Here is a 134,735-nt window from a genome sequence, read left to right as displayed (position 1 = left end):
TGTGGCTGGCAGCGGGAACGGGTAGGTGACCTCTGCGTCCCCCTACGTATGGAGTCGTACAGGGTTAACTATGGCCATTTAACAGACTCTATTGAGAATTAATACAGTGATCAGCTTCTCTTCCGAAAAAACCCCATTCGGTGGCGCAGATGGCAAGAACTCTCTCTCTCCCCCATTTGACTCTTTTATGACAGCAAAACAAAGGCTTTTAATGATGTTTACCATGAATTGAATTAAACAGCTGAAGACCAGTTCATAATCACAGCATTTTGTTTTCATATCCTTAAGTCTTTTAGCAGTGGGGCTTCCATTTGAGCCTCAGCTACAGCTTATCTCAAGATATAGCCAAGCGCCCTGAGGCTTCCCGTGCTGGAGCACCAAACCGCATTCATACTTCTTAATTGAAAAAGACAGGATGTTTGCATAGGATGTTTGCATCAGTAAGACATTAAAAGCGACATTCATGCCCAAGTACAAATGACGGCTTGGGCTCAGCTGAACTCCTCTGACTCTTTTCCCCTAGCTAATACGAGCTGGGTTTTAGCTCAGGACTTCATTAGCTCAGGCGCTCTCCGCAGCGGCGGCACGGCTCACCTGGCTCGGGCGCCTGGGACCCCATGGAGGGGACGCTGGTGTTGAGCACGTCGTTGACGGCCGTGTCGCAGTAGAGGCCCCGCTGCACGTCGTGCTCGCTGTCAGTCTGGTCGCTCTCCTCGTGGCCGCTGTCCTTCAGGCTGTTCCCCTCCAAGTCCTTGAACGTGGAGCTGCTGGGTTAAAGACAGAGCAGGGATTTACGGTCACGTCGGCACGGCTCGGACGATGTTTCCCTTCGCCCGGGCAGCTGCAGCAAGCCCTGCGCCGGCCGCGCTGCGCGGACGGAGGCTCTCTTAACCCGGGAGCCCCGCGCCGCAGAGGGTCGAACCCGGCACCGAACGGCCTCAACGCGCTGCAGCCGGCGGGAGCAAGGAGCCGCTCAGGTGCTCCCGGCAGGCCGGCGCTGCTCGCGGCGCGGCGCGCCGGCGGGACGAACACCGGCAGCAGCGCAAAGCTGCAGCGCACTAGAGGCACGAGCCGGCCACGGAGGCAGAGCCGCGGGAGGAGACGACCGCAGCCCGCCAGCCGCGGCGCCCGCCGGGGCAGAGCCCGGGGCGGCGCGGGCGGGAGCAGCGGCCGGGGGCTCGCGCCGCCCCGCGCGGCGAGCCCAGGTTTGCCGCGCCGCTCCAGGGCGAGGTGGGCACGGCGCCTGCCCGCCGTCGCCCCCAGAACACGACTTCCAGCTCGCACGGGGCGGGGGGGGGGGGGGGAAATACAGCTGTTTGTCTAACCAGGTGCCCTCAAGTTTTAGCACTCAGCCTGAAACTTTGAAAAGTATATAAACCCCAATGTATCTAGTTATAGACCAAACTCTAACAGCTTCCAGTGTGAAAATAAAAACGCCTCCCAGAGAAAGGAGTTTCTTTTCATGGTGACGGCATCACTCGTATTTTAAAAATAACCCACTGATCCTGGGTCCAAGTTCACGTACTTTACGGAGATCTGATACGCACTCAAGTTCCCTGGACGTCCTCTGCGACGGCAGCTCCCGGCCCCTGCTAAGGACTGCACGGGACGAGGGGCGCCGCGGCTGGTCCGGTCCGCGGGCTCTGGCGCGGGAAGGGAAACCCGGCGGCAGCACGCTCCCGCCAGCTCGCTGTTCTCCAAGCAACGGGGAAACTTCATCCTGGGTCAGGCAAGCCATGAGCTCCACCAGCGGACGAGTGACCAGCACGTCCAGACAAATGGGAAGCAGGAGAGTCTGCTTCTGCTACCTGGATCTCTGCGGACATCCACGGGTGCCCGACAGCCACAGGTACCTGGAGGAAAACAGCTCTAGCACGTAACCCAGAAACGTGCCCCAGCAGGCAGAGAGAGGCAGTCAAAACGAGAGCGGAACCAAGAGGGATAACTCTTGCTGTCCAGATGCTTTACAAAGCCTGAGCCTACCCATGCAGAAAACGGGCATCCGTCTCCCGGAGTCACCCAGCTCCTGCCAGCAGCCAAGGGAGAAGATGGTCGCTTTTGGCCCAAAGAAGGCTGCATTCCTGCTCCATTGGCCATTCCCCAGGCCCAGGCACCCTTGGTGGTCCTGTGAGCTGCTATCAGAGGTGAAGCCCAAAGACACTAGACTAAAATGAGACACAGAAACATCCTGAAATGTCCTCCTCACACGTGCAGTGGGCGTTGAGGACAACCACTATCACCACAACGATAAGAGAGGAGCTAGTTACTGCTGGGACCGGAAGGAGAAAACCAGAAAGCATAGGCAGACCTCCTGTGGGGGGAGGACTGGGAGAGCGTCAACGCTCGCACAGGACAGACTCATCCGGACCCTCCAGCGCCTGCTGCAAGCAGGCACAACCCTTCGGCTGCCCCCGTCCTGGGGATCGGTTTGCACCAACACATAAGCTGCACCAAACTTTCTCGCTGGCTGATTTGGTTTGAAATCGCTCAGGATAAGAAATGGCCTGTGCTTCAAAGCACCAAAGAGCTGCAGATTTTCATTACCTTGTAAAGCCCTCTTACGTCTCCACGGAAACCAAGCAGACCACCTACCATTTGATGCTTTGCAAAAGCACATGAGGGGGGAACTCTGAAATACATATAAATTGGTAAACCTTCAAACGTTACCTTTTAAATAAAGATGTCCCTGTTGAAGCCACCGACTTTGATTCCAGGCAACATCAAAGAATTTTAAGTTAAGAAAGCACTACAAATCTACAATTCATTTGTGTGCGCGTACATAAGCGAGAGAGGCAGGCAGACAACACAGGAAAAGTACAAATAGATTAATTAATAGATTTGAGGAGATTCACTAACCAAAGATAGAAGCGCTACAACATCTTCATAAAGGCAAAGGATGAAAATGATGCCACAGTATGCTACAGAAAATATTTTTGTTCTCGGATGTCTGCACAGCATCCGTCGCACTTAAGATACAAGACAAAGGGAGAAGGCGAGGGGAAACTCTGTCCTACACGGCGCCGCTGCTCGTAGCGCGCCGGCAGTCTGTGTTACAGCGCGTTTCTCTTCCCCGCAGTGAAGCAGACCATACTGCAGCAGCCACACAACATGTTTCCGCGGCTGACACGTCTCCAAAGGATGGGCAGGTCTGCGAGAACCGAGAACGGGCAATCGCAGCGTTTCCCAAACAATACGGCGGCGGAGTAAACCCCGCCGGGGCAGGCGGGCGCGCTGCCTGCCTTTACGCTAGGTGTGAACGAGGCAAGATTAATACATTTGGGGGCTTGTTTTTTTTTTTTTTTTTTTTTTCCAGGATGCCTGCAGCCTATCTCGGGAAGAGTGACATGGCACAGGCAGCCCATCTCTCTCGCAATCACATTAGCATCGCTAAACATCACGAGCAATGCAGACAAATCTACCAGCCCTCCGCTGGCTCAGCTGAAGTGGCTCGAACCCTGCACTTGCTGCTCCCTTAGTCCCTATATTTTTAAGATGTAAACAAATGGGCTCTTAGCCAGAAAGATAATTGGATTTTTTTTACTGCTCTAATCAGATCTCAACAGTTCAGGGCCCACTTCTGCTCTCCGTTACAGCCCTGCCGCCACGCTGCCTTCCGCAGACAGCACGGAAGACTCGGCCGAACGCCGTCCCTCGGCTCTCATTCCGCAACACTGTCATTCTTCCTTTCAAACACTGGGGCTTGGAGAAAGTGCAACGCATGGTGGAGAGGTGGAGGAACAGAGAAGGGAGCCGGTGGAAATAGCTGCCGGCCACCTCCTGTGGCCTGCCTAACCTCATCCTGCAAAGGGGGATTAGCGCAGCCCGCGGCGCGCGGGGAGACAGACCTCCAGCCTCACGCTGCAGCCGCCTGATTAGTATCGATCCTGCTGTGTCAGTGTCTTTTACAGCCTTGGAAATGGAAAGTGAGGGAGAGGAAGGATTGGAGACCTTCCCCTGCAGGGCGATACTCAGTGCTCATTTATTTTAATACAGCCTAGGCGGAGTCAATGGGGCTAAGCTGGAATAACCGAGACGTTAACTTACCGGAGTCTCTGCTTTGCCCCTGGAAAATCTGAAGGACACTAAGAAAAGCAGAGTTTTACCCAAAGGGTTAAACTCACCCAAGGGTAATTGCAAGGCTGCAGCCGAACTCATGATTTACTCTTTACCAACGGAAAAAAGAACCCAGCAAAATGTTATTTTGCCTCAGTATTCAAACTAAAACAGCAAGCAGGTATCAAACTACCTGCCACCAAACGAGATTTTTTTCCTCCACCTCACATGGCAGAGGTGTCCAATCACCATCCGAATCTATCATTTTATTCTTGTCCATTCAAACAGAATAAACTCCACGAATTTTAAAGTTGTCAGGGTAAAAGCACTCCACTTAACTCACAGCAACTTCCCAGTATGAAAGAGCCAAACAGAAGAAAAAAACCTCCACTGAAAACCAAGAGCAATTGGGACTTAATAGGAAGTAAATACTGTTTTTAAAATCAGACGATTATTCTTGAAACGTTTTGCATGTTAAAAAAAGCAAGTAGCGTGTAACGCAGTAAGAAAGAACGTTAAGTAATCAGGATTTGGCTAGGCGAGCCAAAGCACTTCCAAGCAAACCTACGTACCTTTTTATTAAATGAGCTCTGCTGTTCACATAGTTGGAATCAAAGGAGTAGTTTTCAGTCTGAAAGGAGGAAAAGAAAAGGGAGATAGTTACAAGTCTGATTCATCCAAGAACAGGAACAGTCGGGTTTGCAGGGTTCACCGTGCGCACGGCAAAGCAACCGGGGGACCCCGCGCCTGCGAAAGGAGCCGCTCTGGGGCGGATTTCACCTTTTTCCCCCGGAACCGCCCGGTCGGCACAGGAGCAGGCGCTGAGGAGCCCGGACGCCTGGGCCCTCGCCCCGGCAGCCCGTCCCGTCCCGTCCCGTCCCACGGCACCCGCGGGCGCCGCAAGCACGCGCTCGCGTACACGTTCGCCAAAGCTCATTCTGGCCCCCGAAGAGGCAGAAACACCTCTGATGCAAAACGAATACCTTATTTTTAAGTCAGCTGAAGACGCCAGGCCCTGTCAGTCTTTATATAAGCACTCGGCGAAAAGAAGGCTCAGGGGTGACCGCAGAACAATTTGCAGAAAAGAAACAACGTGACTACGCTCTGTTACAAAACTAATTGCTTTTAATTCCCTGATGGACTCAGTTCTGTGTGTGTCAATTTGACTGAAAGTTCAAAAGGTATTTTTCTTATTAGTGTATAATTAACATGTTAAAATATTTATTGCATAGATATGTAAATGCCAGCAAGGTAATCCCCTGCCAGGGAATTTAATGTGGGCACTTTTCTTTGTTTTAAACCATTTCATTTGCCGAGACATTGGGCTCAGTTATTAATACAAAAGCAAACAATGGGAGACACTGGTTAAAAGTCGGAGGGGAGTGGAAGGGTGGGAGAAAAGTCAATGGACTTGTCATTTGCCAGGAAAACCCACTAACAAAGTCTGCACTTAAAACACCCTCTTCCAACCTCAGATTACACAGCCTGGCTTGTCTGGCTTCCTAACGGCTGCTGTGCGACGAGCAGAACGCGCTCAAAAAGCTGCTGGAAAGCAGGGAGGGAGCACGGGGCTACCACCAGCGAGGCCGTGGAGTGACTGCCCCGGCATGGGTGGGGGCCGCGTGGCCGGGATAGGCGAGGGCTGCATGGCTGGGATGGCGCAGGGGCCACGCGGCCGGGATGGGCAGGAGTGCTTGGCCAGGATGGGCGAGGGCTGTGTGGCTGGGATGGGTGGGAGCCACATGGCCGGGATGGGGCAGGGGCTACGCGGCCAGGATGAGTGGGAGCTGCGTGGCCGGGATGGGTGGGAGCCACGTGGCCGGGATGGGCGGGAGCTGTGTGGCCGGGATGGGTGGGAGCCGTGTGGCCGGGATGGGCGGGAGCTGTGTGGCCGGGATGGGTGGGAGCCGCGTGGCCGGGATGGGCGGGAGCTGTGTGGCCGGGATGGGTGGGAGCCGCGTGGCCGGGATGGGTGGGAGCTGTGTGGCCGGGATGGGAGGGAGCTGCGTGGCCGGGATGGGCGGGAGCTGCGTGGCCGGGATGGGCGGGAGCTGTGTGGCCGGGATGGGTGGGAGCCGCGTGGCCGGGATGGGTGGGAGCCACGTGGCCAGGATGGGCGGGAGCCGCGTGGCCGGGATGGGCGGGAGCTGTGTGGCCGGGATGGGTGGGAGCTGCGTGGCCGGGATGGGTGGGAGCCGCGTGGCCGGGATGGGTGGGAGCCGCGTGGCCGGGATGGGCGGGAGCCGCGTGGCCGGGATGGGCGGGAGCTGTGTGGCCGGGATGGGCGGGAGCCGCGTGGCCGGGATGGGCGGGAGCCGCGTGGCCGGGATGGGTGGGAGCCGCGTGGCCGGGATAGGCGAGGGCCGCGTGGCTTGAGGCAGACCTGGACGAAGCCACAGAGTTTGCAGCAGGCAGCGGTGAGGAGCCGCTGGGGCAGAGCCCGGCCGCACCCTGTGCGAGCATCTTTACTTCGGTCAGTAACGAGCTACCAGCCGATTTGGAGGATCTGCCCGCTGGAAGCGAGCCGCTTTTGGACGCCGACGCGGCCCCTGCCTCCGGGCCTCAGCGTCGCCCCGGCCCGCCGACGGGCAGCCCGCGCGGAGCGGCAGGAGACGCTGCGCCCGGGCCGCGGGCGCTCGCCGCGGCTCGAGCGGACCCGGAGTCGGCGAGGCTTCGCCGCGGCTCCTCCTCTCCCCCAGCCTCTTCCTCTCTCTCCCTCCCGAAGAGCCACTTTGGAATGCTACGGCCTGTTTTTATGGCAATTATGAACATGGTAAAAATAAATGCATGCATCTTTAATGTCTCAATAAATAAAGGAAAGCAGAGTCTGCTGCTAACGTAATCACAACGGCAGGATGCAGAGAGCAGGGCAGCTGCAGCCGAGCCGAATGCGAAATCCAATCGTACCCCAGCAGAGGTTATACTGCCGTACCAAGATAATAAAGCAAAGGCAGTGCTGGTTAAGTGTGACCTTTTCTGAAATACAGCACAATATCTAATTTACCAAACAGGAGCCTCCCAGAGAGAAACATGCAAGGCTCTGCGAGCTGGGGGAGTTGGCCTCGCACTCCGCACAGCTCAGTTATTACTTTCACATAGTAATTACTGCTGTAGAGTCACGCAGGAGATTTACTGCACAAACTACTAGTCCCTGCAGTTCTTGCATCCTTGTTCCTGCAGCACGACTTTGATTGTTAAAGAGCTCCGTGTCTCGGAAGGCAACGTACACATGTATTTTTAAAATACACAATGCCAAAGATTTAAATGCTGCAGAAATTCTCTGCTCCGGTGTTTACCCATCAATCCCGACGCCGCCGTCACCGGGGGAGGGATACCACCACGCCCGGAGAGATTCCCGTTGTATTTCCCTCCCGCAAGCCCGGCCTGGGGCAGGTGGGAAATCAGGGCACTGCACAGCGCACGGAGGGAAGCGCTTCGGAAACAGGCTGTGACAGCAGCTGAGCGGTGGAGGGCAGGAAGAATCAGAGACGGTTTTAAAGCAATCGCTGTTCAGAGGGGAGTACACTCAGCCCGGCAGACGCGGGAACGGCCCGAGCAAACCCGGGCCCCCAGCCGGCTCCGGCCCCGGGGAGCCGCGGAGGGCCACGGCGGCGGGCCTGGAGCCCCGGGGAAGGAGCGCCGGCTGCGCCGCTCGGCACGGGCCCCTCGGTCCCGGGACAACCGGGCGAGAAGAGCGAGAGGGTGGAGCGAGGAGCACGTGCAGGGCTGCCCGGGAAACGACCGAGCAAAAAGCTGCACCACGAGCACCTGCCCGCGTACCGGGCTCCCAAGGCGTGCTTGGGTGTCCGCCCTGCCCTGCTGCCCACCCATCGCCCCCCGGCTCCAGAAGACCCCGCAGGTACAACGTTCCGCGGGGGACCACCACACCGTACCATCACCATCACGTTGAACGACTGCTGCTGTCGCGTGGCCTTTTCTGACTCGAGGTTTGGGGCAGTGGAGCTACAGGACTTTCAGGCTACACAGACTTTGTAAGCAGAGAGGAAATTTTAATATATACAGGCACATCCCAGAGCTTTAAAGCTCTAGGAGCCACGAAGCCCCAATGGTACGAGCTTGAGGCATCCGAGGGAGCACCCAGCATCATCTGCAGGCAACGTTCAACCCCATGCCACCCTCGCAACGCTGCTCTGCATCGGGCGCGGGCTGGGCGGAAGGCCGCGCGCTGCAGGCGTGCCTGCCTCTGCACGGCAGACACGGCCCCGGAGCTCAGACCTGGTCTTCCCGTGTCACTGGGAGCTTTGCTATTGATCGGTGACAAAAAAAAAAAGATCAACTCTTGGACCAACGGAAATCATTCACTAATGAGCAAATCCCCCCCCCCCCAATTTCAGTCTGATTGACTGGAATGATGTTCCTTCCAGTACGCACGCTCGCTCCCCGCTCTGGACACCCTGCACCGCAACGCCGCAACCCTACGCGCGACGGGCTCAGCTCCTGCGGGGGCTTCAGTTACGCACACTATCCACTCCCAGGCTTCAAATCCAGCGCGCCATCGGGAAAAGCACTCCTAATGCAAATTACTTCCAGATTTCAGACAAGACAAGGAACGACATGGCAGCAAAGAAGGGAAATCTGCTTCCGCTCGCTGGTGGTTTGCTCCCCTCCGCAAGGGCTGGCTGCGCTTTCCAACCTGGTGTGCTCCAGGTGGTTTACGAGGCAGCCTAGCAGTTTATGAGGCTGCTCCTCAGCTGTGGGATTATCTGTCAAGGTTATCTCCATAGAGGCTACGGGATCAAAACAGAAAAATAAAAAAGAAATGAGATTTTTCATGGAGAAGGGCTGCTTTATAGTTTGCATTATTCAATCGAAGTTCACTTGATTTAATTCTAGTTCACCCTGCAAAGTGCAATCACTTGCAAACAGAGGCAAAATGACTGGGAAGGAGAACGTCTCCAACATGTCAACATTTTAATTGGAAAAGGATACACTCCCTGTCTTAATGAGGCCTGAAGAACAAAGTTGAAGCACCAAAAGGAGGGAAAAGCTAAGGCCTGGTTTCGCCGATGAAACAGCGCGCTCTTTCATAAAGCGCATCACGGAGAGCGCAGCCCCCTCTTCTTCGTTATTTCGGCAAAAGCAAACGAGCCCATTACTTCCTTAATGATCAGACCTGCTCCCACAAAAAGCAAGGCGAGGAGAGGCTCGCGCAGCCGTTCCCCTCCCCGCTCCGAGCCAGGTACGCCGGGGCCCTCTCGAACGGGCTGCCAACGCTTTGCTCCCGCGCCTCTCAGCAAGCCCAACGCTCGTCCGGGTCAGACCCTCAGCGGGTACGCTGCGAATAAACGGCACGTCTGAGCTATCGGGGAGCACCAAGTAGCACCTAGCCTGAATTCTGTGGTCCCAGTTAAGGCTTCGGACCGCACCTCTCTTGCGGGAAGCAATAAAAACACTGCCAACTTTGGGGCTCGCTTCTCGCATGCAGCACGTCCGTGTCACGTCCATCAAAGAGAAAGCCCTGGCTCCGCACGCAGCTTACCAACGTCTAATTTGAAAAATGCTTTTAACTGCTGCCTTAGCAACACAAATATAAATATAACGATACACTCGGAATCGAGCAATCAGCAGGGAAATTTTAAATATCTTTCTTTCCAGTGGTTGCTTTTTGTTGAGAACTATCATTTCCATTAAATTAAAAAAAATAAAAAGATGCATGAACATCAATAAAACTCTTCCTGAACTGGACATGGCGAGGGTGACTCTCCTATTACCAAATGACCTATTAGAAATGAGATACTAATCTAACAGCTACTTACGCTCTGCCTTAAAATAACAGAAATAAAAGCCAAAGGATCCAGAGGCCGTTTAACGTAAAAGCTTAATGAAAGTGAAGCGGGGCCAGCGTAAAGGTCAGCGGGCTGCGGCGGCTCAGCGCCGCGGCCCCGGCGCGCGGGCGCGAAGGGAGCGCGTCCTCGGCCCCAAGAGCGAGCAGCCGCGACCACGCGACGGCTGAGCCGGGGGGCTCGGTTCATTAGGAGTCTGTTCAGCTGCCGTAACGCTTCCCCTTAATAATTCAGGCGCCAGGAGCTTCTGAATTTCCTCCGCGACGCAGAAAACATACAAACGAGCGTCTTTAAAAACGCGGCGCGCGGAGGACGGCGCGGCGCGACCGTACGGACCCGGCGTGGCGCGAGAGCCCGGCTCGGGCTGCCCGAGCACGGAGCCGGCAGGCGTCCTCGCTCCCCGCAGCCCCGCCGCCTCCGGGCACGGGCTCAGCCATCACCTCTGTTCTCCCTCTTCCCTCCTTTCAGCTGTTTTGAGTGGGAGATCATTTTTTTGGTTGGTTGGTTGTTTTTATTTTTTCCAAGCTGGACTTTGTGAAGGTTAAAATCCGGCTTTTGATGCTACGTTGGATCTGGATCAGGGTCTGGCTTCGCAAGAACACAGAGGTCCTCTGCCTGCTTTCAACCCCCCAGCAAAGTGCAGGGCTGCTCCAAGCTGGGCCCGGCTCTCCCCTGAGCAAACTGGCAGGTATCTACCCTTTGAAAATCTCCAACTCGGAATACAAACCCAAAACATACCAACATGGGCTTTTTGCTGTTCTTCTCACTTCAGGGTGAAAACATTTCTATCTTTCTACAAATTATTGTAAACCTGCTGCAACCTCCTGCCAAAGCATGTAGGAACCCTTCACAAAATCAGCTTCATAAAAATGACACATTTAGCACCACTTTTTCAGAGTTATCCCTTGAGCCCTTTTTTTTTTTCCTACATGTCTTGTTAATAAAGCTTGCATGTCACCCTTTATTACTAGACAATGAAGTGGACCTTTCTCCAAGGCTGCAACATGCATCTCTTGTTCTGGGTTTAATAAAATCCTCCCACATTACGCAATGGCTCCTCCACCCCAGCCCCTCCAACTCTGCATTAAGATGCACGTATTCACCGGGAGAACAGGTCTTCTGACCTTACAGCGGTGCTGTAGGCATGTCAGGGACCACAGAAATGTCAAATCATTCACAAAATACACACAGCCTCCCTGGTGGGAAAAGCAGGGCTTGTAAAACTGTTTCTCCCATTCTCATTTACTCCTCAGTCTTGTTCTCATGGGACAATCAATCAAAAACTCCAGAATCTGAAATATATCTGTTGCTTCCCGTTAAGAAATCTTGCCAACACTTAATTCTTATGGTTCAAACTATATTACGTGCTATAGAATAATGCAGATTAAATAAAAACACTCGAACTAGCTTTGTAAAACACGGATAATTTCAAAAAGGGGATTGGGTCAAATGTAGCCTGCATCAGCAATGACTACAAGTCATTATCATTTAGCAAGCTGCTTATTACCCCTTGGGAAATAAATAAGTGCTCTGAGACTCACTCCCAACGGGAACAGGCTCCGTACAAAACACAACATAATCACCACCATCAGCCAACCCTCCCGAGGACGAGGGACCGGCCCCCGCAGGCTGCCTCCTCGCTCGGGTGGCCACGGCCGCGGCGGTGCCCGGGGTCGTCCTTGCGATGCTCCCATCAACACCCACCGGAGCTTTTTAACCGCTCTGGAGGGGAAACTCAGAGGTTTTTTCTTCTTTCATCCTCCTCTGCGCTCTCCTTTAAAGATAGGGAAGAAAAAGAAGAAAAAGAAAAGAGACAGAGAAGGAAAAAGAGCTCTTTAAAAACAACACGCGTCAGCCTGGGCGCTGGTGACGGAGTGACATGCCTTTTCTCTGCTCCAAACACACTTTTGGCAAAAGATAACAACATACAAAGCCCAGAGGAGGCAAAAGTGCTCCTGCTGCCATCTGGCTCACAAATCTAGGGCGAACTTTGAAAGGGTCATGCCAGATTCTAGTGGCGTTTTTTCCGCAGGACAGACTGAGTTAATTCCCAGATACCCAGCACTCGGGGCCTTCAGGTCTCCACGCGGCTGGCACGGCAAGGGCAGCTGGGCTGCCGCCTCGGCGAAGGCCCGTCGCCTTCCCCTGTGGCCAAACCACTGGCGATTTTTGGACTCTTGAAATCTCAGCCCTCCTTCTGAGCAACAACCCGTCACTGCAACTTACTGGCTTGGAGCACCTCCAGCTGCTTGCACATGGGTGCTCTTCAGCCCCCTACGACTTGATGGAGACCTCAGGGCTAAAACCTAGCGCACCTCTTTGCAAACCTCCACTTCAGTGGTTCATTTTGCAGGGAGCCCTGCAGCTTCTCCAGCACCTGTAAAGGTCTCCAGGAGACCTGGCTTCTTAGGCATGTCCTGAACTTATGGAAAATATCTACCTTCAACTCATCCTTGGTTCAACACAGGTTGCACATTACGTATAAGAGCTGCAGGAGGACCCTCCTGCCTCGCGATACTCAGGCAGTGTGAATGAGCATGCACGCACTGCGTGCAAGGGCTCGATACATGCACAACTGCTCCTGCACAACCCAGCTGGACACAGTATAGTGAGGTGGTCATGGGCTGGCCGTCCAGAGCATGGTGGCCACCTCCCAGGGCTGCAGAGAGACTCCAAGCTGATCACTGGAGAGGGGACAAGAGCACTGCCAGCTAGCTCCACAAACACCCTGACCAGCAGAAGTCCTGAAGGAAGAACTGCTCCCTAATTTGAGAACGGGATTCATCATCAAGCCTGTTGGTATCTCAACAAGAGCAACTGGAGAACAAAGGCGTCTTAAAACAAAGGGTTTTACCGGCAAACTCCAACTCCAAAGCCCACTCTGGAGGCAATTACTTCATAACGCAAGATGACAACTTACAGCCCAGCAGAGCTGTTAGACCACGCAGAAGGCGACGTCCTAACCCCAGCAGATGACTCTGACACCTCTCGCACAACCGCACACACAGAGATGGGCTCTTCATTAGAGACGGCGAGGGTGTGGGGTCCCTGACAGACACGCGTTGCAGGCAACGAAGACAGTCAAGGCTGATTTTATGACCAGCAACATGACTGGTTTCTTTAAACACTAAGATAAGAATAATCGAATCCTGCGCTCCAGGCTGTAAACTGATCACAAAAGACGTCAGGAAAGATTTTCCCCCTTGGTGTCTGACATCGCATAATTGGCCAGGGTACTGCAGGCTGCTGACGAGAACGGCTTTGCCTTGAAGCATCAGTCAAAGGCCACAACCAGAGGCTGGGGATCAGACTTGAATGAAAAACGGGCTGACCCACTTCCCAAAACACCGCTTCTCCTCCCAGGAGCGCCTGCCACTGCTTCTGCTCAGATGCATGAGGGTATCTATAACGTCAAGGACCTGCAATGCTTCAACCCCTGGTTTTGAGGCTCCTGAAGAGCTGACTGCCACAATTAAGGACGATGAAGCAGAAGACACATCACTCTATACCTCCACATCCTGAGTACCCAGCGTAGGCACCTGCAGTCATAGTAAATATCAGAGAAGATTTTGAAGCAACACCAGCCTAAGGCTTCGGTTAAATGCCTGGTGCAAACTCTAACCCAAATAACTAACAGCGCTTTCACCTGGGGAGCCAGTGGCTGCTGTGCTTTGACCTCAAAACCTCTGCAGTGTCGGGGACCTTCAGAAATGGCCTGTTCAGATGCCAGCCACTGCCTCCACTCAGCACGAATCCCCGTGACCGCAGGGACCAAGGGCTGTACAGTCCTCACAGTCCTTGGCCTTGCTGCCAGGCTGCCAGCCAGGGGGGCAATTTGTGCCAGTCACAGAGCTCCCACTGATGAGCCCTGCGAACCGGGGACCCACCAGAGACCCTTGATGGACTTCACACAGGCACCAGCACCTGCCATCAGGTGGATGATTACCAACCCATTAACCATCCAGCTCCAAACCCAGCCAAGATGAAACCCAGAGGTGAACAGCACCTTGGCTGCAAAACTTCTGCTTTTACAGGGAAAACGAGATGCAGCATGCACTTGCATTGGGTCAACAACCCTGAGCACGGCCAAAGAGAAATGTGAAGCAATTCAGTTATTATTAAGGAGCATTTAAGAGTCAGTCACCTGCAGAAGTTCAATAAAGGTTAAAAGGATCTGACCTCTGGCTTCTCCCTTTGAGGCCATTCTCCCATACCCGAGCTTACTGCTAAAGCCCATAATACATGAGATTGCAAACTGTAAACTAGCGATATACTGTCTCTGAAACAGCAAGTGCATTTAGCGTCTGATATTGATGTTTTATAATTAGATGTAATACAGCAGCTCATTTTCCTGCTCTTGATCAATGAAACCATGGTCGGTTTTGGGGCTGGGCTTTTTTGCAGACATTCTGATTGCTGCCTAACCCCGTTCAGCAGGAATGAGCCGAGACAAGGATGTGCAAACACAGCATCCATTTAGATTTACTAGCCCCGAAATATAAACAGAATATTTATTTCTGACCTTTTAAGTACTAATTCCAAATTTAATGAGGCACAATGAACATTCCTCAGAGCCAGACTCCATGGCTGCTTAACACTAGCAACCCTCTAATAATTACTGCAGCTTAAATAAAGGGCATTTGCTTCTGATGGACACTATTAAACACTGAAGGAACTGCCTCTAGCCTCCATTTTCTCTTGATAAAATAAAAAGCATTGCAGAAAAATCACTGGGAGAGTTCATCCTTTCGCATCACACTGTTCATCGTAATGAGGAAAAGTATCAAAACCGATTCTATTACGGCACAGGCATGCCCACTAATCCGCTCTGAACTCCTGTCCCCTCTCCAAATAAATACACGCTTTCTCATTTTTTTTTTCCAAAAATGGATTGCAGGCGGGAGGAAAGGAGCTGCTGTGATGTGATTTTGAAAAAGGGTACAGGATTAGAAATCCAGATTCAATTCTGAGAGTGGCGACATACAATGAAGCCATAATTACACTCCCGAAAGCCGCAAATAATATCACCCGTTTGAATTTGTCAACACATCCAAAATCTGCAGTATCGTTATGAAGTGCAAAAATGCAATAATAAGAAAAACTACCTTACGTTCATATGGCACCTATAATCCAAAAGCTCCTTACAGGCCGGAATGCAGCAGGATCCCTTCAGCAGTCGCTGCCAGGGCGTCCAGGCGGGCAGCCGCCCGGCACCAGCACCACGAAACCGAAGGGGAAGTCAAGGTATCGACCCGGGAAGGGGGCATTCGGTGCAGGGGAGCGCACGCGACCGCTAGGAAAAGCCCTCGCTGGGATATAACAGCCAGGAAACCTTCCAGCGCTTTTTTCCCATCACCTGTGGGGCTGTCGGATGGGTATTGGATACACGAACGCAGCCTCCGACGCAGAGCGTACCCCTCTCTAGGCACTGCAAGAAACAGCCTGGAGCTAATCAGCAGGCCTAGGGTAATGGGGCATGTCTTACAGATTTGTTAAAAAACCTTTCAGAACTGTCCTTCCCCTGCCTCCTTCCATTAGGAATGCAAGCAAATATAACAGAGGAACTTCTTTTTTTTTTTTTTTTTTTTCAAATGTTCCCATTGCTAGGGCTAAATCAAACTCCTTGTCATTCACTTGCTGGAGTGGCAGGTCAGAACGAAGCGTTTTGTAGGGAACAGAGGAAATCACAGATTTGCCATTGAAAAAAAGAAAAAAAAAAAGAAAGAAGGGAAAAAAAAGGAAAGAAAAGCCAAAAATCATTGCAGCTCAATTAAAAATAATGAAGGTGTGAGATGAAGCCGCCGCCTCGGCCCATATTTTGGGGGGATTTCGAGGCTCAGCCAGTGCAGCGCCGGCACCGCGCCGCCCGTCTCCGCGCTTTGCTCCCTTCCTCCGCGCGCGGAGCAGCCCGGCGGCCCCCGGTCCCGGGCGCGGGTGGGTGGCTGCCGGGCTGGCGGCCGGAGGATCGGCCCGGCTCTCCTTGCGGAGCGGGCAGGCGGAGCAGGGGCAGGAACGGCCCCGCTCCGCAGCCCCCGCGCCGCGCCGCGCCGCCGGCCCCGCTCCTCGCGCCCGCGGAGCGAGCAGCGCGGGAGACCCTCCGGGAGGCCGCGTGCCGGCAGCTCCAGCCCGACTCCGCTTAAAATTCCCCTGCAACGGAGGATGATAAAACTCAGTCGAACACTGCCCCGTGTGCTCATCTTGTTATCATTTAAATTGTTTATCTGTAATTGCTAGGGAAGACTCACAATGAGAATAGCCTCTGCCAGCTCCCGCTCGGAGCCCCCAGGGGATTTTGCTCACAACAAAATTATTTATCAAAACCAGTTTTCCCCACTTTTTTTTTCCTACTCGGGTAGGAAAACGCAGCTCTCCAGCCTGCAAAAAGAAAAAAAAAAAAAACAAAAAAACAAAACAAAACCTTGAAGTCATGAGACAGGCTGCACGGAGAAGCGGGAAGGGCCTGGCCTCTCCTCCCGCCGACCGGAGCGCCGCCGCGGGTGGAGGGACCGAGACCCTCCCCTGCGCCCGCGAGCCGCGGCACCCAGCCCACGCGGCTCCCGCCCAGCGCCCTCCCACCTTCCCCCAGAAGAGAGGGGGAAAACGCACCCCGCGGTATCGACAACCCGGCAAACACAGCCCGTTAGTTATTACAAAGATGCCCAAACCTTACTACTTCTTGTTCCTTCCAGTTAATGTACCATAGCAGAGGATGAATTGCTATTACAAGGAACTAAAAATAAAAATGTTTCAGAGTCCGTAATTGGCTTGTCTTGTTGGGCTTTTTAAGGAGCCAAAGTACCAGTTCCAGGCTATTAGCCCTAAGGCTGCAGGAGAATGGTGTAAAATATTTCTTCATTAAAACTCTACCTTCTCCATAGAGGTGTTTTCTTTCAATATTTTTCCCCTTCCTTTTTTCCTCCTTAATTTTTCTTTTCTTTTAAAAAGATGTGTGTTATCAAGTAAGCTTTAGTTAAAAGAGGGCTTCGAAAGCCCAGAAGTGATAAAAATAGACAGGGCTTTTTGCAGCTGAAGAGCCCGTCAGAGGCTTCGTTCATGTATTCAGGTCATTTTTCTACAAAACTTACGTAATATTTCTGAATCACATCTCTAATCTTGGGCCTTTTTTAGTAATTGCCAGCAGATCCTCCAGCCCTCGGGGAGACCATCCCGGGCGGCACCAAGCCCGGTGGTGTTGGACGGGCACCGCTGGCCACGTGCAAGGACAGCAAGAGGCGAGTGCAGCCCCAACACCTTGGGCTGCTTCTGTTACTTTTTTGAGGCTCTTTGGCACTACTTCATTATTAGCAGCATCAGTTGCTACCATTACTCAATATTAGCAACAACAACAAAACCAAAATCATTTATTCAGCAAAACACTTCTTTTGAAAGAAACAGATGCTCTGCCTGAGCAGGAACTTGGAGATCTGGCACCAGACATCATCCTGATGAGGTTTAAATGATGCACAAGCAAAACAACAATAATTTATGGTCCTGACTTCAAAATTGGCTTTAAGTTCTGGTATGGGTAGAGTTTCATCTGATTGCCACTGAGCTCAGAGGACCTTGGAGTTGCCTTCTCCATCAGAGGAAGCGCTTGTTCATAGGGAGCCTTGCCCAATGGACACGTGGTCTACAGCTAAGGCTTAGAACAGCACTGCATTAAAATAAATAATAATAATATTAATAATGATGATGACAAATCTCTGTAGCACTACACAGCAGTGAAAGTTCAGCAGTAAGATCAGAATATATCCTCTTCCTCAATGGTTTTTGTGCAAGAAAAGTATGACAGTTTTATTTGTGAAGTGACAACCCAACAGGTATTTACTACTTTGATTTTGTGGTTTGAAGGTTACTGCTAGAAAAAGAACATATCTGCTAGGTACAATTTCTATTTTTTGATACTGCCTAGGCAATACCTTGTTAAAAAGGGCAAAACAACAGTTATTAATTACCCTAATTAACCCAATTCATAAGACACATTTGTGTGGCTGTCATGACAACTGCTTTGACTAACTTGCCAAGAATAGCTTAGCTGTCCATTCAAATAAATCCCTGATAATTACTAGTCTAGTTTACTGGGCTTCTGTGATAATAATAATTAGTGCTACTGTACAAAAGGTCGCGCTAAACAATTTATGAATGATGCGTATTGCATGGTGATTATATGAATCACACAGCGTCTAGCAAACATACACAATCACGTTTTCAACGTGGCGAGATATGATTAGATTGGAGCCAGCCAGAGAAACCTATGGTTCCTGCGCCTGCAGAAAGACCAGCAGGGTTCGAGGGAAAGAGTCATCAATATTAGATGAGATATAAAGTGGACCAATTAGAAGTTGGGTGAATGACAAGTGACCACAACTCTAAACCATTTAATTAAACGGCATGACTTAGAAAGAGATCTTACCCAGCACCGGCGCGAACTGGAGATGGAGGAGAGATATCCGCTGGTTTGCAATGCTGCAGATGGTTACAAAAGCGAAACGCAAAGCCGGGCCGGGGGCCCCGGGACGCCGCTCCCGCCGCGGGGGCACGCGGGTTTGCTGGCACTCAGCAACACCAAGCGCAGCAGCAACACGCGCCTGGGGCAACGCCTCCCGGCTGACCGTCATCGGCAGGCATCCCGCCTGATCAAGAAGCAAATCTTAATCCATATCTTACTGCTTAGCTGAAATTACATCCGCTGTCACAGGGCACCTGCCCATCAAAACATCCTCTGAAAAGGGTTATAAAATTCTTCCCTTCATTTTTCTGTGACAGTAAATCTCCTTTACCATGCAATGAGATTAGGCTGTGCCGGCCATTAGCTACAGCTCCTCGCGCGCGGTCCCGTCCTGCTCCCGCCAGCAGCAGCAGAAGCCACGCCAGCGCCCGCAACTCCATCCAAACGTCCTTCCAGCACCCCAGCAAACTGCCAGAACCAGGAGCAATCACCCCAAAACAGACCAGGCGACTTCCCTGCTCCCAGCACAGCTTAAAGACTAATTTCCCCATTCTGGGACACGCCACTGTTGCTGAAGTGGTGTTGAGAACAAATCAAAGACAGACCACAGCCATAAACCACAAGATTTTCTAACCAAGATAGTGACAGACACAGAAAAATTTCCAAGGCTGATCAGCCATATGCTGATACCTCACCAGTCCGTCTCGTTTCGCTCGCTGGCAACGACAGGCATAACAACGGTTCATCTCTCCGTTTTTGGAGAGTATCCCATTATTAGGTTTCAGGATTAACATCGAAGGGAGGCCAGGTATAACCTCTCCCAAAGCCATGGAGCCCAGGCTGACCACTTACCGAAGTCCATGAGCGCCGCAGGTGGGCACTGTCTCTGCATCCATCTCTCCAGGGAGAAAACCCAACAACAGCTCCCCTCAGGTGCGGCGCCCGCACAGCGAGATGCAGCCACGCCACGTCCCTCGGACCCCGGCTATCCCCACAGGCACCGCGCCAGCCTCCCCCCGAAGCTGCTACCGCAGCTAGGTCTTGCACACGTTAACTGCCATTACGTTGCCACTCACGACCCCCAAATCAGCGTGAAATGAGATGTTCCTCGTGGCGCACGATTTTAAGCAACGGGAGCTGCGCGCGCTCAGCCTGCTCCTACCCCTCCCTGGGGGCGTGAAGCCACCCCCCCCCCCCCCGAGAAGGCACACAAATCCCACGGGCGCACGGCGAACGTGCCGCGGGCCCTCCCTCCGCTCCGCGGCACGGCGTGCACGGCGCCGGGCACCCTCTGCGGCGGGGCGCGCGGCGCGCCAGGAGCGCGCGGTCCCCTGGGTAAGCAAACCGGGCGCCGGGAGTCATTCGGACTCAGGAGAAGAGCTGGAGGCGCCTCTGTTGCGTGCCAGGAGAAAGTCGCCCAAGTTGTTACTACCGCTTCATCACGCGGCTTCCGCACCGCGCTCATCACTGCTGTGCCTGGCTGCCTTAGAAGATGAAGGGAGGCTGGATCTGGCCCACAGAGGCCCACAAAGAGCCAAATTACCAAGGGGCGAGTTCAGAACCGACCCCGACTGAACACAGACTTCAAAGCCTCATTAATTTGCAACATCCAAACACAAAAGTAAAAAAGGGGCTCTGAAAGGAACCACGAAGACGCGCAGAGGAGAGGGGGATCCGCGAGGCTTTCAGCGGCGCGAGCGTGCCGCCGCTTGCACGGCCGGCCACTTCACAGGGACGTGCTGGGTGGAAAACGTTTCATGCACCCGGGCCGTCATGCTTCTGAGGCTATTACCGGCACGAGAAGAAAGGGCTACCTCCCTCGTGCCTTCCTGAACTTTTCATGTGGTTCTGCTTTCATTCACCTCCACAACATCAAATCCAGGCCTGCCAAATACCATTTTTTGCTTTGCTGAGATTTGTAGGTGAACACTGATACACGTAACTCCCTCCGGCTGCAGCAGGACGCTTTCCCTCCCTTCCCAGACCCCGAGGGGAGGGACTCGGCTTGCAATGCCCCCACCACCTGCAAAATCGCTGAGGACAGCTGTCAGCACCATGGAAATCCATGAAACCATCGAATTCAGAATACCTTCCGCTTAAACACCGCATGCGGTCTTTATTGTCCATCCCCTGTTACCTATCACGAGAGACATCTGCACGTAAACAGGGTCCTAATCTTTGAATATTCGTCTCCTCCAGCACTCTGCTCCCTCACCCCCACCCGAACTTGTAATTATTCTTATTGATTGCCTTCAGGCTGCCGCGCGAGGGAGCAAACCAGGGAGCAGCGCCGCGCTCCGCGGCAGCCACCGCCGGGGCGAGCGATCGCCGCGTCCCGCGCGGCCGGCTACGGCTTCCGACCGGCGGCTCCGAGGCGGCGCGAACGCTTAAAACGCGGCTATGGTGTGAAAGGCAAACACGCAGTAACGGCACGGATCTGCTCAGCAGGTCTGCTCCGGGAGCATCTCCCGGCTCGACGGACAAACCCCGGTGGCACCGCAGGAACCCCGGCGAGCCCGTACAGCCGCGGAGAACGGGCGAGCCTTCTCCGCGCGCCAAAGTAAGCTCCGAGCGGACCGCCTTCGTTCTGAGGGTAGACAAACAACACAACACGATTTTAGGTCCCAAGAAGGATTTCAGGGTGAAGTTGGAGAAAGTCTCCTCCCGGAGCGAGCTGGGGGCGGCCATCCCCAGGAGCGCCACAGCCTCGCGGTGCTCACCGGTCACAGCCCCGGCCAAGAGAACGGGCTAGGAAACACAGCGCTTTCCTCAGACCAACGCAGAGGAATTACAGAAACCTAATGCCATGCAGAACCTTTCCAGAGTTTTCCCACGTGAAGTTTGCAGCTTGGTTCAATATGTTAGTGCCTAATGAAGATTTCCCCCATATACTCTACAGGGTATAATCACTCACCTCCTAATGAGCATGTGTTAATGGCATATTAATGCTGACAACAACTAAGTGTGGAGAACAAGAGATGAACACACTCCAAAATTCGTCTATTTTTTAACAAAGAAATTCATCTTCCAGCTAAGCAAGCACCAGACAAGCAGGAGCCTGCAGCTCCCGCTTCCAGGGAGCGATGATGCAAGGCTTGGTGCTCCTGGCTGCCTCAGTGGGGCCTGCAGCAGCCCCTAACCCTAAGGACCTCAGCTGCAAAGCCCGGCAGATGGGCCACGGGGAAGGCAGCTGCGCCACGGCCTTGATGTCTCTCATTAACCTCAGTCCTGCTGTAAGCCCATGCATAGGGAAGGATCTTCGCCAAAATACAGTATTCTTCCCAAAAATGGGGTGCAGCCACAGCGCTGGGGGATATAGAGGAAACAGGAAAGGCCAGGAACTGTTTGTAAATTTTGGGGAAGGTATCTTCCTGGGCAGGCAGGTTTGGATTTTGTTTTTAAATCAACAGCCATGTAAATTTTATTACTAAATGTCACTGAAGCTGGGTCCATGCCAAAACATCCAGATGTGAATCTGAATATGAAAAGTTCAGACTGAGCAGGTGACTGGAGCTACAGAGGACGAGCACCAAACCCGGATCAGAGTTAGGGCATCCCAGCACGTCTGGGCACAGGGTTTGCTCTTGGTCTGTGTCGAAAGACAGGCAGAAGTGCAATTTTCATTCGTATTCATAGGTTTCGAAAATAGGGCTCAGTAACACCGAAACACCAGCCTGGTTATTTTCCACCAGACTGTCCAGCACAGCAGGATGTACACACACTGCCCATACCACCTAGGTATGCCAGCACGGGGCCTCACACATCCCGGTGCGAAGCAGAGCCGTGCCCCAAAGGCAGCACGAACGCGCTCCGCTGGTGTGCTGCCCAGCACCGAGCACGGCAGAGAGACGCAGAAGTCTCATTCTGTACTTGTTAAACTCCAGTACGCTCACACCAGCACATACATTTAGATTCCCAGATCAATAATCAATGCCAGAATCAATAACAGGGAATTTAGCTACATTATAAAAACAGTAAAATCAGCCAATATTGAGAAATGACTATCGAGCCCTGTGTTTTCTGTACTCATTTAGTCTAATAATGGTGAATGATATTTTCCTGAGTACATTATTCAGCAATAAAAAAGCAGAAATATTTGATCTCTTTCTAACCTTTATGATTCTAAGCAATCTTTTTGACCCAGATTGAATGAGGCAACATCTGCAGAGCCTTTCACAAAATTGTACTCAGCATGCACTATTGTAGATCCACTGCCAAAGATAAATGTTATTATTTTAAAACCATCATCCTACTAATAGATGAGCAAACGCACTGCATTAGCATAGCCTGCAGATCTCTAGCATTGGTGAGAAAATGCCAGAGGGTTTCAGCTTAATGGAATTTTACATACCTGACTTAGTATGGGTTAATGCAATCCACCAACACAGGAATTTTAAAACCTGCCCTGTGGCATACACCTGCCATTACAAAAGATGGTATAATCTGACAAGCTCAAGAGCCCCGTGAGAATGATGAAGGATTCATGTCCAGATCTCTTGTGGCCATCAGGACGTTGAGACAAAGACCTCGTCTGTGCAGCTTCAGCATACAGAAGCCAGCCACCATTGCCATACAGTATTTATTGGATTTAATGAGGAAGAGTTGTTGGGTTTTTTTACTTGCAGTGTACCGAGCATTTCCATCAGAGGATATATGATAAGCCATCAAGGATATGAAGTATAATAAATGTAATGCACATTTTTCCACTGCAGCATTAGCACTCGCTGCACTAGCAGCCTTCGCTAACCTAATGAGGAGACAAGAACTAACTGTAATTCTGTGTTAAACAGGGAGTCACTTCAAGGCTAAGTAATAATCACTTGTCCAGCTGACATAAGCCATTACTTTGTTCCAAATTTAGGCTAGAACTAGGCTGAGATACTGAAGTAATGATACTGCAGTCTTTCCTCTGGCAAATCTTCCAACTAGTGTCACTGGTAAGCTTTACTCAAACAGGAACAGCGAAATCAGGCCCCAAATGCCCCCTGGAGCCATTAAAGGTCTCCACCTCTCCTTGCCGAACCCAGAAAGTCACTCCTGAGGGCAACGGGACTTTGGGCTCGGAGGGACCGAGGCCAAAGCCGCGCTCACCAGCTGCCACGTCTGCAGAGGTAGTGCTTCATGCAGAGCACCCCGTTCATCGGCAATTCAGAGCACGCTCTAATTTAAATTATAATTACACTTATAAGTACACAGATTACAACTATTTGTGCTACAAATAAGACCATCCTGTATTTTAATTAACAAAAAATGATTGGAACTCAACTATAGCCTCTACTGGGAACAATATCTAATCATTTATTTAAGCAGAGGCCACGCGCAGCCCCATACGCAACCTGGCTGGGAAGCAGACACCGCACAGCTCCAGGTTTGCGCCCGAAAAGCGTTCCCAGGCCAGGGGAGAGCGGTCACGCGCGGGCAGCCAACGAGACGGGCGCCGCGGGGCAGCCTGGACGAGAACTGTCTCGGGGAAGAAGGGAGGGAGGAGAGAAGAGAGGAAGGCAAAAGCGCTTCTGCAGCCGAGGCGCCCCATTTTGTTCAAGGCTCCTCAACCCCCAAATGACCCTGACAACCTGGACCTTTTTGGGTGCAGAGATGAGTTGGGCTGCAACCTTTTATACTGGAGTAAGGGGCAAAGTGAATCACTAAACATTAAAAATAACAGGGCTTTATCATTTGCCTTGCAGTGAAGTCGGCGAGGTTTCAGCTAGGTAAGCCCAAAAGGGCAAACCGAGGAGCGGTGCAGTGAATTCCCAAACAGAAAAATGTAGGCTGAACGTCAAGAAATGTCAGAGGGACAAAAATCACTGCAAACCATCGCCTGTGCAATTGCGAAATAATTTCCAAGAAGAGGTGGAGGCCTCATTGCTGGAGAGACTTAGAATTGTCTTCCAGAAACCTCCTGAAGGCTGAGTCTGGAGGAAAAAAAAGCTCTGCAGAGGCAGGAAGGTGGGTGGGAGGAGGAACGGTCCTATGAAGTCTCTGCTGTTTCCAGCGGGCGGAAATTTTGGCAAGACACAGCGTTGCCTCGCTAACAGCAGGAGCCCGCTGAGTGCGGCAGAGCCGCCGCCGCTGCAGGCTCTGGGGCCCGGGGGAGCGGGGAGCAGAGCGCCGGCATCCCTGCAAGGGACCGGCAACCATCCTCGGACAGGTCCCAGCCCCAAAGCTGCCGCCCCCGGGGGGGGGGGGGTTCAGGTACCAGCGGCCGCGGGGTGCTCCCAGCTCACCTGCCCCTCCCCGGCTGCCAGGAGCCCTGCTCCAACGTGTCCAAAAAATGCACGTTTGAGGGCAAAGTCCCCTTTCCGCGAATCTCGCAAATCACGACCTCCAGCAGCCTCAGCAAGGGGAGAGAAAGCGAAATAAAAGCCCCGAAGGGTAAGTCTTTGCAGAAGGGACTCACTTTGTGTTATGTTTTCAGCTCGTCAAAGCCAGGGCCAAAGTCAGGAGACAGGAGCCTGCAAGGGCACCTGGCTGAGGATCTTCTCTGACTCAAGCCCTGAGGAAGGGCTGCAGGAGACGGCAGCAAGAAAATATTGCTCTTCCAAGAGCCCGAGCAGATGCGCATAAGGTTATTCAAAGGAGAAGTGCACTTGGCCTTAAATATTCCTGTGCATGCAGTCTGTGCTTCATGCAAAAGAAATCCCATAAACAAACCACAGAGTTCGTATCACTTGCCACAACAAGAGCTCATTCGGAAATCACTATACGAAGGGCTGCACATTGTGTGACTTTTTTAAAAAAAATTAGCCAAATTCTTCCTAATTTAAATGAAATTTCTTATCTGCTCTTTAAATATTCACTGACAGTAGTGAACTTCATAGACTCAATGAGTAAGAGTTGGGACATATACACCAGCAATTTAAATGTACCAAAAGCAGAACTAAACAAGCCTGTGCACTTTTAGTAAAATTGCACCATAAAACACAAACAAATAGCGTAAGAGCAAGTGAGAAGTGATATAGAAGTGATATAGGAATATAGTTATATGTGATACGGGAATTACATATTTATATAATTATATATACAGATGACACATGCTATGTTGTACAAACACTTATAAGCAAATAATATAATGCATAATATCTAGTGATATAATCATTTCTGTTTGGAGCGTCCCGGGTCTCGACACAAGCGAACAGGGAAAGGTGCCCGGCCGGCCCCGCGGTGGCACGGGACACGAGGTCCAGCCGCGGGCAGCGGTCCCGGCCCCGCGGCGCCCCCCCGGCACAGCCCTCCCGGCAAACGCACCGCACGAGAGCCAGAGCTGTGCCGGGCCGGGATCCCAGCAAATACACCGTTTATCAGCGCGAAAGGCGGGCAGCGTTGAACCAAACGCGCGCCTGAGACGCAGCGCGGCGAGCGCGGCGGCCAGGCAGAGACGCTGTTAAACATGAATGGGAGCCGGGGTATTTATCTCTGTCGCAAGGTATTCAAATGAATTTTTCCAAACTGGGAGCTCAAAGCGATTGCATTAGAAGATGTGTAATTTGGCTGGACTGACCTCAGAACAGAACAAAAAGCTGCTTATTTCCATAAGGTTGGCCTCCACCGTTCGCAAAGGTCGGAGAACGAACAGCGATACACCAAACAGCTCAGGAATAAGCTCAGGGAGACCCCGGGACTTGCCATTACGTGGCCATTTGCATATGCAGATATGCGGAGGGAGGACGAAGAGCTCCGGAGAGGGTCTGGGTTCTCCCGCACCGGCGAGCGAGCGGCAGCAGCAGCGGGCTCGCGCCGCTCCCAAAAGTCACCGAGGCCTTCGCTCCGCACCGCCACGGCCGGCTGCGAGGGTGTTGGGAAGGGCACGGCTTTTTCCTTGTTTTGTAGTTAAACCCAGCCATCCCTTCGTTATTTTTAAAACCACAGAGTGGGAGGGGAAAAGAAGGGGGAAAAAAAAAAAAACGCGTCATTATCTAATCGTGGAAACATCACTCGTCTCTGCCAGGCTCTCGGAGAAGAAAGGCTGCCATTAGCCGCGAGACAGAGATGCGCCCTCGCAGAAACGAAGACGCTCTAATTAGAGACGTGACCTGTGCTTACACATCGCCGCACAGATCTGAGACCAAAAAAGTGCTGAGTTACAGTGACCTCCCAAGGAGAAAACAAGACTGGCAACATTTCCTGTGAAGTCAGTCTTCCGACTAGTTGCACATCATCGCTGATAATGCTTTAATTATTATCTCCACTTAAAACGTGCCCGATTCCAACTGCCTGGCACGTCTCAGTGCCGCAGAACTTTCTCCGGGTCGGAAATTATCTTTTTTTTTTTTTTTTTTGAAGTTCTACGCGCAGTTCTGCTCCCAAGCAAGCCAAATGCTTTCGCGTTACCTATCGTGACGTGTCCGCGGCGCTCCGCGAGAGCCGTATCAACGGCACGGCTGGTAACAAATTGTCTGCTATAGCGGACAGAAACCAACTTCCTCAAACCGAGCATATTAAAGCGAGTACATTCATTCTGCTCGTAACACACAAAATGTGATTATAGCAGACACTTCGGGGCTTTTTAAGGCTAGCCGAGACGAGGAGGATAAGCTGGAGGGAAAGAAAGAATTGACAAGGAGAGAAATGACAGAGAAAGAGGAACAGCCACGCTGATTTAATTTCTTACAAAACAAAATTCTTGGTGCGTTGCGGCCGTGTGCTTTAGCTAACACGGCGAGATAGCCCGGGCGAAAGCCGCCTCGAACAAACACCGCTCCCCTGTGCTAGGGAAACCATCTCCCGTGGCGAGGAGAACACCCTGCAGGCACTGAAAAGCGTATCAAAACCCGCCAGGGCCCTACCCTGCAACTGTTGCTCACTCCAACAATCCGCGCTGCTATGAGAAGCCCCAGCGAAATCAGTGTGAGCAAGGATTATTCCTGAGTGGATCGTGGCCGGAGGATTTGACCCGGATTAGCGCTAAACTCCGTAATTCCTAATCCCATTGGCGGTGGCTGCCGGCGCGGGGCGGGACCCCGCGTGGGGCCACACCAATTCCGCGATTTCGGGGCCAGCGGCCTCGGGGGATTTCGGGGCACCCCGACCTGTGCCCAGCCCCACGGGAGGTCCCGCTGGTGCCCTGGTCCCACCTGGCAGCCCGGCCCCTAGTGCTGCCCAGTGGCCTGAAGCCCTCCGCGTCCCACCTTCTCCCTCCAGCGCATTTCAGACCATACCAAAGCAAGGCTCTAACTCATTTGCAACTCTAAAATACCCAATTTGCCAGCGCACTGGCAATGCTGCTGCAGCTCTTACCTTCTGCTGTCACAGCGAGGTTGGGGCCATCTGGTACCACCTGGAGCAAAGCCAAAGCAAGCCAGTCCCAAACACCAGATTTCGCTCCACGCTTAAATATGCGACGTCCCAAACACCTCTTGCCTTTTAAAAACACAAAGTCAAAATCTGGGCACGCAACGCCCAGACGCGCGGGTGGCGACTCTGCGTGTGGACGGCGTCCCCCGGATCGTAAAACCTTCCCCGTGCAGACGGGTTTCCACACCGCCCCGAGGCAACAGGCATTTGTAGCACGGAAGCTGCTTAGTGGCTCCTCTTAATTTTGCTTTTTAATCTCCCGGTACAACTTCCAGTAATCTACACGCAAAACCTGACGAGGAGCCCTTTCGGTTTCAAAGCTGACTTCTCCTGCGGCTCAGCAGGAGAAAAAGAAAGCACTCAGCAGCAGCAAAAAAAATCCGACCGGCAATGCCCTTTCGGCTCCAACATGTCCCACTCTCCCCCCCGCAAAACAAGTCAAAAATGCTAAACGGGGCCAAACTTCGTGCTGGCAGCCACACGCAGGAGAGGCGCTCGCAAACTCTTCGTGCCATCGCTGCCTGCAGCCAAAACCACGCTGAGCCGCCGGGCCCCGAGGCGGTGAGGTCCCGGGCAGGGCCGGGAAGGGCCAAAACGAAGCAGGGGCATAAATCACGCCGGAAAAAGCCCCCCCGGTGCTCTCCTGCTGGCCGGCAGCGAGAGCCCGCGCGCGAAGGAAAAGCTTCCCCGGCGTCGTCTCCCCAACTCCCGTTCGCATCCCCCGAGTCAGCCTGACCCCCCCGCAGACGCCGCTGCAAGGCGGGCAGCGGGCACGGCTGCCGTCCCACCCAGCCGGCGCGGAGACCTGCCGCCGCCGCCGCCGCGGCACGCAGAGACGTCTCCCGGAGAGCCGTGCTCTCCGCAAACAACTCCTCCTCGGGGACTTTTATTTCAAGGTTCCTGACTGTTAAAGTAAATGAGCCTCACATTAAAGACCAGCTACATATCAAGGCAACGTGAAGCCCCCGTCTGCGAGGACGGCGCTCGTTTTCAGAGGCAATCACTTACTTCCAGGCACAAGCATCATATGCTAACTGACGCTGAAAGCTGCATGTTTACCTCTGTATTTTATCCTTTATCCACCGATGCTTTGCCTTCCCGTCAGTGCAATAAGGAGAAGTCACTTTGCGGAGGAGCATTAGCAATATCTCCCTGACACTGATATCTATTAGATTTAAGTCTCCTAAGGGAAATGGTGGAGGCCTCATCACTTGAGATACGTCAAACTAGCCCCGACCAAGTCCCAGCACTGCAGGAAACAATTCTGCGCTGAACGGGAAAGGTAATCACTTCTCCCCTTTCTGGAGACTCCGAAAGCTCTGTAGTTGGGTGGCAATTATATTATCAAATCACCTTCACCTGGAGGTGTATCAATAACCTACTTGATGAACAGGTAATTGCAGTGAACAGCAGCTACTAATAAAACAGCACACCACCATGGATACGCAGCGAGGATGTTCCTCCCCAGCAGAAGCACGAGGATTTTGGCAACAGGATTCACGGAAAGCTCCTAGGAGACCCCAGGCGATCTCAGGAGCGTGGGCAGAAGGACACGTGCTTTCCCAAGCAGGTGCCTGCCTGGAGCAGAGGCAGGGAGCAGCTGGCGACTCGCAGCCAGAAAGATGGGATCTGAGGTGGGGACTACGCAGGAACAAGCCTCATCCATTTCTCTCATGGATAGTCTTTGGGTTGCTGGTTTCCCAGGATGAGGTGCTACTCCGACCGCGAGGGGCTGCAGAGGTGCCCGCTGCTGACCAGGGCACCAGGACACCTTGATCCATGGGAGCCACCTGGATTTTTAAGTTTTTCCGGAAAGAAGCTGAATCCAGAACACCATCCTGAAAACTTGTCTTTTAGCATTTGGAGAAGAAATTAAAAAAAAATCAAAGCAACAAAAAACCTTTCCCTAAAAAAAAAAAAAAAAAAAAAAAAAAAAACATTCCAAGCCTCCAAGCTGCTTCCAGTTGATGTCTCCTCTCCTCTCCTTGCCCTGACACTGTCCTTTTGCAGAAAATGGCTCTAGGGACTAAGCAAACCAGCCTGGCTGTACCATCTGCAGAGACCCCCGGCAAAGCAAAGAGCAAGGAGCGCAGTCTCTCCCCTGGGCACATGCTCCGCTCCGTGACTCCGTCCTCGTCCTGCCAAGGGCTTCGCTCCGGTCCCCCCAGCGGCAGGACAGATGGGACTTGGCTGCCACGGGAATGTCGGGTAGGATTTTCCACCCCACGGGCACCGGCCGCTGGCTCCTCTCTGGCTGAGCACACCTCGCTCCAAACTTCATCCCTAAATGTGCAGAGATGGTGACGCTGCCAGCACTGCAGCTGCAAGCATCTCCTTGGAGGGGACAAATTAGCAAACAAACAAAAGAGACGGCCCTGGCAGAGAGGTATCCTCGGGGCTGGAGCCCTGCCGCGCACGCAGGAACGGCTCCAAAAGCCAGTGATGTCAGTGGAAAATCTCCCAGTTACCTAATGGGTTTTGGATGGGGCCCTCTGAGACCACCCACTATCTGGAGAGCTGCTGGTCCTCTTAGCAGAACTGGAAAGCTTTTAACTGCTCCTCCTGCGTGCTCGCCGCGCTGCTGAGAGAGCGGATTTGAAGCTGACGCTCCAGGGAGGCAAAACATGGCATTTGCTACAATAGGCAAGTTTCCTCCACCAGGCCATGGCTCGGTGCCTCATAGCACATCCTGCCTGCAGGAAGCGGTGGGGGAAAGGGGCAAGCCGGAGGTCCAGAGAAAGGCAACACCCTTCCCCTCTACACACGTCCTGGCCCCCGGCAGAAAAAGGTGCACCACGCACTGGGGTTTTAAGCCAGACTCTCAGGCTTAACCGCTGCACCAGGAGAAACGTGCACCGCAATACATTCTGCCTGCAACTGTCTATTATCTTTATCAGATGAGCTATGATGTTTCCGATGATCTTTCCTTCTTCCCCAGAACCACAGACTCCAGCTGCCTGCACACGCCTCTAGTTAATGCCAACATGTGATGGATTTTACGACTGAATTTTGTCTGTATCACTGAATCACAGGCTGACAGTGGTGCTCCACGGCGCGGTATATAGAGTCTGCCACAGCATGGCAGTGCCCTTAAAAAGGCACCAGCCAACACCACTCCTGAGAGCCCTCTCCAAACAGCTCAGTTCTCAGTGCCATGAAGACAGGAATTACTCACGGATCACTGCCGCCAGCAGGCTAAAAGCTTTCACTCGCACACAACCTTAGATGTGTGATCTGAGCAGTAGGACACCCTGGACCCCAAAGGCCACTCAGCAAAGTGCACTGGCAACCCTGAGCATCGGAGGGAATTTCCCAATAAATGAATGATGGATAGTGCTTCCACCTGCAGCCTGCCTGGGGCAGGAGTGCGAGGAACAAATGCCTTTGTTCATCATTCTTCTGCCATAGTTGATGAGAGACAGCCTTCACCCAACCTGTTGAGATCCAGACTCCGATGCAGAGTCCCTGCCTCTCCCCGTCTTGATGGCTCTTGGGATCAGGAGATCCTACTCAGGTCTATGTCTGGGTACGTTTGAGTAGAATATGAAAGTTCTTATAGCCAGGTCAATTCCATTCCGTTACTGCTAAGAAACTCTATTACAGCTTTTCTTCCAACACCGTAAGTTAAATCGAGCTTTAATTCTCTGGATCAGTGCTCTATTACTTGCGGTGTACCCTCCTAAACGCATGTAGGCTCTCACCCCCCACAGCTACAGGCGGCTACATTTGGTGTTGGCTCTGTGCTTGTGCACTGATGCAGAAGTTGCCTCCGCACAGCATCTACGTGGGTAACCTTGAAAACGCAAAGCTGGAAGACAACAAGTCTGGAAATGCCAGGGCCGGACAGACTGGAGATGCAGCCTGTGCAGAAGAAGGAAAAGTGCCCACGATCTGTCACGAAGATCCAGACAACCACCTCCTGATCATCTGGCGTTTCAAAGCTGCACCTCGTCTCTACACTACCAACACGCTCTACCTGGGAGCCCTTCAAAAGTGAAGGCTCCAAGCCCTATGCAGACACCATTAAGTGACCTCTCAGGAGCTGACTCTGTAGTCTCAGTGGAGCCTAAAGCATCAGAGTTCAATCAGTATTTTGCCTTTACAAATACTGCAGGATCAGGGCCACCAGCATCAGCTGTTTCCGGCAGCCCTGCAGACATTCTCTGAGGGCTGGGCTCTGCTCGCCACAGCCTAAGTATAAATCTGAAGCAGCTCCATGTTTTCAACGGCATCGTTTTGCATTTACACCATACACTGAACACAAAACAGAGCACTCCATAAATATTTTAGCTGCTTTTTCGGCTTTGTTATTCTGTTCAAAGCAGGAAACATGACAAACCTTTGATTGTTTTGCTTAATACCAAACAATAATTCAAAGAGAGACAAACAAGCAACATTAAATGATGCCTGTGATATACAGGATGAGCTGATAAATTAGAAGAACCTGATGAGAATGGCATGGATCAGAGCTGTGCCTTCCTCTCCTGCCTACAGGCACTGCACATCCCTTCCATGCTGGTCAGCAGCACTCATCATGCTCCAAGGCAAGTGCAACACTGGCCACACTGAGGCTGGATACGTGGTCAGTAATACTAGGGCATCTTATATTTTCTATATTCCCAACATGATCTGATGCCTCCAGAGCTATGGCTACCAAAGTTAAAAACATTTTTAAAACACTTCTGTGAATTTAACGATTGTCCAGGCTGCTCTTCCCTTGAGAGCCACCACACTCAAAATCCACTTCTAAAACAAACAAGTCCAGTCTCCTAGGAGTAGAGACACAGCCCAGCCTGGCATCGCTCACCTGGGCACTTCTGATGACTCCTGAAGCATCTGGTGGGTAAAACTGCCACCCACGAGCAAGTGTCAGGATCACCCAGAATCTTAAAGAAGCCATTAATTACTGTGCCCATTCCTTCCACCAGAAAGCTGGATGTGGACATACGTACACCTGCGCCTCTGGATTCACGGCCCATCCTTGCTGCACATAATCCATCACGCCCTCAGCACGGGCTATCCGAGCCCTGTACCTGCGACACACTGAAAACACCCCGCTTGCACGTTCAACAAGTTGTTTCTGCAACGCTTAATGCCTGGATGAAAAGACACCGCCAAACATGCATGAGACAGTACTGTGCAAACACGAGGCTGCACGGTGCCTGCATTTAGTATTGATGCCTCACGTAAGCAGATGCCGCAAGGCCTGCAGGACACCGCCTCGGCCCTGGCCCCGGCCCGGCCGCCCTCCCGCACGCGCTTGCACACAACTCCCACGCGCGAGCGAGGAGGACCTGGTGCGCCCCGGGGCTGTGCCCATCCGCACTCACCTCCTGCAGCGGCATCCCGTTGATGATGAGGTCGGGCTGCTGCGGGCTCTGCCCCGTGAAGGTGTGGTGGTAGATGTGGTTGGAGCCAGCGTTCCTGCTGTTCTGGTTCTCCACGTTGAGGAAGGTGCTCTCCGACCGACGGCAGCCCAGCGGCAGGGTCTGCTGATGATAGTCGAAGTAGTTGAGGGATGACGTGAGCGAGGAGCAGCTCACAACGTTCATTTTATCTGTCTCTTCCACGTCCCGCGGTACCAGACGGATATCATTCTTGCTGATTTTCTTCTTCTTGCTTGATTTCTTTTGATGCCCATAGGAGTACTCTGCAATTCTGGGGGACAGAAGCGAAATGAATAGCAAAAAGCATCCCAAACTCTGCCTTGCTAAATAAGCATTAAGAGACCCAGAGGGCTTGGCCCCGTCTCCATGTAGGCTTCTTAGTCATGCACATTACGTCATGTATTGAGTCTTGTGGCACTATATGGTCTTTAGCTTATTTTCATATGTTTAATGTTTTCAGGTCAAACATGTAAAATAAAGGGAAGGAAAAATGCCTCTGTGTTTCACTAGTCTTTTTAATTGCTGATATTTAGTTACGAGGAATAAAGTCCAGCCTGAAGAAGAGAAAGATGAAGATGTTAAAATCTACAAATTGAAAGGGGTACCTGAATTCATTTCCATATGTAATAAGGATTTTAAAAGTGATTTAATTTGGTCCCTGTAATGAAAATTCAAAATGAATAGCGGATTTTTCCCAGTTCATTTTCCATAGCAGTAAATAAAGCAAACCCAGAAGCAGTCCTAGCTGGCAAGCTCTATTCTATCACACTCCAAAGGCTGCTTGTTTATTAATGCTTTATCCAAACTGCTAGTATTTTGACTATCTCTTGATAATACCTGATAACTTGAAATCTTTTCTCCAACTACCTCCTATTCCTCACTCCCCCACTACACACACACACCCTTCTGCTGGGAAATGCTTTCACCTTCTAGAGAACCACTGTGTTTTGCAAAGAGAAATGATCCTTTTTGACCTTTTTTTTACTGCAAGCTTATTTTTTTCTCTGCCTTTCTTTCCCTCTTGCTTCCCACCTGCCAAAAGAATCAACTGATTAAGTGCCTTGTTTGCCTTCTACAAAACACTGGAGGAAGAAAGTTACCATAAAATACTACCTCAGAAAATAATAAAAAAATATGACAGCACCTTGCATTAACTCTGTATGCTCTGCTCGAAGTGACTGTGGCTCATTTTTCTGTGGGGGCCAACATAACCATAATGAATGCCCCACAGATGAATACATGCATACACAGCGCTAGGCATCTCAGTATTTCCCAGGGAAACACATTAAATTGTACCACAGTCAGAAATACACATTTGAAAGTCATGAGTCTGCTCCTCTTATTATTATGGTAGCAGCATTTAAAAGGGGAAAAATCCAATAACTGCAACAGAAATAATAGGATGAATAAATAATACAGTTTATCTGGAAAAGCAAATATTGGACAAATACTCTTGTTCCAAAAAGCTAATTGCCTAAGCATGAAAATGCCACCCAGTTGAACAGCTCTCTCATATAACCTTATGTGCCTCATAAATTAACACATTTTATGAAGACTCTCCAGCAGATGTTGTTAAGAACCTTTAAAACAAGGAAATGGCAAGTCTAAATGCACACGCACCACGCAGGGAGGGGGTGCTCGATGATCACAAACACGGCTAAGCCTATCTATTACCTCTTTACCTCTGCAGCTGACTTCTGCTGATCAGATTCACACTGATAACAGACCGTGCATTCCCCTGAGTGTGTAAATAAATCAGAGGAACGCAAGGATTTCTGTTGTGCCAACAATCTTTATGCTGCTGACTGGTCTAACAATGCTTGATGAAGCTTTAATTGTTTTGTTTACCTAAATGTTTAAGTTTGGCAATGCGAGATCCCAATTATTTCCTGCAGGCATTCATTTTGCTGTCCTTTCTCTATTGACCAATTATTTAATTAAACCGCACTTCATTAATCCCTAAGCCATCACACTAAACCTAGTGCTTATACATATGTGCAGAGCTGTTAGGGGCATCACCACGATTTGATTTTTATACATTCAGATCCTATTCTTGTTTAATGGGCCGAGCTGGCAAGAAATCCAGTATATTAGCTTTCACTTAAAGCTAGACATCCCATAATACAGCACATAGCAGGCTTTATTTGCAGATTATTTTTCCCCATCAAGCAAAAAGGCTTATAAACACACTTTACGTTGTAAAAATGGGATGTAAAAACTCAACTCTCCGTCATTATTTCTGTGTAAATAAAACTTTAAAGACTGCACATCCTCCCGCACTAGAGATTTGCCACAGGCGATCACACGTTTCAAAGGTAGAGCAAAATTAATTTCCATTCCTCCCATCTGAAATGACTCAGTGCTGAAGGAATGGAGAAGTCATGGCTATTTCACCAGTAACAGGATTAAACCATTTATGAGGCATTGCAGCTGCTCTTTTATGGCATCTGATTGATATTCATGTGTGGTTAGCATTTGTCTACTAACTTGTGTAACACAGAGAATAGTAAAAGAGAGACAATAATCGCGGGGCTGTTACATATTCAGGGGCTCGGTGCCCCGTACCAGCCTTTCACGGCAGCGCCGGCCCCAGCGCGGCAGCGACCCGCCCGCCCGCGCTGCCGACGGGCACCGAGGGCGGCTCAGCGCCGCGCCGCGGAACGACGGCTGAAGCGGCCGCCGAGGGCCAGCGCGGCCGCCGCAGCGCCGGGCCGCGGCGGGCAGCGGCTTTCCGACGCCCGTTATTTGGGGCCCCCCGTCATTTGTCACCAGCGGCCGCGCCGCTCGCACAATAGGTCTTTTGAGAGGGGAGGGGGAGAGGGCCGGGGGGACGCGGCGGCGCCTCCCCCACGGCCCCGGCGCCGCCGGGGCAGCCCCACGCGCGAGCGGGCCCCGCGCGGGCCCTGCGCGCAGGCAGCGCCCGCTCCGCGCCGCGCCGCGCCGCGCCGCGCCCGCCGGCTCTCACCTGCGGGCCGGCAGCAGCGCGGCGGCTCCCCCCGCGCCCCCAGCCAGCATCCGCGCGGCCGAAGCTGGGGAATTATTCCTGGGAATATTTTCCCAAGTAAGAGGAAAGGGAACCAGCCATGCCCGGCTTTAAAAAGCTGCTCGCACTGCTCCTGCTGCCGAGCGTGTGAAAATAACGTATGCTGCAACAGATTGTCGAACCCCAGAACGAAGCCTATTTATTATTCAAGATGGGGTTTTTTTCTTCTCCTAGATGAACAGTTTTTCAAAGCTTCTAAAGAAATTTTCTGTGACCCTCACTTTTGTTCCCAAAGCAAATTTATCTGCTCCCCTTCCCCCCCCCCCCAACACACACACTGGTGTACGACAGCTTACGGAAAAGTAACCGGGACCGCAAAAATCAAAGCACACACTGCTGGCTACATAGAAATAAGGATGTCTTTACCTGCAGTTATAGGTCCTGATTTCCTTGTTATCCCTTTTGCACTTTACTGCCACGAAGATCATGGTGACAAAAAGAATGGCCGCAATAGACCCCAAGGCGATAATGAAAATCAGGGACAAATTAACAGATCCTATGGACTCCTGAGCATCCAGGGCTGGAGAGAGGTATATCAAAATCAAGGCAGAAGCTGAGAGCGATGTTTTTCCATGGTCATGAGCCACCACAATCAGCTCATACGCTGTCTTTGCATTCTCCCCAAAGGCTCTGGTGGTCCTTATCTCTCCATTGACCTGGTCTATCTCAAAAAATCCTCTGTCTCCTTCAACCATTTCATAGGAAAGTCTGCCATTTTCACCCTCGTCGTAGTCATCCGCCTTGACCACTGTCACTAGGTAGCCAACCCCCGCGTTCCTGGGGATGTACACTTCAGCAGTCCCATTGACCAGCGGAGGGGCCGTGATCACAGGGGTGTTGTCATTGACATCCAGGACAATCACCCTGACGGTGGCATTGCTCTGCAGCGAAGGGTTACCCCCATCCTTTGCCAAGACCTTAAACTCGAAGGCCTTCGTCTGTTCATGATTGAAGGACCTCAGAGCATAGATATCCCCAGAATTGGGGTTGATGGAGACGTAGGTAAAGACAGGCATGTCTCTGACTTGGGAGGGCACAATCTGATAGGACACACTGCCATTCAGGCCCAGGTCAGGGTCCCTCGCTGAGACAGAGAGGAGGTAGGCCCCCGGGGTGTTGTTCTCCTGCACAATGACCTGGTAATAGGGCTTGGAGAAGTGGGGATGGTTGTCATTCTCATCGGTGATCTTGACAGTGAAGGACTTGGTGGCCTGCAGGGAGGGGATGCCATTGTCCCTGGCCTGGATGGTGAGGTTGTACTGGTCCCTCTGCTCTCGGTCCAGACGCCCATCCACGAGGATGGTGGAGAAGCTCTCGTACTCCTGGAGCCGGAAAGGCACATTGCCCAGGAGCTTGCACTGCACCCGGCCATTGGCTCCAGAGTCACGGTCTGAGACCCGCACCAGGGCAATGACATACCCTGGTGGGGCATTCTCGCTCACCTCCACCAGCTCGCTGTTGACAGAGAGCAGGTTAATGAGGGGGGGGTTGTCGTTGGCATCCTGGATGCTGACAGTCACTTTGCAATGGGCAGGGATGGAGTTAGGCCCCAGGTCCTTGGCCTGCACATCCAGCTCATAGACATGCCCTTCCTCATAGTCAATGGCACCACTGACTGTGATGAGGCCGCTCTGGGGGTCAATCTGGAAGAGCTCCCTGGCCCTCTCGGAGACGTAGCTGTGGAATGAGTAAAGCACCTGGCCATTGGTGCCCTCATCCGGGTCGGAGGCATTAAGGCGGATAACCGGAGTGCCCGGAGGGGAATTTTCAGGCACGCTTACGGTGTAGGCCGGCTCCTCAAACAGCGGGTTGTTGTCATTGGAGTCGATGACACGGATACTGAGCTCCACCGTACCAAATTTGGGTGGGTCGCCGCCATCCAGTGCTGTTATCACATAGCTGTAGTGGGACTGGGTCTCACGGTCCAGGCTCTTCTCCACTACCAGCTCAGCAAAGCGGGACCCATCACCCCGTGTCTTGGTCTCCAGTCCAAAGAGGTCGTTGGGCGTGATCTCATAGGTCTGCACGCCAAAGCTGCCCGAGTCTGGGTCGTAGGCGCTCTCCAGTGGCACCCGTGTGCCAGGGCTGGCCGTCTCCGAGATCTCCAGCTCGATCTGGTCAGTGGGGAAGCTAGGCGCGTTGTCATTGAGGTCCTTGATCTCCAGCTTGATCACGCAGATCTCCATGGAGCTGGACATCACCTCCAGCGAGACGACGCACTTGGGGCTCTGCCGGCACAGCAGGTCTCGGTCGATCTTCTGTTTGGTCACCAGCAGCCCCGAGCCAGGGCTGATGTCCACCAGGTGGGGGGCTGAATTGGAGACCACCCGGAAGGCGGTGGGCTGTCGGGAGTCCAGCACGAAGCCAGCGTCCCGGGCGTCCTTGGCGACGTTGGCGATCACCGTGCCGGCCCGCTGCTCCTCCTCCACCGAGTACTTGAGGTTGATGAGGGCCCCGGCGCCGGCCCAGAGCAAGGCGGCCCCCAGCAGCGCTGGGAGAGCCCCCATCGCCGCGCCCGCCCCCTCCAACCACCGCGCCGCGCCCCGACGGCCGCGCCGCCGCCGCCTCCGCCGAGGGGGCGGCCGCGCCGGCTCAGGGCCCCGCCGCTCTCATGCCGGGCAGCGTCCGCCGAACTTCCCGGGGGCGGCGGGCATGTGCGGCCCCGCAGAGGCTTTTCTCCCCCGCCGCCGCCGCCCGCTCAGGTGCTGAGAGCCGGCGGCGCCGCGGACGTTGCGGGCATGGTGTGCGGGAGCGGGCCGCCGCGCCGAGCCGAGCCGAGCCGAGCCGAGCCGCGCCGAGCCGCGCCGCGCCGCGCCGAGCCGCGCCGAGCCGAGCCGAGCCGAGCCGCGCCGAGCCGCGCTGCCGCCGGCGCTCGCTGCGGCGGCCGCACGCCACTGCCCGCAGTCCGGAGCGCCGGCGGGCGGCGCGGGGGCGGGCGGCGGCGCGCCGCGGCCAATGGGCGCGCGGGGGCGGGGCCGGCGCGCCGCGCCGCCGCCAATGGGTGGTGCCGTCGGCCGGGGGGGCGGGGCCGGGGCGGGCCCCGCGGAGCGGCTCCGGGAACGGGAGCGGCGGCGGCGGCGGCGCGGGCAGCCCCGCCGCGGTGGGAGCGCGTCTCCGCGCGGCGCCCGGCCCGGCCCGGCCCCCGGAGCGGCGGCGGCGGCGGCTCGGCGGGGGTCGATCCCTCAGCACGCTGAGCGCCCTCGGCGGAGCTCGACGCTGCCGGGGCTCCCGTGGGGCCGCCCCCGGGCACCAGCACCGTGCCCGCGGCCGCGCCGCCGCCGAGGGAGGCACCCGGGTCCCGCCGTCCTCCGTGTGCGGAGCCGCGCATCTCCCGGTTGCTGCAGGGAGCGAGCGTCCCTCGGAGGAGCCGCGGCCCCCGGGACCCGCCATCGCCCCGAGCTGCGCGGGCACCGGGCGGTGCTGAGGCTTTGCCGCGCAGGAACCGAAAAATACAAACATCCTCCTGGCAACTGTAAAACTGGCAGCGTTTTGTGCTCACCGTTAATTACCCTTTAATTCGCTCAGAAATTCAGAGTTCTACAGCTGGGAAAGGCAACATGGTACCGTCTTATCTTTTAAAAATAACACTTCCATTTTACTTTGCCTGGTTACTTACCTTGGATCTCGCTGTGTGGCACGAAAGTGCATTTAGGTATAATTAAAAAGGCCTAAAAAGGGCACCAGGAAGATTTTATGCCTTGAACACAGGATGCTATTTGTGCATTTGGCAGCTTTCTGAGGTACTGCCTGGACTATTCCGGCAGCACAATTAGCGGGGCGCTCGGAGGCCTGCAGCGCGGAGCTTAGACGCTTTTAGCTGCAAGCTCTCAGAGGAGCTGCTCCCCTCCGCCTTACGGAGCGGGGCCGCGCCGCTGCGCCCCTGCGGCAAGCTTCGCCGGGCACCCAGCACCGACAGCGGCAGGTCGGCGCCGCGGCCAGGGCAGCGCGGCGGCCGCGCAGCAGGCACCACCGGGGCCGCGGCCCCGTGGGGGCGGCTGCGCAGCGGGGGCCGCCGCCGCGCCCCGTCGGGGCCCCGCGGGGGCAGCTCGCCCCGCCGGCCCGGGCGGCGGCGGCGGCTCCGCGCCCGCCCCGGCCGCGCCGTCGGGCCCCGCCGCGCCTTCCCGGCACAAGGGCGCCATCTAGCGGACGCCGCGGGCACCGCGGGGCAAGAGGCCCGGCCCGGCACGGCCCGGTCCCCCCGCGCTTGGCCGACCCCAGGCCGGCCCAGCCCCGCCGCGCTCACCTCCTCGGCGGCCCTGGACGGCGCGGCGCAGCCTGGTGCCGCCACACGCCCGCCGGGACCCTGTAGGGCTCCGGCCCCGAGCAGGGCTGCCCACACCCGGGGCACTGCCGTGGGCCTGGACACCATCCCCGGATACCACCCTGGCCCAGACACCACCCCGTCCTGGGACACCACGCCAGGCCTGGACGCTATGCCGTTCCAGGGTATTGCTCCGTCCTGCGAAACATCCCATCCCGGGACACCATGCCGTCCTAGGGCACCGCTCTGTCCTGGCAAACAATTCCATCCCCAGACACCTGCCTGCACCGGGACACCACCCCATCCCATCCCAGACGCCGTGCCCCTGAGCACACAAAGACACCAGCTGATGTCCGCTCCGGCATCCCCAGAGTGAGCAGAGGCCCCCAGGCCCAGGCCACTGAAGGAGGACCTGGTCACCATCCCACCACCTGCACACGGTCGCTGCCATTTCTCGCACCCTCTTCACTCCCCTACAGCCCCCAGCACTGCACAGACCCAAACTCTCTGGGCAGGATGGCCCCGGTCTCCCCTCCTACCTCCCCAGCATCTCACTGTCACCTTCCAGGCCTATGGAGCAGTATTTGGGGGGGTTGGACAGCACAAGCGAGAAGAGAAAGCAGTCTGCATTACATGATCCTTCCCTCCCCGGGAGGCAGTGTGGCAAGCCGCTGTGACCGGAGAGCAGGAGACAAGCGAGGAGACTCGGGGAGGCAGCAGGTGGGGACGGTGCGAGTGCCCCCTCGTCAACTGTGCTCACAAAGTCTTCCTTGGAAAAATTAATTCTGATGACTTGAACTGTGTCATGTGGATTGAGAAACTGGCTGAAGGATCATAAACAAAGGGTAATTAGAAACAGGGGGAGGTGTTTATGGGGTGCTGCAGGGATCTAGGTTAGGTCTGGTCTCATTTAATACCCTCATTAATGACCTGGAAAAAAGGAGTAGACTGCACATTAATGAATTTGGCAGATGATGCTATATTGGGAGGTGCTGTGAGCTCCGGCAAGCATAGAAAATTAACAGAAAGGTGCCTGGTGAGATCAGAAACATGGGCAGGAAACAGCAAAACGCGCTGCACCTTGGACCGACGCGAGGGAGTCCGGCCGGGAGGCAAGCGCGACGGCCCGCCGGCAGCGCTGGGAAGCGAGCGGGCTGAGCAACACGGGCAGCGCCTCTGCTGCCCCTGCAGGGCTGAGGGACCCCGAGGCGCCGGAGGGGGAGTTTGGGGTTCGGTGCCTTGGGCCGGGGAGAGGAGAAGAGGGGGCGCTGGTGGCGGGAGCCTCAGCAGGCAGCCCGGGGAGGCTCAGGCGCGGCCCGGCCCAGGGAGCAGGGCTCCCTTTGCGTAGGGAAATTGCGGGCAGTTCAGGGGGAAGCAACACAAGTGATCAAAGACTTGGAGAGACTGATTTCTGAAGGAAGATTAAAAGGCTTAAATACATATATTGCTCAGCTAAGAGCTGTCCAGGGGGATAGAAAATAAAAACCTTACAGATCTGGTTGGTGTAAATAGAGAAGGAGGGAAAGAATTATTTAATACAGTACAAGGGGCATCACCAGAAGGGATGACAGGAAATGAAGAAATGGAACATTTAGGTTGAATGTCACAGGGAAAAAAAAACCCTCTGCTGACAGTGAAAATTATGAGGCTGTGGTGTTGTTCCCTGGAGGAAAAAAGTTCTGTGGCTGGAGATATTTAAAACCAGACAGGATCGCTCTGACTGCAAAGGCGCTCGGGATCAGTCTCTGACGGTGGATGTGTGCAGGAGCAATAGCTAGGCAGGGACACATCTAATTTGCCAGCTCATTTTCTCCTGAAAGTTTTCCTTATGAAATCACATATTAAAGGACTGCAATTTTTATTTACTACATGCACCTATTTCTGCTATTGTAATAACAGAGATAGCTAACATGGTGGGCACCGAACCAGGCACCTTACAGGCGTTCGAGGAGGAGCTCCTGAAATCTGAAAAACAACCTTGATGCGCTTACAGAGAGCAGAGGGTAAGAGGTGAGTTAAGCAAGTGGCCCAACACTACCGAGCAGGTGGGCAGCAGACCCCACCGCTGTTCGGCACGTCCCTGCCCCACGCGACATGCCCAGGACCAGGGTCTCTTCCAGCTTTTGCTTCTACAGAGCACCTCCTATCCCAGGAAATTTCTCCGGGACACTTCAGCACAAGCAAAGGATGGCAATCCAACATCTGGCCAGCTGCATGGCACTGCCAACCTCGGCTAATACTTCAGACTCTCACTCTCGCTGAATTCTCACTATTTAGCTTGCCAGAGGCGGTGACTGGCTCCCAGCAGAGCAAAGCAAGGATTGATTCCCACCCCACTCCGGCCCCGCTCCCACCATGCTGGAGGTCTGGGAGTCCTGTCAACAAAATGGATTAATAGTCCTATTATCAGTTCAGATAGATAGCTGGGGTGAGGAGAAAACATCGCGTCCCGGGGAGCTCAAGTAGGCACATTAATAAAGATGCCACACGTCAGCTCTGAAGCCTAAAAGCTTCGCTCCGCTCCTTGCAACACAATTAGTTCCCCCACAGCCCGACACTCTCATCACGATGCGTCCGACGTTGCCCCGGCCCTGGCCCTGCGCCGCCGGGGCTGGGACGGAGCGGGGACAGCGCGGCGCCTCGCGGGCCAGCGCGGGTCCGAGCAGCAGCGGCGGCCAGCTCCCGAGCAAGCTCCGGCGGCGGCAGGGCTGCCGTGGGGCCGGCCGCGCGGCCAGCCGGCCTCGGCCTCCCCAGCGCCGGCTCGCTGCAACGCAAATTAAAAATAAATAAATAAATAGCAAAATAAATAAATAATAATAAAAAAAAAATATTGCCCCCAGCAAATCTGAGAAACGCAGCCCCAGAGCAGGTCGGCGAAGCAGCCAGCAGAAGGAGGCTGCATGCCTGCAGCTGCCGGGGGGGCCCGCGCTCGCCTGGCGCCCGCGGCAGCTCCCGCGGCCCGGGGAGCCGAGCCGGGGCCCGGCGGCATCGCGGCCCCTCGGTCAGCTGGCTCGCCAGCGGATGCAGGCCGCGCGTAACAGAGATAACGGTTCTGGTTCTGCCCACGCTGTAAAATAACGAAAGCTTTTAATTAAGGGAAAGCGGTGCAGCCTGCAGCCTTTCGTTGGAGCTCTGGTGGGAAGAGCTTTCCTTTCCAGCCCAGCGTTTAGAGCTGTCTCTCCCGTACCTGTCAGAAACTCGCTCTCAGGAGCTAAAGCCCGCGTGCCTGGAGCGAGGGCACCAGCGCGCTGCCGGGTCCGGGGCTGCTCGTTAAACGGGGCGAAGGAGGAGCGCCGGGCCGGGCACCGGCACCGCGGGCAGCACCCGCCCGCCCGCCCTCCCCGGCCGGCTGCAGACGCTCGGGGACTCACGCGCCTCGCCGGGAGCCCCTGGGCGAGGGCGCTGCCCGCCGTCACCCGCGCGGGCGGATCGCCGTTCGCCCTCCCGCTTCTGCGAGGCCCGAAGCCGCCGCCGCCTTCCCTCGGCGCCCCGCGAGGGCCGCTCGCCGGCAGGGACCCTGCCGTCCTCCCCTGCGCCCCGGCTGCCCCCCTCCCGGGGCTTCGGGCGCTCGACGCGGCTCCCGCGCGTCCCCCGGCCGCCGCCGCGCCGGGGTCCCGCTGCCCCCCGGGGCTGCGGCCCACGGCGCCCACATTTCTGAAGTGCTGTTTTTTTTCCCCCCCTTCCTCGCACCTTTTCCTTCTAGCTGCTAAGCAAAGTAAAATAAAAGACATAGGAAAAAAAATAAACCTTTCTTCGCTTACCCACTTCTGCAAAAGTTGAAAGCTTTTCAAAGCATCTGGGTGTTGACTGTCACAGTTTAGGTTTGTGCTTGTCTTTCCTCAACAATGTTTCTAGTACCAGGGGAAACTAGAAAAATTGCAGCATAGGAAAAGCAAATGAAGAAATAGTAAGACTGCAGACAGAGTCCCCAGACCACTCACTAGGTATCAGCTGTGTGTGGAAGAAGGCAACGCCTAAAAAGGAGGAAAATACATCTCGTATTTGGGGCTTTCTTCTGAAAAATCTGACAAAACATGCTGCTTGCAATCAGGCACGAGACCATTCTCCCATCACGTGGGAATTCAGCACGAGCGCGCTCTCGGGCGCTGGGGCAGCCGGGCCAGCTCGGCCGTCAGCCCGGCGAGAGCCGGCGCCTCCGTGCCTTGCAGAGCCGCGTCGGCGGGACGCCGGGCGCCCTTCGCACGCAACGCTGGTGGGGGGCCCCCATTGTGAAATACTGAGGCTTTAGACTTAAAAAAGCCTTTATTTATCCTGCAGTTCCATCAAAGTCAGCAAGGTTTCCTGGCTCTTAGCAAGGGCCATGTCTGCAGCGCTCTTTTTACAGGGGTTGAAGCACCAAAGAGAGGGCAGCATCGCTCTGAAGGATTCGATAAACTTCTATCACTCAATAGTTTAATTCATTTTCACTGATGCAGCATCTTTTATCAGAGATTACATAATGCTGAATAATCATGAAGCACATAATGCCAAGCCAGACAGGCAGTTATAATCAAATTTAAAGCCTGTATTTAAGAAGTGGCAGGTGCGGGGCTAGTTCTCTGCTCTTGCACCCGTGTCAGCCCAGAGGGAGCACGCCGGAATTGCTCCCAATTTACGCAGCCCGCCCGAGAGCAAAATTCGGGCCTGCGGCCGAACGCAAAGTCTCGGCGGGGCGTCCGCGTGGCCGGCGGCCCGAAGGCAGCTCCGTGCGGCCGGGTTAATTCGGGGAGCACGCAGTCGGTTCGGGGGCGGCGCACGGAGGAGGGCTGCGCTCCCATGCCCGCCCGGCCTCCTTCGCAGCAGCACGAGGCAAGGGAAGGGCGCGAACACAAAGCTGTTGTGTTTCCCGGGAAGCAGCATCTGCAAAGGCAACTTGGAGCCACCCCACAGCACAGCCCAGCTCCCGGCACCGCTCCCAGCCCTGCCCGGGTACCAGGGCAGGGCAGGGAATGAACCGCATCTGCGCCCAGCTGCCCGAGTGAGAGCGCCAGTTCCAGCCGTGCCGTCGAAATATTTCCCGTGCAATCAATTCCACGGCATAAAACCATCAAGCAGGATGACCTCATGATCAAAAGGCCAACAGAGAAAAGCGCTTAATATCATCCACTCCACGTAACGAGCTGTATTTCCAGCACAGGCCCTGAACACACATCATCACACACTCAATGCCATGCAACTGCCTGCACAACAAGTTAAGCAAAGATTAAAAGCGAGGAGGAGAGAAGCGAGAGGATGGGAAGCTAAGCACGGTGGAATTGCAATCTGTGCCACGAGCGCGGGCAGGAGCGCAGCCGGGGAGCGCTGCGACGCAGTTCAGTGCACAATTGCGTGGCAGACCTTCAGGATCGCGCCTTGGATGCCTGCCTGGGCTTACAAACTGTGCACGCTGCGATGAACACAGGTGAAGAACAGACGGCCTTAGGGTTTACAAGACAGCAATGCCATGGATGAATTAAGAGGAAACCAAACCTCTCTCTGCAGGAGATCCACCTGCCAGCACAGGTTAATCTAGGTGATGGGAGAATCACTGTGCTTTCGACCCAGCTTGCAAATAGCATGTCTTCTGCAGTCTCCTTGTCCTTGTATGGAAAAAAAAGATTGCAAAGGCTGAGGGATAGAGACCATGATGCACTCACACTGACAGAGAAACCTAGGGAAGGACAAAGCTTTATGCAGTGACTTAGACAAAAAAGCCCAGGGCAGTATCTCCAGCCTGAACAGCTCCATGGCTAATGTGCAGAGGTTAGCAAACTCCGTGCATCAGCTCCAACAACATCCTTTCTGCCTTTCAAAAAGGCTGCAGATACAAACAAGCTACTTACTTTTCCTTTTCCATTCCTCCTCTCCCCCCTCTTCATTCCAGCATGCTTTGTAGCCAGCTATCGACCCTGCGGGAGCAGAGGGGGACTGCGATGCTACCTTCTTCCAGTGGAAACAGGACACCCAGCACTGGCAAAAGCTAGCAGCTCCAAAACGCTCCCTTACCCTCAACCAGAGATGATCCTGAGCCACAAGACTGGCCCAACACACCAAAAGGCAGAAGGGATCATTTCTGGGAAGCTATATCCTCCTCCCACAGCACCAAGAGCCTCCTGTGAGATTTAGGCAACACTCCTCAGCTGGAGCGATTTTTCACAGCTCCTGTGACACCAGCTGAGGATCAGCCGCAGTTGCAGCTCTGGTCCAGGCTCTGAGCCCACCCCGCCACGGTGCCCGTATCGGGGAATTTGGCTGGAGTTCCTTGCTGCTATTGACTTAGCAGCGTCCCGCGGTTCAGTGTTTCAAACACCGCCTGCGTGTATCCTGGAACCGGCGATTAGCGGAGCAGGCACCGGTCCCAGACCATTTACCTCTCCTCCTCACGCTCCCCTGCTTCTTCTGCAATTGCAGATGTATAAAAATCGCCGAACGTGCCCGTCAGAAATCCAGCTTTCCCCCCAGTGCCTCTGAGCAGATCATTTTCACCCCCAAAACTGAGATTCGCCGTTATGGCACCCCTCCTGCGCCGCCTGCGGCGAGCCTGATGTTCTCGCGCAGTGCCACAGCCTGGCTATCGGCCGTGCTTAGGCACAGCGGGCGGAGATGTGCATGTCAGGGAAAGTGATTTGTCACATAACATTACCTACAAGAGAAGGGAGAAAAGGCTAGAAAAATGCCTAGCAATTGCTGTAATTATGGCCTCTTCAAATGGCTACACGATGTCAGACACAGAGCGGGGGAAAGGGCTGGCAGAGCTTACGATAACCAAACCTGAGGTGGACGTTGTTCCAAGCCGGTGATTAATAGTCTGCTAGGATTTATTTTGGCATCAAGAAAAAACGAATGCAGTATCTCCGAAAGGTGCCAGATGGACAGCACGGAGGACGGGTGACGCTCGCTCCTCGTTTGCAGGGTAGCCGCATCCCCGCAGGGACAAGCTCTGGCTGGTGTCCGAGGCCCCAGGACTCGTTGCGTTGTTAGGGGTATAAGCGATCACTCGGCACCTTGCAAAACCTGCACAAGCCTCTGTACGGGCAATCCGGGCGCAGCACTGCTGGCTCCCGTCCCCCGACACGGGAGCAGAGCCTGCTGAGCAGCGCGAGCGGCAAGGGCAGCCTTGTCCCTGTCCTTATTTCAGGCGCATCTTCATGCCAGATCCTTAGGCTTGGAGCTCCTTTCTGCCAGGAGCATCAGGGACAAGGCCGTCCTCCCGCAGCCCAGGCTGGTCCTCCTGGGGCTTCGCCCAGCAGGCAGCCGAAGCAGCAACGGCAGCTCCAGTGGTCCGTCTCTCCAGGGAAAGAAAATAGGAAGATTCAGTCCCTGGAGAGCCCGTGGCTTGTCCCCAGTCCCCGCGCCGGGCGGGCGTCCAAGGTGCTCAGCCTCCCCCGCTGCAGCAACAGCAAACACTGATGGTGGCCTTCAGAGAAGGACACTGAGCGGAGAGGTGGCAACGGTGCCTGAGTCCGTCCAACTATTCGTGTCAGTTGTCCCTTTGCAAAACGAGAGGATGATCTTGGCTATCCGTGCGATCAGCTACAACCATCTCGCCGCCTGCTGATGCCAACACATCCTCCAATGTGAGGCTAAGGATAAAAGTGAGTCCAGCTGGGCCGCAAGATATATTGTTTGGATCAGACAGAGAATTACTTATGCAGTGTTTTATTAACCATAATTGATAGCTGTGCCTGGTAAAATGAGTAATAATCTTGTTTAAAGGATTGCTCCTGAATCACACAGTGTTATTGCCAATGCTGCAAACTTTCCTCACTGGTCAGCAGGCCAAACCCTTCCCCGGAGCAAGCGATGCCCAGAAACAAAGAGCACAACGCGGCAGGGAGAGGTTTTTTAGCGACTGGGGGGAATAGGACAGGTAGAGCCCTCCAACCCACCGTCCCTCCAATTTTCACACTTGGTCTCCGCTCATCCTTCCAGGAACGTCGTCTCCCGCAGCATTTATTTACCCTGCTGCTCCGGATGCAGCCAGGACATCTCCCAGAGGCAGAGCTCTGCCGGGGTAAGTGGTTGTGGGCCAACAGAAGCAAACGGAGCAATGCTGGTTTACACCAGCTGCGCACCTGCTCCGCACGCTGCTCGTCGCCTGCTGCGGCGGGCGTCTGCAGCAGCAGGAGCTGCCGCCGCTCCCTGGGCTCGTCTTGGCTGTAGCTGAGATGACCCCCAAGGACCGCCGTCCCCACGGTAGCGGCGGTGGGCAACCGGTCTCCTGTTCGAGGGCATTTTTGGCAGCTCCGTATCCCCCCGACCGCGCGTGGGGCGAGAGCGGGGAGGCGCGCGGGGAGGGACCGGACCGCAGCACGCTGCCCGAGGAGCTGACGAAACCCTCGGCAGCACGGAGGAAGCTTTAACGCAAACCCAGGAGACGCCGCCGGAGCTGGAGCTGAGCGCGCACGCGCGGCCAACGCGCTGGCCAACGCCGGCTCGCGGGGCCGCTCTCGGAGGGCTTCCCGCAGGACCCGCAGGTTTTCCCCTCCCTAGGCGCTGTCTGACGGGGAGTTATTTCAGCTGCCCGCCTCCATGCATCTCTCTGGCCCCTTCACTTCCCAGACACTGCCTTCTGCTTTTCTAAATGAGCCTCTGAATTTACCGCTCATTTCTCTGGATGGGGAATATAGCGATATCCTAGGAAAAATGGTCTCCTGTACTGTAGCTGAACACGTATTTCTGGAACACCCCCTCCGGCCCGCAGCCTTTCTGGCTCCCCAGCGCTAGCCTGGGGCCCCGTGCAGCCGACCTGCAGATCATGATTCAGGCCAGCGAGTTCTCCTGCAGCCAAGTAATAAATAATCATTAAAGTTAAGGCAAATACTGCGTTCAAAGGGAGAAGCAGCAATTACAGACTAGACCACGTGGCAGAGTTATGCGAAACACTACATAAAAAGACTCTCTTCCTGGTAGAGATTTAAAATACACCCCAACCCTATCATCATAATTTAGTTTAATTAGCAATCTAATCAGCAGAGCAGTCAAATCCGGCTGTGCAGCGGAGGCAGGACTGCCACCGGGCCACCACCACGGAGCGCGGTGGCGAAAACCTCCGGCTACCGAGCGCACCTTCGCCTTGCCGTTGGCACCCAGCTCGCGCCTCCCCCCCGGCGGCGCGCCCGGGCAGCAAGAGCCCGCTTTAGCTGAAGGATGCCTCCGGTAAACAACAAATAAATGGAAATAAATAACAAATAGGTATCTTGCAATGCACTCAAATGCCACTGGGACTGTGCTCTCTAACGCGTGCTGCTCCCCCCACCCCGGGACCGGCGCTCCGGCGGGCCTCCTTCCAGCTCCGCCGTCCTCCAGGCCCGCAGCCGTCTCCCCGCTCCCCTGCCTCGCCGCTACCGAGGCCAGCAGCGCACGCCCGCCGCCTCCGCGCCGCTCGCCCCGCTCCCGGCAGGGTGCTCCCGCTCGGTGCAAGGAGATTCACTCGAGTTTTGAATAGCCACCACCTAACCCCAGAAATTAGAGCTGCCAGCAGCGGGTCCAGCCAACGGGACCTGGCTATTGCTGTTGTTACTACACTGAGATTTTCATGGCTTAAGGCACTTACAGAAATCTGAGCTTGAGCAGCCAGAGCTATTTTAGGTATTTTGCATATTTGCAGCAAACAGTTTATTGGAAACATTTAGCCCTCTTTCTGTTCATTAACGAAGTTCAAACATACTTTGATTTTTTTCATATTTGCTCATTATTTGAAATTGCACAGGGTTGCTTTAATGGGGATATTTCAGTGCAGGGACTGCCTGCTTGCTCTTCAAAGGTAAGCAGACCGGCAGTCACCCAGACCGGAGACGAGGCACGTCTCTGCTCCAGCCCGGATGCCTCCCGCACAGGCGCTTTTCAGGACAGAAACCTGGCAAGAATTCAGACTCCTACCGCCATCCTCAAGACCTCCCCTTTCCGCAGACTTTTCTGCAAGCAAAAAAACTCCAGACGCAGAAGTGCTTGCTGAGAGCAATTTAAAAGGGTTTGCAAACACCAGCATGGTTTTTACTGAAACAAATATTCACCAGTCTGCGCCGTACTCGGAGAGCAGCAGCGCCGGGAAAGGTCACGGCTGCCAGCTGTTCGGGATACGGCACTGCAGCGGGGGTGTCAGGCAGCAGAAAAGCGGAAAAAATTCTCCCCCGTCGGCACCGAGGGGCCGAAACCCACCGGACACGTCCCCAGCCCAGCAGCATCCCCCTCCCGCCGGCCAGCACAGGGGCTTCTAACCGAGGAACAAGCACTGGCCACCGCAGGCTTTTGCACAGAGGCTCCCAACCGCTGCCAAAACTTCTGCAGATTGACTATTGCAGGCCTGGTATAACATTTGGTTATTGCACATATATCGCACAAGCCCGTTTATTTGGGGAATTATATGGTGATGGATAGACAGACACGAGGAAAGGCCATTACGCGCTATAAAAAGCTGCAGTCTTCCCGCCTGCTCTGCGCTCTGTGACAAACCATCTGCTTTGCCTGCACCTCCCTTTGTTTATCCTGCTCAGCTCGGCCGAAATTAAAATTGACAAAAGCAATTTCTCCCGATCAAGTTGGAAAGATAAGGCGAGTGGTGGCTGCACGCTCTGCCATAGAAACCTGGGCTGCTGCAGCGGTCGCAGCCGCCGCGTGCCGCGGCTCAGCCTGGGAAGCGCAGTGCCCAGCTGCAGCGGGAAGATCCTCCTGCTAACGCCGAAGAAGAAACACAGATGGATTTAGCCACGGGAGATCCATCTCTCAAACGCTGCGCCAAGAAGGAGTCTTGCTTTATTTGTGCTGAGATTTTTTTCCCCCCTCAGATTCCAAAATACAAAGCAGCCCGTTTGATTAGAAAGGCACATTTGGATGAATTTGGGATTATTCATATTCAAGGGAAGTGAGGGGGGAAACACGGCATATTTTCTGCAAGAACATTTCTGGCGTGTTTGAGAACCTTCTGGGTTATATTTACACTGCTAACACACTTTCAAGCTCAAAGCACTCTGCAAAATCTGGGTGCAGGCTGCAGACAGAGCCGTGACCCCGCGCGGGCATGAAGCCTGCAGGGCCGGGTCTCGGCGGGCGCCCTGCAGGGCCCCCCGGCAGCAAACCGGCAGCCGGCCTTAAACCCCGCCACGAGCCTCGTCTCAAGCCCGCTGGGGGCACCGGGGTGCCCGTGCTCAGCGCTCAGCCCCGTTGCTGCGGCGCGCCCGAGCGGAGCCGAGCGCCGGGCTCGCGCCGGCGTCCCGCGGCGATGCGCCACGCGGCTACGGGCCCCCAGCCGGGGCCACCGACCGCCGCCCTTTAAAGACTGGGGACCTGCGAATTTCCACATCCGATTTCTCTAGACATTAATAGCATGAGGCCTCTCCTCTCCGAGATGCAGGAGCTGCTGCTCAAGTCTCCACTGAATTTAGCTAAGGGCAAGTTTTACGTTTTTCAGGAGAGATTTGGGGGGGGTTGATATTCTCTTTTTTTTACGCTGAGAGCAAGGAAGGACATCAGAAAAACATCAAGCTGCGAGACATGCCATTTTCCCTGTGCTGTTATAACTCAGAAATAGCCGAGTAAAACTGCAGAACATGTTCCTGACAAATTCCCCAGTGGGCTGAGCAAAGGCTGGAGAAATTCCACCCCAGAAAGCAATTGCTTCTTCTTCCTCCTCCTCCTTCTTTTTTTCTTAAGTTGTAGGCCAGGCCCTGGAGCGTAAGCCCTCCTGGCTGGCTCGCGCTGCCGCCCGACCTGCCTCCCAGGAGCACCCATCACCACGTTTCACTGCTGCCCCCGGAGATACGAAGGAATATCCTGTGCCGCCTCCCCGCGGCAGCCGGGAAGGGACCCGCGCTCTGCTCTTCCCAGGGCAAGCGTGGGAGCGGGCAGCAGGCGATCCGGCGGCACGGCAGCCCCGGCCGACAGCAGGACGAGGCCGCCGTCGGCTATCATGGCCCTTGTCCTCGCTGACATCGTCACTAGGGAGCCCTCCAAGGCTGGACAGGACCAAGGAGTGCTCCAGATGGGAGCAGGAACCTCATCCACACAAGCTGCATTTTCCTGGGGGATCCATGGCTTCATCACGACCTTGGACAGCGCGACTTGCACAACGCGAGTGAAACGTGAACCGATGGTGCATCGACTCCCAGTCAGAAGCTGACCTCCTCCTTCTACCGTATCGGTGTTAGGCGCAAAAATCCCAGCGCTCCACGGGCAGACCAGAGCACTGCAATCCTGGAGAAAGAGATGCAGGCACTAACTACCCCCAATTAATCAAGATGACCAGGTCGATTGCGTTACACATCAAGGGACAGATAATACAGATAAATCCTTCTGAGGCAATGAGAAACTGGAGCGATGGCGCAAGAAAATCAATAGAGCTATTCTGGATTTGCGCAGGATATGTTACATTAGAATCTGGATCTGCTCCTGGGTTTGTCCAGGATAAACAAGATTAGGATCTGGATCAATTCTGGGCTTACTAGGGCTAAGTGAGATTAGAACATGGATCAGCCTCCGTATCGATCGTATAATTTGTCATTACTACGTTCAGGAGAAAAAAGTCTCCGCGCAGCTAACGGAGGCCGCGCTAGCGCAACGGAGTGAAGGTGCCAGCGCGGCGCCGCTCGGTGCACTCATTAGACGTGACATTCACACGGCATGTTCGTTGTTTTCAATAATAATATAGTTAAAATGCAGCAGCTCGCTCTCCCTACATTCAAATGAAAACAGAGATTTACTCCCGGACATATATTATGCATTAAAATGGCATTTTAGGAATCAGAGTAAGAATTCACCTGACTCCTCGTTTGTCTGCAGCTAATGAGACTCCTCAAATCATCACAGCAAAGCGGAGGCCTTTCCTGCTAACCAGACGAACGCTCCCATATGGGACAGAGCCAGAGGGGCAACGACGCAGTTCACAACCTCCAAACCGCGCTAGCTCGACCGGGGAGGTTCAGATGGTGGGAGCGGCGAGAACAGCATGCGGTCTGTTTAGTAAATCGGGGCAGAAGAAAGCAGAGCATCTGAGGAGCCGGCGCGCACAAAGAGAATTGGAAATGATGCGCAATGCCACTCGCTTGACAACTTCCGCGAGAGTCGGCCAATGCGATGTGACATTTTGGTGTCTGGTATGGGGACACGACTTTTTCATCTAGACCTTTCGAGATTTCCCTGGGATTTTGAAGGGTTTGATGATAATAATAACTGGTTGTTTTTGCACAAGCTGCTTGTTATGCATTCCTGACTGTTAGAGATAGAAAGAATCAAAGACTTTGCAAACCTTCTGGCAGCTCGCGGGATCGCAGCCTGCTGCAAGCGAGAGGCATGGGGAAGAGCTCTCGTGGCATCTGAAGCTCGCTACTCCTCGGGGAACTGTGAAAAGTTATTTCTGCAATATTGCAACTGCATCAGCAAAGAAGGAGATGACACGAGATTAATGAAATAATCGTGCTTCGTAGGGTGAGCAGGGAGCAGGGCAGGATATTGCCCTGCCAATATGCTCGGCAGGCAGCGGAGCATAAGATGGGGGAAGCCACAGGCATCTGCCTTCCACCTCTGACGTCCTTTGCTTCCCACGGCAAGGATATCTTCCGTCTCAATCCCTCCTGTCTCCTTTTCCCCTCCTAGGCACGGGAGTCGAGTTTTCAGGTGCAGAGATAACGCACAACTCGGTTTCGTCGGTGCAGAAGCCCTGAACCCCAGCTTCGCTGGCGCGCAACGACTGACGCGGGGCTCGCTAGCAGTTCGCCCAAACTGGAACCCTTCAAAATTCCTCTGCAAATTTTCCCGAGGCGTCTGCGACTGCCAGGGGCTCCTCCGGCAGGCACCGCCGGCACAGGGGATCCCGCCCGGAGCCCGGCACAGCCGAGCTGGGACCCCCAGGCCACCTCGAGCGCGGTGCGGGCTCCCTGCCCGGCCCCATCGCCAGCCCCTCGGCTGAATCAAACCCTCCAACCTCAAACTTCGAAGCTGCTCAAAACCGAACTCCGGGTCTGATCCGGATTTAGAAAGTCACCACAGTCGCTGCAGCGGGATGGAGGAGTTCTTCAAATCCGACGGGCCTGGACTTGGGAGCCGCGGGAGCGGGGTGGGCTGGAGCAGCGCGGGCCCCCGAGCCGCCCCGGCGCGGCGCCCGCCCCAGGGACCCGTCACGCTTTGGAAGGAGGGTAGCGGGGACGATTTCTCCTCTCTGTCATTAACCTGACATAATGTCTTTCCTGCTGGCAGCTTTCAGGCTCAGCAGGTTTGTTATAAAATTCATTATCAGATATTGCCATCACAGTCACCTTTATTGGGCTCTGCGTTTACAATAATTAGACCAATAAACACTGATTTATAAAAATGACAAACAGGAATTCTCAGTAAGCAAGAAAAATGTTCCTTCTTTAGTGAGCAGTTTCTCATAAGACAAAAAAAAAAAAAAAAAAAAGAATAAAAACGCAGAAACCAATCACGCTGTAGTTGATGGCAGCAGGTTCTCCCGGGAGTTTCCGCTTGCCTGCCGTGGCCTCGCCGGGGACAAACCTGGCGGCGGGCTCAGGGCCCCGCTTCGGGCGCCCCGCTGAGCCGGGCCGCGCGCGCCGTGTCCGGCGCGGGCCCAGACCCCGGCCCGAGCCGGGGAGCAGCCTGGCGAGCGGCGGAAGAGCGGGAGGCGCCAACTGCTCGTTCCAAAGTTTGCACACCGGAGAGGAGCTGAGGAATATTCCTTCAGAGCTTAACAACTCTTTCAGCCTTAAACTCTTTTTAATACAACGGTTTTCAGCGTGACACCAATACCCACGCAGCTTTCAATTACATTTTAGCACTCCTGGTAGGAAGCAGCTCTTTACTGGGAGAAGCGAGTTGTAACAGTACAGGATTACGGTTTCGGTCTTTGCACTACAGACCCCTAAAGCCTAGTGGGGGAAAAAAAATGCTCGGCACATAGTCTATAGCTGGGGCGAGTCTCGTGCACGGGAAGCGCTGCCGAACAAGTTAAGCACTGGAAATAAAACCACGCAGCCATCTAGCAGAACAGAGACGCAAAATTGCTGTTTATCCAGCATTTGGATAAGATCCTCCGGCTCTGTCAGTAACTGCTGCTGACGAGGGAGGCGCGCCAGCGGCGGCCCGGCTCCGAGAGGCCGGGGTTCGTGGGCCGGCAGCGGGGAGAGGCGCTGGCGTTCGTCTTCGCCACGAACCTCCCTCCCGATCGGCTCCTTCAGAGCGGCCACCGCGAATTTGTCTTTTACGGGCTTTCCAAAGCGCTTGCCAGCTCGGAATAATCTGCCGCGGCTAACGATTTCCAGGGCCCCACGTGCGCCTTGTTCGCCATGCCCGAATCCCTCGGCAGTTTTCTGAAAATGCTCAAGTTTCGTGCCGGGAACCAAGCGTACCCCCGGGGTTCGCTGCGCTACGCGACCGTGAGCGGCCGGGCACAGCCCGAGCGCGGACCCTCTCGCCAGGAGGAGCGGCGGGTTCTCTCGCCCGGCCGAAGCTGCGGAAAACCGGGTGGTTTGGAGCGAAAGAGCTCGCCGTAACCAGCCCCGCGGCTAATAAGCAATTTCCTTCTACGTGCATTTTTCCCTCCCTTTCTCGCCGTTTGCTGTCGCGGCTGCTGGAAACGGGAGGGGAGGGAGCGGACAGCCCGACAGACGCGCGCGAGCGCTCCGGTTCGGGGTGAATCCCTGCAGAGCGGTGTCAGTCCCGGCGCGCGGGACGGAGACGGGCGGACGGGCGCCGGTGGCACTGGGCAGCGGGAGCCACGAGGCGCCGCGTCCCGCAGTAACGGCTGTGATTTACTTACTACCTACGGAATTGCCCAATTAATTCACTATCCACATTAATATTATGGCTCATTTTTAACTTTACTGTCTCCATCGTTGCAATTTAGTGCTGCTCAGAGATGCTGCCGCTGACCTTAATGGGTTTTTCATTACAATAAAGAGTGCCGTATTAATCCCGGTTCGTTTTCTGCTGGAGGTTGCTGCCCAGGCCCCACGGCTTTTGGAGCGGCTCTGCAGCACCGCGGGGCCGCGCCGCCGCTCGCCCCGCCGCGGCGCTGCCCGCCTGCGACTCCTCGGCAGCACGTTTCCAGACGCGCGGGTTTTATGCAGCAGTCAAACTACATTACGGATACGATAAATTTTGCAGGGCAAATTGGAGCGAGAAGCACAGAAAACCTAAAGGATGCACTGCTCAAAGCCAATGAGCCTCTTATTGTCCTGCATAAAAATCAAAAGCCTTTTAATCATCTGCAATGTTCTTCTGGGTATCAATTAGTCGCACTTTATATCAGGATCGCTTTTCTTCCTCCGGCCACATCAGATTAAACCCCCTCCACCCCTCCCACTCTCCCCTCCCCCGCCGCACAGCCTGGCGCTCATTAGCGGCAAGCAGAATTAGCGCCTGCTCCCCCGTCGCTGGCACGGCCGGGGGGGGGTTCCGCCGGAACCGGGCTTTTCGAACCCGATCGCTCTTTTTGCACGGGTGGAAGGGGAATGGGCAGCCCGCGGCGGCGGGGGCCGCCCGGCCGCTGCCCCGCCGCTCTCCCGAGCGCTGCCCCGCCGCTCGCGCGCCGCCTCCCTCCCGGGCACCTCGCCGACTGCTCCTCGGATTTATTGAGTTTTATTAACTTCCAACCCCGGGAGTTTCGCACCTCTAAGAGCTAATTCAGATGCTGGGCTCCTGCCGGAGTTACAGTGACGGCTATTAAGAAGCCTGACATTTACCTTACAGCAGTAATAAAATAATAATGCCTAATTTGGTGCACAAGTGGTATTTGCAGAGTTTCCTGTCCGTAGGATGGGGATATTGCGAATATCGCTGCAATGTTGATCAATTATGGCTGTTTAACAGCGCTGCTATAATTCTCCCTTGTAATCATAAAAGTCTTCCAGTAGAGCTGCTCCAAAGTTTTCCTTTGAAACGACAGGAAAAGAAAATGTTTTCAGTTCAAAGCAGACGTTTTGGTTTCCAGTGAATAACAAGAGCTTCGGAGGCAAAGGTTTGCGGTGAAAAGAAAAATGTACAAACATAAATGCAGCTTCTGCGCACACTTGCTGCATTTAGATTTCCAAAATATCGCAGCTCTTCTCAAGAGCCGCCCCGACTGCTTCCCGCTCTAAGCAGCTCTTTGCCCTCCGGACAACCCGCCCTCGCTGGCTCCCCGACCCGCTCCCCTCTGCTGCTGGCCCCCGCAGGCGGCACGCCGGGCGCTTCGCGTGCCAACGCGGCCCGGCTCCGCCAAACGGCGATTTTCTGACACAGACAAAAATTAGGCAGGAAATCCCTGGGTAGAGCGACGGGGACAAGGCAGATCGCGCACACGGCGAGCAGGAGCCCCCGAGCCCCGCGGAGCACGCGCTGGGCACGGCGGCCACGTGCACATGCCGGCACGCTGCCGACGGGCACAGCAACCTCGCACACGCCTGCACGCGTGCACAGCACGTGCGCACATGCCGGCACGCTGCCGACGGGCACAGCACCCTCGCGCACACCTGCATGTGTGCACGGCACGCATGCACACGCCTGCACACTGCCGACGGGCACAGCAACCTCGCACATGCCTGCACGCATGCACAGCACGTGCGCACATGCCGGCACGCTGCCGACGGGCACAGCACCCTCGCGCACATCTGCACGCGTGCACGGCACGTGCGCACACGCCGGCACGCTGCCGACGGGCACAGCACCCTCGCGCACACCTGCACGTGTTCACGGCACGCATGCACACGCCGGCACACTGCCGATGGGCACAGCACCCTCGCGCACACCTGCACATGTGCACGGCACATGTGCACATGCCAGCACGCTGCCGACGGGCACAGCAACCTTGCACACGCCTGCACGTGTGCGTGGCATGCGTGCACACGCCGGCACGTTGCTGGCACTCACACAGCAACCTTGCACACACCTGCACGTGTGCATGGCACGCGTGCACATGCCTGCATGCTGCCGGCACTCACACAGCAGCCTCGCATGTGCCAGCGCACACCTGCACACACGCATGTCACCATGCAAATGCCTGTGCACTGCCCATGTGCACAGAAACCTCACATGTGCATGCACATACCTACACGTGTGCACAGCATCTGTGCACACAGCTGCACACTGCCAATGCGCACAGCAACCTTGCACACTCCAGCACACACCTGCACACACCTGCACATGGGCACAGTGACCATGCACACACCTGCACACACCTGCACACTGCTGACATGTGCATGGCGCCCTCACACATATCACGCACCTGCACACCTCCAACATGCATCCGGCACCCATGCACACGCTGTACATGCTTGTACACCTCCAACATGCACCTGGCAGCCTCGCACACCCTGCACACACCTGCACACCTCCATCGTGAGCACAGCACCCACGCATCCACAAGCACACGCCTGCACACCTCCAACATGCATGGCCACCTTGCACACCCTGCACATGCTTGCACATGCCTGCACACCTCTGACACATACACAGTATGCACACACATGCCTGCACACACCTGCACATGCACACAGCACCTCCACACACGCAGCACATGTCTGCATACCTCCAACATGTGCACAGCTCTTCCCCACACTTTGCACATGCCTGAACACCTCCGACACGCATGGCAACCTTACACATGCATGCGCACACCCGCACATGCACATGGCACTCACACACACACTTGCACCCCTCCGATAAACAGATAGCATCCACACACACACTGCAAACACCTGCACACCTTCAGTGCGCACGGGACCCGCACACATAGCTGTGTAAAACATGCTGTGCACACCTGCACACCTCTGACATGCGTACAGTGCCCACGCACACGCAGCACAAGTGTGTGCATCTTCGACATGAGCACAGCACCCACGCGGATGCTGCACACGCACGCACACCTCCAACACACAGATGCTGCACGCGCCTGCACAACTGCGACACACACATGCTGCACACGCATGCACACCCGCAGCACGCACATGACACACACACGTGCACACCTCCAACACCCACACGCTGCACATGCATGCACACCCGCGGCACGCACATGACACAAATGCGTGCATGCCTCCAGCACGCACACGCTGCCCGCGCACACGCACACGCACACCTTCCCGGCCGCGGCGGAGCCCTGCCCGGGAGCCCCGCAGGCCCCCACGCCGCGCGCGTGGCCGGGGCGTCGCGGCGCTCCGGCGGGGCTGGCGGCCGCGTGTCCGTCCGCAGCCAGGACCGGCCCTCTCCCTGCTGGCATGTGCATCCGGCGCCGTCCGGCTCCACCTCGGCAGCGGCTCCCGTCCTCGCGGCGCGCGGCGCAGAGCTGCCGGGGACAGCACCATGGCAGGGCCGGCCCCGCGCTGCCCCGGCGGCAGCCGCTTTCTGGACGTAAGTTGGTGCTTTCCTTTGCCACGCTCGAGCTGCCGCCCGGCGCTCGCCGGCGCGGTGCGCGCCTGCTGCGCGCGGCCGCTCGGCTCCCCCCGCGCCGCCGCAGCCCCCTGCAGATTGCTCTTCTGTAATCCATCAGGCAGAAGCGTCTAAATCCCGAAAGAAGACCTGCACAAGATACAAGATCTGTGGACTGCTCTTTGGCGTGCTGGTGATTTCTCTTATTCTGATATTTTTTGGTGTAAAGTATGTCTGGAACGCAACGCCCAAAAAAGTAAGTACGAACTTGGAGAGCACCGCTTTTCCCGGCGGGAGCTGCTCCGCCGCCGGCACATTTATGCCTATTGAAATGCTTAACTATCCCCTGAAGGGCTGACAGGTTTGCAGAAAGTATCTTCTTACACCACAAGAGTTCATGGAGACTTTTAAAACTATTTGTGCTAGTCACATCTAACTTTTACTTTATACGGCTGCGTTTTTTTCGGTCAGTGCAGGCTTTTCCTAACCGACAATTGCAGGGGAGGGGATCTACGCCGCAAAGAGTTAAAGTTACTCCCTTTCACCAGTAGCAAATTTTATGACAAGGAAGAAAATATTTTCCATTTCGTGTCAATTATCTTGCCAGAAAGCCGTGGAAAAGTCATTATGCCGCGGCGCAAAGAGGAGAGCGAGCCAGGACGCAGCGGTGATTGACTGTCACGGGTTGTGTTCCTCACCTTACGCGGCTGCGAAGCGGGGGGCCGGGGCACGCCGCCGCTTTTGGAGAGGGCGCTGCTGCCGGCTGCACGGGGCTCGTGGGCTCCCAGCGCCCGCGAGCCGCTGCCCGGGTCGCCCGCCGGCGATGCCTTGCAGCGGCGCCCTTCTGCGCGGCGGCCGGGGCGTCGCGGAGCTGCAAAACCGGCGGCGGCGCGAGACGGGAAATGGGAGCGCGGCGCGGTGCCGGGGCGCTGCCGCCCGCGCGGTGCCCGGGGTGCTGTGGCAGCGCCCGCCGCCGCATCCCGCATCCCGCATCCCGCATCCCGCATCCCGCGGCCCCGTCTGACGGCGTCGTGTGGGGCCACGCGGGGGGCTCGCGCACCGCTCGGGGGAAGCGCGTTTCGCTGCTGCTCCGCCCGCGCCGGCTGGCAGGAAACGAGGGCTGGAGCGGCCGCGGGGCGCTTCCCGGCGGAGCCGCTTCCAGCCGGGCCCGGGCCGCCGGCCCGGCGGGCACGGCAGAGCTCGGCGCTGGCTCCGGCGGTCGCTCTTCGGCCCCTCCGGCGGGCGGGCGAGGCGGCCGGAGAGCCGGGACGGCCACGCGGCCGCTGCCCCCGGCGCCCCGGACGGGTCGCGGGTCCCCCGCCGCCCTGGGGCGACAACTTCTCCAGCCGGCCCGGGAGCCTGCCAGGGAACCCGGGCCCGGGAAGGCCTGGATCTCCAACGCTCAGGAACGCGGAGCAAGGGGGATTCAACTCTCTAAAGAGCAGAAATCCCCCCTCGGCTCCCCTCACCTAGCTGGGGAATGCAGAAGGGCCCGCAGGAGAAGGGGGCTCCCGGGAGGGGCGCAGCGCCGGCGCCCCACGGCAGCTCCCCACCACCCCCGGCAGCTCCCCACCGCCCCACAGCACCCCATGGTAGCTCCCCGGCGCCCCATGGCAGCTCCCCACCGCCCACAGCAGCTTCCCACTGCCCCACGGCAGTTCCCCACCGCCCCACAGCAGCTCCCCACTGCCCATGGCAGCTTCCCACTGCCCTGCGGCAGTTCCCCACCACCCCACAACAGCTCCCCACCACCCACGGCAGCTTCCCACTGCCCCACGGCAGCTCCCCACTGCCCCACAGAAGCTCCCCACTGCCCATGGCAGCTTCCCACTGCCCTGCGGCAGCTCCCCACCGCCCCACAACAGCTCCCCACCGCCCACGGCAGCTTCCCACCACCCCACGGCAGCTCCCCACTGCCCTGCGGCAGCTCCCCACCACCCATGGCAGCTCCGAACCACCCCATGGCAGCCCGCAGCAGCTCCCCACTGCCCCACGGCGCCCCACGGCAGCTCCCCACCGCCCCGCGGCAGCTCCCCACCGCCCCGGCCGTTCCAGGCTTCGCGCTATTTTCTCCATACCATAACACCCGTTGGCACACACATATCCTCACCAAAGGCCCCGCTGAGTAGCAGGAGAGGCTCGCGGCTGCCGGGGAAGGGCGGCTGCAGTTTTCCCAGGAGGCAAAGGCACCCAGCGGGTGCTGCAACGCGCGGGCGCTGCGCCGGGAGCACCCGCTCTCCGGCCGCCGGCCGGCGCCGGGGGGCTGCGGCGACCCCCGCGTGGTTTCGCCCCTGCAGATTTACGGCCTGGAGCACACGTTCCTCAGCGGCGGCGAGAAGCAGAAGGTTGTGATGGAGATCGACCCGCTGGCCAGAACGGAGACCTTCAGGACCGGCAACGGCAGCGAGGAGATCCTGGAGATCCACGACTTCAAAAACGTGAGTGCGGCCGGGCAGCCCCTCGAGGACGCCCCTCGAGGATGCCCCGCCGGACACGACCTCGCCTGCGCTCAGAGCCCAGCGCTTGCCAAAAGCCTGGCTGCAGCGGAGCCGACGGGACCCCTTAGGACACGGAGGTGCAAAACCAAGGCGTGATTTATTCTGCGTTAGGGAGAGCAGCGCCTCGGTGCAGACAGTCTGGGGATGCTTCCAAAGGAAAAGATATATATATATATATCTACATGAGCTTACACCAGTATTTAATACTGGCGTGGTTCAGTTCCAAGGAAATACATTTCAAAAGCTAGATCTAGTTATTGGACTTACCCTTGCAAAGGGATGCAATCACCATAAATCTATCCCAACTCAGTACATTTATCTGTCTGGAGAGCATTAAAACCTCGTGACAACATTGTAGGCTCTCTCTGAAACCTAATTAAAATTTGTAGGGAAATACCCTGTGCAGTGACATATGGCAAAATTTTCAGCTAATAGCCTAGCAGGAACTGAAGGCTGAATGTTCATATAACCATAACGGTCAGATGCTATTCTGCATATATTTATTTATGATTACCGGAGCTCATGGTAGTTACAAGGGAAAGGGGAGCAAAGTAAAATTTTATGACTATCTGCCTTAAACTATTTGTAAAAAGCCTTATTCTCCCAAACCATAAAATGCAACATCCCTTAGGAGAACCTGTTAGTACATCTTAGCATTGCTGTTGAACGGAATTTGCACAAGAACATCAACAGGAAAAATATGACTAAACTCTGATGCAGCTGTACGCTCAGTGTGATGCAGTTATTCATCCTTCAGCTTTTCAGCAGCTGCCTTTTTTTATTTTTATTTTTTTTGATGCTGTAGGGAATAACTGGTATCTTCTTTGTGGGACTTCAAAAATGCTTCATCAAAACTCAGACTAAAGTCATACCCGAGACTACGGAGGCCAAGATCCCCGAACTTGAGGTATGTAAATAGAAGCCAGTACTAACCAGCGTAACCCCTCGCAGCAAAACCCACTTTCCCCGCTTTCTCACTGCCATTCCACCTGTTCCAGCCTTCCTGGAGAATTTGTAGTAAAGAAATAATGAGTTGTGATCGCTTCGTAAAATTATCGTATTTCAGAGGATTGCTTCTCGAAACAACAAGTCAAAAGAGACGGGATTAGACAACAGGCAGACAAAACCCTCTCAGCACAATACGGAAGCTCAAGAACAATAATCCTGTTGTAGTCAAAAGGTCGCAAGACAGCTCAGGATTAGCAGACGCCAAAAGTCAATCAAATTGTTTTCTCCACGAACTGAGCCCCGTGTTCTCAAGCAGAATGAGGCAGAAATAATGAATTTAAAAGAGCAGCCGCATTTAAGAAATGTGATTTGAGAAAGCGCTTAAGCACTAGCTTAAATCCCTTGAAGACGGGAGGAGCAGCGGGGTCGGCAAGCCCGGGATGTGGCTTGGACCCTGCTCAACGGCGATGTTTAGGGCCAGGCTGTAGGAGCAGAGCGTGTGCTGTGGTCCTTTCCCGCTGCTCCTGGTGTCCCGCGCAGCAGGCACACCCCAAGCCAAAGGGATGCCAAGGGGATCCCAAGCCACATCCCCATGGTGGGTACTTCTGCGTGGACCTCCCTTCCATGGATGTGTCTAATTGCTTTTTAAACCCACTTGATACACCCTGCTGCTCTGTAATGAAAAAGTATTTAACTCTTTGTTTTAATCCTTCTCTCTGATGAGTTAATGTGATGCCTTGGTCTTTGTGCTGTGCAATGAAGGGACTGGAGGCCATCCCCCGTTTCGCTCCTGGAAGCCTCCGGCGCTGTTATAGCCCTTCAGCACAGCTCTCCTGTCCTCCCATTGGCAAGGTGAGGGGTGTTAGCCAATTTAATTCCTCCTCACAAAGAAGCCATTCCACATAAAATGCCAGCAGAACATGTGTTTAAAATAAAGCGTGTGCAGAAACATTTTCCTGAATCATGACCTAAATTCCAAGACACAGATTCTTTGATTATGCCATAAGAAGCTAATAGATCTTTTCTGTTACCATCATAAAATAGATATGACTTTTCAATCTTCAGCAGAACATTGCCCCAGGTATAGGACTGAAATGTAAAACCCAATGAGATAAATGTAGATTTAAGATCTAGTCATTTCTTCCTAGGAGTCTGCCAGCCTTTTGAGAAATTGGGAAACACATGCTCAGATGTGTTCAGCAGCAGTCTTCCCTCTTCTTCCCTCCCCTGGTTTCTGCAGGTTTTTTTTGAGGACAGGGAAGCACAAAAGGAAGCAAAAATCTCAGTATTAATTCACAAAAGTGATTCAGAAAACTAGGTGGCTTTTCATCTCTGGAGCTGTGGAGGGAAGATGTGGCCAGGCTGCATCACCCTCGCTTCTCCCCATCATCTGCCCCATGCTGGACACCCCTCCTGGAGCAGAAAGCCCATATCCCCTGGCGTCTCACCTCCCCTCGTGCCTTCCCCCAGCACGCCGCAGATGAGGAAAAGGCCACTTTACAGTCGTAACTTTTCTGCCCTTCTCCCGTGGTGCTTGCTGAGAAGTCACCAGTAAAAGCCTCTGCGAAGGCGCTGTGGTGCCTTTCGGCAGGCAGCGAGGGCACGCGGGCAGGTCCCTGCCCAGGACACGGCGTCCCAGCGGGTGGCGGGGTCCCGGCCGGAGGCGGCAGGCCATCGCACTCGCTGCCCGCCGGGACAGGTGCTCCTGGCGCCGAGCAGCTGGCAAGGGAGGGAGAAAGTTGCGGGGAAAGCACTTCTCCAGCTGCTCTGGTGGGAGAGACGTTCCCGGTGCCAGGGCTCTCGGAGCCCATTCCCGGAGCCCGTGCGCTGCCCGGTCCCTGTGGGCCACCCTCTCAGCAGAACGGCTTCCAGCAAAGATTCCAAAAATGACTCAAAATTTGTCAGGTTTTGGTGGCTCTTTGTTAAGACTTCCCAAAGCCATGAAGAAGATTTCTATAAATGAGAAATACTGCTCTAGACACCTTCTGGAGAGAAATTGCCAGCTTGCTCTATGGGCTACCACGACCAACATACACAATGCTGCATTGGCAGCGAGCTCAGCATAGACCTATCCAATAATCTTTTTATATCTCTCTTCCTAAATCCTGCCAAAATACACCACGGAATAATGCAGTGTATGTGACATGTGTTATAAATTACAGAATAAAGCCGTGCAAAGAATTTCTGTGAGGAATAAATTAAAGTGTTCGATCACAAAATCAGTAGCAGAAGGAGAGAGAAATTAAGTAGTAAGAGCAAAGCAGAAAGGAGATGTTTTAATCTTTGGTTTTAAATGAGCTGGGGAGCTCCAGAAGGCTGTTCCAGCTGGTGGGGTCAGTGAAGGAGAAGGCTCTTGGAGCACGATGGATGGAGAGAGGAGAGAGCAGGGTGATGCTGGCCCAGCAAGGGTAGAGGAAGATGAGGCCCGGGGTCATGCTTGCACAGCACTGAACTAACTCTTTTAGGACCAGAGGATACTGCACTTTCATCCAGCGAGCGACCAGACCTAGGGACTAAGGGAAGTGGGACAAAATCTACCTACTTGCTTGGAGGGGACAAGGCACATGGGGTAGGCCAAGGAGAGGAGAAGCAGCCGGAGGTGGGCAGAGCACATCCCATCATGCCACACTGAAATCTCACTCTTCTTTTAGGGAGAAGAAATTACGAGCACCTACTTTGAGCAGTCCATGGTCTGGGTCCCTGGAGAAAAGCCTATTCAGAATAAGGAGTTTCTAAAGAGCTCCAAAATCTTTGACATCTGTAGAAATGTGACCATCTACTGGATCCACCCAACGATGATAGCAGGTACAAAGAGCCCTCTGCCTCCCACCCAAAGGGCCTTGCAGGCACCAGGGTGCGTGATCAGCCCACCTCGCCAGCAGCAGAGCTGCAGCCACTGCCTTGTCCCCCTTCCCCTACGAAATTTGCCTTCTTGCAAGCTAGCAGAGAACCTGAGCCTGCAGCCTGGTCATAAACCTCAGGCCTGAAAACAGGTTTTTGTGCAACTGTGAGAGAATATAGATAGTGTAATAGCAGGAGCTGAAGTTTCTCCCTGCAAAGCGTTCATCTTGCTCAACTCTGCACTTTGCGAAGTGGCCACCCTTCTTGTAACAAAGAAAAAAGCCCTTTGTACCTGCAAAGAAGCCAGTGCTGCTGGAAACTGGGACACCTAAATTCTTGTCACCGCATGAACATCAGAGGGTGAGCAGGCATCCTAATCCACTCGCATCTAAATCACCCAACAGGGTTGCCATCTCCAGCTGCTCGCTGTACGTCCCTGCCGGAGGTGGCTGGCCTCTTGGATGCACTGGTGTAATTGCACACGCGCTCTAACCCGTTTCTATCAGAATGATCTAGTTTAAAAAGCCCTTGCAAGGAAAAATGTCGAAGCCAACGTGTCTCATTGTGGCCCTACACGTCAGCAGTTGTGGGGAAGGGGGCACCAGCACGGGTCACCCTGCCGGACCCCGTGTCCAGCCCCATGCCAAGCGGGACAGGCTCGGCGGTGCCTCTCCCACTGCAAACCTGCGGTGATGCACTGTCAAAACGCTTTGAGCCCTCAGTTGAATGAGGAGCAGAGTAGGAGAAAAGCCTGCACGCTTGAAGTGAGGGCTGCTGCAAGTCTGGAGGTCGATTCGAAAGGCAGCCACGCTCCAGAGAAGCCCTGCTCACCTCCAGGATGGGCTAGCTGGAGCGCTCCCGTTTCACCCCACAGCCAGCGACAGCAGAAAGCCCCTTACGTGAGCGCAAGCCCTAATTGCCTGCACCCCGGGGCGACATGCCGAACCAGCCGCGCGCTGCGACGAGCAAGGCTTTCATGTGGCTGTCCCTTGAGAAGGGCTGCTGCTGGCAGTCTGCAGAGCTGCTGGTGGCTTCCAGCGGTGGCGGCCCTCCTCGGGCACGCGGCTGCGTGGAGCACGCACGGCCTTTGGCATCACGTCTCAGCAGCCCGCAGAGGGACAGAGCCTCGACTGGCGCAGGTACCGGCTGCCCTTCAGCTGGCAGCCGTTGACGGTGCTGGTAGCAAAGGAGCATCCAATGTGAATAGAAACTGTTTTCCCCCTTCTGCTTCACTGGTCCCTCGTGCCCCCTGCGAGACCCATCTGTGGGAAAGCTTCAGCACAAGCAGTGAATGCCATTGTGGGACTTAACCAAATCAATGACAGGTGCTGTAGCTGGGCCTCCTCTGCCCCAAAACGTGCTGCTTCCCGGGGTGACAGGCTGGTGCCCCACAAAAGCCCGTTGGTGTCAGCACAGCCCACAACAAGGTTATTTCTCTGTGCACCACAACATCATGTGGGGTGCACAGGCACCACCCGTGGGCAAGGGCCAGCCCCGTGAGCCTAGGCATGAGGACCACACAGGTCACATCTTCCCCTTCATCCTCCTCTGTTCATTTCATCCTGTAAAGCCTTTCGTGCAAGCTGGCACATGAGCAGGAAGGAATGGAGTTAGACCTGATTTGCTGGTGGAGCTGTGTAGGTTGGGGCCATTTCCTCCTATTCTTGTATTGTGGCACCGAGTTTTGCTGCAGACTTTAGAGCCTCTTGCTGCTTTTGACAGTGGTCATTGACAGTGACATTTGGGCTCTTCTCACAGGCTCTTCTCCTGAGCTCGCCAACCTCGGAGAGGGAGATGACGACACTGAGCTGCTTGTGAACAACCAAAGTTGGCTGGACAGTGGGAACGAACACAAGGGCGAGAAGGATGCACAACTGGGGCCCAAGCGTCGGGCACGACAGCTCACTGAGGAGGATCTGCCCGTCAATGACTACGTGAGTGCAGGGAACCTGCCCATCCATGGTGGCACCTGGGGGTGCCTCAGCTCCCCATACTCCTTTGCCATCGCAGGCAGGTGGGAAGCAGGGAGGAGAAGTGCTCCTCCATGCTCTCCTCACTGCAGCTGGAGGGAGGCAGCAGGCTGGCCTGGAGGAGGTGAGGTGGGAGTCCAGGTACCTACAGAAGGAAAGTGCCAGCTGCCAGCAGAGAAAGGCTTGTCGTCCTTCAGGTTGGGCATCCCATGGCGAGCCCTGCGCTGCTGGCCATGCCGTTTCCCCTAGCCACCACAGCACTGCAAGCCTCCAGCCCTGCATTGGGGCAGGGCTGTGCTCCAGGGTGTCCTGGCTGTGCTCCAGAGCACCCTGGCTGTGCTCCAGGGTGTCCTGGCCATGCTCCTGGGTGCCTCGGCCATGCTCTGGGGTGTCCTGGCATTGCTCCCAAGCTGTTTCCCTCTCCCTTGCTCTGATGCTTGCTCTCTCCCCGCAGACGGAGAATGGGCTGGAGTTTCACCCGTTGTGGGACGAGCGAGGCTACTGCTGCGCCCAGTGCCGGCGCGCCAACCGCTACTGCCGGCGGGTGTGCGAGCCCCTCCTGGGCTACTACCCCTACCCTTACTGCTACCAGGGCGGGAGGGTGATCTGCCGGATCATCATGCCATGCAACTGGTGGATAGCGCGAATGCTGGGCCGGGTCTAGGGGAGCACCTCAGCGTCCCGGAGAAGAGGGGACTCACTTTTTCTCAGGCGTTTGCATGCTGCCCCCGTGCTAGCCTGCCGTGTTGTGAGCTGTCCTGATGTATCCTGATGTAGCTAAAGTCTAAGTCATTATCTGCTTGATTACCGGCGAGCGTGCACTGAGCACGCAGCCCCCAGGGGACACGTGTGGACTGCTCCCAGGGGGCTGGGGACGGTTGTGCTTGACTGTATCGCCGTCATGCTGAGCACCAAGAGGCAAACAATAAACGTCTTGTATGAGCGATTGCAAAGAAAATGGAGAGTCATTTAGTCTGTCTGTGATGCTTAATGGCTCTGAGAAGTGATCTAATTGCTCAGCTACCTCCTCACTACCATCCGTAACTCAGGTACCAGGACTGCCAGCGCTCAGCTAGCTGGGAACGTGCAAAGGTACCAGATTTGCTCCCTGACGTTGCTGCTAGCTGTTTAACACGTACCGATGGCCGTGGTTGGTCCTGCAGAGCGGGGGGGAGCACCAGCTCCAGGACTACTCCTACCCTCACACTAGCACAGGGAGTTTAGTAGTTATTGGAGGCTACTAACGGACCCCATACAACTACCACTTCCATCGGGTGCCATCATTCCCTTTGGGAGTGCTGCACGCTGACGACAGACCCCGCTTGGAGGCTGTGTGAGGCTCACGCACGGGCAGTGTGGCAGCAGGAGCAGGCACGAAATCCCAGGCAGGATCCCCGCCAGCAGCCCGAGCTGGAGGGAGAGGAGGCGAGAAGGGCTTCGCGTACGGTCAGCAAGCCCAGCAGCCAGCAGGACTAACAAGGCAGCAAAAAAACAAGCTCCAAGAAGTAAAAATAGTCCCTGAAACTGTTGCTGAACTTAGTAGGACATTCAGCTTTCAGCAGTACTGAGGGCTGATGGCCAAAATCCCCAATTCTATGTCTTTATATTTTTCCCATTAAAACATCTGCTCCAGTAAATGAGGACATGCAGCACCAAGAAGGACGTTGTGGGAGATGCTAAGTACTTGGCAAAGGGGCAAACACATTGTTCCAAGCTTGCGCAGCCCCTCGGTCCCTTCCTGCAGGCTGCCAAGGCTGCTCAGGCGCACCGAGGCGGTTCTTCCACGTCCAGCCCCCATGCAGCCCCTTGCAGCCCACGGAGGAGGCACTCCTGGGCCTCCCAAGTCCTCTGCCGGGGCTCTGGCCAGTAGCCCAGTACCTCTGCTTCCCAGATTACCCAGCCTTGGGGACGGGAAGCACACAGCTTGCCAGTAGCCCTGAGACTATTCAGTTCTAGGCAAACATTCGACTGAAGAGTGAATTTATTTCCTTTTCTCTATATATCAATAGCGCAGTTAGCAGGCTTAGATAAGTAACAGAAAACCATCCTTAGGTCCTTTGACAGTTTAGTTCAGCTTCTCAGTGTCCCCTCTCCTTTCCACCGCTTACGTCGCTCTCGAAGGCGGGAGCTGACCCGCAGGCACGTGGCCGCTGCCGGCTCTGGAAGCTCCCGTGCGTCCTCCCTGGGGCTCCGGTCGGTTCGCAATCTCCCCCCACACGTTTCTTGAGATTCATGGCTTTGGTGCTCAAGCCAGATACCAAATTTTAATTCTTATCCCAGGGAACGGACCGCTGCCAAGCAGCTTTGAAACGCTGACGTCCCTCAAGCGTGCGGAGGCGCAGCCGAGCCTCGGTCACCGGGGAGCACAGGCTGCCAGCGACCGGCCCCGGCGCATCCGGGAGCAAAACGGTTCCTCGGCGTGGGCCAGGATGCAAAACTACTTCTGTAATTTCCTAACCTAGAGGGAAGTGTACGTTGTAAAAACACGCGGCCAGAGGAGCCTGCTCCGCCTTGCACACGCTGCCTCGGCCGCGGGGCACGGCCCTCCTGCGCGAAAGCCTCAGAAAGGCTGTTTGGACGCTGCGACCGAGCCTCCAAGCGCCCCGCGCTGCCTCTCCGGACCACCCGCAGGCGCCCGGGCCTGCAGAGAGGAGCCGCGGGGGCAGGTCTGCGCGCGGTGCCGCCGTCCTCGTGCCGTCCCGCGGCGCACGGGGCCCCCGGCACCTCCCGCCGTGCCGCACCGCGCCTCCTGTGAGCACGGGCAGCACGAGCTTTGAGGGCGGTTTCTTCAACCTCTGCTCACAGCCATGCTGGCAACGTGTTTACAACGCTGGGAGCCGCCAAGAGCTCCTCCACAGCAGGACTCCCTGAACGGCTAATCCTAGGGGATGCGAACCAGTCTTGGGGACAGCCAGGCATTTTTGACAAGTTCCCCCTGAGATAACCCCCGCTGAGGTGGGGCTTCCTAACACAGCACGAGACACGTGAAAATTAGCAGGCCAGAACCGCTACGGGAAGCCAAAGCCTTGGTGCAAGCCTGGCCGTGCTCACGCACTGACCCCCTGGACCCAGGCAGCTCGCCAGCCTCGCACCCACCTGGGGGTGGCGTAGGGGCACTTTGGCACCCGTCCCACTGCAGAAGGAACCCACGCTGGGAGCTCTGCCCCGGCTGGGCCTGCCTTTGTCCCCCACGGCACGCACTCCTCTCCGGGATTCCCATGGATGCCCGGCACCACCAGCAAAACTATGCGATGACCAGAGCAGGTCTCAGCCCAGCTGTACAAGCCGCCTCCTGCAACTGCTGCGCTCTTGCAAGCTGTTCCTCCTGCACCAGCCTGCATCATGTTACGCAGCTCCAGAAGAAAATCTGCCCTGAAGCTTAGCGCGAGGTCTAGGGCCAGGCTGGACACAGGGCTGCCGCGTCAGCTCCTGCCACGAGGCACGCCGAAGAAGCATATCTAGGCTGTCTTTGTTTGGATTATGTTCCCAGCATTGGGGAACACACACATCCTTTTATACCTGACACTAAATCCCTTTATCCCTCTCTCCAAATTCTATTTATTAGGCTCTGTGCTGGTACCAGATGAGCACTGCCATCAAAGGAAACTAAATGTGAACAACTCGGCACTCAAAATCCCCAGGAAAGCAACCCTCGAGGAGTTAAACGGAGCATGGAGCAGGCTAATGAGCAGACTAAGGACATTCAGCAATCACCCCCGCCGCAGGCTGAGAAGGGATCAGCGACATTAAATGGCCTCGTTGACACACTCTCCTTAATAACCCGGCGGGATGCGGTGCTCCCGCGCCCGCCCGGGGGGGCTGCGGGAGCCCTGTCACCCTGGCCCACCTCCGCCGAGCTCACGGGTAGCCCCCAGCGGTCCCGGGACCCAGCGCCGCTCGGCTGCCGCAGGACAGGATGGCACGGCGCCCGCGGGCGCCCCTGTCTGCCCCTGTCTCCAGATTAAAACAAGGTGTCTGCTGAAGTACCAGCCGCGCTGCAACAGGAAAAAAAAATGTTCTCTCTCACCACCGCAGTGCCTGCCGCCACCCAGCCCCAGGGAGCAGCCTGCTCGCTCCGCAGAGCGGCAAGGGGGAAGAGCCCGCGCTGGATTTCTGCTGCAGCAGCTCGGGAGCAGCCGGGCCCGCGCACCGGCGCCGGCACCGCTCCGGCGCCGCGCCGCAGAAGGAGCGCCGCGCCGGCGGCCGGCGGGGCGCGGTGGCCGAGGACAGCCCCTCGGAGCACTTCTGTGAAGCGCCGGAGCCTGGCACAGACGCGTGGTTCACAAGCGTGCCCACGCCGGCGGGCCTGCCCACGGCAGGGCACGCGCGCTGCCCCAGCAGCGCCGAGGCAGCTCAGCCTCCAGCCCCTCCGCCAAGCCCGGCACTGAAGTCCCTACCGGTGATAATTTGGCCTAGAAACTCGGGACTAGCCCAGAAACCACTCGCTCAGCCCGGGCAGGCCGCAGAGCGCTTACAGGCAGCCCAAACGAGGCCGCTGCACACGGGCCGCCCTGGGCAGCACGGGTCAGCCAGAGAGGGACGATTTCAGGTCGCTCGCTTCCGCCCAGGCGCTGCGACAGGGACGGGTTTCTCTGAACGCAGCCCTGCATTCTCACAGGTTTCTGCCCAGCCTCTGCCCATCCATTAACTGCTATCGGCTGATCTCTCGCCAGCGCTATTTCAACACTCTGACGTAGTCCGCCTCTCCTTCCAAATCCAGGAGGCTTTCAGAGAGTCAGCCAGAGGCTGGCAACAGTCTGATTTGTTCATCGAGGTTAAACGTGACCTAAGCCTTTCAGGGTGTTCCCCTTCAGGTTTCTCCGTCAGCAGCGAAGCACAGGCAGCATCACTGCCCCACTGGTATTCATCTGCTGCACCACATCACAGTTTCACGGGGTGGGGGCAGTTTACCCAGCACAGAACCAGTATTTGCCAGAGGGCTAATGATGATGAAAGGCCACCACTCATCCTCATGGCTTAACTGCTCCTTTGAAGCATGACTCCTCTCCAGGAATGGAAAAACGCAGCCCTGGCAGCTGCCAGGCTGCTCCAAAATTTGCCCCAATAGTCATTGCAAGTTTGGTGCTTGAGATCTAAAAATCCTTCAGGCTCAGAGGAGGGAGTGTTTTACTCGATTGCTTTTAATCTCTACGCTCAGTGCAGCAGTTCCTTGCTCAGTCCATCAGCACCTGCTGATGGATTTGTCCAAAGGAAAATAGCACCAAATAAATAAAAAGCTCAAATCCCTGTTTCGTGTCCCAGGAAGAGGATCTATACACAGACGCCTCCAACAGTGCTGTAGCGTACTTTGCTCCAGGCAAGCTTTGTCCACCACAGCTCAAAGCAGCGGCGACAACAGAGGATGTACACGTTTACATGAGGGCTGAACTCTGGTCTCTACACTACCCAGGCCCTCTGCTTCAGCAGTGTTATGCAATAGTTTTTGATGAGTATTCAACTACAGAAGTTATTTGTAAGCACAAGTGCACCAGTAGGCATTCGAGAAACATGAGCTGCAGTGGTCCGGAGGTTACGGGCTGGCCTGGGATGAATGGATTACCTTGCAGATGGGTTTTTGCTGCGGCTCACAGCTATTTCAGCAGAAGAATTTTCAGATTAGAAGAGAAGCCAAGGCTGTTTCATAGACTAAAATATCTTAATATTTATTGTGTCTCAGGACAAAAGAGTTCTACTCAACACAAAAAAACAAGTTAAAGCAGCACATAATACTGACAATCAAGTCACAGCTGACTCGGTGCAAGGACACCTACCAGGGCAAAGGCACCAGAAGCTACACCACCAAACCTTGTTACAGCTTACAAAGAACTGCTACAGCCTGATTAAGAGAGGAACAAGACTCCTTAAAAAAGTACAACTATAAAAAAGTATATAAAACCCAGCATAAAGATGAAAGAAAACCTGGGAATAAGCTGAGACTTTGCTGAACAAAGGCAGGGCATGTTTTAATGGAGCAAGAGCCCCATCTCAAGAACCACATCCAGTGAGCAAGCCTGAACTGCGGTGGGATTTCAAGGGCCGAGAGCAGAGGTCAGAAATGAGAGAAAGCACTGCTTTCCCAGTGGAGGCACCAGATAAGAGCAACTCCTGCACAGGAGAGTCCCGCGAGGCCACCTTCCAAGGCAGCTAGCAAGGTCTGAGCACGAACGACAGCAGCGTCTGCTTCAACCCGGCACTTCAGTGCACTGCTGAGGAAAGAGCCGGGGACTGCAGCGCCCGGAGGAACGCAGTTACTGTAACCACCTCAGCTACACTAATTATCCCACTCAGTGGTACAGCAGAGTAGTGTTAGGACAAGTCCCCAAGCGCAACAGAACAGCTGTTGCGCTCGTTTCTATGAGCCAGTCGAGAAGATCAGTCAATTCAAAGCGTAATTTCACAAAGCAGTGTCCAGAGGAAAAGTGGAGATGGCTACGCTTTCCCCAGACACAGGAGAGCAGAAGGAATTCCCTGCAATTCAGAAGACAAAGTGTTAACAAACAAGGCTTCTGACACTGGAGGCCTGGACATACACACAGCTTACAGCTATGCAGCAGACAATTTTGCAGGTGCCCTCTTCCTCCCTGACATACACATCAGCATTTGGCCCCAGTCTCCGCACTGGAGGCCCCCCAAAGCAACCAGACAGTAGGCAAACAGCAGTGCTCAGGGATGCAGACAGCTTCGAGGAATGGGGCATGACAAGCTCAGGCTGCATCTCACTGGGAAGGGCCACACTGCAGGAGGGGACCATGGTGGCAGCCCGCTCTGTGGCACGAGGTAGAGGTCCAGGATTAATAGGACAAAAGAGCGGCTAAACCAAACACCAGACAGCACGAACAGGTCTGCAGACCAGCACGAACAGCCTGTTCTCTCCTTGATCTAGAAAGGGTCATTTCCCCCTCACTCTCTCTCCCTACAAAAAGAAGGGTACCACACAGCCTAAATACTATTTTAGGAGTTGTGCACAAAGCCAAGAGAGGCCTGCACAGACCAGTAGTAAACTTAGTGCATAAACACAGACACACCCACAGTTTATGTCACTGGACGGACATACCTTGGTGACAGCCACAGCGTGCCGGGGCCAGCTACACCATCTCGTACTGATTGTTCGTGATGTACCGGGACAGGCAGCAGGCAAGGAAGATGCCGACCAACTGAAGAGGGAAAAGCACATTCGAGACAGCCAAAATCAGGACATGACATTTTTAGGCAAAAGCATGGCAATTTGCTCTAGAACAATATGCACTTGGGTCTCAGTTTTATAAAGTCAAATATGGACAGTGGGATTTACAAATGACAACACGGGCTGCTGTGTCTCATTTCAGAGCAAGCGAGACTGAAGTGGAAGATCCTGGCAGGCATAAGCCAAACAAGCTTCTTGCAAGAGACACTCCGCATCCTATCCTGTTACACTCTGCTTTATGAAGCATCTGCTGTTTTATGGTAATTTCAGAGATTAAACAGGTATCAGGAGCGTCACAGCCAATTACACAATCACTAGAGAACAGCAACCACCTCTTGCTGCTGCAAGGACAGTGGGGAAGCAAAGGCAGTGTTTTCACATCAGCAGCACACCAACACCTGAAAGACATGCTGCTGTTACCACAACACGGCCTCCCCGCCCCCACGCAGACGCTCAGGGTCTGATAGGGCAGACAGGCACACACAGGGAGTTTGACCTACACAAGTAAAGTTAAAGGCACATTTACACGATTGGTCCCTGCTGGCTGCACGACACAGCAACGCTTGCTGAAAGAGTGATAAAAACCAGGAAACGGTTACAATTCCCAAACGTAGCATTAGCTGAGATAATTAGGCGGCCAGATCTGTTGGAGGCACGCAGCTCGCCATTTGCGTGTCAGTCACGTCCCAGTGACCCCACACAGAGCGTAGACCGGGACGTCGTGGTGAGCAAAGCACAGCTTGCACAGACCAGCAAAGAAGAAGAAACGGGAAAGCAGCTGGGCAGATCAGAACAGTTCCAGCTCTCAGGCCCTCTCTGAGCCAGAATTCAAAACATTTCCTAGCACAAACTGCAGCAAAGGCCTGTTGGCTCCAGCCTCTCACACAGTTTACTGCATCCGTTACAGGAAACGCACAGTGACACGCTCCCGACGGTGGAAACATCTTGGCGAGATTCCTCATTTTCCCCTCTCTGTGCCAGCGCTGTTACCTGTTGATCCCCAGGGGGTCACATCACAGCTTCTGGGCACTGCATTCACTAAATAGAGAATTCAAGTTCCCCCAAAGTTAGAGGCTGCCAAGCTTGCTCAGCAAGTGCTCAGCACCTAGAGCCGGGTAAGTTTTCAGAAATCAGCTAAATAAGGCCCAGTTGTGCATCCAGCAGCTCCCACTGTGACACATCAGTTCCGGTTTTCCCAAGCGTTCAGCCTGCATTGTGCACAGCTCCTCGGGAAATCCAGACCATAGCATTCACCATGCACAAAGCCCAATTTAGCAAGGAGCTCAGGGGCAGAGGCCTCTCATTTCCTGCTGGGATAAAGCCTGTCAGATTACAGGACACTAACCACATTGTTGCTGGAAGCCCGTGCAGGAAGCGTCCTACGGGATAAAGTAAACTAGAGGTTGAGGAGCCAGAGGGGGAAGAAGCAGTAGCAGGTTAAGGTGGTATGTAGAGCGTGAGGTCCTGCCTGTCAGAGCCACTAGCCTAAGTGATACCATGTGGGTACTCCGGGGGACTCAGCCATGCAGAAAAGTGATCCCAAAACACTTCCCTCATAAAAGGGAATATTGGTGGGTTGGAAAAGCAAGGACACTAGTTCGATCCCCGCCAACCACAAATGCAAAGCGTTCACCCTGCACAACACAGGCTCTGTTTGGCTGCTTTGGTTTTTCTTGAAGTCAGTTGTTTCAGGAAGGAGTTCTTCTCAAATAACCTGGGCTCATGGAAACAGAGCTGGTACTTCAGTCTCTGGTTCAGAGACAGAAGGCTGCACAGTGCTGAGGCTAAGCACAAAGGAAATCTGCAAAATAGCTGTTCCTCTCTAGCTGAAACAGGCTGTGCCCTTCATAAACGGAACAGACCTTGCACAAAAATTAAAATACCTCTGCAGAAACGGCAGCTTCACTCAGCACTACTCCTGTGCCAGACAGCAAGGCAGATTTTACCTGGAAGCATGCAATGCCAAAGGAGATTCCAGCCACAACGCTCATTTTTGACTCCATCGTTGATGTCACGAGGAAGAAACAACCCTGCAAGGGAGGGGAAGTCAGTATGCAGGCCCAGCGCTCAGCCCTGCCCCCCGAGCACAAAGCAGTGCTTCCCCCAGCGCACACAGCCCCTGGGGGCACGTCTCCAGAGCAGAAGATGGAGCAAGAAGTCCAGGGTTCCTGACTCCCTGCCAGACTACCTGACCCGGGCAAAGTCATGCCAGCATCAGCACTGTGCTAACTGGCCTTTTAGCCCAGCCAGTTATCAAAGGGAGTGGTGTCCTTGGGGTTTTCCCAACACCAGCATTTGTTTGGTTAAACACTGTGACTCATCAGAGGCATGTCCCTCGCATAACCCCCTTGTGCACATCACCCAACCGTCCCTGCTGGATGAAGTCACTGGTTCTTAGCGCTTGCTCAGGACTTTGCACAGCATTTGAAAGATGTCAGCCCTACTAAAATAAACTTTACTGGAAAACCACCTCCTCATTCACCTGTTCTCCAAAACACACCCCTGAGTGCAAATGCTTGTTTCATGCCAGTCCCTGATGTTGAAAGTGCAGGACTAGGGGGAATTTCAAAAATTAGGTTAGTTCAACTCCTATACATCCTTCCCCTTCACTCCCTAGGCCACAGGGTGTCTGTACCTCAAAAGCAGTTCTCTTTTCAAGGCTTCCTAGTGAAGGCCAAGCCCTTCTCTATCCTCCCATCTCTCCCCTCCCCACCTCCAGGACTTGCAGGGGCATTTTTATGAGCTTCACTTACATCCACAAACACTTTCAGCTTGGCTTTCTTCAGATCCTTCAGATCCCCCTCTGAACAGTCGTCCTGGCTCTTGCAGCAGCTCTGAGGGATCCCCTTCTGGGCAAAGTATTCGGTCTTCTCCCAGTCTGTGTAGTTCTGGACCCCACAGCAGTGGAGCTGGGGAGGATTGCAAGAGGGGAAAGGCATGGTCATGCCAGGGCACTAAGCTGCCAGTCCTACAGCCACTCCTGCAGCTCCCCAGTGCCCTCATCTCTCAGCATCCTGGTAGCCATCTAGAAACTGCCCCTAATCTCATTCTCCTATCTAATGTCTCTTCCCCAAAATGGCAAATCCCAAACCCAAACCCAAACACACTGTGACCTGTGACAACCCTCCAAATTCAAGGACAACTACTCCACAGGCTGCCAGCACTTGGCAGTCCCACTAGAGACCCTCCTGGCAATGCATACATGCTCCTAACTCAGAATAGATGCTTTCCATGTGTTCCCACTTGTCTCTCCTGCAGGCAGTAAGGGAAGGGAAAGCTGCTAAACAGACACAGTTTTGGAGACTAGGAGGAGAACCCAACATGCTCATCACTAGCACCCCATGATAAATACCCGGTGGTACAAAAGAACAGCCAGTACCATCACAGAAAGGAATACCCCAGCCAGTAATGCACTGGGTATTGAACAACGTCTCTGGATGATACAAGCATGGCTAACCACCAGGAGCCAGAAGACAGATACAAGCACTCACTGTTCTCTGGATGGTGTCGACTGCATCACTGTGCTGATCCACTGTCGCATTGTAATTCTTCAATGCCAGGTTAAGGTTGGTCTCAAAGTTTGCCTTAATCTGCAAGAGATGGGTTTTTGCAGCTGAGAGAAGACAACCACACAGCAGAGCCTTGCTCCTCCTGCGCACACCTGCACTCCAGGAACCACAGCTCACGGGAGCCACAGCTCCACAACGCCACAGCCCTGTGTTAGTCACCTCTCGCCACGGCAGGAATGACTCCAGCTGCGGCCTGCAGATATGCTCCCAGTAACCTGGGCAATTAAACGCTGTATTAAAAGGCAGGCTCATATGCGCTGTGGTGTCAGGGATGCTGTGTGTAATAACAAGGACCTAAATGGTGCCGACTCCCCCCATAAGCAGGTTGCTCCATGGCACAGAAACCTTTGCATGAGATTTACTTACGGAAAAAAAAAAAGTGAAGGCATGTTTTTAGTTTTGTTTCAGGAGAGGGATCAAAGCCAGAGATTAAAGACTGGGGTTGTTTTATTTGTTCTGGCAAAAAGGCACCAACCCGTGCAGGACGGCAGGGCTGGAGGAATGCTTCCTCCCCTCCTGCCAGACACCTTGCCGTTGCCGTGCCCGGATGCCCATCCCTCTGGTGTCCAGCTTACTGCCCAACGGGACCGAGCTGCTCTTTCTGCATCCCTAACCGCGTTCAGAGTTAGGGAGCAAACCCAACACCTTTCCGCTCGGCATCTCTGTCCCCCCGGCGACTCCCGTGACCGCAGCGGAGAGCCGCTGAGCGGTCAGAGACCGCGGACGAGGCCAGAGCGCACGGGCTGCCGCGCAGGGCGGCCCAGGCGGGCCCGGGGGCCGGCACCCCGCGGCGGCGGCGGCGGCAGGGCAGGCGGCGGCTCACCTCGTGCCTGAAGACGAACCCGACGACGGCGGCCACCAGGACGACGAGGAAGACGAGGGAGAGCAGCATGGCGTACTGCGGGCGGAGAGGGCCGGTGAGCCGGGCGCCGCCCGCGCCCCCGCGGGGCCGCCCCGCGCCCACCTACCAGCTTGAGCATCCAGGCGCTGCCGCGGCAGGTGGCGAAGCAGCCGAAGGTGCCCAGCAGGACGACGACGGTGCCGGCGCCCGCCAGCACCACGGGCACGTTGGTGGCCTTCTCGTCGAGCAGCGAGAAGTACACGGCGAGGCTCACGCGGCCCCAGACGCCCACGGCCAGCAGCACGATGCCCGAGACCTGCGGGGAGGGGCAGAGGCGCCGCGGCCCGCGCCTGTCGCGACACGGCGCGACACGGCCGCAGCCGGCGGGGGGGCTCGGGGCTCGGGGCGGGGAGGGGGCGGCCCGGGCCGGGCGGGGCCGGCCGGGCAGGGGGCGGTGCGCGGCTCACCCAGAAGACGAGGCTGTAGGTGAGCAGCACGCTCTTGAGGCAGGTGATCACCGGCTTCGTCTGCAGCCGCCGCGACGGGGACGCCATGGCCGGGCCGCGTCCTGCCGCGCCGCGCCGCGCCGCGCCGAGCCGGGCCCTGCCCCGCCCCGCCCCGCCCCGCCGGGGAGGCCCCGCCCCTCGGCTCGCCCCGCCCCTCCCGGGAGGCTCCGCCCCTCGGCTCGCCCCGCCCCTCCCGGGAGGCTCCGCCCCCCGGCTCGCTGCCGAGCGGGGCCGAAGATTGTCGAGAGCTGACGGAAAGGGCCGAGCGGTCCCGAAGGAGCGGCGCGGCGCGGCGCCGCCAGGGGGCGTCCCGGGCCACCCCGTCCTGCCCCGTGTCCTGTCCCGCCCCCCGTCCCAGCCCTGCCCCATGTCACCCGCATCCTGCCCCACGTCCCAGCCTGTGCTGCCCCCCGTCCCCTTATCCTGCCCCCCGTCCCAGCCCTGCCCCATGTCACCCACATCCTGCCCCACGTCCCAGCCTGTGCTGCCCCCCGTCCCCTTATCCTGCCCCCCGTCCCAGCCCTGCCCCATGTCACCCGCATCCTGCCCCATGTCCCAGCCTGTGCTGCCCCCCGTCCCCTTATCCTGTCCCCCGTCCCAGCCCTGCCCCATGTCACCCGCATCCTGCCCCACGTCCCAGCCTGTGCTGCCCCCGTCCCCTTATCCTGCCCCCTGTCCCAGCCCTGCCCCATGTCACCCGCATCCTGCCCCACGTCCCAGCCTGTGCTGCCCCCCGTCCCCTTATCCTGCCCCATGTCCCAGCCCTGCCCCGTGTCACCCGCATCCTGACCCATGTCCCAGCCTGTGCTGCCCCGTCCCCTTATCCTGCCCCCGTCCCCTTATCCTGCCCCCCCATCCCAGCCCTGACCCATGTCACCCGCATCCTGCCCCACATCCCAGCCTGTGCTGCCCCCGTCCCCTTATCCTGCCCCCTGTCCCAGCCCTGCCCCTTGTCCCGAGCGTCCTCCCCGGCCGCTGCGTGCTGCCCGCCGGCGCCCAGACAGCAAACAAACCCCACGAGGAGGCCTGGAAGCGGCAGGCCCCGCTCGCTGCGGACAGCTGTGTCATTAATTCGCGTGTTTACCCAGCCCGGCCTCCGCGGAATTGGCGTGCTCAGGCGGGCGCCGCTCCTCGCCCGGCTGTACCTGCTCGCGCCGTGCTTGGATCCCGCTTCCCTCCGCCTTGCGCAGTCCCGTACTCTGCAGACAGACTGCTGGACGGATCCAGCTCCTCTTGCACTTAATCCGTAAGGCGTCGCGCTGTGGAGAACGGGGCTTGGGGATGCTAATAAATGGAGTTTATTACCTCTGCCTGACAGGGGCTGGATTTCAGCTGGAAAAGGGGCCCAGGCTGGAACTGTTTGGCTTGGGACTCGTTTCCAGCTGCAGAGTTTGCGGCAAGGTTTCTCCTTTCTCATTTCAGCCAGGGCTAGTGCTGCGTACGCAAGCCCTTGACTGGTGGAAAAAAAGGGGTCCTGATCGCTGTGGTTTTGTCCTCAGGCTCCCGTCTCCGGAGCTCCCATTCCAGGAGTCTGGCAGGGGCGGGAGAGGCTCTTCTACGGTTTTTTGCTTGGAAAGAGGCGTCTGGCTTTCCTGATTGCAAAGAAAAATCCGACAAGCTCTTAAAGCCACACGAGAAAGCAGAAGGTATATTAAAAAAGAAGCAATCCTGCAATTTATTTTTTTTTTTTTGAGAATCGCATCGTTTCGAAGGGCCTGACTCATGCCTTTTGAATGTTTGGGATAGGCAGCGGAGGGGGAAAGGAGGTTTGCTCAGCCCGGGCAGCGCAGCCAAGCAGCAGTGCAGCACGTCCGAGCGGCGACCAGGCGACAGCGGGGCTGCTCCTGCTTAAAGCCCGTCCCGGCGCTCGCAGCGGGCCCTCGGCTGCCTCCGGGCCCCGGAGCGGCGGCGCCCGGCAGGCTGGGCTGCCCCCCGGCCCGCTGCCCCCCGGCATGGCGCAGGAGGCGGCCCCCGTCCTCCTGGTCTTCCTCACCCGGCTGGTGTCATCCACGTGGCACGAAGGTGAGTGCTGCGGCGCGCGGGGCCGGCGGCTCCCCCGGGCTAGCTGCTCGCGAGGGTCCCGGTTCGGGGGCTCGCGCCGGGCGGGAAGGATACGGCGACGCCGGGGAGAGCATCAGCACCGCGGAGGAGAGGAGACGCAGCCGTGGGGCTGGGCAGCGTCCAGGGGGTGAGGGAATAACTAACCTCTCCTCTTGCGGAGGCCGCACTTTTCCGTTGCCTCCCTGCTCCCAGCGGAGCCATCGGCCGGCAGATGTTTGCCTGGACGGCTGCGCGGAGCGCTCAGACCCAAAGCCTCCGCGGCCGGCCAGCCCGGGCAAGGCTCGCGGCGGCGGCTGGGGAGCCGCAGCGTCCCGGCCGGCCGGCCGCCGCACGCCGGGGACAGATCCGGCTCCCCGGCTCAGCCCAGATGTGAGCCCTCGCCCTGCTCTTTGCGGGGCGCTTCTCCCCTCCCTGCTCGTTTCTCCTCTGCTTGCTGTGCTGCCAGGTGCCGCTGCCTGCAGCCCGGTTCAGCCTGGCTGCGAGCCGGCGCCAGCTGAGGACGCAAAGGCGCCGTTCGCGACGCAAAGGGAACCTGTGCAGCCCAACAGCAGCGTCTGCAGCGGAGGGGCATGTCCACAGCGCAGGAGCACGTCCGCAGCCCCGGCTCGGCTCGGCTCGGCTCGGCAGCCCCCCGGGAAGGCAGCCGCCCGCGGGGCTGCGGGCAGGGCCGGCGGGGCTGCAGCAGCCCCGCTCCCCACCGCCGCCCCCCACGCCTGCCCGGCTGCTCCGCTCCGCTGCCCGGAGGCGGCTCCGCTGCCCGGAGGCGGCTCTGTTTCTTTGGCGCCGGCCGGCGCGGGAAGGACGGCGGGATAAAAGGCTTTGTGGAAACGAGTGGGCGACTTAGTGCAGCTTGTGGGAAGCGCTGGGGAGTCGCTCTGTGCAAAGTTCGCGTAGGAAAGATTTGCAACGAAGTTTCCTCCACGTGACGGAGAGGCTGCTGCTTGGATCGGCCTCAGCTTACACAGTCCCCCCCTTCCCAAAAACAGGAGCGGGGGCAAAGAGGAACTGGGAGCTGCCGGGTGGTGCAGCAGCGCCCGGCGCCCCTTTTCCAGGCTAAAGGAAAACCGCTGCGCGGGGCCGGGGGGCGGAAATCCAGCGGAAACGTGAGCTCAGCGCCGGGGAATGTCGCGGCCGGCCCGACCCGCCGTGCCATGCCGTGCCATGCCGCGGGCGCCGGGGCTCGGCGTTGGGCGCCCGCCGCAGGGTCCCCGCTCGCCGGGGGCCGCTCTGCGGGCGGGCATCGCCCCGCCGCCGCCGCCGCACCGAGCCCTCTCGCCTGCCCAGGGTCCGGCTACTACGCCGCCGAGAGCCACGCCAACGAGGTGTACGCGGAGGAGCCGCCGGCCGAGCCCGCCCTGGACTACCGGCGAGGTAGCAGCACCCCCGAGCCAGGCGTGCGGGCGGGGGGCAGGCGGGGGCCAGCCGCCCCGCTGACCGCCGCTGTGCCCCGCAGTGCCCCAGTGGTGCGCCCCGCTCACCGTGCACCGCGGAGAGGCCGCCTGCTACTCGCCGTGGGGCGGCGCGTACCGCAGCAGCCTGGGCGCCCGCTGCGAGCTGAGCTGCGCCCGCGGCTACCGGCTGGTGGGGCGCAGCGCCGTGCACTGCCTGCCCAGCCGCCGCTGGTCCGGCATGGCCTACTGCCGACGTGAGTGCTGCGCTGCCGGCCCCGCGCGCTGCCCGCCGCCGCCGCCGCTTCCCTGCCCTCTCTGCTCTCTCCCGGCCCAGAAATCCGGTGCCACGTGCTGCCGGCGCTGCCTCGGGGCTCCTACGCCTGCTCGGCCGGCGTGCTGATGGACTCCCGCTGCGACTACGCCTGCCTGCCCGGCTACCAGCTGGAGGGCGACCGGAGCCGCACGTGCCTGGAGGACGGGCGCTGGAGCGGGAGCGAGCCGCTGTGCGCAGGTAAGCCCTGACCCCCCCCGCGCCGAGGCACGCGGGCTCCCCGAGCTCCCTCTCCCCTCCCGCGGGCAGATGTGGAGCCCCCCAAGATCCGCTGCCCGGACTCGCGCGAGCGGATAGCGGAGCCGGGCAAGCTGACCGCCACGGTGTACTGGGACCCTCCGCGCGCCAAGGACTCTGCCGACGGCGTCATCAAGCGGTGAGCGTCCCGGGCCCCCCGCGGCTGCCCCGGCGCGGGGCGATCGGGGGGGGCCCTCACCGGGGAACCCGTCCCGGGGCGCAGGGTGACGCTGCGGGGCCCCGAGCCGGGCTCCGAGTTCGCCGAAGGGGAGCACGTGATCCGCTACACGGTGCACGACCAGGCGTACAACCGGGCCAGCTGCAAGTTCAGCGTACGCGTGCAAGGTGAAGCGGGGGGCTCGCCGGGGCCGGGGCCGTGCCTGCGCCCCGCGCCCGCCGCCCTCACCCGCCGCCCGCCCCGCAGTGCGCCGCTGCCCCGTCCTGAAGCCGCCGCAGCACGGCTACCTCTCCTGCACCTCCGCCGGCAACAACTACGGGGCCACCTGCGAGTACCTGTGCGACGGCGGCTACGAGCGCCAGGGCACCTCCCTGCGCGTCTGCCAGTCCAGCCAGCAGTGGACCGGCTCGGCGCCCGTGTGCACGCGTAAGGCGCTCGGCGCGGCGGCGCGCGCGGCCCTCCCGGCGCTGCCGGCGCTCACGCCGCCGCCGCCGCCTCCCGCCCCAGCCATGCAGATCAACACGCGCGTGAACTCGGCCGCCAGCCTGCTGGATCAGTTCTTCGAGAAACGCCGGCTCCTCGTCGTCTCAGCCCCCGACCCCGCCAACCGCTACTACAAGATGCAGATCTCCATGCTGCAGGTGAGGCCCCCTCTCCTCTCCCGCCCCCCGCCCCGGCTTTGCCGCCCGCGCCGCCCTCACCGCCGGCCGCCTCCGCAGCAAGCCGCCTGCGGGCTGGACCTGCGGCACGTCACCGTCGTCGAGCTGGTGGGGCAGCCCCCGCACGAGGTGGGCCGCATCCGGGAGCACCAGCTCTCCGCGGGCATCATCGAGGAGCTCAGGTGCGGGGCGGGGGTGGGCCGCGGCCGCGGGACCAGCCCCTCCTGGGAGGCCGGGGCAGCGCTTTGGGGAGAAGTGGGGCGCGGGGGGGGGGGGGCACGGCATGACTCCCACAGCGCAGGCGGGTGTGGGGCACGTCACCGGCAGCCCAGCGCTCAGGACCCCCTTTCCCTGCCGTACTTGGGGGGTAGGGGGGGTGCACGCGATGTTGGGACACCGCTGGTGCACCGTCGGGGCCCCAAGCCATCCTGGCAGCACAGAAACCTGCGGACGAGGTGCGAGCCCACCACGCTCAGGAGGGCCTGAGCACGGGCGTGGGGGCCGGGGGGAGGCTCGCCGCAGCCCCCGGCCAGCTTCCCTCCGCCTCCGCCCCCCGCAGGCAGTTCCTGCACCTCTCCCGCTCGCTCTTCAACGCGGTGCTGCTGGACAAGGCGGGCACCGACCGCGAGCGCTACATCCTGCCCGTCGGCCCCGAGGAGCTCTTCGACTTCATCGACACCTACCTGCTGAGCCCGCAGGAGGTGGCGCAGCGGGCGCAGAGCGGGGACGCCTGCGAGTGAGGCGGCGCGGCGGGCCCGGGCCGACCCTCCGCCGGCCCGGCCTCAAGAACGGACAAATTCCCTTCTGCTTTTCTAGTCGCCCGCTGTAGAGGAGGACCAGGGCGCCGAGGGCTTCGGGGGGGAGGAGGGCCAGTCTCAGGCGGGGGTGGGAGCAGCAGCAGGCCGGGGCCGCGCTGCTAAGCAGCTGGGAGCATCGGGAGCTGCCGGAGCGCCTCCGCGCAACGCCTGGCGCGGGAGAGGGGCCCCGGCCCTGCCGGGCGCGAGGCCGAGCGCGGCCGAGCGCTCCCAGCCCCGGCCGAGCCACGGAAACCTCGCGCAGCGGCTTCGCCCTGCTCTCGGCCGTGCCCGCCCCGTGCGCAACCCGAACGTGCCTCCTCGTCGCCCGGGGGTCGGCCCCCGACAGCCGGCCGGGTGCTGCTGCCAGCGTCCTGCCGGAGCCAGCGCCGGCGGAAAGCCTCTGTTGGGAGCAGATGGCCCCACGCTCAGAGACACAGTAGCAAACACTCAGTGCACAAATCACCTCTAACAGATTGTAATCGCACCCTACCGTTTGCCTCTCCTTCCACCCAGCAACGTGGCGCTCTTCCTGAGAACTGTTCTGGCAGTAGAATATTAACTTGACATGAATAAATTTGTATAAAAAGTCAGCGCTAGGAGCATGTTGCATCAGAGAGGCACCAGAAGCTAATTCTGCGTGCAGAAAACAGGGCTGCTGCCCACAGCAGACGGTGCAACGGCACCCCACATCGCCACTGCCCTCCCTCGGCAGCCCCCAGCTCTAGAGCCCACCACACACCCGCTGACTCTGCGCGTCTTGTCCTGCAAGGCGCCGACACTGCTCCCATCCAGGCCCGCAACCGGGAACGGTCACTGCTCCCTCAACCAGTATGGTCCTTGTGGCAGTGGCCTCCTGTGGCAGGAGGGTGGAGGAGACGAGGAGGGGGCAGATTGTGAAACAAAGGGGGTGGAAGGAGGAAGAAAAAGAAACAAAAAACAAACAAACAAAAACCCCAAACCACCACACATTTCAAAGCACTTTGTGGGGAAAAAAAAGAAGGGAAAGTCCCACAAGAACTCAAATTCAGTCCAGATTCTACGACAGAAGGAAAACCCTTTAAAATAAAACAAGCTGAACCCAAGAAGCATTTCTGCCCAAGCCTCTTTATAGGGAAGATCACGTTTATTAAAATATGGAAAAAAATAAAATAATTTGGCATCTCTGTCTGGGTGGCCTTGGCCTTTGGCCATGCTGTGACGACACCTCCAGAGTGCCTGTGTCACCTGTAGGGTCAATCCTGGTGCCCGTGCCTAAGGCCTTAGCTTTGCCATGGTGGAACGCAGCTGGAGCGTCCCTTCTGCCCACGAGCCTGGGTACTGGCACATCTTCTGCCACAGGTTCAGCTCCTCACCTGTGGAGTCCATCCAGTCCACAGCCTGCCCATTGCTCATGCCTTGGAGAAAGGTGACAGACAGGTTACTGTAAGCATCTGCACAGGAACAGCCTCCCTACAGCACAAAGGCAGCCCCAGGCAAGGATGATTGTCCCAAAGGTTTGAGATATATAGAGACACGCAATACATGGGGCATCTCCATGTCCCATCAGCACTGCAGGCTTTAGTCTTCCTTATGCCCCCAAAAGCCTGCTGCAGATCCCAGCTGTCTCCTGGGAGCAGCATCCCCGGGGTCCTCACCATTCCCCACACCCAAGCGAACGCCTCCCAGGAAGTCATTGCTGGACAGTGGCTCCCGGTCCCAGACTGTCAGCTCCAGGCAGATGTGCTGCAGGTCCTCTGGACTGATGCCATTATAGACAAAGGTGTGGTTGTAATGAGGGTTCAGAGTCTTCTTCACCACAGGAGTCTTCCTCTTGGAGGCCTTGTTTTTATGTGGCAGGAGGTAGCTGAGGAAACAGTCCCTTCAGAACTTGTACCCCCAACAACAGCCACCTTCTCCCTCAGGAGCTGAGGCAGCTAGGCCTGATGCTTGCCCTCAGCACCACAGGGACCAGGCCCGGGTCCCACCTTCCCTAGTGTGGTCTGAAAAGAAGGAATAACATGGCCTGGAGGGAGCTGGGTCTCTGCCTCAACTCCTTAAGCAGCTCAGCAGACTACAAGCACTCAGGGCAAGAGGTTGCTCTACCTACCCCCACTTTACCTCATGTGCTTCCCCAACACATGCCTGTCTACAGACAGGACCAACAGAGCAGCCTTAGCACTGGAGACATAGATGAGACCCCTCATGCCCCAGCACAGCCCAAGTCACAGTTGCCTGGTTGCATGAGCAACTTCAGCTAAGACAACTGGATGGCAGCTCCTTGAGGACCCAGCTCTGGCTCATGGCCCTACTAGCCTGGATAGAAAGCCAAGTCCACGGGAAGAGCACATCCATCTAGTCTCTCCTGCTCAGGGGACCCACACGTGTCAGACCATACTGAACAACCCACAGACCTTGCAAACCCTGAGCAGCTCCTCTCAGGTGGACAAAAACCAACAGTGTGTTACCAACAGCTCCTTGTCTCCAGAAAGAGACTGGCAGACAGTGACTTTCAGAGTGAAAACACAGACAGCATAGGACAGCTAATGGAGAGACTAACTCCCTCCCTTCAATCTCCACGCCAGTTCTAGGAATTTCCCTGGGATGCAATCAGGGAGGACAACACTTTTAACTCACATCTTCCTCAGCCTCCCTTCCCCACTTCTTAACCCGGTACCCACACTCACCCCTTCACAAAGCTGTCTGATGTCCCCCCAGATTTGACAGCTGTGAGGTTCTTGGCTTCTTTGATCCAGACCTGGAGCTCACCACCTTCTCCAATTTTGCCTGAAAGAGCCCCAACACAGCAAGTTTGGATTAACCCCGATTTTGGCCACAGCTTCCTTCCTGAAAGGTCCTGCAAAACAGCCTTCACCTTCAAGGCAGATACAGATCCCAGGTGAAAACTCCTCCTGCCTCCTCCCCTACTGGCCCTGGCTGTTGAGACAAAGGCTCAAGTCACTCAAGACAGGACCTAACAGTTCACCTGGGTACAGGGAACAGCACTCACAGATCTGATTCAGATGCAGGAAAACACTGGAACCACACAGCCAGCCCAAGTGGAGTGAGAGCTGCAGTGACCCAGAGCAGCCAGCTGCTTGCAGATGTTTCAGAAGAGAAAATTCAAGTGTTGCAACCCAAGAAACCCACCCAGAACCAGCTTCCTATGTGGCCACAAGCAGTTTCCATGAGGCTGCTAGGTGTCTGGACATGGGAACTTTCTGTGGGAGACAGTGGAGAGCACTGAATAACCCCAGAAATTGCAGAAATCTTAGTGTTCCACCACTCACCCTTCCTGCCATTCCCAGCCCCAGGATGCTTGGGAGACGGGATGTATTTCATGGAGACAACCAGCTCCCCTTTGTACTGGTGGAGGCCAGCAGCATCAGTCCCAATCTGCAAAGAAGCAATGGCTGGATTATCACAGCACTATTAGAGAAGCCAAAGAGAACGCAGCAACAGCCTTGGTCTGCACAGAGCAAACTACTCACACTTGGCCAAAAGGTTTGGTTTCTTCTAGAGCTGGCTCAGCCAGCACAAATATCTGCAGACCCTCTCCAGTAATCACTACATCAGACTCAGGAACCAGCTCCTCTGGGATGCTGTTCTGACAACCCTTGGGAAACCCCATTTAGCTCAGTCACCACAAGTTGCTTGAGCTCCAGCAGCACAGAGGTTAGAGGCTGCAATACTCAAGCTAGTCAAGAAAACCAGACTCCCATGTAACTCCAGCAGCAGAAGTATCTGCTGTCGCAACACAACTACACAATGTCAGAGGCTGCAGCCTCCTACTACCCTGTTCTGCAGCCCCCAGCAGGATGCTGAATCCAGTTTCCCCCATCTGCTTTCCTGAAATTGGCTTAAATTCTTCCTTGCTGGGTCAGAGAGAGGGAAAGAGCTGCAGTCTGGGAGTAACCAAGCAAGCAGAATTACAGTATCTGACATCCCACAGGAGATATACTGAGAAGACTTCTATGAAGAAGGGAAGCCAGACTCGCACAGAAGCTCCGCTTTCTTTACTACGACAGTACGGATATCTGGGTTAGGGTCTTCATCTCTCCACAGGTTTCATTTGGCACAAGCCTTGCAGTAGCACTCAGACTCTGCCCCTCAACTAAGGGCATGCAAGAGTGACACTACAAAGGACATAAAGGTCTGTGAGAAAGCCCTATCACAGCAGCAACAGATAGCAAAACAGGAGTTTCTCTCTTCCACACTGGAGTCCCACAAAGGATGTTATTGCAGGCAGGTGGATGCTAGGGCTACAGGGTCAGTACCTTGCCATGCAGCGGGAGAAACTCCTCTGGGTGGCTGTCGAAGTTCCAGGAATCCATTGGGATCTCCACCTCCCCCAGGAACGTGTTTCGGCCAAAGCGATCAAGGTGCCAGACTGAGAACTGCAGTGTCCTCGCAAGCAGGAGGGACTTACTAATCTCATACTACAACGAAAGACAGAAAAAAAACCCACAGGTGATAGCTTCCAGGACTGTGCTTGGAGCTTCCCCAGGACCAAAGATAGATGGTGCTCTCAGGCTCTGCTATTCCACCATTTTCTGGGTTCCTCCACAGCATCTGGACTACTGCCACAGGCAGGGCTTTGCCTGGCAGCTTCCTCACAGCGGGCAGTGCCAGGCAGGGTACAGGCAGCATACGCTGTCAGTGCACAGCGGGCACTGCAGACAGCCTGCAGTCCTCAAACAGAAAGGGAGAAAGGCCTGAGAGGCAACTGAGGCACATAGCAGACTGTCTTCCTTTTCTAGCTTGCTGAAAGCTCAAAGTCCCAGGACAGCAGCTCTTTCTGTAAGAGCACATGCCCTTCCGGTGAGCCGTCCTTGGAGCCCATGCAGAGCCAGGGTCAGGACTCATAGCACTCGACCACTTCACTCCATCCTACCACAAGCAAAGCTCTGTCAGCCCACTAAGCCTCAGGTGGTCAGGGCATAAGACCTCAGCAAGCTCAGGGGCTGCGGCTCCTGAGCCGCAAGAGACTGGAAACCAAACTATGCTTTCCAGGTCCCACTTCCTGTCCAGAGAGTGCCTGACCTCTGGACTGCCTCTGCACAGCATGGTTTGGCGAAGGAGGCCAGCCTTTCCTACACACCCTGCGCCAGCCGCAGCTGGGACTGGGAACGCAAAGGGCAGCACCAAAAGCTTCTGCTACTGGGGCTCAGCTTCTCTGAGCTTATCTCTGCTTCTGGAGCTGTGCTGCCCTCCCCACTAACATAAACAGGCTGCAAGGGCCTTGCAGTAAGGAGCTTTTCCCAAGGGAAAGCAAGGGCAGCTTGGTGGGCTAAACAGAAGGCAACTGCTCTGGGGAATGCCAGCAGAGGCAAGACCTCAGGTTGGAAGAGACACACAGGTTCACAGCTTCAGCTGTGCCTCCACACCACCGCGGCAGCCAAGACCTTGACACCACAGTGACAGTCAAGCAGCGATCCAGGCCAGAATGGTGTTTTCTAGGTTTCAGGGCACCATGCCTGGACACAGAGCCTCCACCTCTTCAGAGTTTGGAGCTCATTCCCTGCTGGTGGCCACGGCCTTGGAGCAGGAGGCTGCTCCTCCTTTGCCAGGGGAATAAGGGCTGAACCAAGGGTTAGAGGCAGAGCACAACTTGTTGCATAATGGTTCAAGCTGTGTCCCCAGTGGCTGAGCATCTGCCCATCCTCCAACAGAGGGGAAGAAGGGGCCTGAAGATGATTGCATCCTTCCTCCAGCTCACATCCACTCACTTTCAGCAGCTCATTGTACAGGGGGTTTATAGTGTTGCGTTTGATGGTTGTCTTTCGTTTCCCTTGTCGAGACTTGTCAGGCAAGAGATAGGTCTTCACGTATCTAAGGGAGGAGCAAGAAGCGTTTCACCAGGGTCTCCCCAGAACTAGCCTGCATCGCACCCTTGCCCCCCAGCACAAGCCCAGACCTCCTGCCTTGCCAATGCCCCCCAGTTACCGCTCCCAGCTCTCCTGGGTGCCTCGTGCCCAGAGCCCACACCCCACACAGCCCCCCCGTCCTGCCCCTCCCTGGCTTGCCCCGCCGTTGGCCTCCCAGCTCTCACGGGTTGGAGCGCTTCTTGGCCTCGTCGCCGTAGGCCAGCTGGCGGCACTCCTTCACGTGAATGAACAAGGTCTGTGTCTTGGGCTCGTAGCTCAGGGAAAAGGAGATCCCCCCCGTGACCGCGATGTTCCCGAAGTCGCCGGCCTCACTGTAAATGCTGACCATGCTCCCCAGCGTGCTCTGGAAGACACGGCAGGCTTGAACCCAGGCAGCTTTAGCCTCCCCTCTTTCTCCTCAGGCAGCTCCTCCCTGTAAGGCTACAAAGCACCATACCCAAGGCTTCCTCTACACAGCAGCATTTCCCAATCCCTCTCCAACCCGACCCCAGCCCTCCTTGGCTGCAGTTAGTGACCAAGCATCTTTCACTCGTATTCAGGCTCCATGGGAAATAGCTGGGCCTCCATATTTTTAAATTCCATGGAGAGGGACCAAGCTTCTGTGCCCAGCGTTCTTGCCTCTGCATCCTGGGTGCAGCCAGCCCTGCCTCCCTCCTACAACAAGCCAGAGCCATCCTTCTCCATGCCTTCTTCCTGGAACATCACAAGGGGAGGGAGAGTGTGGCTGAGCCACAGAGACTCACTGAGGACGTGCCGCTGCGCATGCTACCCTGGGCCACCCTCTGGCGATGGATCTCCACGAGGTTGTCGATGTCTTCCTCTTCTTCATCCTGCAATCATGGAAAAAAGCCACCCATATGGAGAGCACCAAGGAAGCTGGGTACAGGCCACCCACAGCCAGCTTCTCTGCCTCACACTCATGCTCTACAGCACCCTGAGGATCTTACCAGCTCCGTGGTGAGGCCAGGGACTGATTTGCTTCTGTCTCCCAAAGAGGTGCTTTCACCCACAAAGTTTTCTGGGCGCAGGTCAATCACTGACTTGGTGTAATCTGCATGAGAGACGGGAAGACAGCGTGAGGACGCATGTTACAAGACGAGTAAAGCCCCGCTGCTCCCTCATTGCAAGGAGCTGCCCAAACCTCTTATATCTGTGCCAAAGCCACAACACAGCCCAGAGAAAACTGGCTGTCCACCCCAACACAGATCAGCTCACAACTCTCCCCTTTGTCTTTACTGCTCTCACCCGCAGGTCTCACAACCCTCCGGGGATTCTTCTTAAATATAGTTTCATGCTCATCCACCAACATGCTATTTCGGTTTCCCACAGAAGCCTCCTAGGAAGAAAAAGCCTTTGCTATTTCAGAGTGGAGCAAGACTTGGGCTCCACAGTCCCAGGGCCCACAGGATGGAGCTGAGCCTTAGAAGAGCAGTGACACGCACCCGTCCATCAGCAGCGGGAAGCGCGTGTCTGGAGCGGACAGGGAGGGTCAGACTGGATGCAGCAGGCCCTCCTGGTGCAGGAACCTCTTTTCCCTCTCTCAGGGGAGCAGCTTTATCTAGAGAGTTCCTCCTGGAGACACCATAGAAAAATAATCTATCTCAGTCCAGCACGGAGCCAAAAGCAGCACTGCTGGAAACCAAGTATTGGCTAGGAATTGTTCTCTCAACAAGCTCTGAGCAGCCACACAAGCAAGGCTAGAGCATCCCAGCCTGAGGAGCAGAGGACCTGCCTGCCCAGGGCAATGTTTCAGCCCAGCAAGAAGAGCCAACCTCTCCTTCATTAGACTAAGGAGGCGATCAGACAAAAACCACCCTTCAGACGAAGGTGCTCGTTCTCAGCCAGTCCAATATTGCCACAGGCAAACTGCCCAGACCTTCCCCTTACCTACAACCACCCCCTACGCCACCAGGACTAGGTCTGCAGCTGTCCAGGCTCATGTTTTCCACAGACTCTGTGTCACTCCTGCCATCCCAAGGGTCTGAGGCATCAGGAAACAAACTGCAGACAAACAAAACCACAAGTACGTCCTGTCTGGCAAGGAGGCCAGTCTGAGAGAGACCTTCTGTGCCATGAATCACCAGAGCAGGGTGGCAGCTTCTTTCCCATTGCTGTAGTGGATAGCAGGGGCTAGAGTTGGGAGCACAAGGGACAACAGAAATCCACTCCTTCTCCAAAGCCCTTTGACCAATATTCACCCTGTCCAGCCAGGCCTGGCCTAGGGAAAGGCGAGAGTGGCAGGGGACTCTGGACAGAAAGCTGCAGGAGCCAGCAGCGAAAAGAGCACTCATTTGTTAACGCTGGAGATAAACTGCCTCCACGGCACCCACTGCTCCAGCCAAAGCCTCCAGGCCAAGACCGGTCATCTGTAACCCTCCCAGACACAGGACCTGCTCCATTCCCTCATAAACCTCAAGACTGGAGCAGAAAACAGGAAGGATGAGATGGGGCGAGGACAGGCCCAAGCGAAGGTCCCTGTTGGCTTGCAAACACCAAGGTGGAAACAGGCTCCCTTCCTCACCTGGGCCCCTTCTTTGGCTCCTGGGGGCTCTTCTGCGGGGCTGCGGAGGAGCTTTTGGTATTGCTAAGCTGTGCCTTCTGCAGGAGGGTTTGTCCCACTGTCTCCCTCTTGCTGGCTGAAAGGAGAGAAGAGTCAGAAGGGGCAAGGACACGGGCAGGGCAGGCCAGAGCCGTGGGGTGAAGGCATTCCCAGCCGACTCCACTCCAGGCAGCGGCACTCCCAAAGAAAGCTGGGGCTTTCTGGAGGGACAGAGCAGCAACAGCAGCCTTGCTGCGGGAGAGGAGATCTCTCCAGCTCTGGCACTTCCCTGCACGACACTTCCTTGCCAACAGCCCCTACCTGCAGACTTGTACCGCAGTGACAGTCGCACAATGTCACTGCCCAGCCTGTTGGCAAAGCGATTGACCCTCTGGTCGTAGAACCAGTCACCCGTCGTCTTCTTCAGCTCTCTGCAGGATAGGGGGCAGTGAGGAGCCATCCTCAGCGCCTTACAGCAGACCTGCAGCTGCCCTTGCTGGCAGGAACAGGCCAAGAACAGCACAGGCAGACTGGCCACATTCAGTACGTGGCTGTGCAAAGACAAGGTCCTGCTCCAGGGAAAATAACAGGCCCAAGACAGGGGCTTTGCAGGGCAGGTGAGGCAAAGAAGAAAAGGAGAAAAGCTGGGGTTTTTGAAACACAAGCTGTGCAAGGGGCACAGGGGAGATGTGGAGTCAAGAAAGGGGGGAAGAGTACCAAGGAGGGAAGGAAAGAGGCCCAAGAGTAGGATGTGCCCCCCCCCCTTTTTTTTAAACACCTATTAAAGAGAGAGCCTCAGGAGAGCCAGAATAAGCTAAAGCAGGGACAACTGCCTTACATACCAGGTTGAGAGCCCAGAGCTGGACTAGAGCCCAGCTGTGCAGGGGCAGGAGGAAGCAATGGCAACGGGGTGTCAGGCTGGGGTGACTGGGAGGAAGAAGGGGACAAGAGGAGCAGAAGGTACCTGCTGCTTAGCCCCCAGCCCCCGTGCACTCACGCCTCCTTGGTGCAGACTTTGCAGCGCCAGGAGCCGTTGGGGCCATAGGAACGGCAGTCCCGACACACCAAGTGGTTGCAGCCATGGCAGGTGTTGGCCTTGGGGCTCACGCGGCCCAGGCTCTGCTGGCAGCGGGCGCACGTCCGCTCGCTGTAGCGCTGGCTGCCCCGCTTGGCCCCCTTGCGCCGGATCTCCAGCAGCTCGTTCTTCAGGCGCCTGCTCGGACACAAACCCCGGGGCAGTCAGAGCTGCACCGCCACGCCACGCGCCTGGTGCGAAGCCGCCTCTCCAGCGAGAGCACAGTGCACGCAGCCCCCCTGCACAAGCCCTCGCCCCTTCAGAGCAAACCAAGGAAAGGAGTCGCCCACCTGGCCCAGCCGCATTCTCACCTGATCCTCCTCTCCTCTGCTTTACAGAGCTCCTCATCTCGCTGCAGGACCTGCAGGATCAAATCCCTCTCTACATCCGTCAGGAAAGACAGATCCATAGCCTCTGACATCGCTTGTCCCTGAGGTCACTCGCCCTCACCAGGGATAGCCGGACTCGTCCCTGCCGGGAGCAAGCACGCCAGTCAGCACAGCCAGATCGCAGGAGGCTCTGCCCTCGCGCCAGCGGCACCCCGTGAAGACCTGATGCCCAGTCCCCTCTGGCACGAGCCTGGCTGCCATTCCCGGGAGCCTGGCTGCAGAGGTGCTACAGCTGGGCCCACATCACCACGCGGAGCCCAGGGCCCCCACCAGCAGCAGCTAAGACGTGCTGCTTCCAGCCCTCGCCGTCCTGGCCGCTCCCGGTGCCGTGCAGCCACAGCAGCCAGCCCGGCGCGGCTCACCCCCCGCCTGCCACGCAGCCAGCCGCCTGCCGCCCGGGCCACGCCGGCTCCGCTGCCTGCTCCGGGCAGGGCTCGCCGATCTCCTTCTCCAGCACGCCGCCCCAGTTACCGCCGACAGCTCCGCTGGCACCCAGCACCCCCAGGGCCCGGGCAGGGGGAGAAAGGAGCCGTGCAGCCGCCCCTCCTGCTCGCCCAGGCGGTGCGCGCAAGCGGAGCAGCGGCTGGACGAGCTGCTCCTCCCTTCCCCAAGCGGGACAGCTGGAGCCCAGGTGAGCAATCGCAGCAGCCGCAGGGCAGGGTCAGGCCTGGGGCTCCTCACGCCACGGCCCCGCTGGCACCCGGAGGCCGGGAGACCGCAGGAGCTGCTGGCGGCCGGTGCCTGGGCTGCAGGCCCTGCCGCATCTGCCGGCGGGTTTGCAGCCCGTGCGCAGGGCACCTCCCGCCCCACCTGCGGCTGCCCGCGCACCTCCCCGCGCCGAGGGCAAAGAGCGAGCGCCGTCTCCGCGGCACGAACAGGTTCTGCCGGTCCGCAGCAGGCCTGCGGCCGCGCCGCCCCGCGCCCCGGCAGCTCCCGGGCCGGCTCCCGCCCGCGGCCCGGCCCCCTCCAGCCCAGGCGGCGACGGCGGCTCGCTCCGCTCGGCGCCGCCGGCAGGAAGTCCGCGCTCCCGGCGCCGCCCGGGAGCGACCTTCCTGCCTGCCGGCCGGGCCGCGCTCCGTCCCGACAGCCAGGGACGGCGGGGCCGAGGGCCGCTCCGGCCGGGAGCCGGAGGCGCGGACGCGCCGCTTGAAATCCGGCTGCGGAGGGGAGGGCAGGCAGGGCCGGGGCTCGCCGCCGGCTCGGAGCACGCTGCCCCGCAGTACAGAGCGCCTCGCACTGCGGAGCGGGCTCGGGAGCCCGCGGCCGCCGCTCCCCGCCGCCCGGGACGCGCGCCCCGTCCCGCGGGCGGAGGCGCCGTCGAGCGCGCCGCAGGCAGCAAAGCGCAGCCCCGCTGCGCCCCGGCCCCGCTCCCGGCCCCCGCACCCGCTCCCGGCGGCGGGGCGGAACCGGGCGGCCCCGCGCCCCCCTGCCCGCGCCATCGGGGCGGCTGCCCGGCGGCCCCACCGCCCCGCCCCGCCGGAGCCGCTGCCCTCCCCGCAGCCCCTCGGCGGGGAGCGGGGAAGCGCCGGGCTAGGGAGCCGCGGCGGTGCGGTGCGGGGGCGCGGCGGGGCCGTCGGGGGGCGGTGAGCAGCCCCCCCCTCCCCCCCCGGTACCTGCCGCGGCTCCGGCCGGCGCCCAGCGGCAGCAGCGATGGGCGGTGGGGAGGGGGGAGGGCGGGGCGGAGCCGCCTCCTTAAAGGGGCCGCGCCCGCCGCACCTGCGCGGCCCGGCCCCGCCCGCGCTTCAGGACACGCGAGTGGGGGAAAGTCCGGCGGAGGCGCGGAGCCCACGCGCGCCGCGCCTGGCTCGGGCAGCCCCCGCGCCGCAGAGGGCTGTGGGTCCTTCTGCCTGCCGTCGGGAACCCCACGGGTCCTGGGGGCAGGCACCCCGCAGCTAAACTTGCAGGCGAAATGGGAGGGGGGTCAGAAACGCGAGACGAGAGGAGCGGAGGAAGCGGAGGACACCAAGGAGCCAGCGGGAGCTGCCCACGGACCAGACAGGATGAGGGAATGGAAACGGCCCCAGGGGGGTTCAAGTCCCCCCCTGCTCAGCCTCCTCCTCCGGACCTTGGCCAGCCCAGCCGGTGGATCCCAGGGGCCTCCTGCAGCTTAGCCAGGCCCTGGCTGGTGTTGGATGCGGGAGACGCGCAGCCAGAGCTGACGTGCGAGGCCAGGGCCTTCCTCTGACCGCAGCAGCGTGTGTCAGGGCCACCAAGCACACTCACACTCGTGCCCATAGCTGTGTCTTTCCTACGTGTTCCCTGCCCACGAGGCCCCCTGTGCTCATACAAGCTGCTGCCCGTCCCTATATGGACCCATCTGCATCGGTGTCTGGTGCTTGCAGCAGGAGAGACAGAGCTGTCGCCTGCTCCACCTTCAGTTCCTGCACCTGGCTGGGTTTTAATCTGAAACAGGGGGCACACACAGCGTTCAGACAACGGCTGGGCTTGCACGTGGAATTGAGAGCAGGGGACCCAAGCAAAGTCTCTGCTCCTTAGACTTCTCCACGCGCTGCCCTGGGATCCACCGTCACCAGCAAGCACAAGGCAGAACTCCCACGCTTGCTCTGGTATTAACATTTTAACCAGACATCAACTAGAGAGGTGGTAAACGTCTTCATTTCTGCAAAAAGGTGAGAAAAAACTGATACGAACAGACCTATTTCCAGCATTAAAAACAGCATGCTGTAAATAAGCACAAAGCCTGCATCTGATTCCCCGAAACAACGCTCCGAAGGCTGCGCGAACGCCGAGAGCCGTGCCGATCCCGCTGGGCAGCGCTCCCTCCGGAGAGTGGGCAGCGCTGTATCGAGGACGTCTGGGCCCAGCTCGCTGCCGGGCAGCGCTGCCACCCGCCAGCAAGGGGACGTGAAAAGGGCAGACGCATCTCTGCGCAGAACGGCAGCCTTCCCAGTGCAGAGCTGCCACGGCTGCTTACCCCGAGCCAGCACCCTGGAGACAACTGCAGCACCTCCCTGCCAGCCCGCACTCTAACGCCACCGCTTCCCCCAACCTCGAGCCCTGCCAGGGCCTCGCAGCCACCTACGCAGGCAGTGTCGGGCGGCACTCGAGGTCCAGCACGACGTGCTGCACGTGGGGTGCGTAGGATTTCACTGCCTCAATGTGCAGGATGCTGGTCCTCCACGGCTGCCGGTGCAGCTCTTCCAGCAGCCCCCGTATCCGCGTCGCAGCGGCCTTGGCCCACCTCTGCCACTCGGGCCGGACCCTGGCCGCCTGCGCCTCCTTCCCACAGTTCTCCATGTCCTTCGGGCTCTGGTGCTCCCTCTCTCTGTCCTCCCACCCGACAGAGCCAGCTTCCTCTGTCGGTCTCTGCTCATCCCTTGAAACTCCAGGCTGCTGCTGGTGGGCTTGTGCGGGGAGAGCCTCCACGTTGTGGTGGATGTGGAGCACCCCGCCTGTGTCCTTCTTCAGGACGCGGCAGGCCACAGGCCAGCCCTCCTCGGAGCTGGGAATCAGCCCCAGGTTCACCCGGTCAGCGACGTCCTGCAGCTGCAGCTGGAAGCAGAGGGCAGGTGAGCAGGACGCGGCGCAGCGGGCAGAGCACCGCGTCCGGGCAGCGCCGCTCACCTGCCTGTTGTCCCCGTGGTGGATGCGGCAGCGGTCCTGCACGCCGTTCAGCGCCAGGTTCCTCCGCAGGGCCTCCACGGCGTGGCGGTTCCACTCGCAGGCGTGGGCGAAGGCAGCTGCCGCGTGAACCAGGTACGGCAGCGTGAAATAGCCGATCCCTGGGGGCAGGAGAGGTGGTAGCACCTGGGGGCACGGTCCAGGCACCAACTTCCAAGATCTGCACCCCCCACCCCTGGAGGCAGGTCAGGAGCAGAGTGTCCTCCTGGCTCTCTGCACACCTGCTTTGCTCTGGGTCAGGATGAGCCAAAATACTGGGGAAATGTCCACAAAATGTTTTTTCATTCTGCCCCAAATCAAAATCCATTTTGAAAAATGTTCACTGAGGAACTTATTTCTGTCTTTATTATCTGTCTTTGCTCATTAGTTTGAGACCTGCCTCGTCCTGCTCTGCTTCTACCATTTATTTTAATTAATCAAGACCAGTTTTGCAAGTGCCTCATTCTTTCAGAAACACTAAGTTCCCCAAGTTCAAAATAGCAACTCTTTACACACAAAAGCCTGACTATAGCTCCCTGGTCATCTCACAGGGCAGGAGCTGTCACACCTGCTGCATGCTTCAGTTATCACCAGCTTTTCACAAAAAGTTGTCACAGTGCAAGTACAGAATCAGGACATCTACGTGAGCTTTTTAGAAACAATATCCAGGTTTATAGAAAAAGGCAAGTATTTTCCTGGGATCAAAATGATTCCTGTGAGCAGCACTAGCTATGGAGCAGTGCCCCACATAGCCTGAGCCCAGAGTGTCCAAAGGCAACAGCAACACAGGTGGGACAGCAGTACCAGGTTAGCTGAGGGCTTCCAGGTGGCGTAGGAGCTCTGAGCCAGATCACAAAATATTTGTCAACCTGGGTCATTTTTTGACCTAAAATTAATCATGTTTCACCTCCACCTGGATCTCATGAGTACCGGCATGCTCTCTGCAAGCTTGCCCTGCAAAACCCCTCCGTCACCCCTGAGGTGTTACCTGCATAGAGATCCACCAGGATCTCCCCAGAGCATGGCAGCGAGGCCACCCGCAGCTTCTCAGTGATGTTGCCTGGGGAGAACATGCACTTGGTCACGTCAAATGTGTACCTAGGAGAAACCACCAGCCTGGTGAGAGCAGCCCCTTTCCCAGGCTGACGTGGCCGCCAGGTCCTGCACCGTGGCTCCTGCCTACCTGATCCCGTTGTCCACATGCTCCACCCAGCCGTCCTGGCCCAGCAGCAGGGTCACACTGGGGGACCGCATCCCACCTGGCGATACTCGCCCTCGCCTGGCCACCCGCTGGGCGCCCAGAGCCGAGGCGACCGTCTCCCAGAGTGCTGGGCCTGCAACACACCCACGCCAGCAGCTTAGGGAAAGGCCAGGGCAGCTCTTGGGGCAGCAGTGGGTCAGGCAGACCGTGCTTCCCCTTACCCAGCTTCTCCCACAGCGCAGCACTGAAGCTGTCCTCGCTCAGCAGGACGAGGTCTCCGTGCCGCTGCCAAGAGCGGGGTACGTCACGCTCCAGCTCCTCTGACCAGCTCTTGCCCAAGCCCACCACCAACCGCTGCAGCTCGTGGCACAGCTTCTGGGCAGGCGTCCGCACGCTGGCGGCCTTGGAGGGGACAGGGTCCTGCGGGAGAGACGTGGTGAGCGAGCCTGAGATGCGGCTCCTTCCCCGCCAGAGCCGAGAGCCCCAGCCCTGCAGCCCTCGCTCCTGGGGCCTGCTGAGCGCGCCCCGCCGGTGCCCCCACCCCGCTCTCCGAGACGGAAGGACGCAGCCTCAGGAGGATGCGCACACCCCGCCGCAGAGCTCCCTGCCTGCGCCACGCGAGCCCGGAGCACCTCGGCTGACGGCTCCTCCAGCTGAAAGCGAGAGGTTCGGGACAGCCCCCGCCTCCCGCCCCCATGCAAACCCCTCACCCTGTGGCTCACAGCCCCCAAGCAGCGCGGGTGCATGCCCGAGGGCCCCCGGGGCTCTCCAGCGCGGGGGGCAGAGCACTCCCAACCTGGAGCCAGGTCAGCCTGCAGGGCACCTCCTGGGGCCCGCTCTTCCGCAGCGCCCGCAGGTGCTGCTCGGTGAGCTTCTCTCCCAGCACAGGCAGGGCCACGCTGCCCCCCGGCATCTTCTGCAGCCGGTAACGAGCGTCCAGGATCTGTTCCCCTTCCAAATACTCCCTGCAAGGCCAAGGCCACAGTCAGGCGTTTCTTCCCGCCGCAGCACCCCCGGGCTCTGCCCACCCGCTGGCCGCAGCCTGCGAGCCCCTGCCCCAGGGCGGGGGGCCGCGGGGCTCCGGGCTGCCTCTTCCGCAGCTCCTCCGCCACGCGCACGGCCACTGCCTCGGCACGGCCGGCTCGCACGCAGCCCTGCCCCGGCCCCCTGCCCTGCCCTCCACCCCCCCGTGGACTCGCCGTCCTCCCGGTGCCGCGGAAGGGGCAGGCGGGCTGCTCCGGGCCGGGCGCTGCCCCGGGAGCGCCGCCGCGTGGGGCCTGCAGAGCCGGAGCAGGGGCCGGGCCGGGCAAGGCCCGAGGGCCGGGGGAGCCGGGCCCTGCCGCCGCAAGCCGCCCCGGCGGCCGCGCTCTGCTCGGCCCTGGCCCGCCGGCGCCCCGCGCCTACCTGAGCCGCTGGGCGAGCCGCGGCGCCGCGGCGAGCGCGGGGACGGCGCCACGCGCGTCCATCGCGGCAGCCGCGCGGGGAGGCGGCGCTGGCCGCCGCCGGGTGCCCGGCACGCGGCTCACGGCCCCGCGCCGCCCCGAGGCCGGTCCCCGGGCGCGGCCACAGCCGCGTGTCCCGCCAGCCCCGCGGGGCGCCGCCGCCTCCCGGCCCTACCGCGGCGCGGCCGGCCGCGGAGCGCGGGCGCGCGTTTCCCGCCGGAGCCGAGAGAGCCGCGCCGCTACCGGCGCTGCCGCCGCCATGATTGGGGCGGGCGGAAGCCGGGGGGGCGGCGTTGGGCGCGGACCGGAAGCGGCGGTGAAGCGGGGCGGGCGGCAGGATGGCGGGGCTGTCGGTGCGGGACCCCGCCGTGGACCGCTCCCTGCGCTCCGTCTTCGGTGAGCGGCCGCGGGCCGGGGGAGGCGCCCGGGGCGGGGCCGTGCCGTGCCGTGCCGTGCCGTGCCGTGCCGTGCCGTGCCGGGGGTCCTGCGGGCCCTGCCCGCCGGAGAAGCCGTCGCTGGGCCTGGCGGCGGCCGGCCCGCGGCGGCCCCGCGCTGACTGTGGCTGTGCTCTCTCTCCCGCAGTGGGGAACATCCCGTACGAGGCCACAGAGGAGCAGCTGAAGGACATTTTCTCCGAGGTTGGGCCTGTGGTCAGTTTTAGGTGAGCTCTCCCGCACTCCCCCGAGCTCCTTGCGCGGTTCCGCCGGGGCCGCGGTACCAGCTGGGTCCGAGGCCCTGCGCGCCAGCTGGGTGCACGAGGCAGCACGGAGCAGGCCCTGCACAGCCAGGCTTCAGCCAGGCGGAAGCAAAGCCACGCTGCTGCACTGGGCTTGAGCATGGATAGAAGGACAGTGCCACCGCCACTGCGACGCAGCGTTTAGATTTCCCCAGAGAGTTTGTTTTCCTGGAGAGTTCGTGATAGCTGTCTTTTGGGGGGAGGAGCACTGAGGCTCACTCTGTGCTAAGCTCGCCAGGAGTTGTAGAGCTTGACAGCCCAAGCACAACAGCACAAATGTGAGCATACTGCTTCTGTGGCCCACTCCAGGCTGCAAGTGGGCTGCCTTCTCGTGGCATGGAGCTGGAGCTGATAAGTTGTCAAGTACTGAGCAGGCTCTGTGTAGAGCACCAGGAACGTAGGGCAGGAGCATCCAAGTGGTTCTGCAGGGATGTCTTCCTGGCTCAGTGCCGGGCTCTTTAGAGCTCTGAGCTGAGCGAGGGTTTGGGAACAACTGGTGGGTCTCCAGGAACAGCTCTGTGGGTCCGAAGAGCAGCCCTCATGGAACGAGAAACGTGGCTTGGCATCACCAGAAGCACAGTGCTCAAGCTGATAATCTTTCTGGAAACCAGAGCTCTGGGAACAGCCATCAGCCTGGATCTAGGAGGCCTTTTGGCACTGGCTCCGGGCTGGCTCTCCCACACCTTAAACTGCACCAGCTGCCTTCACTCTGTGCTCCCCAGTGCTCCTGTTTGGTGTATCCCAACAGCTCATTCCCAGGTGAGGGGGAGCTGAAGGCATTAAGCACTCTGCTCAGTGCTTGCTCTGCCCTTTAGTGGTGGTGGTTCTCTCTTCCTTGCTGTCCAGGTTGGTATATGACAGGGAGACAGGAAAGCCAAAGGGCTATGGCTTCTGTGAGTACCAGGATCAGGAGACTGCTCTCAGCGCTATGCGGAACCTGAACGGACGAGAGTTCAGCGGCAGGGCCTTGCGCGTGGACAACGCAGCCAGTGAGAAGAACAAGGAGGAGCTGAAGAGTGAGTTAATATTTTGCAGTTGTGAAAATTGATGTCATTCTGGGCTGGCCTGTAGTGTTAGGAAATGTGCTGCATATTCTGTGACACTGATGAGAGAGAGACTCATGGAGCTGATCCGCTTCAAGCAATATAACAAGGACAGTTTTGCAGAGGGATGTGTGGGCTAAGCTGTGTGTTTTCTCTCCCAGATGTTCTCCCTGCTCTCGCTGGTTACCCCTCCCTTTACTGATGACTGTAGCATTTCCTTTCTGATGAACGTGTCAAATACAGCCAGTTTGTGTTGCCATCCAAAGCAAGGTCACAGCTTGCATCGCAAACTCCATTGCAGGCTTGGGCACAGGCGCTCCCATCATAGAGTCACCCTATGGGGACCCTGTCAATCCCGAAGATGCCCCTGAATCCATCAGCCGGGCAGTTGCCAGCCTGCCACCTGAACAGATGTTTGAGCTGATGAAGCAGATGAAGGTTAGTGAAAGCAGAGGGCTGTGCTGCCTGCTCACCCTCTTCCATCAGCAGCCGCTTGTGCCCTTACAGCCCGCACAAGTTGTGCTAAAGCTCTGATCTGTGCATTTCTCATCAGCTGTGTGTCCAGAACAGCCCCCAGGAAGCCAGGAACATGCTGCTGCAGAACCCCCAGCTGGCTTACGCCCTGCTGCAGGCCCAGGTGGTGATGAGGATTGTCGATCCGGAGATTGCACTGGTTTGTCCCCTGCTGTCTTTTCTGGGGTTGTGGGGTATTGGTGGGAGCCTGTTGCAGAAGTGGGGAGTAGAAGAGAACTTCTTTCTCCCTCTTCTGCTCCTAGAAAATCCTTCATCGCCAGACCAGTGTTCCTCCTCTGATCCCAGGCAACCAGCAGCCAGTGCCAGGACCAGGACCAGGGCCTGGGCCAGGACCAGGGCCAGGTCCAGGTCCAAATGCCCAGCTGAACCCACAGAACACCCCGTCGTCGCAGCCACAGCCCATAGTAAGAGCCTATGAGACAGACTTGCCGTGCCTGGCGTGGGCATATGTGGAAGAGAGGGGTATTTTCAGTGCCTGCTTTCCCGGGTCGGAACGCATGTGCCGGGGTGACAGAGCTTTGCTGAGGTCTGGTTTCCCTCCTGGGCAGGGTGGCATGCACGTAAACGGTGCTCCTCCTCTGATGCAGCCGCCTATGCAGGGAGGAGTGCCAGCCCCGGGAACGATGGCAGCCGCTGTGCAGGGCCCGGGCCCCGGCCCCATGGCTCCGGGAGGTGAGTGCCTGTTTCGCCCCGCGTGGTCCCTGGGCTGTCATAGGCACGCAGGTCGGGCAGGCAGCCTGGTTAGCCTGGCTGTGCTTTCCCCCTCGCTGGAGCGTTTGGCCCTGTGCGGGTGCTGCTGCTGGAACAGTTCGTGCTCCCGTGCTGTGAGCTGTGAGCGTGGCTGCCGCCAGCAGCCGTTCGGAAGGATGACTGTGCTCTGCGGGCAACTGACAGCAGCAAAATCAGTCTGTGGGTACCACCCCAGGAACTGAGACTGGGGAGGCTGTTCTGAGCCAGAGCAATTGGTAAGCTGCGTTGGGACAGTCGGGAAGGGGTCTGATCTCTGTCCCTTCCCTCTCAGGTGGGATGCAGCCGCAGGTTGGGATGCCGGGAGGAGGGCCTGTGCCCTTGGAGCGCGGACAAGGTAAAGCGCACATTTGTTAATGCTGTGTCTCACGTGAGCCTCGCTCCATTTGGGGCCAATGCAGTGGGTCCTGAGCTACACCTCATCAGGAGCGCCCCCGCCAGCTACCCGCAGCCTCGCTAGCCCCGAGTTTGGAGATGGAGCAGCTCCCACAGTGCTGGGCTTGTTCGCTTAGGCACAAGGCTGTGATAACAGCTCTCTTGATTCCAGGGCTCCAGCACGTGCACTGGTGTGCCTCCAGCTTGCCCTGCACCGTGTTGTGCAGGCATGCCCTGGAAGTCAGGAGAGCCGCTGGTCCCGCAGAGCCCCACCGAGTGGGATGTGCCTGTGTTTTCCATCCATCTGTGAGCCCGTGTCTGTCCCTGTGCTTGTGTGGGCAGGGAGAGCTTGCTCTTCTCCAATTCCTGTCCTGCTCCTTTGCTGTCTGGGTGCTGGGAAGCAGCTGCGTGGCCACGGTGTCTGCCCATGTCTCCCTGTGCTCTCTGTGCCGTGCCCAGCAGAGGGAGCTGGGCCTTTGCTTTTGCTTGCAATAGTGAGTGCGAGGCTTGGCAGGGAATTTCCCAGTGAGTGATTGCTCGGCCCACCCTCTGCAGACAAGGTCTGTACAACCCAGCCCTGGAGCCAGATTCCTTACAGTTCAACGTGTTGCATGGCTGCCCTGTCAAGGCAGGCACTGAGTTTAGTGCAGCCAAGGCATTCCTGTTCTTCCAGTAGTAAGGCATGCAGGGAGCTAATATCTGTATTGCCTTGATTTGTATCTTAGGCCCTGTGTCAGGAACATGGCAAAACTGTTTTGAGATCCTTCAGCCTTACATATCTTAAGAGCAGCTGACTCATTTTCTTCGGGGGATGTTGTCTCCCTGAGAGCAATCCTACGGTCCTTGGCAGTTTTGCTGGTACCCCCCAGCATAAAGCTGGAGCTGGGCAGTGTCATGGGAAGCTGTGGGCAGAGGCAGAAACTGCCTGGACTCGCTGTGTGTTGCGGTGCACAGTGTTGCCCCGCATCACGCCCGTTATTTCGGCGGGACGTCCTGTGTGGGGTGTGGTCTGGTCCGCACGTGCTCCCAGTGAGCAGGGCGAGGGCTGCGCAGACGTTGCCGAGGTGGTTGGCGTGCTCGTGGTGTCAGAGCTGGCCCTAGTGGAAGAAGCTGACAAAGCCAGGCCTGCAGCAGGCAGTGTCTTTCCGAATAGGTGTTCTGGGGGACCGCAGGGAGCAGAGCTGATTGTGCAGGCCCCTGCGGGCCTTCGCAGCGCTGTTCCCAAGGCTGAGTGTGTGTGTGTGCATACACTATTTACGTATCTGCTCTTCTCCCTCTTTTCCTGCTGCTTGCCCAGGGAACCTGCAGCTCTCGCCCGTGGGACCTGCCAGGCCTGCGTCTATCGAACGCGTTCAAGGTATCCCTGCACCTGCCAGCTCCCTTCCCTCATGGAGCTCGTTGTGGAGTGCACAGAGAGAGCAGCTTTCACCCCACTGCACGCAGGGGCAGGAACTGGCACATCACTCTGCGTAGCTTGGCAGGGTTAGGAGGAGGCAGGATTTCCTCTGGGGGCCGGAGGAGAGAACAGGCTAGTGCTGTGCCCAGAGAGTCACTGGTGGAAAAGGAGAGCCTGCCCAGAGAGGGTCTTTGCCTAGGGTCCAACCCCTTTTGAGGTGTCACTAACAGGAGACTTCTAGGTCTTGCTTCTGCTCCTAGTCCTGCATCAGCAGGGTGTTTGGCTCATGCTCTTAGGGGTTGCCATGGGGGTACCCAGACTCGTTTTGGCCACCTGGTGTTGTAAAGAGTGTGAGACAGAATCAGAAAGAGAAAATAAAAAAGGCTGAAATTAGCCTCCAGGGAAGGGGCTTTGTTGTGCTCTCACCTTGTCCAAGGGGCTGCCTGCCGGCAGTCAGCACAGCCCGCCCGCTTGCGTGCCAGAGGGCAGTGAAGCCATCCCACGCTCCAGCCCTGAGGGCGCTGGGGGCAGTCTCAGCACAGCAGTGGTCATGTCGATCCTCATGAGCTCTTGTGTGTCTCCCTGGCAGTGCCCATGCCAGACCCGAGGGCCCCTATGCAGCGTGGACCTCTACCTGCTAGTGGCCCGCCACCCCGAGGCCTTTTGGGAGATGCCCCGAATGACCCTCGTGGAGGGACCCTGCTCTCAGTCACTGGAGAAGTGGAGCCCAGGTGAGGGGAGAGGGAAGGAGAGGAGCCCTTCGCACTACCCCCTGCCCAAAGGTGGCCTCTCCCTGAGGGCAGGGATGGCACGAGCCTTCTGCCTAGTCACTGCTGCCTGGTTGGAGTCCTGTGTGCTGCCAACCCCATGGACTGGCCTGTTTTCTTGGAAATGGGACGTCTTCAGGGCAATAACTGCAGCCCTGTGATATGGGACTGATAGCACCCATCCCTGTGCCAGCCTTGCCCTCCTTCCCCATGGCTGGCTTCGGGGGCGATCCCAGCACTCTGCCCAGACCATGCCAAGCCAGCGTCTGACTCACACTCTCTCGCTTTTTCTCCTGCTTTGCTCTCCTCGTCTCTCTGCGTCAGAGGTTACCTTGGGCCGCCCCACCAAGGAGCCCCTATGCACCATATGCCTGGCCATGACAGCCGTGGCCCCCCCCATGAGATGAGGGGGGGACCCATGGGAGAACCCCGACCGCTGATGGGAGAGCCGCGGGGGCCCTTGATGGATGCTCGAGGTGAGAGCGGGGGCATGAAAGAATGGGTGGCTTAAAGCAAGCAGGTGAAAAGTCAGAGTGGAGCCCGCTGCCCCGGTGCGAGACACGGGAAAGGGGTTTGGGCAGTGAAATGACCCCAGAACAAGGCGGGACAGTCTGACAGGGCAAAGGACTTTGCCCCCAGCCCTGCGCCTTTCCAGCATTTGCTAGGCCCCCAGGCAAAGGAGGCAGCGGGCTCACTCCAACTCTTCCTACTGCACAACTCCCTTCCACAGCTTACCTTGTTTTTCCTTTGCAGTTGGAAGAGACCCACGAGGGCTGGAGCCGCGTGTGATGGAGCCGCGAGGCCTGGAGCCACGAGGCCTGGAGCCAAGGGGCATGGAGCCACGAGTCCTGGAGCCACGGGTCCTGGAAGCGAGGGCCATGGAGGCCAGGGTCATGGAGCCCCGGGGCCTGGAGCCTCGAGGGCCTGGTCCCAACCCACGCGGCCCAATGCCTGGTGGGATACAGGGTCCTGGGCCACTTAATATGGGAGCCGGTGGCCCGCAGGGACCCCGCCAGGTATGCACAACACCTGCGTGGCTGATCTAGCGCTGATGATGTCCTGGCTTGGGACTAGGTGGGGGTGTATTTGTACAGCCAAGTCTGGAGACCCTCTTACTCCTTCTGTTGTGCCCACAGGTACCTAACATGGCAGGGGCTGGCATGCAAGGAGGGGGCATTCCTGGGGCAGGGGTCCAAGGAGCTGGTCAGCCTGGAGGCTTTAGCCCTGGACAGAGCCAGGTCACCCCACAGGATCATGAGAAGGTGAGTGGACAAAAGAAATGTTGAGACACCTGAGGAGGGGAGGGGCTGGTCCCTTGCACTCCTTGCTGTGGCAGAGGACAGCCTGCCTCAGGGAGTTAGTGCTGGTGCCCCTCAGCCTTGGGAGGTATAGTTCCCACTAGTTTGGAGAGGGTGCGTTTTTTTTCACCCCAGTCTGCTCAGAGCTCAAGCAGCACCTGGGTCGTGCTGCACAGGAGAATTAATCCCACCAGCACCCCATTTCCTGGCTCCAGTAACCTGGGATTGCTCTAACACACAGCTTGTCTGATTCTCTCCCCGCAGGCAGCCCTGATCATGCAGGTTTTGCAGCTGACAGCAGACCAGATTGCCATGCTGCCCCCAGAGCAACGGCAAAGTATCCTTATTCTGAAGGAGCAAATCCAGAAATCCACAGGGGCACCGTGATAGGTAATGACAAGGGGGATGGGTCAGCCCTTAACTCTGCCTCACCCTAAGCCTGTTCCTTTGCAGTGGATCGGAGGGCTGGTCTATATGGGGCTTACTTCTCAGTGCAAGGGCTCATTCTGTCACCCTTGGTTCTTGCAGGCTTGGCAGGCGTGCGGTAAAAATGCCATCTGCCTGGACAGAGGTGACGTTCTGTGGCGGCTGCTTCCCATCACCATCTGAGCTGATGCTGCATTTAGGGAGAGGTTTCTCCTCCCCCTCCAATGTGTTTTGCCCTCTCATTCATCTCTTTTCCTCTGTGCATATTTTATGATGTTTGAAATAAAGTGGGAGGAGGGTTTGAGTAAAGTCCTGTTGCAGACTGACTTGTGTGACCTCTGCCACTGTGGAGGCAGAATGGGGACTGTTGGGTGCTGGGAATAGCCTGGCCTGGCTCCAGACTCGTCTGGACTATTTGGGTTCCTCTGATTTCCCTAGCAGGCCACACTGTTTGTGGTGAATGTGGCAGAAATAGCCCCCCTGCGACTGGTGGGCTGTACAAGGGTGGTGTGTGGTGGGAGGTACTTGCGCAAAGCCTGCAGGGTGACCTGGGGAGACTGATGGGGGACCAGGCTGGGGCTGAGGAGCCTGTCTGGCCTGTAATGATTGTGCAGGGTGGGCTGCTTGCATGTCTTGCAGCAGGGATACTGTGCTTCTGCATTTCTCTACTGGAAAGTGGCTCTTGCCACTGGATGAAGTGTGCAGACTACCCAGAGAGGGGGTCTAGTTGGAGATGGCAGCACTGAGGCAGCCTGCAGGAGGTATTGAGGGGTATAAGTGACAGTAACTCTGTATAGAGGTAGCTGCATCCTAGGCACTAACTTGTGCTTTATAAAATGCTTATTTGCCTCACTTGTCTTCCCTGGGGCATACTGGAGCAGCGTCCTCACCTAGCGAGGCTGTGGAGTTAGGGGCTGAAGGACAGAGCCATGCAGCCTGCCTGTTACGCAGGCTGAGCACCTTGCTGCAGCCTGGCCTGGCTGGCCTGAAGCTTGCGTGGGGCAGGGTGGGGAGCTCGTCTTTCTGTCCCTGGTGAATGGGCTGGGAAGGGCTCTGTATCGAATTGCTGTATCACTTACAGCACCTGTCTGCCCTGGGAGCATGTTTTCCTCCTCTTCCCTGAATACGTCTGAGCAGAATTTGTAATTTGTTGCCTTTGCCACATTTAATGTCGATCCTAACTGCTCTGTGCCCTGGTTTGTGCCTGGCAGACGGCGCAGGCTTGGCTGGGTGTTAGCTCCTGCACAAAGAGGGGGCTGGCAGGCAGCCAGCCACACTTCACACTTCTCTGCTAAGGGCTGGTTCATGGCAAAGCCAGCCTGGCTGTTGCAGCCCCCAGTAAGGGGGCAAAAAATGGGCTCCCTTTGTACCTTCATAGACTTGGTCACCACCTTCAGCTTTTATTGCAGAGGGCAGAAAGTTTAATTTAACCTCTTATGCAAAGAACTTTAAACACAAAGAGCAGCATGTTTGATCCCCGGTGACTGCTCAGCAGGTCCAGCTCCCGTTCCATCCCGCTGTCCTGCAGTTCTGCCCAGCCTGCTGGGTGCTCCAGCTGGTTACAGCTGCTCCAAGCCTTGGTATTACCACAATAACACAGCATCATGATGCTTGCTCTGGTTCTCTTCATGGAGGACTGTGCTGAGCTCTGGGCCACTTCCTCTCACAAGGTCTCTTTGTAGACTGAGTCAAGAAGGCAACAGTCTTTGAGCCTAGGGTTTCTCATGGAGAAGGAATGTCTTGCTGTGTCTTGCCTGGGTTTGATGCAAGTGCTCTACAGCTGATGTGCTTAGCCCTGGCCAGCCTGACTCAGTCTGAAAGGGCATGCAAAGACCAGCTGGTTGTCCTCCGCAAGCCATGGTCACAGGATGGATCCTCCTTAGAAATTTTCCTTGTTGAAGTAGAACTGGACCTTCCTGGGGTCCAGGCTGGAGTGCTGGTGGCAAGACTTCTGCAAGCTCTTTGCTAAGGCCTCTGGCCCACACAAGAACACACCAACCACCGACCTGCAAACAGTGAGGGGCTGTTAGCTCTAGGGAGGAGGAGGTGTGCTCCCTCGCTGCGAGGCTTCTCACCTCTGGTGCATTGGCTGCCCTTGCTGCAGCCTGCAGGGAGAAAGGATGAATGTGTGTAGCAAAGAAGTTTGTCCACCGCTCAGGGAAAAAAGGGATTAAACCCTACGATCTGCAGGGAGGGTGCACATCCCCTCCCAAAAGTCTGTGCTTGCCCACTCCTGTGGTGAGGGGTGGCAGATATGGCCAGTGAGGTGCACCGCTCTGGGTGGGGAGATGTCCCAGCTCTGGCATCCTACACCTCTGCGTCCCAGCTCTCACCTGGGGTGGGCACTGGCCACGGCTGCAAACTCGGTGTTCCACATGGGCCGCCCAAAGATGGTTTTGTGCCTCAGGCCAGTCACTGCGTCTGTAGCGGTGTCAAAGTTGAGCGCTGCGTTGTTGGCCTGGGGAGAATTAGGACCCTGCTCACCATCACCCAGCTCACCTTAATTAAAAGTCCCTTATCGTTAGGGAGTTTCCATTGATACTTGAGAGAGGCAAAGCCCATTCCCAGACTGCATATCTCTGTGAGCTGTCAACATGCTCTTCCAGTGTCTCCTTGCCATCTCAGTCCCCAACTCATGCTGTGTCCCCCATTGCTCTTGTGCCCAAACTGACTCACAATGCTGGTGTCCCAGCCGGTGAGGAAGAGCCTGTAGGTGAGAAAGTCTGCCTTGCCAGACTCGGCCATCTTCTGTTCCAGCGAGGCAAGCAGGTCGTTGAACCAAGCAAAGGCCCCCGTGTCCCGGCAGAGCCAGTAGAAGTAGATCTGGGATGCAATCGCACAAGGGAAAGAGGCATTACTCCAGGCAGAGCAGAGCAGGGTTGGTGGAAGGATTCAATGCCCAGCTGAGTGCCTCTGAGTATGGAGAAACCTACGGCCTTGGGATAGTGACTGATGCACCTGCTGCAGCACAGGGGTGGCTATAGGGCCAGCTGGTCCCATGAAGCACCCATTACCTTCTTGGTCTTGAGGGCCTGGTCAGCCTGCTGGAACTTGTACCAGATGGACTTCAGGATGGAGGCAAAGGGGGTGACCCCGATGCCTGCTCCCACCAGCATGGCCACCTCATACTGGAACACGTCTTCGCTGGCAGTGCCAAAAGGGCCGTCCACCTCGATCCTGGCCAAGACAAGGTCTGGGTAAAAGGTACAGCTTCCCCGAATCCTCAGGATGGTCACTTTGGGGGCTCCCCACCTACCGGGGCATCTCTGGCTTCTGCTGCTGGAAGGTGTCAATGACACTCTCTGTCCAGTCCCCGGCCACCCGGATGTGGATGGAGAAGAAGTCCTCTTCAGGTGCTGAGGTGAGGGTGAAGGGGTGCCACTCCAGGAGAGAGACAGTGGGGCAGTTGACAAAAATGTACTGCCCCACCTCCATGTGGAAGCCCTTCTTCTGCATCTGCAGCTCCAGCACTCTGGAGGGGTGCATGACCACCTGGGAGGGCAAGACCTGGGGCTCAGTGTCTGACCTGGCCCCGTCCCTGCTGGGGCTTTTGCAGCAGCCCCTGCCTACCTCCCTGCAGCCACCCAGCATGGAGCTGCAGAGACATCTTCCCTCTTCTGCTGCTGGTTGCTGCGAAGGACAGAGCCAGCTGAAGACGCAGGCTCCAGCATCGCCTACCTTGGTAACAACCACCTTCTGCCGTGCACGCCAGATCCGAAGGATCCTCTCAAAGATGTAGAGGAGAACCGGGGCCAGAACCCACTTCCAGGACTATGGGGACAGAGGAGAGCAAAGGGCTGCAGATGCCGGGAAGGGAGGCTGGAGCAGCCCGGGCCAAGCACTCCCACTAAGGGGAGCATGCAGGGAAAAGTTTCTCCTCTCCCTGGCTCCCCGCGGGTGACAGCCATGGGGTCCACCGCTGGCCCTACCTCCGCGGGAATGCTCCCGAACTCGGGCTCTTTGCAGCAGTGGTGCCCGCAGTCCTCGTCCGTGAGGTACTGGGCGCAGTGCTGGGGGGGCGCCTCCTCCATGCTCTCCTCCGTCTGCCCGCGCACCAGGCCGCTGCGGAGAGGCGGGGGGTGAGCGGGGGGCCGTCCAGGGCACGGGGAGCGAGGCAGGATGGGGCTGGTGAGGGCTTGGGCTAACGGAGGCCGCAAACCCCCGGTTACGGAGATCCCACAGCCTGCCAGGGAAGAGAGGGCCACCCCGAGCCTCCTAAACTGGTGTTGATGGCGTTGGCCGTGCTCATCTGCCTGTCCCGCCCCGCGCAGCAGCTCTGTGCGGGTCCTGGGGGCGGCGGGCGCTGCTGTGAGCCGCTCCGCAGGGCGGGCGCGGGAGGAGCCTTACGCGATGCCGTGGATGACGAGCCCGGCGAAGTAGATGATGAAGAGGTGGTGCGTGTACCAGAAGACCTCGAAGTAGCTCCTGCGGATGAACTCGGTGGAGGACGTGACCATGAGGATGAGCGCCAGCGTGATGATGATCCCCGTCAGCCCCGGGATGGTGGTGAAGGCCACGTACTCGGGGGTCTGCGGGGAGGGAGAGGCAGGGGGTGAGGCGGGGGCGCGGGCGGCGGGGGCGGGCGGCCGGGGGCCGGCGCTCACCGTCTGGTTGGAGTGGATGGGGTTCAGCCACTTGGTGCCCCGCAGGTGCAGCTTGGAGACGGCGGCGGCGAGGCTGCCGTCGGTGGCCTGCTGGCTGCGGTTGTAGCGCTCCAGGTTGAAGAGGTGGGCGATGGTGTGCACGGCTGGGGGGGGGGGGACAGCGGCTGTCACCGCGCCCGGCCCGCGGGGACGCCCCCGCGCCCCGGCGCCTGTGCCCCGGCGCAGCGCAGCGGGCGCCCAGCCCGGCCCCGGGGGCCAGCCGCTGCCGCGTACCTGTGAACAGGGCCAGCGCGTAGGCCACCAGCTTGTGGAAGGCCAGGTTGTGGTCGAGCTGCTTCCTCAGCGTGCGCCTGCAGCACTGCGCGGAGGGCGGCGAGCGTCAGAGCTGGCCGCAGCCTGGCGCGGCGGGGCTGCCCGCGCTGCCACGCTGCCGCCGCTGCCGTGCCACGCTGCCTGCACTACCGTGCTGCCTGCGCTGCCCACGCTGCCGTGCCACGCTGCCTGCACTACCGTGCTGCCTGCACTGCCCACGCTGCCGTGCCACGCTGCCTGCACTACCGTGCTGCCTGCACTGCCCACGCTGCTGTGCCACGCTGCCTGCACTACTGTGCTGCCTGCACTGCCCACGAAGCCGTGCCACACTGCCTGCACTACCGTGCTGCCTGCACTGCCCACGAAGCCGTGCCACACTGCCTGCACTACCGTGCTGCCTGCACTGCCCCCGCTGCCGTGCCACGCTGCCTGCACTACCGTGCTGCCTGCACTGCCGCCGCTGCCGTGCCACGCTGCCTGCACTACCGTGCTGCCTGCACTGCCCACGCTGCCGTGCCACGCTGCCTGCACTACCGTGCTGCCTGCACTGCCCACGCTGCTGTGCCACGCTGCCTGCACTACTGTGCTGCCTGCACTGCCCACGCTGCTGTGCCACGCTGCCTGCACTACCGTGCTGCCTGTGCTGCCCACGCTGCCTGCACTACCGTGCTGCCTGCACTGCCCACGCTGCTGTGCCACGCTGCCTGCACTACCGTGCTGCCTGCGCTGCCCACGCTGCCGTGCCACGCTGCCTGCACTACCGTGCTGCCTGCACTGCTGTGCCACGCTGCCTGCACTACCGTGCTGCCTGCGCTGCCCCCGCTGCCGTGCCACTCTGCCTGCACTGCCCGTGCTGCCTGCACTGCCCATGCTGCTGTGCCAAACTGCCTGCACTACTGTGCTGCCTGTGCTGCCCACACTGCCTGCACTGTTGTGCCACACTGCCCTGCTGCCCACGCTGCCTGCACTGCCCATGCTGCTGTGCCACACTGCCCACGCTGCCCTGCTGCCCACGCTGCCTGCACTGCCCATGCTGCTATGCCACGCTGCCCACGCTGCCCCACTACCTGCACTGCTATGTCACACTGCCCACGCTGCCCTGCTGCCCACGCTGCCTGCACTGCCCATGCTGCTGTGCCACGCTGCCCACACTGCCCCGCTGCCTGCACTGCTGTGCCACACTGCCCACGCTGCCCTGCTGCCCGCACTCTGTGTCACGCTGCCCGCGCGGCCGGTGCTGGCACTCACGGAGCAGGTCCCCCGCAGGAAGGAGAGCAGGTTGCGGCAGACGGGCAGCAGGATCAGCATGCTGTTGAAGTTCAGGCACTTGGCCGATGCCCGGGCCCACGCCAAGGCCGACTGGGGAGAGTGGAGCAGAGGCAGGGGGTGAGCAGCACTGCGCTGCGGCATGGCCCTACGCCTGGCTGCCCCACAGGGCTGCCCCCAGCATGGGCAACGTGGGGCTCGGCTGGGGCTGGCACGGGGACTGGGGCCAAGCGCTGGTTGGTTGGGGCTGGGCTGTGAGCTAGGAATGAAAGGTGCTGGAGTGGGACGGGGTGCAGGAGATGGACCGTGCTGGGACCGGGGCGGAGCGATGCTGGGACGGGTTGGGACTGGGATGAAGTGATGCTGGGACGGGATGGGGACTTGGGTGGCACGATGCAGGGCTGGGGCAGGATGGGCTGGGCGGGCGCGGTGCTGGGCCTTACCCCGAGGATCTCCCTGGTGTAGAAGTACCGCCCGTCGCGGTCGAAGAACAGAAAGTAGTACGTGAAGAGGAAGACATTGATGCCCAGCCAGGCGGCCTGCAGAGGGAAAGCCAAGGCCTTCACCCGCGCTGCCCCACGAGGGACCCCAGCACCAAGCCGGCCCCCGCAGCTGAGGGCCTCATCCTGCACCGTGCGGAGCACTGGAGGGCATCGGGACAGGCGGCTCCTCCTGCTTCCTTACGGTAAGAGCCGCAGCGGCACAGAGACACGAGGCCAAAGGTGCGAACGGGCGTGAGAGTCTTGCAAAATAACTGTCATCGACCTAGCATCATCCGCATGGAAAGAATGAGGAAAGGAAGGTAGCGAAAACATCCGCGGCGGCAGCGAGGTTATTGCTCGAGGGAGGGTCCCAGGCAAAGGCACCGAGAGCCGGAGCAGGGCTGGCAATGGGGACGCATCCAGGTGCAGGAAATTTTGCAGGGTCGTGGCTTTCCCAGCCTTGCCGCTTCACCCCCCCGGCGCCGCCAGGCCGTGCCGCAGCGGATCGCTGCTTCCTTACGAGCACGGCCGAGCCTGGAGGGGGCTCGGAAACAGCCCCCTGGCCCGTGCTGCTCGGGGTCAGCACAGCGCCCCACTGCCAACAGCTGGTACTTTTTTGCAGCGCATTTAAGGCCAGTCTGTCTGAGGTTGGGTTTTAAAAAATTGCCGTTTAAAAAATAAAAACAACCACAAGCCAGTTTTCCGCAGATCCGTGTTTCCCCAGGCGTTTGCAGGTGCCCGCGCGCTGCGGGCGCTCCGGCTCCTGGCACAGTGCGCAGCCGGACGCACCCCGCTTCTCCAGCGGGGCTGCGGCGCGGCGGCGGCGGACTTTCACCTCGGCTACGGGATCTCCCCCCGGCGGGGGCTGTCGCGGGACGCTCCCGCTCCCGCTCCCGCCTGGGAAGCGGACGCACGCCGGTCGCGCAGCCCCCCACTCCGCGGGAGACGCGCCCCGACTGCGACGGCGCGGCCAAGCAACGAGTAATTGCAGGTTTCGCCCAGCAGCCTGAACACACGGAGCCGCATTTTCTTTTAATCCAGGTTCCCTTAACACGGGGGCCAACCTGCCCCCCGGCTTCCCGGGCTCCCCCCTCCCGGCCGAGGGCTGCAGAGCTCCTCGTTCCTCCCCGCAGCGAGCGCCGGGCAGTGGACTCGCGAAGCGCAGAGCCGGCGGAGCGCGTCAGCCGGGGCTCGTCCCCGAGAGCCCCCGGGCCGCAGCCGCGGCTGCCCCGAAGTCGCGCGCAGACCCCCGCGGCTGCACCCGCCCGTCCCCGCGGCACTCACAATCACGGCGGCTGAAAACCAGTGGTTCACCAGCCAGTTCCCCATGCTGCTGGCAGCGCCGCGCTCCTCGCCGCCGCCTTTATGGCTCCCGGGCGGCTGCCGGGGCTTTCCCTGGAGCCTTTGAGGAAATGCCGAGCGGTTCCCGCAGCCGCGCTCCAGGAAGGCGGCGGCGCCTCTTCCCCCGCACCTGCGGCCCTCCCAGCTTCCCGCACCTGCAGCCAAGCTCGTTTCCTCCTCCTCTCGGCCGGGCGGCCCCCCGCGCCCCGCTCCCTCCACGCCGGGAGGGTCGCAGGCAGCCCCCGCCCCGAGGGGACGGGTGCGGGGACACGGCTCCTCCGCGGCCTCGGGCACCTCCGGCGCCGCAGCGCGGGGGTGAGATGCTTGGGGCACGGGTGCCCCAGGCGGGTGGGTTTCCCTCCTCCTTCCCTCCTCCTTCCCTCCCTTTTTTTTTCCATTGCAGCATTTTGGCACAAAACAGGCCTTTTTCAGGTAGAAACTTCCTGGTGGCTGGAGGTGCGGGGAGGGAGTCACGCGCCCGTCCCGCTCCGCACACACGAGCCTCCCCACTGCCCTCGACGTCCTCCCTTTCCTGGAAAAAGCCTACAAGGGTGAGTAACCACCCCGGCCTCGCTGCGGCAGTGCTGACCCTCTGGGGCTGAGCACCCTCCGGTGCCCCCGCCATACGGGTCCCAGCCGGGCTCGGGGCCAGCGCGCCCGCCGCGGTGCTGCCCTGCGCGTCCGCTCGTCCCCAGGGGTGGACTCGGCGCCGTGGCCAGGCGTCTTCACCGCTCGCACGGCCCCACGGCACGCGCAGCCCAGCACCCCGGGCCGCCCGGCGCCGTCCGCGACCGGCCCGCGCCCCGGCAGGGGAAGCGGCACATGCGGGGGTCCCCGGGGCGGCACCCGCCGCGGCACGGCTCAGACGATGCTGTGCCTCACGCCGGGCTCGCAGGGAGCTTCGAGGGGCAGCGGCCGGCCCGGCGCGCGCCGCCGGCAGCACACGCAGTGCAGGAAGTCGGCGACGTTGTGGTGGAAGAGCTGGCGGCACGGGTGCAGGTACTGGAAGAAGAGGAGCATGAAGTAGATGCCCAGGCAGTAGCCGAGCAGCAGCTGCACCACGAGGAGCGGGGTGCAGACGTTCTCGTAGACGTCCGTCTTGAAGAAGTACCAGAGGATGACGAGGGCCGCGTTCTCCAGCAGCCTGGCGATGTAGTACACGGCCAGGCGCCCCCAGTTCTGCGACTTGTCGATGAGGTCCCGGTCGGCCAGCTTGAGCTGCACGGCGGACCAGCAGAACATGTTGATGCCGGCGTAGAGGAGGGTGAAGGCGCAGAGCACCACCACCGTGCCCACCCGGCTGAAGTTCTTCTCAATGTTGTCGGGCAGCCGCGTGCCGCTGCGCCAGAACTGCACCCAGGGCAGGAAGAAGACCACCAGCAGGTTGGCCAGGGCGATGGGGATGACCCAGTGCTTGAAGACGGTGCCGAAGAGCACGAGGACGGCCACGCGGGTGGAGATCTCCAGGCTGCGCCACAGCACGATGCAGAGGAAGGCCAGCGGCCGCAGCTGAACCTTGTAGTCGTCGTACTTGATCTGGATGGCCAGGACATTGCAGATGAGTGCCCCATAGGTGACGGACACCAGGCAGATCCCCATGAGGACGGCTGCAGGGGGAGGGAGAGCGGGGATCGGGACCTGGTGTTTGAACCAGGCACCGACCCCTGCTGCGCTGACACGGTCCGCGCAAGACACGCTGCCGGAGGGTGAGCGGGGCACGGCTTGGGCAGCGAGGCCCGCGCGCGCCTGCGTCCCTCTGCCCCCGCCCGGGGCCAAGAGCCGTCCCCTCAGCCCGTGCCCCACATTTCAGCTCCAGCCGGTGCTATGATATGAGCGGCCTGTGGGCACCTCTAGAGCCACCATATTTCTAGGGGCTGCAAAGCGAAGTTTATTTCTAGGAAACGTCAATGCTCACTTGCGTTTAGCCAAGGGCAGGATTTCTAAGGGCTCTTGTGCGTGTTCACATCCACACTGGCCTCCTGCCAGCACAGAGCTAGGTCCTTGCTGCGGAGGGAAAGGGGCCAGACAGCTCGGCCAAGGACAGCAGGTACAGGGCCTGAGAATGGCTCCCAGGAACAAGGACCTGGGAGATCTCATTTCACCCTAGCCTGTCCCCTACCCCAGGGCTTGCAAGGGAGACCTTGGAGGAAACCTTGTACTTGTGCTGGGCAGCGTCCGTGTCTGGGAATTTGGGGAATGCTGGAAATGGAGTTTCTAGAGCCCTTCACGTATCTGTAGTACTTTCACCATCTAGTGGGTACAACATCCTCAACTACAAGGCATGGGGGACAGTGCCTGGAGTGGAGGGCCCCCAGTGCAGCCGTCTGCACATATGAATCCACATTTTCTCCTCATCTGCTGTAAGGTTTATCTTGGTTTCTAGCCTGCTTTCTGTCCTGGACTCTGTACACTACCAAATATTTGGGCTTCCAAGACTGCAGGGGAGTGAGGCTCAGCAAAGACGAGTTATTCATCAGAGACTAAAATTAGAAAGCTGCGTGCAAGGTTTGTTTGCGTATCAAGCCAAGTTACCACTTTGCTTGGCCACACCAAGGACCTGAGCTCATAAATAACCACGAGTGGAGCGATGGAGGCCAGCGGGCTTCCTTGTGTCGTGAGTAACTGCAAGAGCAGCAGCGTTGGGTTTGGGAGCTCCAGCTATCAGGAAGGCGCAGAAATTGATATGGTGGAAGGATTTACAAGGGAAGTCACAAGTCTTTAGGTAGCCTGTAAAACCAGGTAACAGCCCTGCGCGTCGCCGCGGGCCCAGCCCTTACCTCGGGCAGGTGGGACGTACTTCTCAAGGACGCTGATGTAGAGCTGCAGCGTGAGCTGTGGCGTGGAGCCCAGGAAGGCCTGGATGACTGCCATGCGCTTGAAGGCGTTGCGGTGGGTGGCCAGCCGGCGGGCCGAGTGGCCCACCTCCTGCTCCATCTCCACCTCATAGCCTTTCCGCAGCCGCCTCTTGCGCGTGATGGTGACGTAGGGTTCCTCCTCCTTCCCCGACCAGCAGTACACCACCAGGGCCTCCACGCACCTGCGGGGACGGAGCAGCCCTCAGGCCACCGCCTTCGCGCCCGGGTGCCGGCGATCGCCGCCGGCGCGGAGGGCTCTTCCCCTGCCGCCCGGGGGAAGCCGGGCCTGCTCCGGCCAGGACGCGGCCGGCTGAATTTGGGCACAGCTCTTCAGCCGCGATGCAAGCAGCCGAGGCAATCCCCAGCCCGCGGGATTTCGAGCCAGGGCAGGGATACGCCTGGGCTGCAGCAGGCTCCCCTCCGCTCCGGCGCCCAGGGCAAAATGTGAGTCGGGGGCAAAAACTACCTAGCAGCGAGAAAGACAAGCTTAGACATGAAACCTATGGCTTCGTTGGTGGGGACGCAGCTGAAGCCGACCTCCGCAAGGGAAGGAGTCTGTCCCCTAGGGGGGGCAGGAGAATTCTCCTGCATTGTATTTAACTCCTTCCGTTGAGCAAGAGGCTTTTACAGCTCCCTCTCGGCTGAGCCCGACAGCAGCGAGCGCAGAGCCGGGTGAAAGCCGGTATCTTATCTGGTTGGTGGTTACAGGACTTCCTGAGCCCCATCTGCACAGGGCACTGCAAGCGATCTTCAAGCTCGGTTGCTTTTTCCGCGCGGCTCTGCCTCCTCCCCTCCGAGAGGCTGCTAGAGCCTCCCCGAGCTTCGCAGCCTTTCCGGCTCCTGCAGGCGCGTGTGCCTGTACCAGAAGCGATTAGCAGAAGGCAGCTAATCTTTGACAGGCTTGGCTTCTGCTCCAAAACTCGCTGGCTCTAGGACCAACAGCAGATAATTATTTATGAGCAGTCATTAGGACAACAGAAGTTGCTCTGTTTCAGGCCCAAATGGAATGAGGTTTTTGGATGAGTTCTCTCCCCAGACCAGCCAGTGCACACGGTTTATTGCAGACTCTAACGGGAAGATGGTTTCACCCCAAAGGGCTGATTTCAAGGGCAATCAGAGCTGCCTTACGATGCCTTGCCAAAATTTCTCAGCAGGCTGGGCTCTATTTTCAGCCGGGGGATCCGACCAAGGCTGCTCCCCCGCGCTGCTCAGGATGCCTCCGGCGAGCGGCCGCGCGCCGGGCGGCTTTGCTGGCGTGCCGCTTGCTGCCCTTTGCAGCACCCCGAGCCTCCGGGGTGGCTGCCGGGGCTCTCCCTCGCCGCGGTGGGGAAGGGCCCCGCGGGGACCGCCGCTCCGCACCCCGGCTGCGCGGCAGGGACGTGATCTGCCGTGCCGCCCGCGAACCCACTCGCCGCGGGTGCCGGCTCCGGGCCCCAGCGCGGCTCTCCCGTCCCCGCTGTTGCACCGGGAGGAACCGGCCGAGCTAATGACGCCTCGGGAGCCCTCGGGCCTCCAGGGAGGCACCTCGGCATTCCCGAGGAGTGAGAGCGCAGCATCACCCCGGCTTGTGCAACGTCCGCCCCCTCGGCCTCCTCTCCCCGGCTGCGTCCTGGCGCTGGCCCCGCTCCTGCGCCAGGCTCTTCTCCTCCGCCACCCATAACCTGCTCGTCTCCGCCCCCTGGGAGCTTTTGCCGGTGGCAGGTCCCCAGCTCATGGCCACCCTCGAACCTCCCCAGCTGAGATTTGTGCTGCCAGCTTTCATATCATCATCTCCTAAAGGAGGTGGCAAAACCCAAAGAGAAGGGGAAGTGCCGACTGCCAGTAGCAACGACGTGAAGAACCTTCCTAGCAGCTTGGCTGCAACAGGCTTGGGGGGCCGTGCCCATGGCCCGGGGGGCGCGTGCGCAGCGGGAGGGACGGGGCAGGCGAGGGGCTGCTGTCCCCTCCGGCAGGGCTCACGCACCTTTCTGGGGGAGCGTGGCCCGGGAAAAGCTGCTGTGGGACGGGGACCGGGAGCAGGAGCCACCCGCAGGGCTTGCCTCTGCCGGGGCCCAGGGGAGGAGAGGAACCGGGGGCCAGCGGGAGCTATTCTGGGAACAGCAGGGCTGCTGCAGGGATGATCCCCAGGCGCCCTGGGTGCTTGGCCCTTCCCAGCCCCCACGGGGTGGGGCGAGGCCCCACAGGCCCCCCCTCAACCCCCCCCCCCCCCGTTCCCTGCTCTGCCCTGGAGTTTTCAGCCCCCCTGGAGCACCCCCACCCCCCGGCCACCCCCAGCTGCCGGGGGTCCCCGCAGCCCTCGTGCCGTGCCGTATCGGAGTCCCCACACCTCCTGTGCCATGCCAGGCTGTGCCATGCAGGGGACCCCCGCGCCATGCTGTGCCGTGCCAGGTTCCCACATCCCCTGGCCGTGCCATGCCGGGGGTCCCTACATCCCCCGTGCCGTGCCGGGCTGTGCCATGCAGGGGGCCCCCATGCCGTGCTGTGCCGTGCCAGGTTCCTGCAACCCCCAGCCATGCCACGCCAGAGCTCCCTACACCACCCCATGCCGTGCCAGGCTGTGCCATGCCAGGGGTCCCAGTGCCGTGCTGTGCCGTGCCAGGTTCCCCGCACCCCCCTCGGGCCATGCCATGCCAGGGTCCCCGCAGCCCCCGCGCCGAGCCGAGCCGAGCCGAGCCGAGCTCACCTGATGAGCGGCCCGAGCTGGAGCAGGTGCATGAGCAGGACGAGGGGGCGGTCGCGGCTGAGGTCGCGGTGCACGAAGATGAGGGTGAGCTGCACCAGCACGGAGGGGCATAGCACGAAGAAGACGGTGAGCGCCAGCCAGAAGCGGTCGTCGGAGTGGCCGTAGGAGAAGCAGAGGGCCGCGGCCGCGGCGCCCTCCCCGCAGAACAGCGCCGTCGAGAAGACGATGCTCAGCGGCGGCTTCAGCCGCGACGGGGCGGCGGCGGCGGGCGGGCAGCCCCCGCTCGGGCCGTCCATCGCGGCCCGGCCCGGCCCGGCTCGGCCCGGCCCGGCCCGCTCAGCCCTGCCGCGGCGCCATCCCGGGCTGCAGCGAGAAGAGAACCGCGCGCTGCGGAGCGGAGCGGTGCGGAGCGCCCGAGCCGCGCCGAGCCGTGCCGAGCCGAGCCGAGCCTGGCGGGGGCGGGCGGCGCCGCGCCGCGCCGAGCCGAGCCGAGCCGAGCCTGGCGGGGGCGGGCCGCACCGACGGCGCTCCCGGGCCCGCCCCGTCGGCGGGGGATGGGGCCGGCCGGGGCACCCCACCGGGCTCGGGACCTCCCTCTGCCCTGCGATCCCCCGGCGGGGACATCCTCCCCCCCCTCCGCCCCAGGACCCCTCTCTCGGTCCGGCACCCTCCGGCTCGGGGTCTCCACCGGGGTTTGGACCCCCCCACCACAGGACCTCTGCTCCGACCCTGGACCCTCCAGCACAGGATCACCCCACAGCAAGACCTCCCGGTCCTAGGGTACCCCTGCCATGCTGGCGAACCCACCAGTCTGCTCAGGACAGCACCCCCCCCCCCCCCCGCTGTGCTGAGTCCCTGCCTTGGGACCCCCTCAGCCATGTCCAGCCCTCCCCATGCACCTCTAGCCTTTTGGGTGCCCCCTCGCCCCCCCGCCACCATGCCTTGGCACTGTGGCCTGGGCAGCCCCTAGCCAGGCCCACATCCCGAGCTGTGCCACATTGGGGACCCTGTGGGAGAGGTGTTGGGCAGCCCTGGGGACACTGGGATCCCACTGGGGGGGGGGGATGGTGGCATGCCATGCCCCCACCCAGAGCTTGTGGCTTTCGCCAGCTGCCCGCACGGCTGCAGCCCCCAGGTCCAGGCGCCGGCCCTGGGAAGGACGTGCGGGGGCTTCGCACCTCCGTCTCCAAGGCAGCTCTGGGGATGCTCCGTTCTCCCCAGCCCCCCGCGCGCCCCCGGCCCTGCGGCAGCTCCGGCAGCCACCCTGGCCCCGCGCGCGAGCCGTCGGCCCCGGCGCGCTCTGCCTGCCCGTTCCCTCCACAGCCTGGGCGCAGCGGCTGTGCCCATGCCGCGGGGCCCGGAGCGGTGCTGCGGGCGCTCAGCTCCTCGGTGGCAGAGCCGGGAATGCAGCCGCCGAGACCTCGGGGACGCAGCGAGGGCGCCGCGGCACCCGCTCCCGCGGGCCCCGGTGCTGCTCCCCTGCTCAGCACCTTTTCCTCCAGCAACGCAGCTGCTTCAGGAGGCCACAAACGCGGTGAGCTGGCCAGGACCGGCCCGACCTGAGGCGCAGGGCTGCTCACACGTGATCCCTCGGCTCTGCTGCGACAGACACGGGTTTCCAAGCTGGTTTTGGAAAGCCCAGCAGGGCAGAGCGCGAGGGGCACAGCGTCCGTCCCGGGAGCCCGCCGTGGCCGCTCTCGCCCAGCTCCGGCACGTCCCACCGCCGGGCGCCACAGCTGCGAGCCCGGGGCCGCTCGGGAGTGACCGCCGCGGCTAGCCCCACGCGCAGGGCGTCCGGTGCACAGGGCGTCCGGCGTGCAGCCGGCGGGGCGCGCGGTGCGGCGCGCCCCACTGCCCCCACGCCTCTGTCAGCAGCGAGAGCAACCTGCAATTCGTACCGCTTGTGCATCTTCCATTTACACGAATTAAAAGCAGCCAAGCGTCTGGCAGGCCACCAAGCCTCAGCCGAGCAATTCCCGGAGTCATCGCGTCTTTAATTTGGCTTCCCTCGTTCCATGCTGAAATATTTTAAGTGCAGTTGTTTAAGAAGTGTCGCAGCCCTGTGCGCACAAGTCCCGACACTGCTCAGAGGAACAGGCAGACGACACCCCGCCGCGCTTCCCCAGACCAGTTATCCCAGCTTCCGAGCCCAGTGCGGCGAGGTAGAGCGATGGGCTCCGGTCCACGCCGTGAGTCACGCCTCGAGCCTACCCCCGCCTGCCCGCCGCCCGGCGCGGCCAGCAGCACGCCAGGCAGCACGCCAGGCAGCGGCGCGTCCCCGGGTGCCGTCCGAGAGCAGCCCGGCCGCGGCGGCGCCGCGCGGGGCCCGGGGCTGCCGAGCTGGGGCGCAGAGGGGCGAAGCGAGCCGGGCGGCACTGCCCCCGCGGCTCTGCCCCGAGCCCCAGCCCCGGGTCCTGCCGCCGCGCGGGACCCGCAGCTCGCTGCCCTCCGGAAAGGCTGCAGAGCAGCCGGACCGCGCGATTTTCCTAACCCCGGACTGCGCGCAGAAAAGCCCTTTGCGAGCCCCTTGGGGGGCCCTCGGGGAGCGCCGGAGCCGCCTGCCCGCCTGCGCCGGGAGCCGGCCTCTCGCCCCGCCGGAGGCAGCGCTCCAGCAGCGCTCGCCGCCGTGCCGAGCCCAAATATAGCCGTGCACGGGGCAGCAGCCAGCCGCGGTGCCGGCGCGGCCACGCTTCCCCGCCCCCCACTGCCCTTTCCGACCAGGAATCTCCCTGCGGATGAGCTTGTTACTTACTTTGGAAATAGCTTAGCAACTGACTGTGCTTCACAGCTTATGGTGTTTGGATTTTGCATTTCACTCTAAATAACTTTTTTTTTTTCCCTCTGCCCATCAGCCTGTGGCAAAGCTTCTGCTCGGGAGAAATATTTTTTCCGTTTGCTTTGCACGTTCGTGCGACTGCTTCTATTGCTCATTTTCCTTGTGCACTCGTGCTGCAACTGGATCGTGGCGGCGAGGGGGGGGGGAGGCCGCGGGCCGCGGCACGGCTCGGGCACGGCGCGTCTCCCCGCGGCCTCACCGCGGAAACGCTGTGACGAGAAAATGGAGGCGCCTCCTTTGGGTGGATTTACAGCTCCCGGCAGCGCCCGCCGCCGGAGGCCCCGGCCTCTTCGGCTGCAGTTCCAGCCGGGGCAGCGGGTGACACTGCACCAGTAAACCAGGCGGGAGGAGTTGAAGTATTTTTAATTAACCGATCGGGCTGGTCCCGCCGGTGCGAGCGTCCCTCCCGCTCCCGGGGCGTTTCGCAGCAGAAGGGGCACCGGGGCGCTGCGGGTGCTCCTTCCTGGGAAGCGCCCCGCGAAACCCAGCAAGGAAAGCGGGGGGGGGGGGGGGAGCAGCGAGCCTGCAGGTCCTGGAGCCGCGGGTTCGCTAGGCACCGGCGGCACGCGGCGCCCGAAGGCCGACGTCTCACCGCTTCCGCGCTGGCTGCGGGGCCGGCGGGCGCCGCGCAGCCCGCCCGCGGGGCAGAAGCGGTCCAGAAAAGCTGCCTCCTTCGCCCAAAATAGAGCCGCCTGGCGAAGGCGGGCGGGCGGCCGGGGTGCGCGCCGCGCTGCGCGCCAGGCCTGCTCCCCCTCCCACCACGCCGCACGCCGGCCCCCGCACCCGGCTCCTCGGCAGCCCGCGGCTCTCCGGCGCCTGCGGGCACGCCGTGCCAGGCCGCGCGTAATGAGCTCCGGGGATTTAAAGCCCCTGTTATCCGGTTTATCGCTAGCCGCCGGGGCCGCGCGGGGATTTAAAGGGACGAAGCGGTAATTTGCAAACCTGCCGCCCGGGCTCACGGCGCCGGGCTGCCGCGGCCGCACGACGCCGCCGACAGCCGGCGCGGCCCCTCCGTCGGAGCACCGCGCCTCCCCTCGCCCGGCCGGCGCCGCGCTCCCGGGAGCCCCGCCGGCCTCTCCGCGCGCGCCCCAGGAGCTCCCGCGCGGGCCCTGCGGCCGGCCGAGGGCTGCGCCGGCTCGACGGCCGCCCGCCCCACCGGAGCGCGGCCGCCCCCGCGGGCAGCCCCCGCCAGCTCCGCTCAGTGCCGCCCGGGCCGCCCCCGCGGGTCTTGCCGCTCGCCCCGGCTGCCACCGCCCAGCTCCGGCGCGGGGTCGGGGAAGCCGCGGCACGGGAAGGGGGCGGCTGGCAGCCTTGTCCGGCTGCGCCTCTCCGCGCTGCCCGGGATCCCGCCGCATGCCCGGCTCCGCGGCGGGCGGAAGGGGCCGGGGGCAGAGCCCCTCGACGGCCCAAACGAGCCGCATCTTCCTGCTCCACCAAGATGATAAATCCTGCCTTTGGGTTTCTCACCTGGCGACAGCCACCAAGGAAACCTGGGCCGGCTCCCGAGCCGAGGGGCTCCGCAGGCGGCCCCCGCCGTCCCCCGGGGCCGCCGGCCGCGGCCAGGCCGGCAGCTGGGCGCAGAGCGTGGCCGAGCCCCACCGCTCCCTCTGCAACCCGAGCTGGCGGGGCGAGCGCGCCCGGGCGCGCGGCCAGGCGCCTGGCTGCGTAACCGGAGCCGCCGCAGCCGCGCCGGGAGCAAACTGCCCATCGACCAGGGCTGGGCCCCGCTGCCGCTTTTGGAGAGCCGAGCGCGAGGTTTGCACAGGTCTGGGGCGGTTTTCAAGGCCACGCACATAGAAAGGGACGCGGCTGCTCCAGCGCGCAAGGAAGGGGGTTTGCGGGAAGGGGGTCCGGACGGCCCCGGCACTGGCCCGAGCTGCGTCCGTGCAGAAGGAGGCCAGGAGCAGGCGCGCGGGAGGTGGCAGCGTGCACGCCGCGGAGCAGCTGCAAGCGACCACCCACCCCAAAGGTTGCGGCTTGTTGCATCCAGCCGCCGCGTCGGTGCGGAGACTTCCTCCGTTAATGATTAACGGCGTGCCTGCTCCGTCCATGAAAAATGATCTTTATTCCTGCTCTGCGCGTCGTGGGACGCTTGCTGCTCAGCGGGCGCCCTGCGAGAGCGTGAAACGCTAGCAGCGAGCAGGGCTCTCCGCGGGCGAGGGGAACGGTGCGCGGGAGCAAATCCCGCGGGGGAGGCTGCTGTCGGGGATCAGAGCCGACGGGCAGTCGGGGAAGCTGTTCCTCACAGCAGACGCTAATCCCGCTGGGAAGGCCACGTGGCCTGTCAGGAGATGTCCCCTCCGCAATCGTCTAAGCCAGCGAGGGCACGGCGGGGCGGTGCAGCCTGCCGGGCAACGCCGCGCCGCTGCCCGGCGGCCAGCGCGGCCGTCAGCCCCGCGGCGCTCGGCTTCCCCAAGGCCCGGCCCCACCGGGATTAAGGAGGCTGCGGGGAGTAACGTAAATCCGGATCGGATTGAAGCAGCTGCTGCGCGAAGGAGGCGAAGTGGGCAGGGGCCGGCTGGCAGGAGCGAGCGGGCAGGAGAGGCTGAGCTGCGCTCCGGCAGGGCGAGGGGGGCTGCCGGCGGGGGTCCCGCCGCCGGGCCGAGCCCGCGGGCTTTCGCGGGGAGCAGCCGCGAGCGGGGCCGCGCCAGCCCGCCCGTCTCGGAGGCGCCGGGGAGAGCGCGGGGCTGCGCAGCATGTTCCACCTCTTCTCGCACTGCTGGTCCCGGCTGCAGGCCGTGCGGGAGCCCGTCAGGTACGCCCGCGGCGTCGGGGCGGGACGGGGCGTGGGGCAGCTCGGCCCCTCCGCGGGGGCTTCGTCCCCTGCCGTCCTGCGCGCGCCAAGGACGGAGGGGACAGCAAGGCCCCGTCCTCGGCCAGGGTGGAGATTCAGGGGCCGGCGGGGATTAGCCGTGCGGGAGCAGCGCTGCAGCCCGGGCGCCGCGGGATGGCTCCGGGGCGGTCGCGGGGCCCCCCGGCCGTGCGGGGGGCTCGCGTGCCCAGCCCCAGGAGCGACGTCCCCAGGAACCGGGGCAGCCCCAGTGCCCTCGCGTCTCCAGCTTGCGCCCTGGGAAAGCCGAGGGGAAAACCTGAAACACCCAGAGTGTTGCCGTGTGTCCCGAGAGCAGGTTTAATTTGCTTTTGAAAGTGTACTTTGTGGGAAAGCATTAAACCCGCACCGGGCAGGAACTGCCGGGTGTGGTAGAGGCGATAAGTGAGTTTACGTCTTCCCTTTGCAACAGCAGCACTGGATTGCAATATGAGAGGCGGAGCCGTGCCACGCAGGCAGGCCGGTGCACACCTCTAAGGGAGAAAAGATGCTGGAAACAAAACTAGCTCTGCTGCCTTGCAAGCCGAAGGGAAAACGATGTGTGTATGGCACAGGTTGCTGGAGACCGAATGTGGGGGTTTAGCAGCACTAAAACCTCTTGGGTCCAGGCAGAAGCTTGGAAAACTTCCTTGTGGTCTCACTCGGGGCATAGCCAGAATTCACTAACATGCAGCAACGATAAGAGCCCTCGTTAACCGATACACGTACAAGGAACAATCTTCCTGGCCTGTGCATATTGCTGCTAAATCTCGTGTGGTCTGGGGAGAAGTCTCTGCCCTGGGAAGCTTGCTGACAGCTGCGTCACCCCTCCCCGGGGTGCAGGCTCACCAGGTCGTTCTCCTTCCCCAGGAAGGTGACCCTCCTTGTCGTGGGCCTGGACAACGCGGGCAAAACCACCCTGGTCATGGACCTCCAGAGAGGTGAGGAGCAGGGGCCAGCTGCAGCTGGAGGCAGTGGCTTTAGGGCCTTCTGCGGACCCGGGCAGGGGTGAGGCTCCTGCGGGCTGGCCGTGCCCAGGGCGCTCTGTTAAATCAGAGCAGGGCCACGGGTCGGTGCCCAGGTCTCCACCATCTCGCCTCCTGCAGCGCTGGCCGGCGAGGCGCTGCCCGCGGCGAAGCCCAGCCAGACCCAGCTCCGGGTGGACCGGTTTGAGGTGACGCTGGTGGACCTGCCCGGGGGGCAGCGGTCTCGCGGCGCCTGGCGCAACCACTACGGCACTGCCCACGGGCTGCTCTTCGTCCTGGACGCCAGCGACCTGGCGCGCGTGGAGGAGGCCAGGAAAGTCTTGGCCCGCGTCCTGAGCCATCCCAACGTCTCCGGGAAGCCCCTCTTGCTGTAAGGCCGAGGGCCCCGGCTGCGCTCCGTGGGGCGAGGCGTGCTGGTGGGGACCACACCGACGAAGGTGTGGAGATGTGGGGAGCAGGGCTGGGCCGTTTTGGGGAGGCAGCCCTGCTCTGCGCGGCGGTGGGGCGGCGGTGGGGCGGCGGCACCCGCCTGACGCCCGCCGCCGGCCGCCCCCAGGCTGGCCAACAAGCAGGACGCGGCGGACGCGCTGCTGCCCTGCGAGCTCATCGAGCGCCTCTCGCTGGAGCAGCTGGCCAACGCCAACGAGTCGCCGTGCCGCGTGGTGAGCGCGGGGGGCCGGTGGCCGCGGGGCGCTGCGCCGCCGGCCTCCGCCCTGACGCCGGCCCCCCGCCTGCCCCCAGGAGCCGTGCGCGGCCGCCGCGCGGGGCCCGAGCCGCGGCGCCCTGCCGGGGCTGCGCTGGCTGCTGCGGGCCGCGGACGCCGACTACGAGGCCCTGAGCGCCCGCGTCCGGCAGCCCGGCCCCGGGGCGCCGCGGCCCGGCCCGGCCGCCCGCCCGGCCCCCGGCGCCGGCACGGCCGCGCCGCCGCGCCGCGGAGCCCCGCTCTGCCTCTCGCCGCGGGAGAGCGCCCGGGGCGCCCGCAGGAGGAAGAGGAAGGCGAGGAGGAAGGGCTCGGAGCCGGAGGGCCCCGCCGGAGCGGGCGACGGCCGAGCCGGGCTGCCGCCCGCCAGCAGGGCCGGGCAGGCGGCCCCGGCGGCCGCAGGTGAGCGGGGCGCGGGCGGGGGGCGGCCGGCTCGGGGCCCCGCGGCCGGCGGGGGCCGGGGCCGCGGCGCTGCTCGCCGACCGGCGCCGGGGGCCGCGGCGGCCCGTCCTCGCCGGCGCCCCGGCTGTGCTTGCAGGTCGGCGGAAGGTGCCGGCGGGGAGCAGCAGGAGCCCGGCGGGAGCACGGGGGCCCTCGGAGGTCGCGCAGGGGCCGATGCGCAGAGGTGACGGAGGACTCCGCTCCCGCGAGCATCCGTCCTCCCAGCTGGTTTGGTGACAACGGTGTCCTTGCCCAAATGCCATGCCTGACCTCTGCTTCTCCTCCTCCAGGGCAGGGCGCGAAGAAGAAGAAGAGGAAGAAGACCAGAAATAAAGTCAAGTCACAGGAGTCTGCCCTGGAGCAGCAGTGTGAGGCGGTCTCAAGCACTTTTGGTATTTCCCAGGACGGGTTTTGCTGAAGAGAGCACCCGAGGGGTCCGGCTCGCTTGCAGTGGGGCACGAGCCGCGCCGGAGCCCGTAGCTGTGCTGGCGGCAGCACCCGGTGCGGGGTGCCCCTTGACGCAGGGGCGAAGGGTGCTCGGGGCAGGCGCTGTGCTGGGGGCAGGCGAGGGTGGGTGGTGTGGCAGGTGGGAGGTGTCCTCGCGCCCCTCGCTCAGCGCAGGCTGCCAGGGTTGGCCCTGTAGGGCTACAGGGGGTCGGAGCTTGGCCGTGACACTGGAGCATCCGATCCTCTCCCTTCCTCTCTGCAGACCTGTACCGACGGGTGATGCTGGCTCTGAAGATGAGGCAGGAGCAGAGGAAGCAGCCGGCTGCCATCGCCCCCTGAGCGGAGCCCCGGGCTTGGTGCCGCCCACCTTGGGGTGCACTGTTGGGGCACTAGATCTCCACAGCCAAAGCTCCTGGTCCCTCAGGGCAGGCGGTCCCAGAGCACGCAGGTCCTGAGGAGATACCAGCCTGTGTCACAGCAGTGGTGGGACCTGCTGCTGGTGCAGGGTTTTGGGGTGCTTGCCTGGGGCTGGCCATCCTGGAAGATGGGTCCTGGAGCATGAACACCAGCAGTGTCTTCTGCGTGACATCAAAATAGGAGATTTGCAGGAGTGAGCTGAAAACTCCCTTTGTAAAAAGCTCCTCCAGCAGCCTGGCTGCGCACTCTTCTGAAAAAGAAACAACAGCCGGCCACTTCTCCCACCCCATGTTAATGTTCTCCATAAGCCTTGGTCTGAACCTGACTGAGGCTGCAGTAGAGAGGAAGATCAGAGCAAACATCCCAGGACAAAAGCCCCTGCCTGGTACAACCTGGCTTAAATCAATGTATGGCCAAGCAGGGCGGACTTCATGGGGCCAGGGCTTCCCTGGCTGCTCGTTCAGTCCCCGTCTGCTGCAAGGTGAGTATTTTTTCCTACTAATGAGGCTGGAAAGGAAGCTGCTGATGGTGTCTGGAAGAGCTTCACTTGACCCTTGACCACGTCCACCGTGGCCGTGTCAGGAGTCTTCTCGCACAGTGGAGGACGGCAGTGTCTACACGTCCTGGTACATCACTGATGGAGATTTGGCGGGCAGATATTTTTTTCTCCCCCATTGGTTGATTTGGAGGCAGCTGGTGGCAGAGGCTGCCGGAGGCTCCTCCCCAGAGGGCCCTGCCACCTCCCCAGGAGAGACAGCAGTGACTTTACAGCTAATGCAACATCTCCCCGTGTGCCTGACAGCCTGCACCGTGCGCTCCAGCGTGGTTACTCGGGCTCGGGCCGGGTGTGAGAGGGGAGACTGTGCTGACGTCTGCGCTGTGCTACAGCCCATACGCGATGCGTGTCCTTTCGGGTTACTGATTACAGGCCAGCGGGGGAAAAATCTGAGGACTTTGGGGAGCCAGGCTCCCCTCCCTGCGTCTGGCTGAAATAGATGGGGGAGAGAAACTCCTACCGCTCTGTCTTGCTAGTCTGCTGCAGAGTTTTGTCTACCTGTCAGCTGTACCAGTCACTGACTGTAGGGAGTCATTATAAATAACAAGATCAACAAAATAATGCCGGGATATAAATACAGCAGTCTGTGGCAAACTCTTTTTTCCTGGCCTGGGGGGGCTCCCCGCAGGTGCTGCAGCTCTGAGCGGGCAGCGGAGCCGCCTCTCCCACGGGAAGCGGTGCTGCCGGGCAGGGGCAGCCGCGGCGGGGGGGCGCGAGGCTGCCGCGGGGCTGCAGCGGCCAGCGCTCGCCGCCGGGCGGGCCGCTGCGAGCCCCCGGCCTCGGCACTGCCCCGGGCAGAGCAGCCGGCCTCGCGGCTGCCACGTCCCCGCCACCGTGTGTCGGCTCTGGCGCGCGCTGCAGCGTGGCCGCGCCGCGGGAGCCGAGCCGCTTGCTGCCCGTGGGGAAGCTGAACGACGCCTTTCGGAGCAGGCGAGCTACCCTTCACGTTTTCTCCGTTGCTAAACTGAAAGCCGGGGCCAAGTTAATGCTCTCCATAGATGTCACCGATGTCCACACTGCCACAGGGTAGAAACATTAGTGTTATAAAAGCAAGCAGCAGATGGATGCTATGGGATTATCCGCTCTACTAGTCTCTTCTCGCATGCCCACCGGGTCTGGGATGAGGCCAAATCCTCACCTACAGCCAGGACCTGAGAAGAGTGCAGTGTGAAGGGAGCGGCAGTGAAGTCGTGTCTGTGCTGTCTCAGCCTGGAGTGGCACCTGGACGAGTTTGGAGGCGTTGGGCGCGTGCAGGCCAGGAGCCAGCTCCCTCTGGTGCTCTCCCATGCTCCTTGCAACTGGTGCTCCTTCTCGCGTGTTGACGCTGCCGGTTGAGCAGAAGGAACAAACCGCACGGCTCGCATGGCCTGATCCGGGGCCTGTCTCTGCAGCCCCGGCTGTGCAGGCGAGGACCAAGCTCAAGCAGGTCCTTAGGTGGCCAGGTTCATGCAGAATTTCTAGCAAACAAATTCATAGGCATGGTTGGTCTCCCATTTGTTTGTTTTTCCTACGTGAAGATAGGCTTGCAGGCTTTTTTCAGATAAAGTCCTCTCATAGTGCCATGTGTAATACGTAAAGCCAGAGAAGTTAGCTGGTGGGAAAAAACCTGAAGGCAAAACAGGCAAGGCTGGCTATACTGGGCAGCTGAATGAGACTTTCTATTCCAACTGTAAGAAACCTGTTTTATATATAATACTTACACTTTTCCATAACATAATGATCTTAAGTGAGTAGTGGCAATAGTCAATTCAAGCATATTTCAAAATCAAACCCCTTTATTCCCGTGCTTCTCTGGCTGCAGAGCAGTTAATCTCTGCCACAAACCAGGACACAATCCTGATTTATGCCATTTGAGGATATGGCTGTTATTTTTTCAGAGACCTTTATGTTAAAAAATGGTCTATCTCAAAGTCAGGAACGCCTCAGAAACGTATGATCTTGAGGGCCACTTTGACCAATGACCTACTAGATAAAGCGAATGAGATGATTAGTTAAAGATGCCACCAGGTAACAGGGTGGTCTGCTCCCGTAGGGTGTGGAAAGCAGCTGCTCTAAGGAAAAGGTTTCTGCCCAAGCACCGAACGCTACTGGTGCCTCTGCTAAGCCAGTAAGCCTTACCCAGCCCTCCCCATCAAGCACGTTCTGCCGAATGGTGGTAGGACTTGAGCCGAACCCAAAGGGCACCAGTTCTGCCTTGGAAAAGCCGGGAGAAGCGTGCGGCGAGGGCAGGCGCCCTCAATCAATTTTTTTTGATAAAAAATCTGTGTCCTGCGGTGGCTATGGTAGTACTTTCCTTCTCCTTGGCAGTGCCTGCCCTGCTGTTTTAAGCTGGCTTCAAGATGCCTTTGAATACAGCTAAAGATGCCACGAATGTGCTAAAAAATCATAGTGGTGGTGTACGCTTTTTTTCTGAGGTTATATAGTCAGTCAGAATACGAATGCTGAAAGCCAGCTGCAGTCTGTGTGTATAGATACACGTACAGATATCTACAGATATAGAGATACTGAGCCGGGGTAGTGGATTCGAGCCTAGGAATGGATGCATCGTGTTGATAAAGGTCCAAAGCGGAAGCTTTTAGACCTTGAGAAGCTGATTGTTATACCAACTTTCTCACGCTTCAAGTTCCTGCCCTCTGAGCTGTGATTTGGGCTGGGCGTCAGCACGCTGTTTGGGCAGCTTCCAGCCCAGTCAAAATACGGAAATGCTGAGAAAAGCTTTTTTTTTTTTTTTTTTTTCCTTCTTCTTCTTCTGGATGAGCACGTTATGGCAGAGCCTGTTTCCATGAGATCATTCAAAATGCTGAGATGAGGAACGTCAGCACGCAGTAGCGGGCGGCGGTCCAGCCGGCTGCGCGGATCGGAGCGCCCGGGCGGCCTGCGAGCGCGGCCGGGACGCTGCTCTGCAGGCTCTGACACGCTCTGGGCTCGGGGG

The 134,735-nt window shown here is 58.7% G+C and overlaps 10 protein-coding genes across 19 annotated transcripts in view; 4 read left to right on the top strand and 6 right to left on the bottom strand.

Moving 5' to 3' along the window:
* PCDH19 (protocadherin 19) overlaps positions 1–38,537 on the bottom strand; it is a 69,723-nt gene extending 31,186 nt beyond the window's left edge. Inside the window, exons 1-4 of one of the 2 annotated variants that reach the window (XM_062584406.1) lie at positions 36,397–38,537; positions 32,931–33,258; positions 4,626–4,684; positions 595–767 (exon numbers count right to left, since the gene is read on the bottom strand). In XM_062584406.1, the coding sequence (XP_062440390.1) occupies positions 595–767; positions 4,626–4,684; positions 32,931–33,258; positions 36,397–38,537 (2,701 nt within the window). The remainder of the gene's footprint in view (positions 1–594; positions 768–4,625; positions 4,685–32,930; positions 33,259–36,396) is intronic. The other variant, XM_062584407.1, reaches the window with a different exon arrangement.
* Positions 38,538–59,498: 20,961 nt separating this feature from the next.
* On the top strand, positions 59,499–68,801 carry TNMD (tenomodulin). The gene is made up of 7 exons (XM_062584709.1): positions 59,499–59,587; positions 59,727–59,861; positions 61,903–62,043; positions 62,909–63,010; positions 65,703–65,856; positions 67,651–67,826; positions 68,317–68,801. Exons 1-7 carry the CDS (start codon positions 59,540–59,542, stop codon positions 68,524–68,526), a joined length of 966 nt encoding a protein of 321 aa, XP_062440693.1. The 5' UTR covers positions 59,499–59,539; the 3' UTR covers positions 68,527–68,801.
* A 4,698-nt stretch (positions 68,802–73,499) lies between these two features.
* On the bottom strand, positions 73,500–80,050 carry TSPAN6 (tetraspanin 6). The gene is made up of 8 exons (XM_062584591.1): positions 79,923–80,050; positions 79,583–79,771; positions 79,438–79,512; positions 78,537–78,635; positions 77,799–77,954; positions 76,992–77,075; positions 74,917–75,016; positions 73,500–74,330 (listed from the first exon to the last, which is right to left on the bottom strand). Exons 1-7 carry the CDS (start codon positions 80,007–80,009, stop codon positions 74,948–74,950), a joined length of 759 nt encoding a protein of 252 aa, XP_062440575.1. The 5' UTR covers positions 80,010–80,050; the 3' UTR covers positions 73,500–74,330; positions 74,917–74,947.
* Positions 80,051–80,987: 937 nt separating this feature from the next.
* SRPX2 (sushi repeat containing protein X-linked 2) lies at positions 80,988–86,205 on the top strand. 3 transcript variants are annotated; one of them, XM_062584308.1, is made up of 12 exons: positions 80,988–81,207; positions 81,461–81,607; positions 81,708–81,983; positions 83,307–83,393; positions 83,476–83,667; positions 83,748–83,924; positions 83,994–84,120; positions 84,205–84,326; positions 84,406–84,585; positions 84,667–84,800; positions 84,879–85,000; positions 85,378–85,655. In XM_062584308.1, exons 3-12 carry the CDS (start codon positions 81,914–81,916, stop codon positions 85,556–85,558), a joined length of 1,392 nt encoding a protein of 463 aa, XP_062440292.1. In that variant the 5' UTR covers positions 80,988–81,207; positions 81,461–81,607; positions 81,708–81,913; the 3' UTR covers positions 85,559–85,655. The 3 variants fall into 3 exon arrangements, with proteins under 3 accessions (XP_062440292.1, XP_062440293.1, XP_062440294.1); XM_062584309.1 differs by lacking the exon at positions 80,988–81,207 and adding an exon at positions 81,337–81,362; XM_062584310.1 differs by lacking the exon at positions 80,988–81,207 and having other exon boundaries at positions 81,392–81,607; positions 84,095–84,120; positions 85,378–86,205.
* Positions 86,206–86,703: 498 nt separating this feature from the next.
* SYTL4 (synaptotagmin like 4) lies at positions 86,704–95,514 on the bottom strand. 2 transcript variants are annotated; one of them, XM_062584305.1, is made up of 16 exons: positions 95,405–95,514; positions 95,016–95,231; positions 94,340–94,449; positions 94,001–94,115; positions 93,367–93,480; positions 92,922–93,051; positions 92,725–92,815; positions 92,427–92,530; positions 92,223–92,309; positions 91,644–91,822; positions 91,321–91,423; positions 89,869–90,030; positions 88,882–88,987; positions 88,279–88,378; positions 87,250–87,458; positions 86,704–87,009 (listed from the first exon to the last, which is right to left on the bottom strand). In XM_062584305.1, the coding sequence occupies exons 1-16, from the start codon at positions 95,512–95,514 to the stop codon at positions 86,867–86,869; spliced, it is 2,079 nt and encodes a 692-aa protein (XP_062440289.1). In that variant the 3' UTR covers positions 86,704–86,866. The 2 variants fall into 2 exon arrangements, with proteins under 2 accessions (XP_062440289.1, XP_062440290.1); XM_062584306.1 differs by lacking the exon at positions 93,367–93,480.
* TRMT12 (tRNA methyltransferase 12 homolog) lies at positions 95,484–101,770 on the bottom strand. The gene is made up of 8 exons (XM_062584311.1): positions 101,709–101,770; positions 101,101–101,269; positions 100,526–100,724; positions 100,287–100,437; positions 100,092–100,201; positions 99,068–99,225; positions 98,526–98,995; positions 95,484–95,564 (listed from the first exon to the last, which is right to left on the bottom strand). The coding sequence occupies exons 1-8, from the start codon at positions 101,768–101,770 to the stop codon at positions 95,540–95,542; spliced, it is 1,344 nt and encodes a 447-aa protein (XP_062440295.1). The 3' UTR covers positions 95,484–95,539.
* A 278-nt stretch (positions 101,771–102,048) lies between these two features.
* Positions 102,049–109,377, top strand: CSTF2 (cleavage stimulation factor subunit 2). Of its 4 annotated transcripts, none has more exons than XM_062584779.1 (15): positions 102,049–102,142; positions 102,329–102,407; positions 103,329–103,498; positions 103,827–103,963; positions 104,079–104,198; positions 104,302–104,463; positions 104,647–104,731; positions 105,081–105,143; positions 106,479–106,538; positions 107,167–107,308; positions 107,669–107,820; positions 108,098–108,360; positions 108,481–108,606; positions 108,907–109,032; positions 109,171–109,377. In XM_062584779.1, the coding sequence occupies exons 1-14, from the start codon at positions 102,085–102,087 to the stop codon at positions 109,027–109,029; spliced, it is 1,740 nt and encodes a 579-aa protein (XP_062440763.1). In that variant the 5' UTR covers positions 102,049–102,084; the 3' UTR covers positions 109,030–109,032; positions 109,171–109,377. The 4 variants fall into 4 exon arrangements, with proteins under 4 accessions (XP_062440763.1, XP_062440762.1, XP_062440764.1 ...); XM_062584778.1 differs by having other exon boundaries at positions 104,608–104,731; XM_062584780.1 differs by lacking the exon at positions 106,479–106,538 and having other exon boundaries at positions 104,608–104,731.
* Positions 109,378–110,452: 1,075 nt separating this feature from the next.
* On the bottom strand, positions 110,453–116,630 carry NOX1 (NADPH oxidase 1). 3 transcript variants are annotated; one of them, XM_062584532.1, is made up of 13 exons: positions 115,883–116,630; positions 115,694–115,789; positions 115,233–115,343; positions 113,946–114,030; positions 113,673–113,815; positions 113,416–113,597; positions 112,998–113,130; positions 112,747–112,839; positions 112,325–112,560; positions 112,083–112,245; positions 111,745–111,891; positions 111,402–111,526; positions 110,453–111,074 (listed from the first exon to the last, which is right to left on the bottom strand). In XM_062584532.1, the coding sequence occupies exons 3-13, from the start codon at positions 115,290–115,292 to the stop codon at positions 110,948–110,950; spliced, it is 1,494 nt and encodes a 497-aa protein (XP_062440516.1). In that variant the 5' UTR covers positions 115,293–115,343; positions 115,694–115,789; positions 115,883–116,630; the 3' UTR covers positions 110,453–110,947. The 3 variants fall into 3 exon arrangements, with proteins under 3 accessions (XP_062440516.1, XP_062440518.1, XP_062440517.1); XM_062584534.1 differs by having other exon boundaries at positions 113,473–113,597; XM_062584533.1 differs by lacking the exons at positions 115,694–115,789; positions 115,883–116,630 and having other exon boundaries at positions 115,233–115,351.
* A 94-nt stretch (positions 116,631–116,724) lies between these two features.
* On the bottom strand, positions 116,725–122,922 carry XKRX (XK related X-linked). Its single transcript, XM_062584535.1, has 3 exons — positions 122,612–122,922; positions 119,851–120,110; positions 116,725–118,680 (listed from the first exon to the last, which is right to left on the bottom strand). Exons 1-3 carry the CDS (start codon positions 122,905–122,907, stop codon positions 117,935–117,937), a joined length of 1,302 nt encoding a protein of 433 aa, XP_062440519.1. The 5' UTR covers positions 122,908–122,922; the 3' UTR covers positions 116,725–117,934.
* A 5,221-nt stretch (positions 122,923–128,143) lies between these two features.
* ARL13A (ADP ribosylation factor like GTPase 13A) lies at positions 128,144–131,169 on the top strand. Its single transcript, XM_062585038.1, has 7 exons — positions 128,144–128,202; positions 129,127–129,197; positions 129,363–129,612; positions 129,799–129,904; positions 129,984–130,101; positions 130,674–130,775; positions 131,093–131,169. Exons 1-7 carry the CDS (start codon positions 128,144–128,146, stop codon positions 131,167–131,169), a joined length of 783 nt encoding a protein of 260 aa, XP_062441022.1.
* The last annotated feature ends 3,566 nt before the right edge of the window (positions 131,170–134,735 follow it).

The sequence above is a fragment of the Rhea pennata genome, chromosome 11 (assembly GCF_028389875.1).
Source record: "Rhea pennata isolate bPtePen1 chromosome 11, bPtePen1.pri, whole genome shotgun sequence".
In the NCBI taxonomy this organism is placed as follows: Eukaryota; Metazoa; Chordata; class Aves; order Rheiformes; family Rheidae; genus Rhea; species Rhea pennata.
The sequence above is the reverse complement of the archived record's forward strand: the minus strand, read 5'-3'. Positions and strand labels throughout refer to the sequence as shown.

Bases quoted from the DNA above. Each gene is read 5' to 3' on its own strand.
- TNMD (XM_062584709.1), top strand. From the start codon at position 59,540: ATGGCAGGGCCGGCCCCGCGCTGCCCCGGCGGCAGCCGCTTTCTGGAC. The intron at 62,044-62,908 runs GTGAGTGCGGCC...TTGATGCTGTAG, and splicing joins AGATCCACGACTTCAAAAAC to GGAATAACTGGTATCTTCTT. The intron at 63,011-65,702 runs GTATGTAAATAG...CTCTTCTTTTAG, and splicing joins CCAAGATCCCCGAACTTGAG to GGAGAAGAAATTACGAGCAC.
- TSPAN6 (XM_062584591.1), bottom strand. From the start codon at position 80,009: ATGGCGTCCCCGTCGCGGCGGCTGCAGACGAAGCCGGTGATCACCTGC. The intron at 79,513-79,582 runs GTAGGTGGGCGC...CTCCGCCCGCAG, and splicing joins GCGCCTGGATGCTCAAGCTG to TACGCCATGCTGCTCTCCCT. The intron at 78,636-79,437 runs GTGAGCCGCCGC...CATCTCTTGCAG, and splicing joins GGTTCGTCTTCAGGCACGAG to ATTAAGGCAAACTTTGAGAC.
- SRPX2 (XM_062584308.1), top strand. From the start codon at position 81,914: ATGGCGCAGGAGGCGGCCCCCGTCCTCCTGGTCTTCCTCACCCGGCTG. The intron at 81,984-83,306 runs GTGAGTGCTGCG...TCGCCTGCCCAG, and splicing joins GTCATCCACGTGGCACGAAG to GGTCCGGCTACTACGCCGCC. The intron at 84,327-84,405 runs GTGAAGCGGGGG...CCCGCCCCGCAG, and splicing joins GTTCAGCGTACGCGTGCAAG to TGCGCCGCTGCCCCGTCCTG.
- SYTL4 (XM_062584305.1), bottom strand. From the start codon at position 95,514: ATGTCAGAGGCTATGGATCTGTCTTTCCTGACGGATGTAGAGAGGGAT. The intron at 90,031-91,320 runs GTGAGTGGATGT...CTTTCGTTGTAG, and splicing joins TGTACAATGAGCTGCTGAAA to TATGAGATTAGTAAGTCCCT. The intron at 87,010-87,249 runs GTGAGGACCCCG...CCTTTCTCCAAG, and splicing joins TCGCTTGGGTGTGGGGAATG to GCATGAGCAATGGGCAGGCT.
- TRMT12 (XM_062584311.1), bottom strand. From the start codon at position 101,770: ATGGACGCGCGTGGCGCCGTCCCCGCGCTCGCCGCGGCGCCGCGGCTC. The intron at 101,270-101,708 runs GTAGGCGCGGGG...TTGGCCTTGCAG, and splicing joins CGGCTCGCCCAGCGGCTCAG to GGAGTATTTGGAAGGGGAAC. The intron at 99,226-100,091 runs GTAACACCTCAG...TCCTGCCCCCAG, and splicing joins CCTGGTGGATCTCTATGCAG to GGATCGGCTATTTCACGCTG.
- CSTF2 (XM_062584778.1), top strand. From the start codon at position 102,085: ATGGCGGGGCTGTCGGTGCGGGACCCCGCCGTGGACCGCTCCCTGCGC. The intron at 104,199-104,301 runs GTTTGTCCCCTG...TTCTGCTCCTAG, and splicing joins TCGATCCGGAGATTGCACTG to AAAATCCTTCATCGCCAGAC. The intron at 104,464-104,607 runs GTAAGAGCCTAT...CCTCCTGGGCAG, and splicing joins CGTCGCAGCCACAGCCCATA to GGTGGCATGCACGTAAACGG.
- NOX1 (XM_062584532.1), bottom strand. From the start codon at position 115,292: ATGCTGATCCTGCTGCCCGTCTGCCGCAACCTGCTCTCCTTCCTGCGG. The intron at 113,816-113,945 runs GTACGCGGCAGC...CCCCCCCCCCAG, and splicing joins CGCGCTGGCCCTGTTCACAG to CCGTGCACACCATCGCCCAC. The intron at 111,527-111,744 runs GTGAGTCAGTTT...AATTCTCCCCAG, and splicing joins CCGGCTGGGACACCAGCATT to GCCAACAACGCAGCGCTCAA.
- XKRX (XM_062584535.1), bottom strand. From the start codon at position 122,907: ATGGACGGCCCGAGCGGGGGCTGCCCGCCCGCCGCCGCCGCCCCGTCG. The intron at 120,111-122,611 runs GTGAGCTCGGCT...CCGTCCCCGCAG, and splicing joins CAGCTCGGGCCGCTCATCAG to GTGCGTGGAGGCCCTGGTGG. The intron at 118,681-119,850 runs GTAAGGGCTGGG...CTCCCCCTGCAG, and splicing joins GTACGTCCCACCTGCCCGAG to CCGTCCTCATGGGGATCTGC.
- ARL13A (XM_062585038.1), top strand. From the start codon at position 128,144: ATGTTCCACCTCTTCTCGCACTGCTGGTCCCGGCTGCAGGCCGTGCGG. The intron at 128,203-129,126 runs GTACGCCCGCGG...CTCCTTCCCCAG, and splicing joins GCCGTGCGGGAGCCCGTCAG to GAAGGTGACCCTCCTTGTCG. The intron at 130,102-130,673 runs GCCCCGGGGCGC...CTCCTCCTCCAG, and splicing joins CGCCCGCGTCCGGCAGCCCG to GGCAGGGCGCGAAGAAGAAG.